The sequence below is a fragment of the Leptopilina heterotoma genome, unplaced genomic scaffold (genome assembly GCF_015476425.1).
Source record: "Leptopilina heterotoma isolate Lh14 unplaced genomic scaffold, ASM1547642v1 Lhet_313, whole genome shotgun sequence".
In the NCBI taxonomy this organism is placed as follows: domain Eukaryota; kingdom Metazoa; phylum Arthropoda; class Insecta; order Hymenoptera; family Figitidae; genus Leptopilina; species Leptopilina heterotoma.
The window spans coordinates 245,339-351,367 of record NW_025111014.1 but is presented as its reverse complement, the minus strand read 5'-3'; the positions used below and the strand labels follow the sequence as shown (position 1 = coordinate 351,367).

Here is a 106,029-nt window from a genome sequence, read left to right as displayed (position 1 = left end):
TTATTAGAATTTTTGAAAATAACTGAATTATTGTGAAGAACAATTTAATTATTTATAAAGATAATTAAAATTTTAAGGAGAATCTAATTATTTATAAAAATAATTGAAATTATGAAAATTTTAAAAAATTTTTAAATATAATTGAATTTCTGTGAAGAATTTTATTACTATTTGAAAATAATTGAATTGGTTTTTAGAATATTATGGAAATTTATGAAAATTATTGTATTCTTGTCAAGAATTTTTTTTAAAAAATAATATTCAAAAGAATGTAGTAAATCTGGAGAATTTTGCTATTTATGCAAATAATTGAATTCTTGAGAAGAATTTTTTTACAGTTTCTAGAAATAATTGAATTCTTTCGACGAATTTTAATAAAATTTCTAAGAATAATTGCATTTTTCGAGGAATTCGATTAAAATTGTATTCAAAATAATTGAAATTCTGCAATGAGTTTTACTATTTATGACAATAATTAAACAAATTCCGAAGAAATTTTTAAAAATAAAATTATAATTACAGTGACTAACTTCACTTGATTATATTAGAAAAATTTAAATAAAATTCTTTAAAAGAATTTAATTATTTTTAATATAGAATTTTCAAAAAAAACTTTGCGGTAATTGAATTTTATTAAAAAAAATTTAAGTGTGTATCTTTTTTAAATTAACTAATAAAAATTTTGATAATTAATCTTCGTACTAAGAAACATGAATACATTAGAATGTGACTCTTTATAAAATTAAATTATTTATCAATTATTAAATTTAAATACTTTGAAAATTTGATTTATTAAAAAGTTTTTAATGAAATTCTTTAACAAATTTAATTATTTTCAGTTGAATTTCACAAAATTTCTATTAATACGATAATTTTTTTTTAAATTTATTTACATATTATATTTGAAACAGTGACTGATTTTTTACTATCAATATAATTATTTTTAACTAATTCAAATATAGAGAACAGTATAAATAATTGAATTGTTGCGAATAAATTTATAAAAAATTTGTAAATAACTGAATTGCTGTGAAATTTTTATTATTTTATGGCAATAATTAAATGTTTGCGTAGAATTTAATTAAATTTTTTTTAAATAATTGAATTCTTTTGGAAAATTTTTTTAAAATAGTACCTAGATATTGAAAAAAACATTGAAAGGTAGAAAATAAGTGACAAATAGTGCTGATATTTATCTACGCCTCTCTTTTTTTTATATAATATCGAAAAAATGTATTATTTTGTTAGTATTGGTAATATTTTTTCATTTTTGCTGGAAAAATTCATTTTCTTTTGGCGCTTGATTGAATAAATTTGAATAGATAGAAAAAAATTGGCAATATTTTGAATATAAACGTTTGGTTGGTGTGAATAGGTTGGATTTTAATTGAACCGGTGCATACAAAGGCGGGCTTTAATTTACTGCAGCAGAATTTTTAAATGCGGTGACAAATTAATATAATTATCGAGTAATGGTATTTGGAAGTTGACCACTAAATTGAATTGTTACAAATTTTAATTAATAAACTAAGTAGGAAAAGATATACAAGTCAGACAGTGGGTTTTTACGTTTTTAGTGTTAAAATGTTGATATCAGTAGTAAAACACACATTTAGTCAGACAAGATATTTCTATATATTTTTTAAGGACATGTCATAGTCGTTGCAATTTTTCCATTAAAACTTTATATGAAAATCTGAGTAGTAAAGGATATACAAGTCAGACAATGAGTTTTAACTGTAAAAATGTTGATATCAGTAGTAAAATACCAATTTAGTCAGACAAGGTAATTTTATAACATTTAAGGGCATATAAGAGTCGTTACGATTTTTTTACTTAAACTCTACGAATAATTCTGAGTAGCAAAAAAATATACAAGTCAGACAATGGGTTTCAACTGTAAAAATTTTGGTATCAGTAGTAAAACACCGATTTAGTCAGACATGGTATTTTTAACTTTTAAGGGCATATGAATCAGTAGTATAAACAAATTTGTGTCAGACAAGAAGATCTTTACTTTAAAATTCATAAAATGTCAGACAAAAAGTGTTCTAATTAAATTTTTTCCCTATATCAGTAGTAAAAAATAGTTCCAGTCAGACTGAATTGATATTTTTGAAATTTTCCAAATCAGAAGTAAAAGTTATGTTGGATAAAGAACAGATAAAAAATATAGAATCAGTAGTACAAGCAACTTTAAATCAGACAAGAAGACTTCTACTTTAAAGTTCTTTGAGTCAGTAGAAGAAGACGTTTCCAGTCAGACTAAATTAATAGCATTTAATTTTAAAAACCAGTAGCAAAAGATACAATGGTATCTTAATAAATGAATTTTGAAAAAATTGTTATCAGTAGACAAGGAAAATTTATGCCAAACTTAAAATTTTCAAAAATATTATAGCAGTAGTACAAGAATATATTTGTCAGACAAATTTTATTTTAAAATGTCAAGTTTAGTATGTTACAGTACTTTTAATAGTCAAAAATTAATATAGTCAGCAAAGTTGTGTCATATATTTTAAAATTTCGTTATAAGTAGTAAAACCTCGTTCTAGTCAGACAAAATTACTTGAAAATATTGAAAACATTATATCAAACTTTAAATTATTGTATTTATTTTATTATTTAATAAAAAAAAAAAAAAAAAAACAAAATTTATGTCAGACAAAACACATTTATTTAGTCAGAACAATTTGTAACTGAAAACTGTTGTTGACAGCACTAAAAATCTATTGTAGTCAGGCAAGAAATTTTCAATTCTTGATAATTTGATATCAGTAGTAAAAGATAATTCTAGTCACTCAAGAAATTTCAATTCTTGATAATTTGGTGTCAGTAGTAAAAGAACCTTATAGTCAGACAAGAAATTTCCAATTCTTGGCATTTTTTGAATCAGTAGTAAAAGATCATTTTAGTCAGACAATTTTTTTTAATTATTTTGGTCAGAGCAATTTGTAACTAAAAATCTGTTTGTAAAAATATATTGTTAGTAGTAAAAATATAATGTTGTCAAACAAGAAATTTTTAATTCTTGATAATTTGATGTCAGTAGAAAAAGATAATTATAGTCAGACAAAAAACTTCCAATTCATCATAATTTAGTATCAGTAGTAAAATCACCCTTCAGTCAAACAAGAAATTTCTAATTCTTGACATTTTTTGTATTAGTAGTAAAAGATCGTTTTAGTGAGACAAAAGAAATTTTTAATCTTTTGATCATTTGGTGTCAGTAATAAAAAACCAGTTTAGTCATACAGAAATGTTTGAAATTCTAGCAAATTTCGTAAAACAGTATAAAGGCTTACTGAAAAAGCACAAAATATGCCTCTGGCTTTTTGTTTCCCTTTTAGATTCTGTTTGTCAAACATGGTATTATTTTCAAAAAATATATGAATTTATCCCTTTGTTACAATATACAATATTTTATCTTTTGTATTATTACTTCTCTTACACTGTTATTATGTTCATTTACAAAATCCTACTACTGCAAAAAAATTTTTTTCTTCCTCCATTCTCTAAATAAATTTTTCTCCAAATTTTTATTGACTAAAAAAGTCATTTCACGGTGTATACAAATTTTTTCCCTTTTTCATTTTGTGAAATTTAATAAAAAAGAAGTAAAACAATATTTTCCATTATATCCATTTGTGTTAAATTTTACTCGTTGCATTTCGTTGAAAGTAATATTAGTGAGAGAGAATGTTTTCAATTGAAACATGAAAATAATGAATGCACAGTCTCAAAAAAACTAAATTTTCTGTTTTATATAATAAAAAACAAAAAAAGGCAAAAAGAAATTCGTCATATAAAAGGAAAATTCTAAAATTATTTTCCAGTCACTTTATATATCATATATACTCCTTTTTGTCTCTGCTTTTAAATTTAATTACACTTTAGAGCAGATGTAGCCCCCGAGAAAATGAGCTTCTATCATTTCTATTCTTCTTATATAAGGATCCAGTTACAACTTTGTTGCAATGAAAATTTTATTACTTTTAATTTATTTAACGACGCTTGACATTTATGCGAAAAATGACAAAGCATTTTGACTTATTTCAGAAAAAAGAGAGAGAGAGAGAGAGGAAAAAAAACTTCACAAAAGAGTAGAAAATTATAAACTTGAATTATAATGTATTATAATACATTATGTATGTGCAGTATTAATATTTTTTGTATAAACATACTTTCAAATAATGTTCAATCTATATAAACTTATAAAATTGTTGTAATATTTTACCTCTCATAAGCTCTTTAAATTTAATGTACATATTTTAAAATTAAAAATATTTTTCTATATGAAACATATTTTCCTACATGAGAGATGAAATATTTGTTGGATCATATCAAACATATTTTAATAACCTAATTGAAAAATAACATAAAAAAAGAAGTAAAGTTTTTTTTTTATGAAATTAGAGTTCAATTTTAACTTTACAAATTTCATTTACCGAAATCTCGTAATTTTCCACTTCCGAAACATTAAATTAATTTCATTTTTTAAATTATATTTTAATTTCAATTTTCATAGCAGCAATAATTTTAATTTTCTTTGAGAAGTACTTTTTTACATTCGTGTAGAACCGGTTGCATCTCATAAGACCCCTTCGCAGTTGTTTTTTTCCAAAAGTTTTTCTTACGAGCAATTAACAATATTTCGCAATTATTAATTATTAACTTTTTAATAATTAATTATTATAAATTATTAATTATTATTAATTATTATTCATTATTATTCATTATTATTCATTATTATTTATTACTATTAATTATTATTAACTACTGTAAATTATTTTAACCATTAATTATAATAAATAACAATTAATAATACTAATTAATTTTTTTTAAATATTAACTATAGATATAATTTTTATCAAGTACCTAATAAATTCATATAAATATATTGGACCAATATTCATTAAAGATTCTAAAACAAAAAAATTTTTAAAATAGAATAAAATCTATTTTTATGAATAATACCTACTAATTGTTAGTAATTATTATTGATTGTTAGTATTTAGTATTTTACAATTTACAGTAATTATTTAAAATATATAATTAGAAACATTAATAATACTAAAAGAAATGAAAACTATTTCACTGATTGCGAGAGAGTTTTCATGCCATCTGGACGGGAATTCACCGAATTATAATGGCGCGAAATTCAAAATCAATAAAAAAAAAACAGAGCGAAAAATGTAAAAATATTTTTAAGACGTTTAAGCACTGAAATTGGAGCTTGACATTGATTTTTATATTCGCAGTCTTGGGCCAATATTGGCCAAGGTTATTCGGATACATTTTGGCCGAACTCCAAATTTACAATTTATGTCTTTAAATTTAAAAACTTCGGAAAATTTTTATCTTCTCTTTCAAAATTTATTATTTTGTTTTTATTTTCAAGCTGATAGATTAATAATTTTTTTGCAATTATTATTTCAAGCAAATATTAAATATTTGGAAAAAATTTTTTTTTTCTTTGCAATTATTACTGCAATTAAATATTAAATAATATTTGAAGAAAAAAAATTTTTTACGTTGCAATTATTATTGCAATCAAATATTGAATAATATTTGGCATATTATACTAGCAACGCAATTCGTGCGCTAAATCGCACGGCTAACTTTTAACTTCATTTCTTTAAATAAAATTAGCAATTTTAAAAAGAATAGAATTTAAAAATTTTTTAGTCAAATTGTTGTTGAAAACACTAAAAAAATTCAATTTTGGGAGAAATTACAAATAATTGCTGAAATTCAATTATTTTCAAAAGTAATCAAATTCTTTTCCAAAATTCAATTATTTTAAAAATTTTTAATACAATTTTTGACAAAATTTCAATTATTTTCAATAATAATAAAATTTTTTACAGGTATTGAATTCTTTTTATAAATAATAAAATTCTTTTTAGGAATTCAATTATTTTCATAAATAAAACTATCCATTGCAGAATATACAAATTTTAATACAATTTTAATCGAATTGCTCGAAAAATGTAATTGTTCTTAACAATTTTATTAAAAATCGTCAAAAAAAATCAATTATTTATAAATGTTTTGATAAAATTCTTTATGAGAATGCAATTTTAAGAAATATTTAATTATTCAATAAATGATTTATTTGTCCATTTAAATAATTGACTTCTCGTAGAATTTTCTAATAAAAATTGATTTAAAAATGGATTTCAGTTAAAATTATAGATTTTAATATTTATTATTCAAATTTTTCAAAAATTCAAATAATATTTTAATATTAAAAGCATTATAGCATGAATTACAAAAAAAAAAATTGAATTTTGAAAAAGTTTCAAATTAAATTCTTTGAAAATCTTAATTTTTCATACTTATAACCAACAATTGTGTAGAATTAATTATTTTGAAAAAGTTTAATTGAATTTTTTTCTTAAAATACTTAAAATTATTTTTTTTTACTTAAAACTTGTACTTTGTTTATGAATTGTAATTGAGAAGCAGAAAATGTGCAAAATATTTGCTACTTTCTAATTTTCCAACAATTTTCTAATTTTTTTTTTTAGAAAAAAGGAAAAGATAGCTGTATAATTTCGATTTGTCAAACAATGAAGTTTTTCATATTAAAAAAAAGCATAATATTTTGCAGGATTTACATTTGTTAATTACGTAAAACGTTTGTTACAAAATGCTAATATTTTTAGAAACAAAGAAGTAATGAATAATAACATTAATCATTTTTTTTAAGAATAATAAAAATATTTTTGTATATTATTTGACTGGACAGAATACGTCGATTATTATAGTTAATAATAATAATAATAATAAAAATTTGTAAAAAAAAAATTTTTTTTGCAATTATAATTGCAGTTAAAAATCATTGAACTATTAATTTTTTGTATAAAGAAATATAAAATTGTATAAATAATATTATTGTAATTAAATAGTTTTTGCAAGATATAAATTGATTTTGAATTTTTTTGCAATTTTGACATTTGAGGCAGTCCATAAATTACGTAAGACATTTAAGGGGAGGGGGAGGGGGGGGGGTCAGAAAATTTCTGCAAAAATGGTAAAAATAAAAGATTGCATTTTATGCAATCTATACAATTTTTACTGTAATTAAATATTAAAAATAAATATAAATTATTTGATATTTTTATATATTTATATATAGAAAAATATCAAATAATTCTGCAATGCGTGTGATTAAAAAAAGAATACCAAAGTACGATCGAAAACCGTTAGATATCGCCAGTAAACGTGTTTCCTTAATACTTTGACGCAGCTGAGAATTACAACGTCCTTTCTGCTTGAAATGTTGGCGCTATTCTTGCCCATACGTCACACACTTTTGTGTGACGTATTTCTCTCCCCATCTTGTTCTCCTTGTGTGTCTCTCTATAATTCTCCATCTCTCTCACTCGCATCACTTTTACATTCTCTCATTTCAAACTTTCTCTCTCATCGCTTTTTAATCCTCCCTCTCTCTTTCTGACCCCGACTCACTTATACTCTTGTCCTTGTTTATCAACTCTCCCACCGCTACTTCGACTAACGTATCGCTCAGTTTGGAGAGCTGAATTTACACCACTACACTTCATTTCTTCAGTGTTAAAGTGACTCTAAAGTGAGTTGGTTCAGCGTTTCATTTTTTTCAGGCAAGGTACGTGTTTTTAAGTACAAAATTCCCATTAAAAAACAAAAAAACATTTTTTCTAATCAACCTCGCGAGAAAATTATTTTTTTTAAAGAGAATTTAGAATTTTATTTTCTGTTCAGAATATTTCCATTCTCTTTCCTTTTTTTACTGAGAAGATTTTTATTCTTTTCGCTAGGAAATTAATTTTCAAGGTGAAAACATTTTGTGCACGTTTTAATATAAAAGGAGCGAGAAGATGAAATTTTTCTCTTTTGCCTGGGAATCTTTTTTTCTGAGTATTATTTAATTTTCGATTAAAATATATATATGGAGTGTAATTAATTTATAAGATAAATAAAACGACGTGTCCTATTTTCAAATGAAATCACACAGAGAGGATATTACTTGTTGCATCAGTGAAATAACATTCTCAGTTTGTGTCGACGATTGGCAATTTAATTTTTCAGAGTGTTTCTTTTAAATACTGTGTTGACTAAAGAGATTGTAATTTTGTGCGCGGAAAACACGTTTTGTTTGAGTTGACTGTTTTTTTCTTTTTTCAATACTGATTTCATCAATTTTAATTAAAGGTGTCATCAATTGAACACATAAACAGTTCTTTTAATAAAAATTATAAATTTTAAAGCAAATACAAAAATAATAAATTTTTAAATAAATTTAGTAATAAATATTACATGTAATAATAAAATAATAAATTTTAAAATAAACGAAGTAATGAGTTTTAAAAAAAAAATAAAAGAATAAAAGACAAATTTTAATATATTTTTTATATTTTTATGATTTTATGATATTTAATAAATTCAGTACTAAATAAATATTAAATTTTAAAATAAATTTAATAAATAATACATGTAATAATAAATTTAAAAATAAACGAAGGAATTAGCATAAAAGAATAAAAGATAATTTTGAAAACAAATTTAATAATAAATAATTCATGTAATAAAATAATAAATTTGAAAATAAACAAACAAATGAATTTTAAAAAAAGAAAAAAAGCCAAATAGTATATTTATTTTGGATTTTTTTTATTTTTAATATATTTAATAAATTCAGTACTAAATAAATATAACATTTTAAAATAAATGAAATAATGCACTGGAAAAAATGTTTATTTGATTCAAATAATCGATTGCTTCTCATTATGAAATAAATATTTTCTTGAATTATATAATTTTTATTTAAACCAATGAAATGGTATTTGCCCCAAATACTGAAATTATTGGTCAAAACAGAATTTTATTGGCTAAGGTATAAAAATTATTAGATTCAACTAAATAAATTCTCGTGTCTTTGAACTCGTGTAAGATTTAAATAAGTAAAAAATGTTAATAAAATAAACTAAAATTTAAAATTTTTTCTAATATAATTATTAATTATTGATACAGATTTATCCTCGGATTTATCATCATTAGGAAAATTATTATTATTTAATTAATTCCAGTATCCGGTTTGCAAAAGTATTCATATTTGAGATAATTTAGCTTCTAGCAAAGTTTCATTCAAGATTTCCAAAAGTTATTTCTCATTTCTGCATATATACACATATTTTCCTTTAATCTTCATAACTGTCTAAATTTTCAATTCATTGAAATGCATTAAAATAAATTAGAAAATTGAACTATATTCTACAATTGTTACGAAAGTGCAATTTAATTCAAAATAGAAAAAAAATGCGTTTAAATATAGTTTCAAATAAATTTTAACGAAAAACTTTGTGTTTTTCTAGTTCATTAAATTAAATGAATTTTTTCTTCATAAAAAATTCTTTAAATTAATATATTGGAAAAACCATTCATCTAATTAAAAAATATTTTTGTTGGTTTTGGAATAAAAATCCTAGTTTATTTCAAACACCTTTTGTTTAATTCTATATAAACATTTATAAAGCAGTTCTACTGAATTGAATTATTTTCAACTTTTGTTGTCTATTTCAAATTAAATCTAATTCAATGAATAATCCTTCCAAGAATAAATTTTTTAAGAAGTAAACAAATTTCAAAAACAAATTAAAAATAATAATTAAGATTTTAATAGAAAATAAAAAATATTTTACGTCTCAAAAATGTTTAAGTTTCAAATAAATATTTGTTTTCATTTTTAAATAATTTAATTATTTGAATTTCAAAAACTTTATTTCTCTAATAATCAAAATATTTTTTATTAAATTTTTACTAATTTATATCAATAAACAAAATTTTATTCAATATTCAGTTTTGTATTAAATTTTAATTATAATAAAACAATTTCATTTTTGAGACAAAAACAATTTAAAGTCCCTGAAGTTCCGAACGTTGAAATGAACGAAATTAATTCATTTTATTTTTGAATTCAAATTTTATTGCAAAAATAAGCCGAGTGTTAAAAAATAATTTATATAAAGTTTAAACATGTTTGATTTATTTTTTTTTTATTTTGAATTTGCTTCCAAAAAATAAATCAAACATTTTGAAACATTGTAAATTATTTTTTAACACGTGACTTATTTTTGCAACAAAATATTGCAAAAATATTTTTTTTTAAATTCAAATTTTATTGCAAAAATCAGTCGAGTATTAAGAAATAATTTATAAAGTTTCAAAATGTATAATTTATGTTTTAAATTTGTTAAAAAAAATAAATCAAACATTTTGAAACATAATCTTGAATTTTATTTTTTTTATTTTTTAATCATCTTTTATTTATATAATTTTATGGCTTTCAAAAATATTGAATAAATTTTTTATATTACAAAAAATAAATTTTGCCAGTTATTTAATCCAGCGAATTTTATTTTGTTACATCAACACCCGTTAATTATTGACAAGCATCGATGTGACGTGTATAAAACAACATTTTGATTGAAAAGAAAAAAAAAAGAATTTCACATCACTTGTAATTTATTTCTGACTCATAGTGCGTCTATTAATAGAAGATCAAGACCGCAAACAGAAAATTATGTTGTTTGGAAAAAATTCTATACATGCATTTTTTCATATTTTTTTGTTTTTTTTCTTGTTTCCTCTCTTTTTTTTGTTCTGAAAATGTATATATAAAAACTATAGGAAAGATATAGGTATGTGTTCTGTTAAAAAATGGAGTTTCGGTCGTATAACATGAGATCGTTTTGCTGACAATCTAGATGCATCCAGGGATCTCAGCGCGTTTTGATATTCGACGCATACGTGCTACGAATCTCATCTTTACAATAACTAGTCCGCTTTATTCGCTTCCCCTTTAAATCGCGATATTTAACATCTCGCAAATCGTAAAAAGAAGATTTATTGCTGTTATTGTTTAGAATATTTTTTTTATTTGAAAAAATTATTTATTTATTTAGTGTCAGATGGAAACATAATATTTATTATCGATTGAATTAAATGAAATTTTTATTAACGATTGTTATCGATTTAGTGTTGAATTTAACAAATTCGACAATAACTTATTTAGAGCTAATAAATTATTAAGTCAATTTACTTTGTTCGTTAATAGATTGTTACTAAAAATTATAAATTAATATTATTAGTTAGTTATAAACCTTTTATTTTCTATCTTAGTGAATATTTTTCGTTAATTTGTTCTCTTTCTTACTAATTAGTAACTAAAATCTAATACTTTTCGTTCATTTTTATCTTTCTCCTGCTGATAAATTACTAAAAATTAATAATGTCTGTTAATTAATATTTTCTCTACGACATATTTGTTAACAATTAATATTGTCTACTAATTTATATTTTTTTTACTGATTGGTTACAAAACTTAATATTGTTTCCTAATTTATACTTTTTTCAATTAATTAATTACTAAAAATCCCTAATTTATAATTTTTTTTCTACCAATTAGTTACTAAAAATTGATATTTTTTAATAATTTTTTTTCTAATTAGTTCCAAGAATTAATAATGTTTGTTAATTAATATTTTTTCTACAAAATAGTTGTTAACAATTAATATTGCAGAGAAAAAAAGGGTTGTCTGTTAATTTGTATTTTCTTTTAATAATTATAGTTACAAAACTTAAAATTCTTTGTTAATTTATACTTTTTTAAATTAATTAGTTACTAAAAATTTAAACTGTTCCTAACTTATATTTTTTTTCTACCAATTAGTTACTAATATTAATATTATTTGTTAGTTTTTACCTTTTTTATTAAATTAGTTCCTAAAATTTATTATTATTTGTTTATCTTTTTGTTTATCTTTTAAAAACTAGATAGTTACTAAAGTTTAAAAAGTTTTGTCAATTTTTATCTCTTTTTTAGTTATAAAATAAAATAAGAATAAAATAAAATTTAGTTATAAATAAAAGTAATTTTATTTGTTATCTTTTTACTAATTAATTGCTAAAAATAAATATTGTTCATCAATTTTATCTTCTTTTCACTAATTAATTACGAAACTTTAATCTTATTTACTAATTTTTTAAATCTTTTTCGTTCTATAATTAGTTACTAAGAATTAATATTATATTTGCTAATTTATATATTTTTTCTACAAATTAGTTACTAAAAATTAATCTCATTTGTTTAACTTTTTTTTTAATAATTATTTACTAAATATTAAAATTAATCAATATTTTTTCCACTAATTCGTTACTAAAAAGGAATATTGTTTTAGTTGCCTTTTTTTACTGATTAGTTTACTAAAATTAATAAATTAAATTACTAAAATTTAATCTTACTTGCTAATTTTTAACTCTTTCTTTCTAATTAGTAACTAAAAATTAATATTATTTGCTAATTTATTATTTTCTCCTGATTAGTAACTAAAAATTAATATTGTTTGTTAATTTATTATTTTCTACTGATTAGTAACTAAAAATTAACATTGTTCGATAATTTATATTTTTTCTACTAGTTATCTACTAAAAATACATTTTTTTTTATAAATTTCATCTCTTTTTTAATAATTATTTACCAAAAATTAATATCATTTACTAATTTTTATTTTATGACTAAAAATTAATATTCTTTGTAGGTTTTTTTATCGTTTCTTTTCAATAACTTATTAGATAGTAATTACTATACGAGAAGTGAACCTTATATATAAAAATGTTGACTCATTGGGCCATGTAAAAATAATGTGTAACATTTCCGGAAGAGAATATAGTTATAAGGTTAGGCTTTGGTAAAAAAAAAAAAAAAAAAAAATTGTTGAAGTGCGTGAAAAACATTAAGACACAAATTGGGTCACTGCTTCTATATCTATTTTTGTTAATTCGAAAAAATTAATAAAATAAATTGCACATATTGTATAAGTATTAAATATTATTGTCATACTTAATATAATTATTATCCTAATTATTAAAATAAAAAACGATATTATTATTAAACTTATTATTATAATTATAACCTAATTATATTGTTTTTATTATTCTTATTTTTTTTTATTATTATACCTATTAAATGCGTAATGCAATACAAATACAATAAACACTCTTGAATGACAATCATTTTAATTTCATACTGAAAAGTAATTCTTTAAATTACACCATCATTTTTAATTAACTACGTAATTTATTCACTACATGTAAAACAAACTGTCATTCTGGTTTCCTATCAAAATATTAACCTCACAAAAAATATAGGTAAATATAATCAAAAAAAATTTTTTTCCAATATCAAATAATTTTTTTCATTTAATTTTTTTTTATTGTTTCGTATTTCTTCTGCTATTGTTTTGAAAACTCGATTATAAAACAATTTGAAATTAAAATCCAAATTTTTTTTTGTTTAGTTTCACATTATAGAAAATTAGTTAAAATTCTCTCAAGGCAAAATTTATACACGATTTTTCCATTTTCAATATTGTTTTCTGAGTAATTTTTCTTTCAAAAGTTGTAATGAGATATGAAATTCACAGGAAATTATAATAATTTTTTTTTTTAAATTCCTAGGTAGTTACTACAATAAAATTTTTTTTCCATAATAAATTTTTTGAAATTCACAGATAATTATAATTATATTCACATTCACAATTAAAAGTCATATAACCTATTCTCGAGACTGATATGTAAAGTTTAAAATTTCTAGTTTCCTTTGAAGGAATAATAATTGTCCTCGTCTGATATTAAATATTCGAGAGGTCTATATATAGAAATTCTACTTTATATAAATAATTTTATGTCCAAAAAGAAATTTTTTTTAATCGAAAAATTAGTCTTTCTTAATTTAGATAAAACAATAAAATGCAAATATTGCAATGCAAAATGCAAATATTTTTATTTGCATTTTATTTATTTTCATATTTTTAATTTTGGAAAGAACGTTTTTTTTACCAATTTTAAAATATAAATGTGAAGGATTTTTTATTTATTAAATAAAAAAGATGACATTTATATCAAAACTCGTAAAAATAAGGCAACTTTTTGACATTTGTCCAGCTATTAAAATTCATGTGTCTCCCATTTGTCTTCATTCAATGAAAACGTGTTTACTCGATGTCCTTTTTTTCTAACTTTTGTCTGCCTTTTCTCCTTTTTCTCCTCTAATTTCTGTTTTTTTATTTTTAGTTTTTTTTTGAGACAGTTTTTGAACACATTAACCCTGATTTTTTTTTCTTTTTAAAGACTGACAAAAGTTTCTGTCTTTTTCTATGTGGCGTCACGCCTTCAACTATATACTTCCTCGAAATTATAATATAACATCGAGAGAATGAAGGTCAGCCACTATATAGTGGTAATTATCAATGACTTTTCAAGATCTTAATGACGAATCGTTATATTCTTATGATTACAGAAAATGCCTGCAACCATGAAAAATGTGATCGCTGTGGCGATTATCTTCTCGATTTCATTGGTTGAAGCTGTTCCATATTCGAGTAAGTTTTTTTTTATTTATTGTAAAATAATATTTTTATTTCCTATTAAAAAAAAAGAGCTCAGCAATAAATTAAGTATTAATGAATAAAAAAATTAAATTATTAATAAACTATTAAGAAATATTAAATTTTCTTAATATTATTTTTAAAAATAAAAATAAAGAAATAGAAAACTGTGAAATAACTTACTGATGATTGACAAGATTGGTTTGGCATAATTCCGGGAAAATTTTGAAATATTCAATATTGATTATTCTCTATTTCCTTTTCTTAGTAAAGGAATTTTTGTTTGAATTGAAATTAATTCAATTTTTATATTGAAAATTTTCTATAATGAAAATTTAATTAAATATTAAATTATGGATTATATTAATAATGAACACAATTTTTATAGAATATATAATAATTAAGTAATAATTAAATAATAATTAATATAATTAATATAATAAGACAGAAAATTTTAATATTCATATATTCTTGACTATAAACGATAATTGCCCATATTATATTAAAATTGAAAATTTAATTAAACTTTTATTATACTTCGAATATTGCAAATCTTATTGGAGATATAAAGAATTTGCAATTTTGTCGACTTTGAAATATTTTTAATTAACGTGTCTGCGCAAGAAGAATGACATTCACTTCCATACTTGCTAAGAGTTTTAAAAAAGTATAGTTAAAATTTATGAAAATTCCTACTCATTAATCTACGTGAAATATTGGTCCTTTATTATTATTATTTCTCTCGAACGAAGAATAAAAAATTGAATTTTTTTTACATGTAGATACAGATTGCAAAAAAAGCATTATTTTTTATTTTTTCCCCTCACAATTAAAGTCAATGGTATATTCGAAAACAATGCAAACTGAAATCAATACTAGTTAAAAGGTTTTATGACAAAAAAAATATTCTTTTTCAAAACATTGTTTATTGACAGTGGTACATAAAAACAATGGTAGTTGAAATGATAAAATATTTCGAAAAAAAAACAAAAAGAAACTGTAGTTATTAAAAATTAAAATAATAATAATACGATTTTGGAGTTAATTAAAAAATAATTACAAAAAGATTAAAATTAGAAAATTTGGTAATTGTCCCTTTTCATAATAATAACTATTTTTAATTGTTGGGTAAATTTAATTTAATCTAGTATTGGTACTTGAATATTTTAAGTCAAAAATTAAATTTATTTATTGTTTATATTATTTATTTCTATTTTTCTATTATTTATCTAAATTTATATTTTTTTTTTATTTAGTTAGATATAAAAATTATTTATTTACGTATTCATATAATTTATTTATTTTTACACTCACAGCTAAACAATCTCTAAAAATAATTTAAATAGCCATTTTTTAACCACATTATAAAAATATCTTATCATTATACAAACTTTATATAATATTTAATAATTACACAGAATCAAGTAGCGATATAATTGTTTATTAATTGAAACCTCGCAAATTCCGAAAGTACGCCTTGAATTATGACCTAATTATCAACTCATTTGTTGCCACACGTATAATTTCGTTCATTCAACAGTAAATACACGTTTTCTGTAAAATATGAAACATTTTTATTTCATTAAAAAAATAAAAGAAAAAATATTTCACACAGGAAGATATAGAATTTCTTTCATAAAAATACACATTTTAATTAGAGAAATTATAATTATCAATGGCAGAACAATGTATTTTTAAATTTATAACAAATAATTACTATTCAGGTCATTAAATTGTTAATTTGTTACACATTTTGTCAAATGAAAAAATTAAATTTTCTTTTTATTACATTATTGTGTAAATAGGTAATTATTATTATTTATAGAGAATATTGTAATTATTAATTTATGATTGTAGTGGATTGTTAATAAAATGGAATTTATTATAAATTTATCGCGTTATAATATATTAATATTATTAGTGAATAATTATTATTAGTTAATATTATTAATAATAAATTAATATCAACGGTGTTGATATTTAATTTATTGAAATTTATTAATTATTAAATTTAAATAATTTTCCATTTAACTAAATATTAATTTAATTTGATTTTTATCACTGTATTATATAATATAATATCACCAGCAACAATTCGCGCGCGGCTAATTAATTAATAAATAATAAAAATTTCTCAGGAATTCAATTATTTAAAAATTTTTTTACAAATTCCTTCGCAATAATTCAATTATTTTTATAAATAATAAAATTTTGTCAATTATTTTCATAAAAAATAATTAAAAATTGTAGAAAATAATAATAATTTTTTTACAAATTCCTTCGCAATAATTCAATTATTTTTATAAATAATAAAATTTTGTCAATTATTTTCATAAAAAATAATTAAAAATTGTAGAAAATAATAATTCATGTGAAATGTTGAAAATAATTTTGAAAAAGTTACTGTAATAAGATTCTTTTAATATAAAACAATGATTTTCGAATAATTTTACAAATAAAAAAATTCGTAAATAAATGTAACAGAACATTTTTTTCAGTAAAATATTTTCCTTTATTTTCTAAAAATTTAAAAAGTTTCAATTTCATTTTGAATTGAAATTTGTAATTGACAAATGGAATAGAATATGGAATGTTTCTTTTCCAAAAGAAAAGAATGAGTTTCTGAACAATATTGTTATTGAGAAATATAAATTATGCATAAAATGGGTATATTTCCTATTTCTTAATTATCATTTTTTAACAATTAACAATTTTCTCATATTTTTTATAAATAAAAAGGAGAAAAATTTGTATAATTTAGATCAGTCAAACGAAATTTGTTATAGAAAAAAGCGTATAATAAACAAAATTTATTTGTTAATCATAATTTTTTTTATATTTTCTAATTTCAAATATTGTTTTATTATAAATCATGAAAAAATACCTGCATTCTTTCGATCTGTCAAACAATATTTTTTAAAGAAAACAAAAAAACAAAAAAAAAACAAAAGCATACACAAAAACTAACTTCAAAGTGTGGACAGACAGAATGAAAGAATGAAATACGAAGATTATTATAGTTAATTATATTTAATTTATTAAAAATAATTTCAAATTTCAATTTAAATAAATATTAATTTACTTTACTTTATATTATTTTTTCGATTTTTATATTAAACAATTTAATTTTTACATGTTCTCTTAATATTTAATTCATTTTTTAATATTTTTTTAATATTAATATTAATATTAATATTAATTATATTTAATTTATTAAAAATAATTTCAAATTTCAATTTAAATAAATATTAATTTACTTTACATTATTTTTTCGATTTTTATATTAAACAATTTAATTTTTACATGTTCTCTTAATATTTAATTCATTTTTTAATATTAATATTAATATTAATATTAATATTAATATTAATATTAATATTAATATTAATATTAATATTAATATTAATATTAATATTAATTATATTTAATTTATTAAAAATAATTTCAAATTTCAATTTAAATAAATATTAATTTACTTTACTTTATATTATTTTTTCGATTTTTATATTAAACAATTTAATTTTTACATGTTCTTTTAATATTTAATTCATTTTTTAATATTTTTTTAATATTTATTAAATGTTATGTTATTTAATTAAAATAAAAAAGTAACTCGTTGGGTCAGTGATACTTATACCCCATCCAATTTTTCTCACTTGCGAGAGAGTTTTCATGCCCCCTAGGCGGCAATCAACAAAAATATATTGGCGCGAAATTCAATAAAACAAGAATTCGAATTAACTTAATTGTAATAAAACGATTTTTTGTTTATTACAGACGAAAAATTAGTGAATCAATAATTATTAACAAATTGCTTCTTCTTATTATTTTTACCTTCTATTTCACATTTTCGTTACAATTTTTTATCTCTAATTATGGAAAAATATTTTCCTCTGAGAACGATGGTGAAATTATTGTTTAGTAGAAAAGCAGTGTCTCTTTTATTATTAGTATAATGTGTAGGTATACAAGATGAGAAAAGTGTTGATTCAAAACTGAAATATGAGAAATAAAAAAAAATTCTGTATAACAAATATTGTATATATGACATATAGGAAAATGTCACAGGTTAAATAAATACACTCTCGACAAAGTTGTCCGTTTTTCCCAGATGCTTAAAGGGCATAAGAAAATAGCGTCATAACTGTATGAGAGAAAAAGAGAAAACAAGAGAAAGAGAGAGAGAGAAAGAAAGTTGGCTATTTCGGTTTTTCATCAATATATATAGAAGTTACTCTCGTCTCTATTAATGAAAGAGAAGCTGCGGAGGATAGAGTAAAAATATTACATCGATCGTTGTACCGGTAGTTATATTATGCATTTAGCTTGAACCTTGCATAACGTCATAACACGATATAACGCAACTAATCGTAATTCTATTTGAGCTTCTCCCGCAGTAACCCCATCGATTCTCAATTATCGACACCATCGCTGTCGTTACTGCAATGACCACATCTATTCCCCCCACCACACCCTCCCCTTCTCCTTCACTATCACCCAAGGGAACTTTTTTATTTTATATCCAACATCTTTCTGGACCAAGTCACGTTTTACTTTTTCGTTCTGTATAACCCATTCTCATTCCATTGGACATCATCCTTTTGGCGATAGTTTCCGGTTCACATTTACTTCTCTCTCAAAGATACCAATCTATAATACCTTCGAAAAAAAAACTTGAACCCAAAAGGGCTAAAGGGGATTTTTTTTTATTAGCCAAAGGCTATGGACATTAGGTGCGAAATTCCTTCTCATTGAATATTCACGCTTCGTATTTTCAAAAAGGGTGGAGCGCAGTCTTTGGAAAGGAATGAAAGGAATGGATAAATATTGTTAGGGCAATTGAATCATGTTTACTTGAGTAAGAGAAAATTGAGTAGAGAGAAATTTGCGAAACCAATTTGTTCATTTGGGGGAAAAAACAAAAAAAAAAAAATTGTCTGCTAATAATTAAGTCAGTTCGTTTTTTTGTTTTATTGAATTTGAATTTCGCGCCTTTTTGTTTATGTTGATTGCCGCCTAGAGGGCATGAAAACTCTCTCGCTAGTGAGAAACAGTGAACGGGATATAATTATCACTCACCTGTCGAGTTTCTGTCTCATTCAATTCTAAAAATTAATTAATTAAACATTAATTATTAATAAAATAAAACTAATAAAATAAATAATAATTGTATCAATCGAATTTTGTACATTTCCCAATAAAAAATAATTATTTTTCTATAATGTCCTCTAGGCTTTTGATCATAATAGATTAATATTTATTAATTAAGTAAATAAATACTAGTTATTAATTTATTTAATAAAAATAATAATTATATCCGATAGAAATAATTTTGCACTGTTATCAAAGAAAAATATTTTTGTGGAGATTTTTTATTTCATTTATTTTATAATTACTCGAGAGAAAAAATTATAAAAAAAATTTTTAATAATATCTTTTGATCTTTCAATTGTAATGAATAATAATTATAAATTATTAAATTGATGTTGTCTATTTAATTGATTAAATAAATGTTAAGTTAGTTTTGTTAATTGAATAATAATTATATCGGTCGAATTAATTTTGCACAGTTCGCGGTGAAAAATATTTTTCTACAATTATTCGAAATTAAAAATTATAACAAGAATGGTTTATAATATAATATCCTCTGACTCTTTTGATCATAATAAAATAAAATTATCAAATTAATATTAAATAAATTAGTAGGTATTCATTATTGTTCCAAAATAATGATTAAAATTGAAAAAAAAAATATTTTTAACGAAATAATTTTGCAATGTTTGAAAATATTTTTCTATACAATTGAGATAAAATATTATAACAAAATTGTGAATTAAAATTATAAAAAATATGAAAAATGTAAAAAAAATAATGTAAAAAATATAAAGAAAATTAAACAAAAAATATAAAAAATATAAAAAAAATTCACATATGAAATTTTTTGTCTATTTTCTATAAACGTCCTCTGACCTTTCGATCGTTTTTATAAAGTAATATATAGTTCACGATTTTTTTTTTTTGTTTCGTTAAGGTCAGGTCAAAGTCGTTGCAATTTTTCCATTAAACCAACGAGAGACGACTTTGACCTTCCCTTAATGTAAGTTTAAGAAAAGAATAAGAAAAATTTGGAGGAAAATTTATAAATAGAAAATAAAAGAACAAAAATTCAATATAATAAAAATTTGTTACGAGGGAATTATTTCTCATTTCATTTTTTCTGTTTTTTTTCTATTTTTTTTCTATTTTTTTTTTTTTTTAATTGTTCGGATTATCTTCATTTGTACGAGAGCATCATTCTGTGCGAAATTATATAAACGCAGTCGGAGCTTACAATCTCTTTTTTTTTCTCTGTCATTCTTTAACTCTTTTGCTCCTCATGGAATTTCCTTTCCAGTGGGTGATTTTCACATGATAATGCTGAAATGTTGATCTCCAGGGACTTTACGTGTTTGGGAGTACACGAAAGTTCTTTTTTTTCTCTCTCCTCTCAAATTTTGCGGCTATTATTTTTCATTTTTTCGAGTTACCAGACAAGTACAGCAGAAAAAAAGGGGAAATAGTTTTTTTTTTTTTTGAGGATTTTTTTTTCTTCGACTTTTTTCTTTTTCTTTTGTGTGCGGAATTCTAGAATTTTATTGAAACAGTCGAAAAAATTTTAAAAATATTTCCCAAAAAAATAATTTGCGAATTTTATTGAAAAAATTAAAAATTAAATTAAAAAGGGGAAAGAATTTTTTTGAAAGAGGCAGTTCGCATTTTTTGTGCGAAATTCTAGAATTTTATTGAAAAATTTAAAAAATATTATTAAAACAATAATTGAAGTGGGCAAAAATTTGAAATAATTTAAAGAAGACAAATTTAGTTACAAATTAAAAAAAGGAAAAAGAAGGATTAAAATAATAAAAATGTAAAAAAATAAAAAAAAATACAATTTTTAAAATTGTTTTCAACTGCAATTGAATTTAACACACGGATGTTAACTACAAGTATTGTTTTTGAACACAAGACCAATTTTTGCCAATTAGAATTGCTTTTCATTACAGAAACGTTTATGAAATTCCGCATTGTTTTTAATTACCAATAATTCCTGTTGGAAACGTATTTAAATTATTATTTCCAATTACCAGCTCCCATTGATTTTAACTACTATTATTTACTATTGTTTTCAATCAGTGTTGATATCAACTTCCCTTCTTTAAGTTCTGTTCCTATTAAAAACCAAATAACACTTTTTCATTTGCGAGAAAAAATTCTAAATAATTTTTACTATTTACAAAGTAAAATAATAAAAATTACTTTACATTTCAATTTCCATTGTTATATTGAAACTATTTTTTATTATTATTTTACTTTGTAAATAGTGAAAATTATTTTAAATTTTTTCTCGTGTGGTAATTAAAAAAGTGTTAATCATTAATTTTAATATAATAAATATTATTAATATTGTTTATCAATAAATAAAATTGATTTATAATTTATAAATAATATTAAAAATTTATAAGTAATAAAATTGATTTTTGATTTTATAAATAAAATACCATTTTAAATTAAATTTTTTTTCAACTTTTAACAAATTATTATTGTGCAAGAGTAGGTAATTGTATTTTGTGAAATATAGGGGAAAAAATTCTCAGAAAATATAAAAGAGAGAATATAAAATAATTCTAATTAGTTTGTAAAAACTAAAAAGGCAAAAAAATTGAGGAATAATTTTAAACGAACGTTTTTTTATCCTCTATTCTAGATTTTAAATTATTATTTCATTGTGTGATTTGCAGAATATGGAAGAACTTGTAATGATATTGGATGTCCCAGCAACGAAGTTTGTGTCATAAAGGAAGATCAATGTACATATTCAAACAGTCAATGTGGTCGTTATCCAACTTGCGAAAAAAGAAGCCATGGAGGTAAACACATTAAAGTTTCGAAATTATAGTATACACTCGAAAATTGCATCTTTAATTTATTTCCCTATAAATTACTATATTCATTTTTTTAATTAATATTAATTTTCGATTCACTGTATTTTTATTTATTTACTATTTATTCTTTTAATTAATATTAATTTTTTCCACTATATTTATTTCTTTATTTTTTTTATTTACCGTTTATTTTATTTATTATTTACTTATTTACTGTTTATTTTTTATTTACCTTTCATAACTGTTCTTTACTTTATCTCAAAAATAAAATAACTTTCCTTAAAATTTTGTTCTATTTTTCCCATTTCTCTAACATTTCGGTTTAATTGTTCTCGTTATTTACCTTTTTACTACGTAAAAATTTGTTTTTTTTTGATAAAAAAAAACAGTCAAAAATATATTTCAGGAAAAGTTAATTTAAAAATCAAATCTAATTTAGTAAATTATATTTTCAGAACCAACTTGCAGTACAATGAATTGTCCAACGGGTCAGAAATGTAAAATAGACAATGGAAGGCCAGTCTGTGTGAAATCTCAAGGTAAGGTCATAAAAAATTCATTTCCTTTTTATTCGTTTGGATTTAAACCAATTTTATTTTATTTTGGAAAAAGGTTTTCTTTTTTTTTATTTCCTTTTTCTGTGTAGAGACTGAAAACAAAATCAAATACAAATTTAGAGAATGGCGAGTTGTAGAAAACAAAACATTTGCATGAGGAAAAAATTTCTATTGATTGTTGTTTTCAATGTTCATTTATTTATTTATTTAAACTTTGAACACTTAATTGTTTCTAAATTCGAGTTATTTAAATTTCAGTTTTATTTCAAATTTGAAATCGTTATTTTATTTATTTTTATTTATTAAAATTACATTTATATTTTACAATCGCCTGTCAAATTGACAGTCGAATTATTTTCAAATTAAATAATATTTACAATATAAAAAAATTGTAAACAATCATTACTTGATAATTAATATTTCGGGTCCTTTGAAAAAAAATTTTTTCCTCTTAAAATATTCGATGAATAAAACCCTCGATATTTGAATTTTTTTTAATATCCCTTGAGATTCAATTTGTCGAGAGTCGACTGTATAATATAAATGTAAATTTTTTATATAAATAGAAATAAATATAAATATTTTAAATTTAAATAATAAATAGAATATGTAACAAAATAGAATAAAATAATAAAAACAATAAATTATAAAGTAGAAAATAATAAATAAGTAATAAATGAAAAATAAATAATAAATAAGAAAAGAGCAATTTTTTACGAAAGGGAAATTTTCCTTTCTCTTTAAGCTTATTTATATGTTAAAATAAATAAATAAATAAATAGTAAAAAAATGAATTTAAATAATAATAAATTATTATTATTAAAATTCGTACTATAAATTTCTGGACTTAGTTTTTAATTTAATTTCTAATTGTTGTAATTTGTAATACATAAATGTTTATAGACAAGTAGAAATGGTATTATTTTACACGTAATATTTAACCTGGGATTTGCTGTAAATTATCATGTATTTCATGTAAATAGAGAATATTTTAAATACGGGATGGATACAGAACGAAACGATTGTTTATGGCGATAAATTGTGAAAATTTTCACGAATTTTAATCCATTGAAATAGATACACGATGGATTTTTTAAATATCTCGCGTTACAATTATTTACGTATCGATCCTAAATATAAAATTTTTCGCTTTTGTAGAAAAATAATTCACAAACGAATTATTTTTGCAAACAATTTTTTTTTTCGTTCAAATTAATTAAAATTGAAAAGAAAATAATTTCTTTTCCAAATATAGTTCCCAATAGTTATAAATAATAATAATTAATTCATTTATCATAATTTCTACAAAAAGGAACGAAAAATGTTTGCATGCTCTTTTTGTGAATGTGTGTAAATAAATCTTCGCAAACGCTTGTATGAAAATTGTTAGAGAAAATAGACTGATGTGGAAAAAAAAAATTGTTTCTCCACTTATCTATATTTAAATAATTAAATTAATTAAACTAATTAAAAAATTAATTAAATAGAAATTGTAAGTTAAAATTTAAAATTTTAATTTTAATTTCGTTCTAAAAAGAATTTTAGACTCGTGCAAAAATATAATTTTATTTTTTACTCATATATTCTTTTTGATATTCTTTCAATTTATTATTTGTTTTATTATTTACTTGTTCACTTATTTAATCTATGGAAAGAAGTAAAAAATTTTTTAATTAAATTTACTTTTTCTTTTTTGTGAGAGAAGATCAAATACAGTTGCACAATTGTAATTGAATTTAAAAACAATAAGAAATGTAATAAAAATGAGATGAAATTCTTTCATTCAATTTCAATCTGATTACATAAAAATAATAAATCAGTTTTAATAATTGGTGAAAAATTATAGAATTCAATATTTAATTAAATTAGATATTTATTTATTAAAATAAGAATTATTAAATATTCTTTCAATTAAATTAGAATATTTCAAAGTCCTAATCAGTCTATTACAATTTTCCTTTATAGCTTCTATTTTCATATGGCACATTATAGACTACAATTTTATTTCTACCAATTTTTGTGGTTTGGTTTTTTTTTTTAAATTTTAATTCGCCAGTGTGACTATTAATATGGTGAAGGTAAACGCTTTTATTCCCCTTTTGAAAATTCTCTTAGCATTTAAAACACACGGCTTTCTGAAATTTTGATGAGTTTGCACTCGTATTATGGCGCACGCTTCCAAGCACCAAACACTCATTTTTCTCAAAGCTAGCACTTTTTTTCCCTAAGCGGTGATGGTGGTTTGTAATAAATTGACTTTAAATGAGGTCCTTCAATTATTCTTTTCTCTGTGATTTATTCAATTTCCCAAAAAAATTCCTTGTATATAGTTTTCTTTCTTTTTAAATCCAAATGGAGTCTATAATCAGAGAATTCTAAAATCAAAATTAAATTTCAATTGAATCATATTAAATTCATTTTTTTTTCTCCCAAAAAAAATTATTTACAATAAAAAAAATAATGAATAAAAATAATAATAAAAAAAAAATAATTTCTACATCATAAATATATTTAATATTTTAATCAATTAATTAAATATTTTAATCGTTTCACAAGATTTGACAAAATTATCCAAGTGAATGATGTTATTCAAATAGTTGTCTCTGTATTGCCATCGTTTTTTATTTTTCTTGTTGAAAAAAAAAATTTAATTGACGAGGGCAAAGAAAAACTAAACATTAAATAAAAAGATTGGAGAAAAATAATTTTTTGTCAAACCAATCAATTCGAACTAAGAGAAATTCCTATCGAGTTCCAAGCTGATTAGTTTTCCATGGAATTTCTCTTATCTCTAGTGAAACATATCATGAATCGAATGCCTCTCGATCCACTTTCGATTGAAAGCGAATTATTTTTAATTACTCGTCCTCCCTCCCTGCCTCCCTCTCTTTTCTACAGTAATTAAGTTACTCGAAAGACGAAAAAAATAAAAAATTTACTTTCAATTACTATTTTTCCAATTATATTTGCCGGATTATTCTTTCACGTTGAGAAAATAATAACCGCACAAGAAAATAATAACCAACAAGAAAATAACAAACCAAGTTATTAAATTTCAAACCAAAAAGAATAAAATAATAACTAAAATAAATAATTAAAAAATATAGAACAGAATAACTGAAAAAATAACAGGGTTGCCAAAAAAATTTCTGTTTGTTTTTCCCTGACTTTTTACTGATTTCTAGACGCAGAAAATAGAATTTTTCCCTAATTCATATAAAAAAATTCAAGGGAGAGTTCTATTATAAAAAACTAATAATTTTTAGAAGCAAAAATTTGATTTAAAATTTTAAGGGTGTCTATATAGTTTAGAAATAAAATTAATTACTGTCGGTAACTTCCCTCGCAATTATTTTCCAAAACTTTCAATAAAATTCATTTAAAAACTTAAATTATTTTTAATAGAATTTCATAAAATTTCAATTACATCAAATATTTTAAATAATTGTTTTAAAAAATTTTTATTTAGTTTTACTTTATTATTTTTTATCTATATATTTATTTAAACAATAGAATTGTAATACTTTAAAAAACTAGCTTTTCAGAATTATAAGTCAAATTTTTCGAAATTTCAATTTTTTTGAGTTTATATCTTTTTAAAATTAACTTATTAAAGTAAAATTTCATTGTAACTTTCTCGAAATTAAATTAATTTTGATGAAATTTAGAACCTTTAGTGTTGCTTTTTATATTAACAAAACAACGTTCGATTGTAACTATTTGTAAAATTTAATTATTTACATTGAAATTCCTTGCGAAAATCGATTCTGACTTAAATTTCTAATTGAATTTTTTAACTAGACTATTTATTTTTAATTCGATTTCAAAAAAATTCAATTAATTTTATAAGTCTTTAATAAAATATTCCTAAAAATATTTAAAAAAAAAAATTCCTAAAAATTAAAAAATTGAATTAAAATTTCTCAGAAACCGAATTTTTCAAAATTTTCAATACAATTATTTGAAATTTAAATATTATTTCACATAATTCCCATTTAACATAAAATTCACTTGACATAAATTTTTAATTGAAATAAAGATCATTTGACGCATAAAAATATAGGCGCAAATTTAAAAATTGTTCAATCACAATTTTTTTGATAGCATCTAATTGGTTTCTTCTAAAATTCGCGCCAATATTTTTATGTCAAATAAAATTTATATAAAATAATAGTCATATTATATAAATTTTGAATACGAATTTTTCTGTTAAATAAAATTTATGTCCATTAAATTTTTTGTCAAATTATTTTTATTTTTATTAATTTTTAAATCAATTTTTATTATAAAATTCTACAAGAATTTAATTATTTAACTGTAAAAATAAATAATTAATTATTTTTTCTAAAAATTTAATACTTTTAAAAAGAATTTTATCAAACATTTTGGAAATAATTGAATTCCTCTGTGAAGATTTTGTTATTTGTAAAAATAATTTAATTCTTGCGAAAGGATTTAATTAAAATTTTTGAAAATAATTGAATTTCTTTATAATCATTCTTTGAAAATTTGTAAGAATAATTAAATTATTTAGAAAAATTAAATTAAAATTGTATTAAAAATAATTGTATTCTTGCGATGAATTTTATTATTTATGAAAATAATTGAATTCCTCTGTGAAGATTTTATTATTTGTAAAAATAATTGAATTCTTGCGAATGAATTTATTGAAATTGTAGGAAATAATTGAATTTTTTTTTAATCATGTTATGAAAATTTAAAAGAATAATTCAATTATTTTAAATAATTTATTTAAAATTGTATTAAAAATTAAAAATAATTGAATTCTTGCAATGAATTTATTGAATTTTAAGAAATAATTGAATTTCTCTGTAAAAATTTTATTATTCGCAAAAACAATAATTGAATTCTTGCGAAGGATTTAATTAAAATTTTTGAAAATAATTAAATTTCTTTATAATCATTTTATGAAAATTTATAAGAATAATTAAATTATTTAGAGAAATTTAATTTAAATTGTATTAAAAATAATTGTATTCTTGCCATGAATTTTATTATTTATGAAGACAATTGAATTCTTATAAATAATTATTATCAAAAATTTCGAAAATAATTAATTTATTTCAAAGGTCTTTAATAAAATATTTTAACTTTAATTAAATGCTTTCGACAAATTTTCTTGAAAATTATTTTGTAGTCCAAATTTAAAAAAAGAAAAGAAAAAAGTAGCTTTTAGTATCACAAATTTAAAAATAGTATCCAATTAATTTTCAAAAGTTTATTTTTTTGAAAATATATTTTTGGGCACCAAAAGCAGAATTTTTGTTGTAATTTCAGAAGTTTGGTTGTTTTTACAGGTACTTTTAATAAAATTCCCTAACATTTCCCTGATTTCCTTGATCTATGGCAACCCTGAATAATTATCAGAAACAAAAAAAATAATAACTAAAAATATAATAAAAAAAATACAATTTTTCTTAGGATATTGAATTGAGACAAAAAACGGATGAAAATTATTGCATCGCAACAATTTTGATCCGTTTTTTGTCTCAATTTAACATCCTCAGAAAAATTCTCAAAAAAATAATAAACAAAAAGAAAAAAAGGCACAATTCTCTGATTATAACTCCACAACCACTTAGTTGCGAAAATTGATCACATAAGAGAAGTTTGCAAGCATTTAAAAAAAAATCTTCCAGACTATGATAGCAACACCTACAATCAAGGATCGCATAATTCGAATTCAAATCCTTACGAAAATGCGAATGCACCACCGCCTGACGACGTTTTTGGAACGCCAATGAAGCCATACGCAGGGAATACAAACACAAATTTAGGATATCCATCGTATCCAAATTCACCAAATTCACCACCATCATCGTCATCTGGCAATAATAATGGTTATCTACCGTATCCAACGAATCAACAACCACCGAGGAACGATGGATATCCACCATATCCGACAAATAATAATAGAATGCCATATCCGGGGCAATCGGGTTATCCACCCTATGGTGGACAGCCGAATTATCCTCAATCGAATCAATATCCACTTCATCCACCGCCTGGTTATCAGCAACCATCGAATGGTCAACGTTATCCAAATTCAAATTACTATCCACAATCGAATACGCGAAATTATAATCCCTATTATCGATCGAATTCGATGTCATCGATCGAATCATCAACAATGATGACGACAATGCTTACGATTTGTTTTGTGGTTCTCAATTTTTGTCGCAATTCATTTTTACTGTGAAATTGAAATTTTTTCCATTTAGTCTTCTCTCTAGATCTGAATCTGAATTATGATTTTTATTATTTTTTTATTATTTTATGTTTTAATTACTTTTTTCTATTATGAATCTGAATCTGAATTATGATTTTAACTCTTTTTTTATTACTTACTTCAATTTTGAAATACTTTTTTCCATTATGAATCTGAATTAAGATTTTGACTCTTTTTTCATTATTTTAATTTTTAATTACTTTTATCCATAATGAATCTAAATCTGAATTAAGATTTTGACTCCTTTTTCATTATTTTAATTTTTAATTACTTTTTTCCATAATGAATCTAAATCTGATTTATGATTTTGACTATTTTTTTATCATTTTAATTTTTTTAATTATTTTTTTTCCTTAAGAAAATAATATAGAACAAAATTTTTATTCCTTTTAATTTCCTTTAATATTATTTGAAAATTTTATTTTACTATTCTTTATTTATTTATTTATCTATTTAAATAATAGAATTGAAGTATTTAAAAAAACTAATTTTTCTAGAATTTTAAATAAATCTTTTCGAAACTTCAATTTAAAAAAAAAATCAGTCTAAATCTGTTAAAATTAATTAACAAATAAAACGTTTAATGGTAACTCTTTCGAAATAAAATTATATTTTTTAAAATAAATAATTAATTGTTATTAATTTCTTTCAAACAATTGAAAGTTTTAAAAATTAGTTTAAAACCTTCTTAAATTTAATTAATTCCCGAAATTGTAATACAGAATTGAAAAACAACATTTTTATTTCTTTTAATTGTCTAAAGGCAATTAAAAGGAATAAAAATTAGAAAGAGAAAAAATTAGAAAAATAGAAAGACAAAAATAAGCGAAAAGAATCCAAAAAATGTTTTCGCTTTTGAATTTATTTATTAAACTTTTTTAAGTCACTTTGAGTGGAGGAAAAAATTCTCTTTAAAAAAATAAAATAAGAATTAATTAAAGTTTTTTGCTTAATTCCTTTTAATTTTCTTTGAATGGAAGAAAAAATCATCAAAAAAATTAATTTAAAGTTTTTGGTTCAACTACTTTTAATTTCCTTTGAGTACAAAAATTTAATAAAAAGAGAATAAATTCATAGAATAAATTAGCAAAAAAAAAAAAAAAAAATGAATCCAAAGTTTTTGTTTCATTCCTTCTAATTTCCTTTTTGATTATTTAATTATTTTATTTTTATTATTTTTATTATTTTTATTATTTTTATTATTTTAAACTACTGTTTTATCAATTGTTTAAAACTTTTAATTTCTCACCATTCTGGAATCTCTTATAATATAATTCAGTATTTAGTTTCAAACATTTCCAGTGCTAATTCAGATTTAGAGAGTTTTATATAGTTTCTGAAAATCCTTTGAAACAAAATTATTGTCCCAATTCGGGTCAATATGTCTCAGTACCTGCGTTTGGTCATTATACGTTTATAGATTTAATAAATGTTAATTTTTATTCATATTGATTAATTGTACAAATTTGTTAATTTATACAATTAATTATACAAATTTTGTTAGGAGAGAAGTCATAGGTAAAATATCAATTCGTTAAAATTTATTTTATTTCAAAACGTATTTTGTATTTGAATATTTATATCTATAGAAATTAAATATTATTTATGAACAATTATTTAACTATTACTTATAAATTAACATTCAAATATTATTTATAAACAAATATTTAATTGTTTCGTGAATAATTCCGAGAAAATTCAAAAATATTTTAATGTTATTTATAAAAAAAGTATTTAAATATTAATTTTAATTAAATATTTAAATATTACTTAAAAATCCAATGTTTTTTTTCTTGCAATATTATATCAAACAAAAAAATTTTTAATTACGAATATAAAAAATGACGAGTAATTAAAAACCTTCTTATTCAATTAATTACAATTTATAATTTTTTTTTTCTATTTTTAACATTTAAAATTCTTTTTTTAAAAACTATTTTCAACAATACGCTGAACAATTTAAATTTATAATGATTGAAATTTTACCGCTAGCTCTTCTTAATTTAACATTTCATTATTATACTCATGTGGATAAATTTTGCATAATTTATTCAATAATCTATTTTCCCAAAATAAATTTAAATTTCTTTTGCAATTTTTTTTTTCAAGCAAAATGTAGGTATAATAATAAAGGAGTGAAAAAATAAATAAAAATAAATTATGCAAAATCACTCCACGTGCGTGATTTTTAACAAATGTATTTTGCAGAAATACACAATTTTTATCAAATATATAAAAAGTCATTAATTATAAATTAATTATAATTAATTATAAATTATAAAAACAAAAAATACTTGATGTATACAAATATTAGTCGCAAACAAACAAAATGGAATTGAAAATAGAAAACAAAGACGCTATACGTAAAGAAAATTAAACATCAACGACAATGAATGACTCAGGGACGGTCTTTTAATTATTTTATAAGAAAAACAATTTTAAAAAAATCGAGAAAATGTCAATTTTAAATTCTAATTTTGTACATTTTTCCAACGACATTAAAGTGTCATTAAATTAAATCGAATTAAATTTTCGATTAAAAATGAAGTAAAATTAAATTTTCTATTCAAAATTGAATCAAATACAATTTTCAATTAAAAATTAAATTGTCATTAATTTTTAATGATAAAAAGACGCAGAAGGGGGAAACTTGTACGAAATTAATGAAAAAAGAGTTTTTTCTCAAAAAGAATAGTATACATGTAATGTTGTGCCTTTCCCGAGTGAATTAAGGCTGCCCCTGAATCGATTGACAAATTGTCCGACACCTATTATTGTCATTTACAACAATTAAGCGATATTGTGAAGTTAGAAAAAAAAATTTCTCCCTTTTCGTATAAATATAAATATTTTAGAATAGCTGTTAAACAATAGTGTCGTGTGAGTTTTTTAAGGGAGCAATTGTGTATAAAAAAAAAAAATTTCCGATTATATATATTTAATATACGAAAAAAAAGAATAATCCTGATAAAGGATCAGGCATCGATTTTCTGTCTCCGTCCTTCATTTATATTATTATTGTATATTAGTTTTGTGTACATAAATCATTATATTTCTTCAAGATTCCTAGATACATGACTCGATGTTATTGATTATAGTTTAAGTACAATATTATTTTTATATCAGTGTTATATATCTCTTTGTCTCTGTCTGTCTCTCTCTTGTAAATTACAGTTTTCGTCACGCATTATTAAAAGATAAATAATAATTTTTCAACGCAACTGTTGTACAATTATAATGAATATTTAACGTTTACTATACGGTTTCATTTCTAGAAAAGTTAATTAATTTACATGCGAACAAAAAATTAAACTAGAAAATTGTAATTAAATTTTTGCTTCAGTTAATTTAATTAAAATCGTTTAATTTATTTTCTGGTTTAATTTTACCAATTGGTTTTATTTTTACAGACATTGAATAATTTATATCAATAAATAAATAATTTTTTATCAAATAATCTTTATCAAATTATTAATTTTTATCAAAATTCTTAATTTTTATCAAATTATTAATTTTTATAGAAATATTAATTTTTATCAAATACAGTTGAATCTATCAGAATGCAACTTTATTTAAAAATTCTTATTTGTATTAAAAAATGTCCAACAAGAATTATTTTCACTTTTGTTAGTTCCAGAATATTGTAAAAATATTACAAAATTAAATTATAAAACAATTTTCAAGGATTATTTACTGTAATAAAATTTTAAAAATCGAGTTGCACTCCGACAGGTTTCACTGTATTATTAATTTTTATCAAATTATTATGGAATTACTAATTTTTATGAAATTATTATTTTTTATCAAACTATTATTACTTTTCATAAAATTATTAACTTTTATCAAATAATTTATTTATTTTTTTCCATATATAATTTTTGGCTGAACGAAAATTGAAATTCATACGAAATTTTGTATTTACTCGACTGATTGAGAATGTCACATGTTACTATTTTTACGTTTCTTCGCAATAAAATTAATGAAAAAGCAATTTTAATTTCGATTAATTACATTTATAAAATGAAAAAGTAAAATGTTTCTGGAATCAGAAACACGAATACGTGGTGTGCAATATTGAAATGTTAAAAGGACGTTAATTTAACTAAGTGATGAGCATTGGAATTAATTCATTTCAATTTGTGACTCGCTCTCTATCTCTCTCTTTCTCGCTCTCCTTTTCTCTCTTTCTCTCTCTCTCTTCGAATTTTCTTGCGTATTTACAACCAAATGGAAATTCCATTTCAATTCTGGTATAAAAGGTCAGGGTCAATTAGTGATTAGTAATTAGTTGGCGGATGCTCCACTGGAACTGTGAAACTTTAAGACCACTAATTGATAACGAATAACATGAATTAATTAAACAGCTTGTTTCTAGATACAATGTGACAGCAGCGAACAATTAATTATTGTTGTTTTGAAATTTACTTACTTTTTAAAAACTGTTTATTTTTTAAACCAAAAAGGCATAAAAACGAAAAAAAAACTTATTTTAGGAAATTTTATTTGTTTTTATTTATTTATATTTATTTTTATTCAAAAATTGTTATTTAAATAATTTTTTTAAAAACGAAAATTAGTATTCAAAAAATTTTTAACAAACGAAAATTATTATTTATAACTTATTTTAATAGTAGACAAAAATTATGATTGAAAAATTATTTTCATGAACGAAAATTACAAAAAAATTATTTTTAAATCAATTCTTTTAAATAATTGAATAAAAGAGAATAAGAAAATAAAATTAATTAAAATGAATTATTTAGATAGATTTTAATAAAAGGATAATAATTATTTAAGAATAATTTTAATACTAGACAAAAATTATGATTGAAAAATTATTTCAATAAAACAATTGGAAAATTATTATTTAGAAATTATTTTGAGAATAATTTTTATAATAATGATTCGAAATTGAAAACTAAGAATATTATTTTCTCTGCTGAAAATACGAGTCGTTCTGTATTTACTCCCAAAAGTTGCGTCAATTTTCTTCTTGTGAAAACTCACGACCTTCTTTATTCGATATCAAATTGAACTTCAACCTATACAATATTTCACAATTATTCTGCGCACATTCCAAGTAAAGTTGGAACGTTTATTTTTCTAACAAGAAAGTGAGAAATTATTGGCGAATTATTATAATTTTTTTTTTTTTTTGATGAAAAAAGAATTTAAAAAAGAGAAAGAAATAATTGTCTTCAACCATTTTCCTTTGTTATAATTTATAATTCTTCTCCCGTGTTTCTTTAACTAATATTTCTCTATTATAATATTTCTTCTACTCCTTATTTTTCTTCGAAAAAAATTGTGCAATTTACAAAAGATTAATTTTCCAATAAACAAAATTTATTTATAGAAAAAAAATGAAAAAAGGAAATAATTTTCTTTGGTACAAATAATTATTATTTAATGTTTTTCAATTAATATTTCTACCAATTAATATTTCTCTTACTTCTTATTATTCTTTGACAAATTTATTTTGCAATTACAAAAAAAAATATTAACTATTTAACAAAACTTTTTCTATCAAAAAAGAATAAAAAGAAGAAATAATTTTTCCCAACAATTTTCCTTGAATACAATTCATTTTTCTCCCACTTTTTCTTTATTTTCAATAAATTTATTGAGAATTTATTTTTCATTTAGAAAAAATTTAATTTTCCTGTAATAAAATTTTTAACTTCAAAAAAAGAATAAAAGGAAGAAATAATTTTTTTTAATGTCTCCTACTTTCGTTTTCTTCTACTTTTTATTTTTCTTCAACAAATTTATTTCGCATTTACAAAAAAAATTAATTAATTAACAAAATTTTTTGTCGCAAAAAAAAAAATGAAGAAAAGAGAAAGAAATTATTTTCTTCGAAAAATTTTCTTTAATACCATTAAATTTTTTTCATATTTTCTTTAATTATTAATTATTAATTCCAATATTAATTAATATTAGTAACTAAAATTTAATTTGAAATAATTAATTAACAAATTAAATCTACTATTAATATTCTTAACATTAATATTTCTAATGTTAATATTTCTTCTACTTTTTATCTTGCTTTAAAAAATTCATTTTGCATTTACAAAAAAACAAACTTCCCATTAAACAAATAAATTAAATTTTCGTTTAAATTCAAGTTTCTTTCGGTTTTGATCAAAATTTCTACAACGAAATTAAATCAGTAAAGAAATAGGTTTCGTTCAATACGAAAAAATTTCATTAAATCAGAAAAAAACTTTGTTTTGTTCAATACAAAAAATTTGAATTTGGGAAAAATATTACGAAAAATTTGAGTTAGTTTGGGAAAAAAATATCGTTTTGTTTATTACAAAAAATTTTTTTTATAAAATCAAAATAAACATTGGTGTGTTTAATACGAAAAATTTAAATTAATTTATGGAAGAAAACATTGTTTTATATAATATGAAAAATTTGAATTAATTTCAAAAAACAATTTTCATTAATATTTTTTAAATATTTTTTTATTAATACGAAAAATTGAATATAAATCAGAAAAAAAAAATCTTTTTGTTTATTAAGAAAAATTGGAAATAAATTTAAAAAAAAACATTGTTTTGTTTAATACAAAGAATTTGAATTAATTTGATAAAAATATAATTTTCTTTAATACGGAAAATTTGAGTTAGTTTGGGAAAAAATATCGTTTTGTTTAATATACGAAAAATTGAAATGAAATCAGAGAAAGCATTGTTTATTTAATACGAAAACTTGTCAATTAGCTCCTCCACCACCAACACGGGGGCGACCGGATTACAACAGACCGGATTACAATTATAGACCAACTGGAGTTGTGATAAGACCAACTGTTCCCACACCTCCACCACGATCATCATCATGGTTCCCTCGATATCCCAGCAATTCCATTGGAAATGGCGGCAGTTGGTGGAGTCGTCACTTTGGTGGCGGTGGAGGTGCCACTACAAAAAGTCCCCAAATAATGCCAAAAGACAATAATTATTATTCCTCCGGCGGAAAGAATAATTACAACACTCACGTGTCAACCGATTCACGAGGCAACAAAACATGGAGATTTTCACGAAATCGTCGCAGTCTTGATCATCGTAAGAAGAACTGATTTTGTATGCGAAATGTTCTATTTTTTTATTTACTCGTTTTTCAAAATATCTGAGGGAAAACGTCTTTCAAAATATTCAGGGGAAAATATTGTATAATTAATTTGAGTAATTAATTAATTGTATGATTTTATTATATAGTACCTATATGATACTCATTATAACCCAGTGCCATTGTATATACGTGTAAGAAAAGTACTCAGTACTTAATTTTTTTTTATTTTTTAAAGGGAGGGGAATGGATAAATTGGTAGGGGTCATTTTTATAAACAGTTAATATACTGAAAACTGTGACAAAGAAATTTATACTTATTATACAAAATGCAAATTTTTTGTACATAATGACTTTTATACACAACACATTAAAAATTTTGTCGAAAAAATTTAAATATCCATATAATTAGTAGGTATAGAATTGCGAATTTTTTATAACAATGATTTATTGAAAATTGTGTCCTAAAAAAATGTATAATTAGCAGATTTGCAATTTTTTTGCAGAGATGATTTTTATACACGAATAATATTGAAAATTGTAACAAAAAAGAACGATTATTTAGCATAAAAAATATTTAGAACAAAAACAAATTATAATTTGCCAAAAATGATAATGATATTTAGAGCATAATAACAAATTTTTGCTAGTGATAGTTTTTATACACAAATAATATTGAAAATTGTGTCGAAAAATACATTATATTTAGTAAAATTGCAATTTTTTGTTGTATGAATTGAAAAAAATGTATGATAAATTTTAATATTGTGTAAATTGTCTAAATAAAAAGTTCATCTTGTAAATGAGAAATAATTTTCACTGAACATTAATAGGAAAAATTTGCATGTTAAAATTAAGAAAGGAATGCATGGAGCTTTAGTACACTAATACTGTTTAATATTCCCATTATTTAGAAGGTTTAAAATTTATTATTAAGAATTTATCAATTGTAATTACTCTCTAAATCTAAATTATGATATAAAGTCCTCCACTAATTGATATTAGTATAGTTTTTCACCAATTCTCAGTAAATTTTTACTATTTTTTCTATTTTTTTTAGAAAATAAATTTTTTTAATTAAAGTAGTAGTGAAAAATTACTAAAATTAGTAATAACTTTTACTAATTTAGATTGGTAGACAACTTTTCACTAATTTATATTTAGAGAGTATTTAAAATTATTTTCAGTACTTTAAAAACTAAAAAATGATTCTTCTGAAAGTAAATTGATTTTTCAATTTTTTAAGTTTTAATTTCCTTTTCACTAAAACTTTCGTGAAAAAAATAGAATTACCAAACAAAATATTAATATTTTACCAAACAAATAGTAAATATTCTTACTAATGTGAATTAGTAGCCCAATTTTTACTAATTCAGACTAACTCTAAAAATTAATTGTTGAAAATTGAGTCACTAATTTATAATAGTAAATTAGTTTCTTTTTCTAATTTTTAGTCATTTTTTACTAAAAATTAAGTAAAAAAATTACCATTTCTAAACAAAGTAGTAATAATATTTCGTTCTTTACTAAAAATAGTAGCTTACTAATATACTTAGTTCAGTACTATTATTATTAGTAGTGCAATGTTATTATTTTAATAATTTACTAAAAATTATGGTGAATATTTTTACTAATTTCAATTTGTAGCTCAATTCTCAATAATTAACAATGTAAATTTGCATTAATGAAAATTAATTAAGCTACTAATTAATTTTAGCAAGAATTTTTTTAGTCATTTTTAGTAATTTTTCAATAAAACTTTAGAAAAAAAATAACTATTAAAAAAGTACTAATAATATTTTGTAGCTTCGTACAAATAGTAGTTTATTCTCTAAATCTCAATTAGCTAAAAATTACTAAAATCTTGTTTGATTTTTTGCTTAGTAATTAGTAAAAAATAACTAATTATTCTCCCTAAATTTGAATTAGTAAAAATATTTACTTAATTAAATTAGTGACTGACTTTTTGCTTTTTAATTAGCAAAGTTTACTAATAAATTAGTAGAAATTACTATTTACTAGTAAAATTTACTAATTCAAAAGCAAAAAGTCAATCACTAATTCAAATTAGTAAACATTTTTACTAACTTAAATTTAGAGAGTTAGACGAAAATATTTAATTATTAAAAAGTAGTAGAATTTTACTGATTGAATTACTTACAAAAAATTTATCTTATTTTCACAATTTACTAAAAGTGAATTTAACTAATAATTAGTCATTATTTGCTATTTAAATTCTAAATATATTACAATTTGAACCAGTGACTGTTTTTTTACTTTTGAATTAATAATTTTTAATTAATTCACATTTAGATAGTACTAATATTATTTTTTATTACTATTAGTAGTTTACTAGCATAATAGTTTGTACAATTACTATTTTACTAATTTACTAAAAATTAGTGAATATTTTTACTCATATAAGTTAGTGACTTAATTTTTATTACTTCAGATTTAAAAAGCAGTTCTCTAAATTTGAATTAGTAAAAATGTTTACTAATTTTAATTAGTGATTGACTTTTGCTTTTTAATTAATAAAGTTTACTAATAAATTAGTAGAAATTACTATTTATTAGAAAATTTACTAATAAATTAATTGAAATTAATGTTTAGTACAAAAATATACTAATTAAAAATAAAAAAATCAGTCATTAATTTAAATTAGCAAACATTTGTACTATTAAAATCTACAGAGAGAGAGAATATATAAAAGTAATGCGTATTTTTAAAAAAGAAAAATTCAAAATGCTGCATTACAAAAAAATAAATTCCCAACTTTACAAAGCACCATGAGTAGATTTTATAAAATTAATCCCTCCATTAACCCAGCTAATTAAACGGATCACTTTCAGAAGAATCTGTTTTGCGATATCCAACACAATTTGATATTAAAAAAAAAATAAATAAAATAAAATACCAGCAAAATTTTACATTCACGACAGGTAAAAGTAATAAAAATTGTGTGAAAAACATATCCTCAAGGGCGATAAGAAAAAAATTAATCACATTTTCCTTCGGTTCAAAAAGAGGGCCATATAATAATAAATCAGTGAGGGCAAATCGTGCAAAAGAATCATCAATCATAAATTAAATTAACAAAAGCACAAAAACAGACACCTATACACATATTCACACATACACACAAAAAGGAAGTTGTCTTGCTTCATGGAATAACATCAATTCATCCTCGTTGGTGTCTCTTCTCGCCGCACACTCTATTATATGGACATCGTCACTTATTTCTTGAGCTTAAAAAACATACAGCATGATGGTTCGTAAAATGGGGTCTATATATATATATATAACATATGCGAATATATTTCAAAGACAAGTCGACGACAAATTTTTTTACAGAGAACAATTGGAACAATTCTGAGATGACATCATGGGAAGTTGACAACGATCTCGGCGTAGACATTCTCAAGGACAATACAATTGGTGAATATAACGATTTACGAAATGGCGGTTTCGCTGATTTTTACGGTCATTTCGTCAAAAAAAATTTACCAGAAGAGGAAACGAATTTCTTGTTCTCAACGAGAAGGAGACGTGATGTTGATGATTCCGCTAGACGACCATCTTCCGGTTATCCGGAAGAACCCAAAACGGGCTCTAGTTACCCATCCGAATATGGTTCTGCCAGCAAAGGTCTGGATTCCGGTTCCAGCAGAGCCAGTATGGGTTATCCATCGGGCGCTGGATACTCGAATCCAAATGCCGGCCAACGAACCTCAAGTTACCCTAGTTATCCCTCCTCCGGATATCTAGAAGAGACAATTAAAAAAACCGGAGCCAGTACTCTTAACGCCGGAAATCCGGATTCCGGTTCCAGCAGAGCCAGTATGGGTTATCCATCGGGCGCTGGATACTCGAATCCAAATGCCGGCCAACGAACCTCAAGTTACCCTAGTTATCCCTCCTCCGGACATCTTTCGGAAGAGACAATTAAAAAAACCGGAGCCAGTACTCTCAACGCCGGAAATCCGGATTCCGGTTCCAGCAGAGCCAGTATGGGTTATCCATCGGGCGCTGGATACTCGAATCCAAATGCCGGCCAACGAACCTCAAGTTACCCTGGTTATCCCTCCTCCGGATATCCTTCGGAAGAAACGGTGAGAAGAACCGGAGCAAGTACGGTAAACGCCGGTTATCCGGATTCTGGTCAAAGAAATCCGGGCTATCCCTCTTCTGGGAATACAAATCCCGGATATCCGAATTCGGGTAATCCTTATTCAGGTTATTCGAATAATCCAAACCAGGGTAGAAATCAATACCAAAATCCGTATTATAATCAGGGTCAGGGACAATATAATGGCCAACCGTATTCAAACAACTATCCTAATCAGTATCAAAATCCTAATCAGTACAACAATCCTAATCAGTATGGTAATCCGAATCAGGGTCGTTATCCTCAAAATTACCCATCACAGAGTTATCCGGGTAATGCTCCCGTCACTCCGAAGACCAGTATCGGCGACAGAATTCAAGAGTATGCGACAAATTTACTCAAGAAAGTTGTCATTCAAAAAGTTATAGACTCCGTTACGAAGAATAATAATTAGATATTTTTCGTTTAATTTTTATTTAAATTGTGTACTAACTGTAATCTATAAACATTCAGGGATTAGTTTTATTTCCCTTTTTAGTGCCTTTAAGTTATTTTATTTTTCAGGCCTCGGAATGACTTTCACAAACAAAAAAAATCGAATTAATCAAGTTAAAGTAGGAACAGAGTCTAAAATGGGAGATTATGCACCAAGTGCGAAAAGAAGACGTTTTCCGATGAGTTTGTAAGTGGCTGCTTGAGCGAAGCGAGAGCAGTAGCTTACAAACTCATCGGAAAACGTCTTCTTTTCGCACTTGGTACACATGATGCTTTTTGTAATACTTCTTTGAAAAAATAATTAATAAAAATAATTAATTAATTAATTAATTAATTACTAATGAGTAATAATAATTTTCTATATAGTATACAGGAAAGCAATAGAACTGTACAAAAAAGTACAGTTTTCTACACAGTATGCAGTAAAATAATTATAAAATTATTCGAAAAAATACATTTTGCAACACTAACCTGTAAAATTGAATTTTACATACAGAAAACTGTGTGTAAAGTAAGTGTGCAGAAAAGTATATTTTTTCACAGATTGCAGCAAAGTAATGAATAGAGTGAAAAAAAAATTGAAAAAATTACATTTCTAAAAAAATAATTGGGAAAAGTCTTACAAAACCGAGGCCTGCCTTTGCTTTCTAGAAAATTTTAATTTCTATTATAATAAAAATAGTTTCTATTATAAATTATAATAAAAATATTAATTTCAATTTGATAATGAAAATAATAATTCCTATTGCTGTAAAAATATTAATACTCAATTCAATAGGAGAAAAAAATCAAATACTTTATTATAGTGTCACAAAGAAAAAGATAAACAATTCCCACATTTGTTAAATAAAAATAATACTAATATTTAAATTTTCATATTTGTACTATTAGAATTTCTACATTATTTAAATGAAAATTAAAATGTAATATAGTTAAAATGAAATATTATCATAATTAAATTTAAATATTATACTTAAATTTAAATATTATTATATCGAAATTCAAATATTTTAATATTGAATATATCAAATTTAAATATAATTATATTTAAATTATCTTTAAATTTTCATATACAATTAACAGGTTAGTTAAATATTTCAGTACTAATATCGTCGAAAATGGAGTTTGCTCTATTTTACGGGTAAATAAAGCGATAAATTAAGTTTATATTCGCCAATAAAAAGCTTGCCCTTGTTAGTTGAGGGTAATATATACAAAATTATCACCACACCCTAGTGTTGAAAACTGTTGTATGCAATCAATAAAAAAAAAAATAATAATAATAATAATAATAATTTACTTTCATTAAAAAATTTTAATTTCAGTCCGATTAATGAATTTTAATTTTTAGGGTCCGGATGCAATAAGCAATTCCAAGTTGGAATACAGCGTTCATTTTACTGGTTCCTCTCTCTCTCTTTTTCTCTCTTTCATTTTCTCTCTCTCTTCAAGGTCACGAAATGGCACCCAATGAAAAAAGAGAGAAACCCATCTGGGACGTTCTCTACTCCAATAAAACCTCTCTCTCTCTCTCTCCTACTACTCTTTTCTCTACTCTCGTCTCTCCATTTCCATTTGACTTTCTTATTTAATTTCCTCAACCTTTTTGTAATTCAAATCCTATTCATGGTGTCTTTAATTAATCAATTCAAACATTTAGTTAATTAAATGTCTTTATTTGCGTATTATTATCGAAATAAAGGGAATTTGTTTATTTAAATATTTTAAAAAAGGAAGAAAATGAATATTTTCTTTGTCTCTCTTTTGGTAAATCTGAATTGAGTTAAAAATAACTAATTTTTAGTAAAATCGTGGCTGACTTTTTTCTTCGTCAATTCGTAAATTAGTAAAATAATTATAGTTACTCGAAGCACTTATCTGCCCTGGAAACAAATTTTTCGAAATAAATAAAAAAATCATTTTTAGTATGTAGAAAATAACTAATAAGTTGTAGAAAATAATTAATTATTAGTGGAAATTAATCAATAGTAGAAAATAATTAATTATTATCAGAAAGTAGTAAGTAAATTATTATTTAGAAAATAATTTATAATGAGTAGATATAATTAGTAATTAGTAGAAACAAACAAATTTTTATAATTAGAAAATAAGTAATAATTAGTAATAAGTAATAAGTAGAAAATAATAATTAGTACAAACTAACTAATTATTAGTCTCAAAATAACTAAGAAACTAGTCAAAAAAATTTTTTATACAGAATTAGTTATCACAAATTTTAGTTGTTTGTCATAAAATTTCAAAAATGTGAATTTAACTAATAATTAGTAATATTAACCTTATGAATAGTAGAAATATTAATATTTTAATTAGTTACTAATTTTTTATTGTCAATCAATTATTAAAATTAATATTTGAACCAGTTGCAAATTTTTTAATATCAATTAGTAATTCATTCAAATATTCATATTCCCACTAATCACATGGTTAATAGTAACTAATTATTAGTTAAATTCACATTTGTCGAATTTTATGACAAAAAATTAAAAGTTGCAATAACTAATTCTATATTAAAAGAAATTTTGACAAGTTTCTTAGTTATTTTCTGACTAATAATTAGTTAGTTTATACTAATTAGTTATTTACTACTAATAATTAGTTATTTACTACTAATAATTGGTTATTTTCTATCATAATTAGTTTTTTTTTTACTAATTATTAGTTATTTTCTACTCATAATTAGTTATTTTCGATAAATAAGTATTTATTTTTTAATAAATATTACTTATTTTCTAATTAAAAATTTGTTAGTTTCTACTAATTACGAGTTATTTTCTATTAGTTATTAATTATTTTCTAACTAATAGTTAGTTAATTTTTACTACTTATAATTTTCTGCTAATAATTAATTATTTTCTACCAATTATTTGTTATTTTCTTGTAAATTATTTTCTAGTGATAAATGTAAATTTCTATCAATAATGAGTGATTTTTTAAATTGTATCTCATTTAAATTTCGAGAGTTTAGTTGAATTAAATAAAAAATTAAAAGAATAACAAGAAAAGAAAAGAATAAAAAACAAAGGAATAGCAAAAAAGAATAGAAGAAAAAACAAAATAATAAGAAAAAAAGAAAATAATTAAAAGCAAATGAATAACAAAAAAGAAAAGAATAAAAAACAAAAGAATAAGAAAAAAAAGAATCAAAAACAAAAAAATAAGAAAAAAAGAGAACGTAAGGATCAAAAGAATGACATAAAAGAAGAAGCATATAAAAAATGGAATAAAATAAAAAAAGTACATTAAAATACTTTCCACCTTCTTTTCATTGGTGGAAAAAATATTTTCTTTGCACGAGTAAGGAAAATTTTTGAAATTAGCAGAGATTTTATAAAGGCGGATATCGAAACGTGAATGAATTCGATTGCTTGTTCGTGTCGTCTGAGCGGGAGAGAGAGAGAGAGAGAGAGAAATCCTGCCCGGATTTTACTGCCATCCTTATCCTTTTTTCTCTCTCTCATTCCATATAATCCATGGAAGTTCACTTCACTCTCCTTCTTTCCATCGACACTTCCTCTCTTTTACCTCGCGGTAGTTAGGAGTGCAATAAAGAAACGAACGGCGGGAGATTACTCGGCTATCGTCACTGACCATAAATTCAAACCTTCTATTTTCAGCTCTAGCCCATTCTGATCTTTAACAAAAGACCGATCGTAGAATGGAGACTAGCTTTTCGATTGGTTTCATCCACCAGGGCAGTAAAATTTAAATTTTTCCCTCACATTTTATTCACTCTACGTGTGTCTCTATATATGTATATTACTCTTGTTACGAAAAACAAGTGAAAGAATTATTTTTAACAAAAAAATTATATTTATTGTTCGGTATATTCTGCTCTTTGGAAATTTTAGCTTAAAATTTAATTTATTAACAGCTGAAGTGCAATTTTCAACCTTTTCAAACTCTACCTTTTTTAAAGAATTTTGTTTTTAGAATAAACGGAAAAATATGATTCAACTTATTTTCTTTTTTGGGGGCGAGAAAAATTTCGAATCTTGAAACTCAAGATAAATCAGAGAGTTTTCTAAGACAAAATGGGAAAAGTTTCCTTTTATGTTCTGGAAAGCAGATTTAACACAAGTAACCAACTGCTTCTAAAATCGTTTACTTCGGAGGTTGGCAATCTCATCTGGTGTCAACTAAATAGTTCGCACAACTGTAAAGGAACAAAAGGCGAAAAAACTATTCGAATTCTCGTCAATTTAAATAAATATTATTTAAATATTCACACAACTGTGCGAAGAAAAATTGAAATTTTCTGAAATTTAATAATACGTAAGTATAAAAAAAATAATATTTAAATTATTTAAAATTATTTAAAAAAAAAAGAAATTATTCTATCCTTTAGGATGTTGTTTAGCAACATCTCAGAAACAATTGATTTGATGAGTAGCTAATCACAATTATTGGAATTGGTAAAAAGTATGAAAAATTTAGATTATCAAAGATTTTAATTTGAAACCTTTACAAAATTCAATTATTTCTCAAAATTGCAATTATTAGTCACTTCTCTAAAATTCAACTATTAACTAAAACTTAAAGTAAAATTAATTTTTAAATCAATTTTTATTAGAAAATTCAATTATTTAAATCCAAACATAGATAATCTATTGAATAATTGAATGATTCTTAAAATTGAATTCTTATACATAATTTTATCAAACAAATTTTTAAATAATATTGAATTCTATTTGAAATATTTAAATAATTCCTGTGAAATTTTTATTTTCTTTGGAAAATAATTGAATGTAGAATATTATCAAAATTTTTGTTTAATAATTGAATTCTTTTGGGAAATTTTACTAAATTAGTAGAATATTGAAAATCATTGAGTTGAGAAAATTTTTTGAAAATAATTGAAATTTTACCATGAATTTTATTAAAATTTTTGAAAATAATTGAATTTTGCAATTGAAAAAATTGAGTTAAAATTGTTAAAAAAATACTTCATTAAATGATTTATAAGTAATAACTTTATGGCAGTTCTTCAATAGAATTAAGTTATTTAAAATAAATTATTGTCAGAAATAGAAAAAATTGATTTCTTTTTTTAGAATTCGTAATAATTTTTTAGTTTATGAGGCAAACAAAAAGACAAAAAAATTGAGAATTTCCTTATAAATTCTAAAAATTAAATGTTTTCCAGTACTTTTAATAAAAATCCCTAACTTTTCTCTGAATTCCCTTATTTCCCTGACCTGTGGCTACCCTGTAGATTATTAAAAAAATTTTGTTATAATTATAATTCCATAGATGAATTATAAAGAACAGTGCGAAGCAAAAAAAAAAAAAAAGGAATGAGAAAAAAACAACGCTTAAAAAAGATAAGTATAAAGTGGAAGATTTACTTTCTGTCCCTCATAAATTATAGGAATAGCCCAGGAAACCTTTTCCTATATCGAGTATTTTAGCGGTCAGTGAATTCAAGAGGCTCTTCTCGTTTCACTGCAGAATGGATTCTATACCGAACCATATATGCGGAAATCAAAATTTCTCCCAAGTAGTACATTCTGTCCAATTTCCACAATTTTCTTATTTTAGAGGCCAAAAAATAATTGGCCTACAATTCTCATTTTTGCAACCAATCAAAAAAAATTATAAATAAATAAATTTAAATAAATCCTCAATAATACAGTAAATTTAATTCAGTAAAAACTAAGTAAATAATAATTCAGTGAATTTAATTCTCAAAGTAAAAATGAAAGTGAAAGTGAAAATGAAAATGAAAATGATAAAAAAATGAAAATGAAAGTCGAAATGACATTACATAATAGTAGTATACAGTATAGATTTAATTAAGTAAATAAAAATCCAGTAAATTTATTAAACTTAATATAATAATTTATTTCGTAGAATCGAAAAAAATTTGATAAAAATTTTTCCAATAAAAAACTCAAGTACTTTTTCAACAAATTTTACAGCATATTTCAAAATTTTTTACACTCTCGTTTCTTTTTTACGATTTTTTTTAATGTTGTTGGGTATTTTTCAAGAGAAGTTCTAAAGTTATTTTTTTCCAAGCGAATATCATATAATTATGAGGAGGGTTAAAAAAAAGTTGTAGTTCAAAATATTCTCATTTCGCACCTTCTTACTGCTTTTAACACGTAATACTGGAAAAAGTCTGGGAAAAAATTCAAAGTCAACCCTTTAACCCCCCCCCCCTTCCTTTTAATGTGATTATAAGTTTCAAGCGAGTTTTCATCATCTCAGTTATAGTTTGGTAAAAGTTTTTTTTAAAGAGATTCTAAAAGCTTTAATAAAGATCTACTTTTCTGCTGATTAATTCTTGATATTGGATATATGTTATCGCAGAAAAGTAGTAATGTAATTTTTCCTCTAATGAAAAGAATTGAAAGCTCATGCTCAAGAAAGGTTATTAAAAAGTTTTTCTGTATAAAATTGAGTTTTTTTTTTTTTTTTTGAAATAGTATTCTTGTATCAAAAATGTACTTAAGAAATTGTTACAAATTTTCTTTTTCTTTCTTTTAAAGAAAAATAGTTTTTCTATAAGAAAAATTTTCCAATTTGAAGAAAAAGTAGAATGGAAATTTACTTTTTTAAATAATAATAATAATTGTGGAATAAATTTTCTTTCTTGAAAAGTAAAAAAAAATCGAAACGAGTTTAAAAAAAATTGTCAAGAATAACAGAAGAAAAATGACAAAACAAAAATTATTATTTACAATTATTTACATTCTATCTATTTTTTATATTTTCGGAAATAAATAAAAAATAAATTTATTTATTTAGATATTTAATAAAATTATTAATATTTATTGCTAAGTCAAAAAAAAAAAAATTAATATTATTTTTCGATATTTCTCGATTTTGAATATAAATTAATTTTTATAACACAAAAAATGAATATTACAAGTAAAAGTTAAAGATTATAGCAGGTATTTGTGTTTTCTTTCAGAAAAGAAAAAAAATATCAGAGGTTGAAGTTCCCTTTGGGAAAAGCCGATAACCCATAGACACATTTTGATAAGAAGCGTAAACGTTGAATAATTTACGTCGATTCATTTTTATTTTTCTCTAATTAAAATTTAACTTGTGAGCCAAATAAGAACAATTTTTTTTATAATCGCAAATTTCAGTTGCAAAAAAAATCTAAATAATTAAAAAAGTTGATAAGTAAAGAAATTTTTTATAAATATAAACTAAAATTATCCTTTTAATAAAAAAAGTATATAAAAACAATTTACTTTATTGATTTTCTTTCAACGAAATTAAGAAAATTTTTATTATAATTACAAATTTCAGTTTCGAAAAGAAAAAAATTCTAAGTAACTAAGAAAAGTAGATAAATGAACGAATTTTTAATAGCAAATAAACAATTTATTTTTTAATCTTTATAATGAAATTAGCAAAATTTTAATATAATTGCAAATTCCAGTTTTGAAAAGAAAAAAATTCGAAATAATTAAAAAAAAGTAGATAGGAAATTAAATAAATTTCAATAAATAAAAATAAATTTTTGAAAAAAAAAGTTTATAAATAATTTATTTTATTGATTTTTTATTAAAATTAGGACAATTTTATTAAAATTGTGAATTTCAGTTACGAAAAGAGAAAAAATTGTAAATAATTAAAATAAGTAGATAAATAAACGAATTTTAACAAACACAAATTAAAAATTATCCTCTATAAAAAAATGGCAAATAAACAATTTATTTTATTGATTTTTTACAACGAAGCCGATAAGCTAACTTTCTATCTTTTATTACCATGAAAAGATAATAGATAAATTTTACCATTTACCAACAGTGAACACAATTGGAAATTTGAATCAATGATAAATTATCATTTGAGAAACTTTATCATTAAATTCTCTTCACTGCATATTCGGTTGCCCTCTCTTAGGCGCTTAATTTAATAACAAGTTACAAAAAAATAATTTCTTCAAAAACATCTTTACATGTAAAATTAATTATTCTTACCCCCCAATTAATTTTCCAAAAAAAGCAAAAATAAAAATCGTAAAATTTATTCATAATTTTTTTCCCCTTTTAGAAAATTATATTTTTTCCACTTTTTTTCCGGAGAAAAAATTAATATTCTTATCTCAAGAAAAGAATATAAAAAAAATCTTTAAAAAATTTTTTTTTAACTGGAAAATTGAAAAAAGGTAAAATAATTTTAATAGAAGAAAAAAAATTAATAGTGAAACAAAAAATAAATGAAATAATAAGAAAAATGAAAAATTTGAAAAATCTAGTTCGGGAAAATGACATTAGGAACGCTGGGATCGAAAGAAAAGAGGAGCGAAATTTGATTTCATGGCACACGCAGCAGCTTTCACCAGCTTTAGTTAAGGTTCAGAAACGCGTAGTCGTTCCGCATCCGTCGTCGAAGGCGGATTCGACTCGTGTCCCTTAAAAAGAATACTTCCCCTCGAATAATTTTCGTCTCGTATCACCCGCTCGAAATAGACAAATTTTCTTTTCCCATCATTCATAAATAAATTTCCTCTTTAGAAAAAAAAATTTATTCATTTTTTCTCGAATTCACAAAAAAGGAATTAATAAAAAAAATCTCCCAATCTACTACATAAAAATAATATAATGAAAAATAGAATACAAATTTAAAAGGTGATAAAAAATCAAGTGAATTATTTTCTATAAAAAATTTTCTTCTTTTTCAAACAATCTATTTTTATTCGTTTTATTATTATTTTAGTTTTTTCTATTTATTATTTAATTTTTTCACGTTTTAAATTTTCGTATATTTTATTCTAAAATTATTTTTTAGTCTACTTATTATTTTTTTGTAACTAACTGTTTACTATATTTTACAACGTTTCTCGAAATGATTTATTTGTGCATGCTGTACAAAATTAAAAATGTGAAAAAAATTACCGCGAGTTAATAACAATTTCAGAAAAGTGTACTAAATGACTGAAATTATAGTTATTGACAATAAAATATTTTCGAAATTAATTTTTTATTGTAGTCAATTTTTATAAGTGTCATAGAAACTTTCGAAAGAATGATAAAAAAATGTATAAAAAGAATTAAAAAGAATTAAAATAAAAATTATTAAATCGAATTTGAGAAAATAAAAAATACATAAGGTAAAAAAATAAGGAAAAAAAAGAAAGAAGATTAAGAAAAAATAAATAACAACGATACAGTAAAAAAGATAAAAATCTATAAAGTGAAATATTAATTAACAGTAGTACATTTTTCGAAAATTAATTATAAATTTCAAATTGTTTATACGTTTCTCTATTTCGATTGTTATTTTATAGTTAGCACGTTATTTATTTAACACATAACAAGAATAATTCGTAAATTTTAATTTCCAAAAAAGACTTTGCCAAAATGTAAATTTCTCTCGTTCAGAATTTATATTACAAAACTGAATAGTGTAAGAACAATGAATGTCCATCAATGCTAATCAAGAAAGTCATTAACTCGAACTGAATATAATGAGGGGGGGTGAGAACATGGTAATTGAAAGCGATTATACATATGTATATTGTGAAGGGATGATACAGTAACATCAAGACAAATAATTAGCTGCTAAATTCAATAATGGTCTATAAATGAACAGCAAATCCCTTCAATTGTATTTTCCAATCACGATTTTTTGATTAAATAAATTTTTTTAAAATATTTTTTTTTCTAAATAACTTATTTATTTGTTTATTTACTTACATATACAAACATGTGATAAAATTTAGTTCATTTAATTTACTTTTAATTTACAAAAAAGGGCATTTTTAGGTCGTGTATACTATAAAAAAATTAATTTAATTTATTAAAAATATGTTTTTTTTCTTTGAAGAAAACTAATTTAGTTTTAATTTATTTCGAAGATTAATTAAAATTAATTTCATTTACTTTCAATTTACAGAAAATGAGAATTCTTAGTCAGTGTATTCTAAATAAATAAACGTAACAATGTAAATTTAATATTAAATATTTTTTCTTTGTAAAAAAACTAATTTAGTTAATTTATTTCAAAGTTTAATTTAAATTTAATTTGCTTTTAATTTACAAAAAAGATCATTCTCACAGAATAATTTTCTAAATTAAAAAACATTTTAGCGAAAAATTAAATAGAATTTAATAAAATTTCGTTTTCATTCAACTTTATGTATATAACAATCAAAAAATACTTTCTAAAGGCAGTAAAAATAATTTCCCCAAAAAAAATATGAATGTCATTTTATTTTTCAAGACACGGTCTTTTGGAAAGTTTTCAAGTGGAATTTAAAGGAACATAATTTTCTATCCAGTGACAAGGGCAAATTCTATGTAATGGAATATGGCTTTTGTAACAGATACTTAAAATCCTTTTATCTTGTTCAATTACCACTTTTTTAAAGTCTTAAAGACCTTTTTTTTGTAGGGAATAAAATTTTAACCTCCGCAATGTATTACAAAAATTTCTTTTCTAATTAATTACAATTCATTTTCTAAATAAGACGAGAATCACTTTATTTTCCGAAATTCAATCCTCCTGAAATTTGCTTTTAAATTTGATAACGTTGAAGCTTTAACAGGCTATAAATTTAACTTTTCAAAAAAAAAAAAAAATCCACTTTTCCATTGGCTTTAAAGAAAAATGTAACTTTCAATCAACACTCCGACTATTTTGTTACTATTTTCTTCTATACAAAGAAGCTTTTTTATTCCGCTTTTTTTAATTCGATTTTTTATTAATTGACTTTTTTAATTCCATTTTTTTCTATTTTATTAATTAAAATTTTTCATTCTTTTTAATTCAACTTTCTTAATTCACATTTTTTGTATTCATATTTACTACATTCACTTTTTTAATTTAATTTTTTAATTCGATTTTTATATTTCAATTTTATTAATTTAAATTTTTAACTTTTTTTTATTCATTTTTCATTAATTACATTTTTTTCATTTCAATTTTATTGATTAAATTTTTTTCAGTTTCCTTAAATTGAATTTTTTTAATTTTCATTTTTTAATTCACATTTTTTTACTTAATTTTTTTAATATTTTACTGTTTTAATTCAATTTTTTATTAATTCACATTTTTAATTCAAATTTTTCAATTTTTTATTCGATTTTTTTAATTCACTTTATTAGTATCATTTACTTTTTAACTCAATTTTTTCAATTTTCTTAATTCACATTTTTAATTCAATTTTTTTAGTCTTTTTAAATTCAATTTTCTTAATTCACATTTTCTTAATTAATTTCTTTATAATATTTCACTATTTTAATTCAATTTTTTTTTTAATTTTATTAACTCTATTTTTTCAATTTTTTCTAATTTTCTTAATTCACATTTTTTAAATTCATATTTTCTTAATTCACTTTTTTAATTCAATTTCATTAATTAACATTTTTTTAATTAAATCTTCCTAATTTACAATTTATTTAATTCGCATTTTTTTGAATTTACAGTTTATTTCATTCACTTTCTATAATTCAATTTTTTTAATTTAATTTTTTTGAATTTATTTCTTTTAATTCTCCGATTTTTGAATTTCTAATTTTTTATCTTCTTCTTGAATTTATAATTTTCCTGCAATTTATTTCTTTCAATAGATTTTTTTTAAAACCTGATAGGTATAAAATTTATATTCCACAAAAAAAGCATTTTTAAATCTTCTTTTCTCTAACATAAAAATTTAATTTCCAATCGAAAAAGAAAAAAGCAATAAGAACTTTTCTACGACAGTCTATCTTGAAAAATATGTTCTCATTAATTTCCCAACAAATTGTATTGCTTCATATTAAGGAAGAAAAAGACCGAGTCTCTCTCTAAGCCGGAAACACTGAAAGCGGATACAGTGTATATTATGTGACGAGAATTCATTACGATCCAGAAGAATCATAATCTGTAAGACGATGAAGAGTATCAAGAAGAAAAAAAAGTAAAGAACAATAGCACAATGTGATATCGAAAAATGACTTTTTCCCCCTTTTTTTAATGCAAAGTGTGTATATAATCGAGATTTTCCCAATAAGTCGCAATTATTAAAAAACCAAAGGCCTATTATAGAAAAATTTACAATATGCTCCCATTTTAAAAGTGAATTTCTCAACTCAATCTCTCTTTTTTTGTAAAAAAACATTTTACAAATATTATCCCCCAAGTAATGACGACAGTGCGAGACGATAATAACAACGACGACGACGATGATGATGCTCCAGAAAAAAAAGAATATACGTGCAATTTTACGCTCACAAATTTTTAAGTAAAAAATTTTTTTAAATCGTAAAATTAAAAGAAGAAAAAATCTTCTTTCACATCTAAAAGAGAAAGAGAGAAACGAAATTAAAATTAAGAAGATATTTAAAATTTATCGACTTGTTTTCCATTGCGTTTAAAATGGACGGCCTTTGGAATTCTTCGCATTCATCAAATACCGCGAATATCACGTCAGTCATTTGCAATTCAACAACCAATCGAGGGATCTGTGTTAAAGAAGAAGATTCGAGTTTCGATCGTGAATTGGTGGAGCAAATAGTCGCTATAGTGGTGCCCTTATTTTTTGGCCTAATTGGAGTATTGGGATTGGTGGGAAATTCATTGGTTGTACTTGTGGTTGCTGCCAATCCGGGAATGAGATCAACGACAAACATTTTAATAATCAATCTTGCAGTGGCCGATTTACTTTTTGTTTTATTTTGTGTACCATTCACGGCGACTGACTATGTTTTGCCATTTTGGCCATTTGGAAACATATGGTGTAAAGTGGTGCAATATCTAATTATCGTCACTGCCTGCGCCAGTGTCTACACTCTCGTTCTCATGAGTTTAGACAGGTGAGTTGTTTACTTTTTTTTTACTCTTTTCAATTATTTTCTTTCTTTTATTATACATACACCCAGAGAAAAATTTTATTTAAACATGTAAAGTTAATGTAATTAATTAATTAATTATTTAATTAATTATTCAATTATTTAATTAACTTAATTCATTTAAATATAATTTACATTATATTTTATTTATCTGTTGTTTTTAAAAATAAAAAAATCATTTTTTAAACATTTTGTTTTTATGAGTTCTGATGATCAGAATCAAGAGTTTCTAAAAATCCAATTCCTTGTTGTTCTCCTAATCTTTGCTGTAAATTCAAAAAAAAATTTCAACTAAATTGTTGGTCACAACAATAGCAAACTAAATCATTTGATTTACATGAGAACTCATAGAACTCTTAATTTTTAAAATTTTATTTCTTGCAATATTTAACGTAAGTAATTTTTTTAAATCTTGTGTTAAGAAAAAAATGTCATAATTATTTTTGGACTCTGCGTTAGAAATTTAAAAATTATTAACAGAACTCATAGTAATTCACCTAAAACTCATAGAACTGTTAATTTCGAAGTGATTCCTTTCCTTCTGATATTTAATTTAGAGAAAAGTATCATTAGAATTTTTCAAAGAACTTATTGTAATAAGATACGAAAACTTTTAATAGAACTTATAAAACTTTAATATGAACTCATGGAACTTTCATTACAACTCATAGATCTCTAAATTTATGAAAACTTAAAAACTCTTCTTTTTTCGCTTATTGAAATTATAACAATGTGACATTAGGATTATTTGAAGAACTCTTTGTACTAAAAAAGATACATCTCTTAAAGTACTTCATTTAATTATGAATAAAACTCATAGAAAAATGATAAATTTTCATTTTTACCATTTTTTAAGGATTTTCAATTTCTAGTAAATTATTTTTGGATTATTTAAAAATTCTTTGTAATAAGATGCAAAAACATTTATCTGGACTCATAGAACTTTAATGAGAACTCATGGAATTTGGAAAACTCAATGGAAAATGGAACTGTAAATTTTGAAAATTTCAAAGTGATGTCTCTTCTTCGGATAATTTTTAAATTTAGAGCAAAGTATCAGTTAAATTATTTTAAAAACTCTTTTTAATAAAATGCAAAAAAACTCTTATTGGAACTCATTCAATTATTAAGAAAACTCATAGAAACTTGAAAAAACTCACAGAATTTTAAGTAATAGATTTTATAAATTTGTTAATTTGAATATTCAGCATTTTTTTTTTTAATTTTAAGTAAATTATTTTTGGAATTTTACTTAAAACTCAAAGAACTCTAAATTTCGAAAATTTCTTAGAGCTGCATTTATTTCTAATATTTAATTATTTTTTTTTTTTATTTTTTTTTTTTTTTTTTAAAGTGTCAATAGAATTATTTCCAGAATTCTGTAATAAAATTTAAAAAAACTCTAATTGGAACTCATTGAATTATCAGAAAAACTCATAGAACCTTGATAGGAACTCATAGAATTTTAAGTGATAGAATTTTGAAGCCTCTAAATTTTAATGTGCAGCAGTTTTTTTTTATTTTTAATTGAAGCAAAACATTTTTTTGAAATATTTAAAAAATTCTTTGTAATAAAGACGCAAAAAACCTGTATTCGAACTCATAGAACTGTGATGGGAACTCCTGATAGTTTACTTTAAACTCATAGAACTCTAAATTTGAAAAATTTAAATGATCTTATTTTTCCGATATTTAATTTAGAACAAAGTATCATTAGAATTATTTAAAAAACTCTGAAAGAAAATGCAAAAAACTCATATTGGAACTCACTGAACAAAGAAAAAAACTCATAGAACCTTGATAAAAACTCATAGAATTTTGAATGCTGTAAATTTCAATGTGTAGCATTTTTCTTGAATGTTTAATTTAAGCAAAACATTTTTTTTATTATCTAAAAATATCTTTGCAATAAGACGAAAAAACCTTTGATAAACTTGACATAAATCTCATAGAACTAAATTTCAAACAATTTCCAAAATTTTCAATAGATCTCATAGAACTTAAATAAGAACTTATAGAATTTAAAATTTTTTTAAATTTCATAGAACAGCATTTCGGATTTTCAATTTAGTATAAATAAACTATCATTAGAATTATTTGAAGCACTTTTTCTAATTTGATGACTGAAATTTTTTTAATAGAATTTATAAAATTTTAATTAGAACGCAAAGAATTTGAATCAGAACTCATAGAATTTTAAATTCCGAAAATTTAAATTGCACAATCTTTCTGGGATTTTCTACTAAGAGCAAGTTTTTTTAAAGAAACAAAATTATATAATTATTTTGCAGAATTCTTTACAATAATGTCAGAACTCTTATCAAAACTCATAGAACTTAAAAAATTTTTTTTTTAATTTTGAAAAATTCCAAACCGCATTAATAAATCATATTCAAGCACTGCTTTTAAATTGAGAAGCAATAATTATAAAAAATTACAAATAATATATAATAAATTATAAATAGTATAATTAATTATAAATATTATAATAAATTATAAATATTATAAATAATTATAAAAAATCGAATATTTAAAAATTAAATACAAAAGCAAAGATAAATTAGAGAAGAATGTTTGTTTTTTGAAATTTTTTTTCCAAAATGATTAATACAGAAACATATGGTACATTTTTGTAATTATTTAATATGTGTTAAGAATTGCAGGAAAACGAATTCAACAGTGTTAAATAGTTCTTATGAATGCCATAAACTTTGTGATTTATTGCGTAGTAAATTCCGCTTCCATGCTTCTAAAGGAAGTATTTCATGCGCTCATCTGCTCGCCGAAAATGAATCATTTCATTTTTATTTTTATAGTTTAGTGGTCAAATACTTTGAAAACTAAGTTTTCTCAATTTAATCAAACTTTCAATAATTTCCAATACTTGCTCTCTGAACAACCTATATCAAATAATTAATAATATATATTCCTCTCAATTTCTTGCAATTTATAGCAATTAAGAAAGTTGCACGAAGAATTTAATAAAAAAATATTATAAATTAATAAATAAAAAAAGAACAAAATAATCAAAAATAAACAAACAAAAAATATAAAATAATAAATAAATAAAAAAGTAGACAAAATAAATAAAAAAGTAAATAAAAAAAATTAAAGAATAAAGAGAATAAATTAAAAAAGAAACAAAAGAAAACAAAAAAATAAATAAAAAAACTACTTTTTTGTTTTTCTCAACTGCTTCTACTTTTTTTCTTGAGTTTAATCAAGATAATGAAAGGTAAAGATAAATTATTTAACTCCTTCATTCGCAAAAATTTTTCCTTCGTGGCTTTTGAACCTTTTTTCATTAACTTCCATACTCGTTGAGAAAAGAGTGTATATAGTCAGTAATTTATAAGAATCCTTCTCTCACTAAGAAAAATTGATCAAATATCTTTCACAAAAATCATCTTACTATCATCCAAGTAAATGCGGGGAAAATATATGATTCTTTTTCACTTCTTTTGTATGGGACACGTTTTTTCTTGATTGCTTACAAAATAGGAAAAAGTGATGAAAAAGTTTTTCAAATGCCGACCACTCAGAATTCACCAAAAAAAAAAAAAAAAAACGAAAAAAAAAATTCTTTTCCCCCTTTTGAAGGATATATATTGACGTCTTTTGTTCACGTCAAAACTTTCATTCTGAATATACTCGACAGTCATTTTTTTCCCTCTATATAAAAAAGGCATAAAATTTATATTATAAAATAATAAAATAATAATTTCAATATCTACATTTTTATTGTATTTGACTTTTATGTTATTGGCACACAAAAAAAAAAATGATTTAGTCCATAAAGCAATTTTAGATCGAAATTTTATTTTTTCCTTCTCTCCCATTTGTGAAGGTAAATTTTTGATTTCCGGAATATACACCCAGAGAAAATAATTATATTTAAACCAAATATATTTGATTTAAGTTAAATAAACGTATATTTATCTCAGAACCAACTAGACTTTTTATTTCTTTTAAATAAAAATTTTATTCGACATAAATAAAACATATATTTCAATCAAATAAAATTTTATTTAAACTAAATAAAATTTATTTGAAACAAATAAAAAGTCTAGTTGGTTCTGACTGAGTCAAATGTACCTTTTCCCTGGGTGTATGTATATACCCGTAAAAACCACAAAGAACTCATTTTGTTATTTTTTTTTCTCCCCGACAATTTCAGCGAAAAAAAAACCATTGGTTTCGAATACAGAAAAAAACTGCTTTTCAAATTTTTCCTCTCATTCTTTTTCTAAAAATAGAAAAATTAAAGAAATATTTCTTTCGATAATTTGTTCCTGCGATTAAAAATCGTATTTATTTAATGCTAAGACAATATTTCCCTATTGGAAATTCAATCAGGAAAATTGAAATAAAATCCTAACCAATTTTCATGAAAAATGTTGGACAATTTTTTAAAAATGAGAGAAAAAGAAATTTCCGCAATTTTTACCTTATCGTGAGACGTTTTAGAACGAAAGTCATTAATATTCGTTGGGAGAGAAGAAATCTGGTCATTTAATTTTAGTTTCTTTGCGGAAAAAAAATGAAAATACAGATATTTTCCTTTACTTGATAAATATCAAATTCGATGTAAACTCCGAAAGAATTCAGTAATAATTTATTTTAAGGAATACCAAAGAAAAGAATATTTTATATAATTTAAACTCAAAAAACGAAGAAAAAGAGCAAATATTACCTGAAGAAATATTTTTGAACTAAATATAATTTATTTCAGTTGAGCATCAAAGGATGTAACTCTCGAAGTCTTTTAAGTTATTTATTCGAATCAAATGAAATTCATTTGAAATAAATAAATAAATAAAAATAAAAAAAATTTCGTTTAAATTTAATACAAATTTAAAACGACAAAAATAAAATTTTTCTAAAAATCAATTATATTTTATTTGAAAGAAATAAGTTAAATAAGTTAAAAAAATATATCACAAATAAATAACAATAAAATTCGTTTGTTTTAATATAAAAATTTTAATCGACACAAAAAAATTTATTTTTATCAAAAAAAAAAAATTATTTTAAGGGCATTTGAACCATGATGACGTCACAGCCTTAGAACACATGCTTTGCAGAACCTATGACGTCATAATGGTTCAAATGCCCTTAAACCAAAAAAAAAAAATTATTTTAACCAAAGAAAATTTATTTGAATCAAATAAAATACATTTAAAGCAAATAATATTTATTTGAATCAAATAAAATATATTTAAACCAAATAAAATGTATTTGAATCAAATGACACTTTACTTCGATCAAGTAAAATAAATTTCGAGCAAAAATAAAATTTATTTAAATTAAATAAAATACATTTGAACCAACTAAATTTTATTTTAAAGAAATAAGATAAAAAAATAAACCAGAAGTAAATAATAATAAATTTTGTTTGTTTTAAATAAAAATTTATATTCGACACAAACAAAATTTATATTTGAACCGAATAAAATTTATTTTGAATCAAGTAAAATATAATTGAACCAAATAAAATTTACTTGAATCAAATGCAATATATTTGAGCCAAATAAATTTTATTTAAATCAAATAAAATACAATTGAACCAAATAAAATATATTTGTATCAAATAAAATGTATTTGAATTAAATAATAGTTTTTTTTAATCAAATAAAATACATTTTTGTCAAAAAAAAATATATTTGAACCAAAGAAAATTTATTTAAATCAAATAAAAAATATTTATTTTTATTAAGTAAAGTACATTTGATTCAAATAAAATACATTTGAATCAAAGAAAACTTATTTGGAAAGAATAAAATATTTATTTGTCGAACCAGAGAAAATTTATTTGAAACGAATAAAAATTTCAGTAGGCTCTAAATCAAATATTTATCTTTTTCCTGATTTGTAATAAAAACAGCAAAAAAATAGAGAAAAAAGGTGAAAAAAATTATATTATTCACTGAATGAAAAATTTACGAAATTGAAAGAAAATGTTTGAAATAAATTCCAAATAGAAAATCGCAATAGAAATTTCATAATCTTTTATATTGCAAGTGATTTATTTTAGCCGAAGGAAAAGTTAAAAATCGAATTTTCGAAAGGAGTTGGAGAAATATTTGTCTAGTTTACCAAGAACATATATTAGACTTCTGTCCAGTTGAGATCACAGCAATGTCCATGTAGGATAGGCAATGCCATATCTTTTTTTTCTCTCTCTCTTTTTTTCTATTTTCTCATTTTTCTCCTAACAGAATTGAGGAAAGGAAAAATTACATGATGGATGAAAGCTTGGAAACCTACCTCCCCAGACAAATATATACCTTCAACTTTACTTGAAACATTACACGTTAAAAATATATAAAATCCAGATCCACAACATTTCTCTACAAAACTGTCAAACTACTATAATTGTCTTATCAATCAAGTTTTGGAAGAATTTTTTTTTCAAAAATCTATTTTCTTTGAGAGAAAAATACCACAAGTGGAGTTGACAAAAAAAGTTTGTATTTTTTCTTGTCTTGTCACAATTTTTTCGAGTCACAATTTTGACTTTTTTCCCTTTTTTTTAAAATGAAAAAACCAAAATATGTTTGATTCAAATAAATAGTTTTCTCAACGTAATTAATTCGAAAAAAATTACCAAATTTTTAATTGATAGCTCAATCAATTAAAAGAAAAATTACCCTAAAGAAGAAAAAGAATACCTTTTTTTTTAAATCAATAGCCATAATTTTTTAACAGTTTAAAATTTTGCAAACTATTTCGATAAAAATTCGCCATGAAAGTTAAAATCGAAAAAAGAAGAGTAGAAAGTTCATTAAAAGTTTGAAACTACAAAAAGTCCTCATCCTTACATTTATATATAAAAGCTCCTATAAAAGGAAGTTATTAACTTTTTTGATAAAGTTTGATACTAGTTTTTATGTGTGCAGGTATTTGGCGGTGGTGCATCCCATAGCTTCCATGTCTGTAAGGACCGAGACACACGCATTCATTGCAATTTGTATCCTGTGGGCTGTGATTCTTACAGTCTCTATTCCAGCACTTATCATTCATGGCGAGGTGAGTCACATCGCAACTTTGTATATAAATACGATTCCAACAAACATTTTTCTCTATGACTTGAATATATTTAAATATAAGCACACCAGCAAGAATTTTTAGAAAAATTTCATCTCAATTTTAAATCGCATTTTGAAATAATTAATTATTTTATCATTAATTTTTGTATTTAAATAATTTAATTCTTATTGTATTTTTTTATAAGAATTGATTTGAAAAAGAATTTCAGTTAAAATTCTAGAAAATATTTCAAGAATTGGAGGAATTGCAGTTCTAATTTTTATAGAAATAAGTAAATTTCAAAATGTTAAAAGTATTTAAAAATTCTAAATCCTGATGGACAAATAAATAACAATAGGTATACAAATATTTATGAAACAAAAATTAACGAAATTTGAAAAATTTTATTTAGAAATTCTGAAAAATGAGGTATTTAAAAAATGGTTTAATTAAAATTTTTTAAAAATATAGTTAAATTTAGGAAAATAATTTAAAAAAATTTTAAAAAGTCGGAAATTTTCGCAAATTTCATTAAAATAAATATAATATTCCAAAGAATTTTACTTTCTCACTTTAAAAAATCATTTTTAAATATTATTGAATTTTTTCAACAATTGAAACTAAAAATATGGAAAATAATTAAATTTTAAAGAGATTTTTGTATTTAAATAATTCAATTATCGTTGAATTCTAATAAGAATTGATCTTAAAAATAATTTCAGTTAAAATTTAGAAAAATAATTGAATATTAGAAGCGTATAACAAAAAATTTAAAAAATAATTAAATTTTAGAAGATTTTTAAATTAAAATCTTTTTAACATTTTCATTGCGTAATAGTATAAGTATATTTTTATGTTTATTTAAAAAAATTATTATAACACATTTTTTTCCTTTAAAGGTTCTTAAAGTTTTGAATAATTTTATTCCAAAATTCTAAAAAAATAATTGACTTTTGGAAACATTGCAGTTGTAATATTTAGAAATAATTAAATTTCAAAAGGTTTTACATTAAAATTATTTGAAATTTCAATGAAAATAAATAACAATAAGTCTTTAATAATATTTATTGAACAAAAATTATTGAAGTTTTGAATAATTTAATTTTCTAAAACAAAATAAATAAAAATAAAAGTAAAGAATATCATATTCACAAAAAAAGAAAAGAAAATCAAATTTTTTCCTCTGAATCATGATAGTATAATTTTGAAAGTGATAAAAATAATTTTTTGTCGTTCATGATTAACACTTATCAAAGTTAATTTTTCTTCGAAATTGATATTAATCGTCAAGTAAGTGGGTTAAAATGAATAAGTACTCTAGTCAAGTCGTGTTAAAAATTGCCATGTAATTTAAAGACTCGCAATATCTTTAGGTAAAAATCATGAAATTCGCAAATTATTTTTAGTGGTTTTGAATTTATGCCCTTATTCGCGAAATAACCTAAAAGTTTTATTATACTATTTTTAAGTATTTAGAGAATTATTAAATGCAATAAAAGTATTTCATCATTGATTTCTTCAAAAATTGGAATTCAATTGTTTCTTAAAGAATAAATGAATGAAAAAATATGTCTCGAGAAGCAATTTATTATTCCGTTTATCGATTATGCCCCATTGTAGAACAAAAGGAAAATGAATTATAGATATATACTATATTGAAAGTTGAATTTTATGAGAGAAAAAAGAATTATTCTCTTATTCCCGAATTGGAAAAATTTGCTTATGATTAAATAATAAGAGACAAGTTGGTCACTTGGAAAGAAAAAGATCTTTAATATCTTTGGATGGAAATTTTATTCACTGACTATTTTTGAACCGATAAACGAATAAATAGTAACTAATAAAAAACTTAATTATTATAATAATAAAGAAATTAATTAATCAATATTTTATAATAACTTAATTAATTAATTTTAATTATTTATTTATTGACATATTAATGAAAAAGGTTAAATATCGTTTTCTTTTTTTTTTCTAAATAAATATCTTAATTAGTATTTAAAGGTATATGTGCTAAAGGGAAGAATTTAGATAAATTGATAGAAATTATAGAAAAAATACAAAACCTTTGAGATTTGTAATTCGTAATTAGACTAATTGGTAATCAGGGATTTGATTAATTAAGATTGATTAATTATTAAGGGCTGATTTTACCAATCCTAATTAAAGTGAAATCGCAACTGTTAAATCCTTAACTGGCCAATTCAATCGTGAGCGGTTAAAGTGACCTTAATTACTAATTAACTTTTAATTGGAATTGGTGAAACTGATCCTAAATCAACTACTTAATTATGATTAATTATTTCTTTCAATTAATTAAACGAAACTAAAAAGAGAAAAATAATTTTTTCTTATTTTATAATTGATAGTTTTTATTATAAATATTTATCAATTATTTCATTAATTATTAATTTAGTGATATAATTAATTAAACGTAATTGACGTCGAATAAATTAAAAAAGGTACTTCATAGTTGATATATATTTATAAATTTTTGTATATTAATTTTTTTTTGTAAAAAAATAAATCTACTGTATTAATTAGTTATTAAATTAATCAAAACTGCAATGGAATGTATTTTTTAAATATTTTATGTATAAATAAATTCAGTGCACTGAAAAAAAATTTATTTAATTCTAACTAAACGATTACTTGTTTATTATCAAATAAATATTTAGGTAGATATTGAATCGAATAATTGTTATTTAAGTCAATTAAATTGAACTAATAATCGATTATTTGAATCAAATAAATTTTTTTCAATGTGAATAGTAGTCCATTAAAATAAAAACTTATTTATTTTTTTTTTGGTCAGAAAGATTTTTTTTTTTTTTTGATTCGGTAAGAAAGGTCATGTGTTGATAGATAATGCAAATTGATTATAATTTCCGTAAGAAACGAGAGACAGTTGAACAATGAAAGGAGGTTACGAAAAGACGTCTAAGCCAACATGAACTTGGCAGGCGCACGAAATATTGTATTACATACATAGTGAATATTCTATTCAGGTGTAAATGAATCTTTTTGCTCCATTGTACATTTCCATGTGTCAGTTACAGAAAGGACAGAAACTATAAGTCCCGTTTAATTTAATTTTCCATCTGAATCGCTATACCAAAGGTCGTACCGAAAAAAAATATATTCTTCTAAAATCTTCTGCAATTTTATGACTAAAATAACTTCATCTCTTACAATGAAAAGAAAAATTTATTTGATTCGCTTTAATAAAATAATTTTTTAAAGTGAGAAAATAAAATCCTTCAAATCAAAAAATTTATTTTAATGAAATTGGAGAAAATTTTTCAAAAATTCATTAATTTTTGTTTAATAAATATTTTAATACCTACTTATTGTTAATTATTTGTCCATCTGGAATTAAAATTTCAAAATATTTTTTTTATAATATAAACAGGGTTGCCACAAAAATATAATTTTGTTTTTCCCTGACTTTTCCCTGATTTCCAGACAAAATTTTGACATTTTCTCTGACCCTGAAGAATATTCAAACCTTCTGTAATTCAATAACGTTTTAAAAATTCACGCTATAATGCTTTTAATATTCAATTATAATTTTAAATTTTAAGTGAAATTCATTTCTTAATAAATTTTTTTTAGAAAATTTTTCGAGAATTCAATTATTTAAATAGAAAGCTAAATACTTTGTTAAATAATTGAATATTTCTTAAAATTGAATTTTTATGAAGAATTTTATCAAAATTTTTAAAAATAATTGAATTCTGGGATAAGTTTTGTTATTTATGAAAATAACTGAATTCTTGCAACGAATTTTATTAAAATTTTATTTAAAGAATTAAATTCTGGAGAAAAATAATATTTATGAAAATAAGTATAATTTCTTGTGAAGAATTTTATTCAAATTTTTGTAAATAATTGAACTTCTCAGAATTTTTCAAAACTTTTTGAAAATAATTAAATTTTATCGAGAAATTTCATTAAAAACTTAAAAATAATTGATATCTAACGAAGAATTTTATTAAATTTTTTTTAAATAATTGAATTTCTGTGAAAAATTTTATTTTTGAAAAGAATTGAATTCTTGGGAAGAAATTTATTAAAATTTCTTAAATAATTGAATTGCTTCGAAGAATTTTATTTTTTACAAAAATAATTGAATTGTTTCAAAGATTTTTACAAACATTTTTTACAATAATTGTACTCCTAGTTAGAGTGTTATATATTTGACGAAAATAATTGAAGTGGTGCGAAGAAATTTATAAAAAATTGGAAAGTAATTGATAAAACTTTTTTAAATTCAATTATTTCTTAAAATTTTAACTGCAATTCTTCCAATTCTTGAAATATTTTCTAAAATTCTAACTGAAATTCAATTTCAAATCAATTCTTATCAAACAGTTGTTCAAGAATTCAATTACTTAAATAATTCGATAAAATAATTGATTATTTCTAAACATTGCAACTGTGACTTATGGATTTTTTTTTAATTTGTAAAATGAGCATTCTTAATAGAAAAAAAATGTTTCAATCAAATTAATCTGACATAATAATAAAAAATGTTAATGAAAATAAAAAAAAATGATTTAATTACAAAATAAAATGTACAAAAATTTCAGTGTTGTGACGACATCCCCCCTTATGTATGCAGATCCATTTTATTTTACAGGAAATGGACATCTCGTCGTCGGAAAATCTGACGGCGTGTCGAATACTACCCCAATTTAACTGGCCATTATTCCAGGTGTCATTTTTCTTATCGAGCTACGTTGTGCCTCTAACCCTTATAATCGGTCTCTACATCTGTATGCTGTTGAGATTATGGCGAGGATCTCGAATCAGTGCAGAAAGTCGTCGGGGGAGAAAAAGAGTGACGAGACTGGTCGTCGTTGTTGTTGGAGTTTTCGCATTTTGCTGGCTTCCAATTCAGGTATAAAAATATAATATTAGAAAAAGAAAAAGTGAAAAACGAACTGAATAAATATTTTTTTATGTCGACCGGTTATAAAACGATGAATAAAAGACAAGAATGTATTAGAGAAAACCAGAAATATATTTTTAAAAAAAGGAAAAATAGAAAATATTTTTAAAATTAATATTTATATACACTGTAAAAAAAGGGAGTTAAATTTTAACTCCCCCGGGGGGTCTATAAAAGTCGCACCCATTGGGGAGTTAATGCCAGGGGAGTTAAATAAAGAGAGTTAAAATTTCACACCCAAATGCTAACTCCCCAAGGAAAAAATAACTCGCGCGGGTGTTGAATGAAGGGAGTTAGAAATTAACTCTCTTTTGGAATTGATTTTTAACTCGAAAAATTTCACTCCCAACTCCCGAGTCCGTTAACTCCCTAAATTTTTTACAGTGTATATCTTAATTTCGTCTCACTAAACTGACTTCTACTACTGATACTGATACAAAAATGCTATTTGTAGAATTATTTAAATTCTTGTTCCATATTCTAATTATACTTGTTTTTCTTCGCCATTTTGTTTTCTTTTTTGTTCGCTATTTTGTTTTTGTTATTTATTTTGTTTTTGTTCGCAAGTAATACAAAAACATCTCTCCGTCTGAGTTGAAATTCCTTTTACTACTCACACCATCAAACGCGGATTGTTTTGTCTAACTAAAAATGTCCATTACAATTTGAAATCCATCTGTTTGAGTAATAAAACTGACTCGTACTGCTGTTGCACAATTTCCGGAAATACCCACCAACTATATACAGAGAGAGAGCTGACTTTTATCACTAAAAAAAAATTCAAAACAATTTAAAAGTTTCTCTATTTTAAGAATTTTTCATCCGATACTCAATTAAAGTTTTGTTAAAAATTGTAAAGTCTGACACTCAATATACTTGTACTACTGAAAAAATATAAAAGCATTTTCTCTATACAAAACTTAATAATATGTTGACTGACTTAAACAGTCTTTTACTACTTGAAGTATGAAGAAAAAGTTTTTTCAGGACTAAAACGATTCTAAATGACTGATTACAATTATGCAATTGCTTACAAATGGTTTGTCTGATCAAAAACGAGTTTTACTACTTCTACAATATTAGGGAACAGGTGGTCTGACTAAAAACGTCTGGTACTACTCATAAAAGTTTAAAGTCTGTCCTTTACTAATTTTTATGCTTCGTTGACAAAATTACCAGAATTGATTCTACTGTCTGACTAAAGTTGACTCTTACTACTGATAACTAAAACACGCAGTCTTGGCTGACTAAAACTATTTTGTACCACTGATTACAATTAGGTAGGTAATTACAAATGCCTTGCTTAACTAAAAACAAGTTTTACTTCTTCTGGAATATTACAAAATAATTCGTCTGACTAAAATTGACTTTTACTACTGAGAACTGAAAAACACAGTTTTAAGTTAAAACTGTGTAAAAAAAAAAAAAAAACTTAAAACTTTTAACTAATTAAAACAATTGTACACCATTTTCAAGTAATTACAAATGTCTTGTCTGACTAAAAACGAGATTTACTACTTCTACAATATTAATAAACATATGGTCTGACTAAAACTGTCTATTACTACTTACAAGAGTGTAAAGTCTATCCTTTACTATCTTTTAATGTCTGTTTTACAAAATTACAGGAATTACTTCTCTACTGTCTGACTAAAGCTGACTTTTACTACTGATTACTAAAACACGAAGTTTTGTCTGACAAAAAATATTTTGTATCACTGATTACAATTGGGCAAATAATTGCATATGGCTTGTCTGATCAAAAACAAGTTCTACTACTTATTTAATATTAGGAAACGCTTAGTCTGACTAAAACTGGCTACTACTACTACTTACAACAGTGTTAAATCTGTTTTTTACTAGTTTATTCTGCCTATTTGACAAAATTACACGAATTAATTCTACTGTCTGACAAAAATTGACTTTTACTACTGATAACTAAAATACAAAGTGTTATTTTAACACTGAATTTGGTGTTATACGCAACAAAAATTAACCCAAGCTTCTTCTGTCGCATATAAAATAATTTTTAAAATTCTTTATATTTCTATTAATTATAATTATATAATTATTATAACTTTCTAAATTAGTCGTGCACTATAACAAATTAATAAAAATTTACACTAATTTTAATTAACTTCTTACTATTCTATTTAGTAGTTTTAAAATTTTTTACTTCAGTTTTAGTAGAAACATACTAAAAAATAGTAGAAATTATAACTTTTTTAAATTGGTGAACGACTTTTTTCTAATTCAGATTTAGAGATTATTATTATTATTATTATTATTATTATTTTTTCATTTTTCATAAGTAAAAATTAAAAAATTGCGCATTCTTTTTAATTATCAACACCGAAGAAAAAATATACTTGTTTTAAAAGGATTCAACAAGAATATTCTTTTTTCGGTGAATGAAACCGAAAAAATTGGCAATTTTCTGCCAATTAAAATAGAATTTTATAAAAATATATTAATAGCCTATATGGCTGACCAAACTAACTCTTACTACTGCAATATTCACAACACAAATTACAGAAAACCATTCGAATGCATGCCCATAATTAATTTTAATTACTATAATATTAATTTCACAAGAATTCTGACGCAGATTTGCCTTTTATTTAAGACTGACTGCTACTAAAATTTACCGCTGACATTAAAATTATGTTCTGTCTGACTTAAATTGACTTTTACTACTGCCATAAAATTCCCAGGCATTTGTTCTGACTAAAACTTTCAGTCACTACTGGAAAAGTTTGTTATAACTGACACTAGTTTTCCCTTTTGTTTAATAAATCCGCACACGAATTAACCCTACTGTCTGACTAAAATTGATTTTTACTACTTATAGATCGAGTTTTGAAATGTTTATTCAAAAAGTTTTGAAATTTTGACTTGATCCTTTTTTTTAATTTCTATAATTAAATTTCTGCGAAGAATGTTATTATTTTTTAATAAATTGAATTTTTGCAATAATTTGTAACTATTCAAAAATTCAAAAGAATTTGAATTATTCAAAAATCTAAGTTCTTTAAAATTTCTAATGAAATTACCTTTGATATTTTAAAACTAATGAGTAAGAAAAAATGAACCTCAATAAATATTAATAATAATAATTAATTAAATGAAACAAATTAATAAAAAAAAATTACATAATTAATAAAAATACTAACAATCAATTTATTTAAATTGACCTTTACTACTTAGATCGAGTTTTGAAATGTTTATTCAAAAAGTTTTTAGCTATCATTTTTCTTATTTCTACGTTTTTTCTAACTTTTGTTGGAGGCGTTGACAGACCACCTTACCTCGACTAATTAAGGTAGTCGACTTAACTAGGGGGAGGGAAGAGAGTAGAGATCAAGCGTAGAAAAAAATTTGTTTTGTGAGTAAAAAATATGATAAAAGGGGAGAAGGGTACAAAATAGCGTGACGTAGTTTTTGAATAATCCCTTTTTACCTTCTTTTCTATTTTTTTAGTCATTTGATGGTAAAAAACTTTTAACTCTTTTATATCGTATTCTAAAATATTTCACGCAAATTAAAAAATTTTTTTTTTACAACTATAAATAGAATACCTACACCTAACCACTATTATTATTATTATTGTGATAAATTATCACATGCACAAGTTTTCCTAATGTGTATAGTATATAGTTTGACAGAGGGTGAAAGTTAAGTGTTGGCTACAAATTAAACATCACGACGCGACGTAAATTAATGAAGCATTGACAAAGGGTTGGAACATTAAGGGACCAGAAAGTGCGAGGAGGAGAGAGTTTGACTTTTTTCAAGGGTTGGGTAATTTGTTTTAATATAACTGATAACATACCTTATTTGTTTAATACACGGTTAATATGTTCTCATAAAAAGAAAACGAGACTTTTATAATAACACTCTACATAAAATAAATATATATGTAGAAAAAATGAAGGATAAAAAATAAAAGGAGTAAATCACCTTTAAAAAGTTTACTTCATTTTCAAAAGAGACTTTTATTCCCTTATTCTTTTTATTTTATTTTTGTTCGTTAGTTTCCCTCTTCATACATTTTTTGTACGTCTATTTTTAATAGTATTATACTCTCAAGTGTCATCATTTTAATAAAATACATTCAATTTTTAATGAGTTGGAAAATTTTCATCTTTTGATAAAAATAGTGTTTTGCACATAATGTTTGTATAAAGAAACTTTTTAATTTATTTTTTTATCTTTTCATATTTTCTTCTTAAGAAGTTTACAAGTTAAATTCACTTTACATATTCTTTATTACAAAATTAATTTTTTTTTTAGTTAAACAAAATTCAATATTTTATTTAAACTTTAAACAATAATTTACTTTATTTCTAAATTAAATTATTTATTTAAATATGTGAGCGAGCTTACAAAAATGAAAATAAATTTATTATTTATAATAATAAAAAATTTATTTATAAACTTATTTATAAACTTTTTTTATTAATAATAATAAATTTATTTTTTAATATAATTAGTTTCTTTAAAATCTATTCTTTTACTTTTTGCACTAAATTTATATCTTCCTTTCTTATAAAACAGTAAATTATTCGTTAAAATCAAATAATAACAACAAAATTATTTAAAAAATTTTTTTTAAATGTACGAGAATTGAACAATCGAGAATCTCAGCTGTTTCGAAAAACTCATTTTATGTATTATACATATAACTCACACGAAGGATTTATTTTGGCTGTAAATTATTCAGCGTGTCGCATATATAGCTGCACTGAAAAATTCAACGCAATAGCACATCTGTTTTTCTTTTTTGTTTCTCGTTTTCAAGTGTAAAAACATTTATTTGTTAAAATATTCACTTAAAATTGACAACATTCTCTTTTTTCTTTAAAGTTTTTCACATAAATTAATATAAACAATAATGAAAATAGGCAAAGAATTTAATTTTCAACATTTAAAAAAAATCAAACTTACACTTCAATAAAAGTTACATTTTTTCATCAATAAAAAATTTCTGACTGAAAATTGTAATTTTTATTCAAAGAAGTAGATTGTTTAAAATGTTGAAAATTAAATTCCACTAAAACAAATTTAAAATCATAATTTGTCTCGCAGAATTTAAATTAAACTTAAAAATAACTAATGTTTAGTAAAATTTTGACTATTTTACCTACACATTAGTTATTTTTAAACTAATTCAAATTTTTGAAAGAAAAAATTCCAAGTGATTAATTTAATAAATTAAAAAGAATTTAATAAACACATGATTGTAAAATCAATAATCAATAATTGATAAAATCGGCTAATAATTACTTGTGGATATCTTTGAGCCATCAATAATGGTATATTGAATCAAGTTTGGGTTTTGGAAAGTTTCGATGGAAATCCTTGGGGGAGTTTATCGCAACATGACATGAATCTCGAACGTGGGATTTCACTATTTCTCGATTAGTAACATAGCATATTTGAACCATAGAGAGATGGGATTAGCATTGAAGCATAGTTTGCAAGTTGTAAACGTACTTCACTTAACTACATGGCAATAATGAACATATAAGCACGTTTCATATCTTCCAGTTTATGCTTACACAACAGCAAAATCAAATGCTCTAAACTCCATTTGCATATAAGACAAATTACACCTGCCAGTGAAGCATTCAACATCTATCAAAACATCCCTATTGCAACGGACATTTCTGACACATTGTCTGACAAGAATAAATTCAAGCGTAACCAACAATGCAAACAGGCAAATAATTAATTTCGATATTTGCCGTTATAAACTCAAATTATTTGCACGTGCGTTTTCGATAATATTTTTTTAATTCAAGTATTATTTTTCTCGCTTAAAAAATTGGATGTGGAAAATTTCTATTTCTACAAAACAGGGTTGTCACATAAATTTTAATTTGTTTTTCCCTATGACTTTTCCCTGATTTCGAGACAAAATTTTCACTTTTCCCTGACTGTAAAGAATATTCTGATTCACTCTAAAAATTATTAGATACTCAAAAAAAATGTTCTATTACATTTTTTACAAATTTCTTCAATTGTAAAATTATTCGAAAAATTAAAATTACTTCATTTTTAAATAAATATTTCATTATTATTTTTCCGTAGGAATTAAAATTTTTGAAAGCATTAAAATTCAAACCTTTTTGAAATTCAACATCTTATAATAATTAAAGATGACCGAGTGATAAAATCATTATTTTATTTTATAACAATATTGTTACTGTACCTTCTTCAAAATTATTTTTATCATTTAAATTCAATTATAATTTTCTATAATTTGTAACTGAAATTTTTTATTAAATCAATTATTTTAAACAATTTTTGAAAAAGTTCTTTGAGAATTTTCAAATACATTTCTTTACAATTCAATTTTACGTGAAATTTTGATTATTCGGAAATTCTTCAATTACATATTATATTAGAAAAAAAACTTCAAATAATTTTTTTAAAACATTCAATTAAACAAATTTTTCAAAAAAAATTAATTCTACAGAATTATTAGTTAAAAGTATGAAAAATTCAAATTTTCAAAGATTTTAATTTGAAACCATTGAATAATTGAATTCTTTCAAGGCATTTCAATAAAATTTTTAAGGAAAATTACATTTTTGGAGGAATTTGATTAAAACTGTATAAAAAATAATTGAAAATCTGCGATGAGTCTCATTATTTAATAATTGAATTCATAAAAAAAGATTTTATTATTTATGAAAATAATTAAATCCCTGTAAACAAATTTTATTATTTATGAAAATAATTGAATTATTGCAAAGAAATTTATAAAAAAAAATTGTAAATAATTGAATTCCTATGAAATTTTTATTATTTATGGAAATAAATAAATGGTTGTGTATAATTTTATTAAAATTTTTTTTCAACAATTGAATTCTTTTGGAAAACTTTATTAAAATAGTAGACACTAAAAATCATAGAACTGAGGGAAATTTTTGAAAATATATTAAAATAATAATTGAAAATAATTGAATTTCTGAGAAGAATTTTATTATTTTTAAAAATAATTGAATTTCTGTAATAATTTGTAACTTTTCCAAAGTTCAAAAGAATTTTAATTATTAAAATTTTTCAAAAATCTAAGTTCTAAAATTTCTAATGAAATTACCTTTGATAATAATAATTAAAGGATATACTTTAAAAGACTTTCCTTTTATAATAAAAGGAAATCCTCTTAAATATAATTATATTAAAAGGAACATCCGCTAACGATAAAAGGATTCCTTTTAACTTTAATAATCTGTTTTTTGAGTGAATAATTAATTTCTCTCTTTTCCTCTTTTCCCTGATTTTAAAAGAAAAAATTTTGACTTTTTTCATAATCAAAAGGGAAAAAACTGTATTAAAAAGAATTTTTTATTTATCAAGATTTTCAAAGTAGAAAAATAAGTTTTTAAACTTTTACTGTAAACCTTACCTCCTAATGTTTTTGAACCAAAATTTTTCTGATATAAAAGAACTGTGATTTTTTTTATTATTTATGCAAATATAAATAATTGTTACCGTTTAATACTATTATTATTTTTCATTAAATTATTAAATATTAAATTTCATGTAAAAAACTTCGAAATTTAAATTACTTTGGAAACCTATAGTAATTTTGTTTTTTTGTAATTTGTTTTTTAAACTAAAAATATATTTAAATACATGCAACTGTGTCTGCGCTCGTAAATTTTAGAAATTTTTAATAAATTAATAATTAATTCTTAATTAAATTATTTTAATTTAAAATTTAATTAATTTTTATTCAAAAATAGTATATTCTTCTATTTTTTATTGAATTTGCTACTGATGTTAATTTAAAAATGAAGTAAAATTTAAATTTTACTTAAAGTAATTGTAGTTACTTAAATTATTTACTTAAAGTTTTCTTTAAATAAAAATTAAGTAGTTTAAGTTAATTAGGAAAAAAATTAGCTCCAGTAACAAATTTAAAATCAACAGAAAACAAATTCAATTAAAAATGCTAGATTCTACATTTTTTTCTTGAATTTATGATTAACTAATTTTGTAAAATTACTGAAGAAAATTTCCCTGCGCGTACACTTTGCATTTGGTAAACATTTTAAAACCTTTGATTGCACTGAAAATTTTAATTTCAATTTTCTTTCAATTTCCTCTAGAGAATATATTCAAAAAATCATTTCTTTTACATATACAAACAGTAGCGAAATTTTTCCCTTTTTGAAATTTAAAACTTAAAAACTCTATTTTCAGTCTTTTGCGAAATAATTCTGAAATTTAATGAACCATAAGTTTTTGAAGCTTCAAGTGAAGGAGAATTTTTGCCAAAATGAATATTTAAAAAAAATTTCCAACTCTAAAAAAAAGTAAAAACAAAATTATATAATTGGAAATCATATAATATTGTATTATTGTAAAAATATTGTAAAAATGGAAACTAAAGAGAAAATAAGTAAATTTCATTCCTTTCAAAGTTCGGAACTTTAGGAACAAGAAATTTTAAAACCAGGAAAAATTACATTGACGTAAATGTAACTGAATGAAGAAAAAAATTAAAGAAAAAATTAATTTACCTTTTTTTATTAATTTTCTAATTTTTTTTTTACTTGTTTTTTAAATTATTTTCTTAATTAAAAATTCTAACTTCATGAAATTTTGTTCTAATTTCAGTTGATTCTGGTGATCAAGTCAGTTGACAAATATCCTTTGACAACGCCAACGATCATGCTGCAAATAGCAAGTCACGTACTCGCCTATACCAACAGCTGTGTCAATCCATTTCTGTATGCGTTTCTTAGTGAAAATTTTCGCAAGGCCTTCAGAAAAATCATCTACTGCAAATCACGACTGGATCCACATCATCGACTAGGACCACCAACAAGAACAACAAGGGCCGCTAGTACAGGTGACATTTTATAGGGTGAGTCTTTACAGCTTCCGGGATCCGACTCGTGAAAATTCATTTCGAAAAAAATTTCTCCCAACAAGAATATTAATTAATAATTAATTAATTCAATCAATCATTACTTGCTGCATTAATAATTCATGTAATTACTAATCAATGTTATTAGTATTCAAGGTAATTACTAATCAAAGTCATTAGTATTCAAGATAATTACTAATCAACATAATTAGTAATTAAGCTAATTAACTAATTAATATAATTAGTACTTAGAGTAATTACTAATAAATATAATTAGTACTAACCTGATAGAATTTTTAATCAATAAAATTAGTATTTATTGTAATTACGAATAAAGATAATGAGTACTCGACGCGATTACTAATCAATACTAATTAATACTTGAAGTAATTACTAATCGATAAAATTAGTACTTGAAGTAATTACTAATCTATATAATTAGTAGTTAATGTAATTATTATTCAGAATAAGTAATAATTAATGTAATTAATAATTAATTAATAATTCTTCCAAATAGATGAGAATTTAGAGACTTAAAATTCGTTTATTCTTTGAAAGAAAAAATATTTTTCAGTATCTTTGCTCCGAGAGACAAAAGAAAAATTACTAATCGTAATGTCGTACGAAATATTTAGCGCAAGAAGCTCAACAAGAATTTACACTATAATTCCGCTAATATTTCATTACGATAGATATTAAAATTGAAATTTTTCTTTTCCATCCACAGTAATATACTGAAAATTCGACAAAATCGGTAATGCCCGGAAGCCAAAGATGATAAAAATTGTTGAAACAAAAACTTTATTTTATATACTATTTTAAAATTCCTATTTTTATATTTACATATTATTCTTCTGTCTTCTTCTTCTTTTTTTTTTTTTGCAGAAAAGATAAATTTTTTGCAATTTATTTAACTATAATTTGCATTTATATATGTTGGAAAGAAGATATTTTTTTGGGAAATAAAAGAGAGAATCATTTCTTATCTTACGAAAATGTTATTATATAAATAAGAAACTATTATCATGGAAATGTGCTATATGTTGGAGAAAGTAAAACAACAGCAAATCAATTTTACATATCTAATCGACCTAAAGTCCTGGGTGCGTTTTATCTTTGTCCCTCATTTTCTTTGTCTCCCACACATATACACACAAGAAAAAAAAGAAATTTTTTTTTTTAAATTTCTCAGAAAGAAAATAGTATTTTTCTCATCTCAGATTTCTGATCAGTTGTTTTTGAATACATTGGAAAATATTTGAAGAGAACTTTCTCTGTATTTATCAATTTCAACAGAAGAATATGATTTTACTTTATTTCTTACAATTTCGCAGAAAATATCAATATTTTTCTATAGATATAGATTCAGTTTTAGATTAACATAATATTGTATTCCTTCTCTGAAATTACATCTTAAACCCTTACATTTATTTCCCTGTCTGAAATTTCTGATTTGCAATATAAATTTACCTCTATTTTTTTGTCTTTTAATCAATTTAAATGTAAATTTTAGTAAATATAAATTTTTCCTCCAATTATAATTTTTTAACATCAAGAAAATATTCTAATTTAACAAAAAGTAATTTACCCTCTTTTTTAACGGTTCAGAAAATTCAATCAAGAAAAAAAAGGGAAAAGTTAATAAAAGAGTAATATACTGAAAAAAAATATTATTATATTTATATAGGTTTATGCGATAGCGTGATTAAAGTGAAATCAGATGTTTGGTGTGAGTTGAGCATACTGGAAATATTTCAATGTTTTTAAATCACAACATCATGAATATTTATATTTAAACACCCAACAATAATGTTGCACGTGAAACGTAAATTTCCTGCCCCTTAACGATAATCCACTGTCTAAGTAAATATTGCTTGAACGTTATATTTTCCCCTCCAAAGAAAATAAAATAAAAACACCTTTTTTGTTGATACAAAAATGAAAGAAAAATAATTATTATTCAAATTATTTAAATAAAAAAAATAATTAATAAATTTAAATACATATTTCAAAAAAATAAATTTTGTTTATTTTTTTTAATTTAAATATTTTAGTAAAATAAATTTTATTTATTTTTAAAAATTTTAATATTTAACAAATTTGCTGAGCCAAATAAATTTTTTCTCTCTGTTTGTAGTTAATATTAACTAATTTTACTTCCTATGATTTTTATTTATTATGAATGGATTTTTTTAGTGTATAATTAATAGGTATAACAATGTATTTATTATTATTATTATTTATCATTTACTTATTATTTATTTTACTATTATTTATTATTTATTTTTTATTTTTCAATGATTTTAATTTGAATCCTTTTGAAAATTCGATTATTTCTAAAAATTCAAGCTATAATGCTTTTAATATTCAATTACAATTTAAAATTTTAAGTAAAATTCATTTTTTAATCAATTTTTATTGGAAAAATGTTCGAGAATTCAATTGTTTAGATACAAAAATAAATAATTGATTAAATAATTAAATATTTCTTAAAATTAAATTTTTATGAAGAATTTTATCAAAATTTTTAAAATAATTGGATTCTCATAAAAAAATGTATTATTTGTAAAAATAATTGAACTCTTAAGAAGAATTGTATTAAAAAAAATTGAATTCTTTCGGAAAATTTTATTAAAATAGTAGATATTAAAAATAATTGAAATGAGGAAAATTTTTGAAAATAAATGAAATTTTGACAAGAATTTTATTAAATTTTTTGAAAATAATTGAATTTTAGATAAGAATTTTATTATTTATAAAAATAATTAAAATTTTGGAGAAGAAGTTTATTATTTATAAAAATAATTGAATTTCGGAGCAGAATTGAAAAAAAAAATTTTTGTTATTTTGCCAAGAATTTTATTAAAATTCTTGAAAACAATTGACTTTCGGAGGCGAATTTTATTATTTATAAAAATAATTAATATTAACAAATTTTTATTAATATTAACAAATTGTTACTAAAATTAATATTTTATTCAACTAAAAAATTTTGATGATACAATAAGAAAATAAAAATTGTCCCCTAATTTTAAAAATTATAAAATTAAAGTTTTATCACGAAGACTTCTTTAACTATACTGGGACATTAAAACAGAATAAATAAAAGTATTTAGAGACGATACATTTATGTTGGCTTTAGGTGCAATTTATCAAGCACAAGTAACTTATAAGCAATTAAAATTATCCCGTTTTCGTGTCTTGTACTCTTGGTCGTTTGAAATCCACTTTCTCGACTGAACGTCTTTAGAAAGTCCTTCATGATCTTAATTAGAAATAGTGCGGAGTTTGAGTCGAGAAAATCGTTGCAACTTTGTGTTTAATGGGAAATAAATTCCCCAGAAACCATCGTTTCTAATCTTAAAAAGTGTGCTTTAAAAAAGAAAAAAAAATTTCTCCAATAAAACTCAGCAATTTTTCCGCTCACAAAATATTTGTACCAAAATATTTGTATCAAAATATTTGTATCAAAATATTTGTACCAAAATATTTGAAAGAAAATATTTAATTTGCTGCAAAAAAAAATTAGAAATTTACTACCTAATTTCTAATTTTTTTGACACAAGATAAAAAAGAATAAAAAAATATTTTTCTTGTAGCAAAAAAAAAAAATAAATTTACTACTAATTAAAAATTTTTTTTTTTTGCCGCAAGATAAAAAAGAATAAAAATATATTTTTCTTGTGGCAAAAAAATTAGAAATTTACTTACTAATTTCTAATTTTTTGCCGCGCAAGATAAAAAATTGGTAAAAGTTAAATTTTTTTGCAATTTTCACGGATAAATTTTAAAATACAATTGGAGTTTTTTACAATGACATTTGTGTACAAAGATGACAGGAAACTCCTAAATTGCCCGAAGGACAGAAAATGAAATTCCACTTCCAGATGACCCTTCCAGTAATTTTTTACTGACATATCCCCTCAATAAAAAAAATACGCGAATCACTATTTAAAGGAATCTATTTTTGCGAAGAAATAAGAGGGAAAGAAAAAAGGTAGGAGAAGAAAAAGAAAAATGCTATTTGTGTCGCAAAAGAAAATTAGCTTCCATACATAAAGGTCAATTTATCTTTTCTTCTTCACTTCCGCTGATTTCTATCCTTCAATTTATATATCTATTTTCTCCTATTCGGTTTTTTTATTACGACTTCCTTATTCCGCTATGAAAAAAAAAATATTGCTTATGACACACTTTTTACCCCATATATATTCTGTATCTATAAACTTTTTAATATACAATATAGAAAACGAAACGAAATAAACAATAGAAAAAAGCTTCGAATGGACTGTTTATCAAGTTATAATTTTCCTGTTAAAAAATTTACAAATTTGTCAATTTTATAAATATATATATATCAAATCAATTCTACTGCCACGTTTCCTGTTTCCTGGTTGATTTATTTTCGCCTTTTCCAAACGTGCCTAACATAACAAACACGAAATATTATTTTCCAACTCCATATTTTTATCAAAAAAAGAAAAAAACAAGAAACTTTTTTCATAATGCATAGTATGGCATGACATTTTTTTTCTAAAAAATTTTTAAAAACCTTTTATTAAAATTCCTGAAAGAGTATTTCTACTCTAACGTACAGGGATTATTTTCATAAAGAGAAAATTAATTTTTAGTTGACGTGAAATAATAACTTTGTCGTCTCATAATTTTCTTTTTTTAAATTACAAGAATATTACAACGAATAAAAAACAAACAATTTTTTTTAATCTGATATTCTCTCCCATCAAGAGTATTATATTCGAAAAAAATAACTAAACAATCCCAATTATTCGACATGTATGTATAGACTTTAATAAAAAGTTCTTAAAACTCTTTAATAAAAAATTTAAAAAAAAATAAAAAAACACAATATTCCTAAATTATCAGAAAGCAATATTGACGAACATTATCAAAGGACGTGATGTGACTTGACGATGAGAGGAGGAGAGAGCTTTTACAGAAAAAAAAGAAGAAATGCCTCAAAGTACACCATATGTGGGATATAAGGTTTTCTAGTTTATGATGTAAATATTATTTTGCGGCTCTTAAGAAAAATATACATGCCTCAGAGGAAGGGGAAAAGCTTTTTAACCCGCAAAATTTTTCTTCCCTTCTTTTTACCTTCCAATATTTCTCAATAATTTTCCCCTCTTAAAACTTTTTTTTCATTTCACATTTGTTTTCTTCAAACTCACATTCATTTATATATATTATTAAAGGATTAAAGCATTTCTTAATTCTATAAACGTGAAACTTGAGTATAATTCATGAATGAAGGTCGAACACACTTTTTTTCCCTCCTTTCAAAAAAGAAGAAAATAAAAAGGTATTCAAGAAAAGAAAAAAAAGAAAGCGAGGGAAAATAAAGCTAAACCGCAAAACCCACATTGGGTGGATTGCAAAAAGGGAAAATAAGAAATTTCTTTACAGAAGCCCGAGAATAATAATTAATCTGTCGAACTTTTTTTTGTGGAAAAAGAATAAATAGAAGTAGAGCGTTAAATGATAAACTAAAAATATTGAAGTAGAGTCAACTTTAGTAAATTTAAGTATTGTTTATTAATTATTAATTAATTAACTAAATTAGAGTCAATTTTAGTAAGTTTAATTTAAATTAATTATTAATTAATTGAACTAGAGTCAATTATCGTAAGTTTAATTAAAATTGATTTGAAATAAATATATTTAATAAATTTAAGTTAAATAAATCGATTTTTATTGAATTAACAAATATTAATAAATTTTATTATAATGGAGACAATAGATAATTATTTGAAATTTGATATTTTTTGCCTCATTTTTATCCTCATTCTCTTTTACGTCTTCTCAGAGCTCATTTTAGTTGAAAATTTTTTTTAAATACCCGTCACTCAACCTTGAGATGTCTGTTTTACGTCAATTTTGTGTATACCCTTTTTAGACTCTTTTGCCATATTGCGACCTCATTTTATTATTACTTTCGACGAATTACGTGAAATTTATTTCCTCCCCATTCACGAAATATTTAAAATTTAATAAAAAAAATTGTCAATAAACATAAAATTATTAATTTATTTATAAATTTTACATAAATTCATAAATTTTTGGTGGAGAATTCATAAAATATTAGTCAAATTTAAATAAATAAATAACAGAAAATTCATTGTTTTGGTAAAAATATTTAACAACTGGCAACGCCCAATTGTAAATTATTTATAAAAAACTTTTTTCATTCCTGTTTAAATCAACATTTTTTTAAATTATATTCACAAAGAAAGGAATTACCCTAATTTTTTAAGAAACAATATTTTTTCTGTGGAAAATAAACCCTCTTTTTCTTTACTTTCTTTTAGGGTGCGGATCTAACAATGTGACGGTTTTTTTATTGTAATGAGAAATTCAAGAGATCTTCTTCCTTTCAATTAGGGTTGGAGAACAAAAAAAAAGAACCGCACACGTAACAAAAGAAACACTAAAAAATTCAAGAACAACTTAGAAAATACTTTTTGAAATATAAAAAATTTAGTTAGCAAAAACTCGACCGAAAAAGTGTCAACAACTTTTTATTTTACCACAATTCGGAAAAAAAAATTTCAAACAAAATCCAATTTCAAATAAATTTTGTTTGGTTTAAATAAAATTTTAATTATGTAATTCAAAAAAAATTTTAATTTTTCTCTAATAAAATTTTTACTTAAAACAAATAAATAATCTGGTTGGTTTTGAGAGAAATACATTTTATTTATTTAAACTCGTTTTAAACCCAAAGGTTTGAGAGAAATATACTTTTATTTAATATTTTTTTCTAAGAGTTTATTTTTATGAGAAATAATAAGTAAATTTAACATTTATTAAATAAATAATTTCTTAATGCGAAAAGTAACATTTTTTACCGAATTTCAAACTTTAAAAAGGTAACAAACAAATGCGATTAAATGTTAAAAACTTTAGGGATTTATAATAAAATATTTAGAGCAATTTTACTTAAAAGTATTAAGTGAAGCAAGGTAAGAAGAAAAATACGTGTTTGCCTGTCTGACAGAAATCAGTTTATACTACTTAAAACTTAAAGATAAGAAAAGTATGAAAAGCAATTTTTAATTTTTGTTTTAACTTAAACATTAAATATAAAGCATCAACGTAAAATTAAAAGAAAAACAAGTAATTGCCTATCTGCCAGAAATCAGTTAATGCTACTTAAAAACTTAAAATATGAAAAGTACGAAAAACAATAATGGAATTTACAACTAAATTCAGAGAGTATATTTTCCATGTAAACTCAAAATAAGTGATAAAAAATTTTATATAACGATTTTCATAAAAAAAGTAATCAATTTTAATGTTAGCATTATATTACAAATATAATACAATACATAATGAAAATATAATAAAATTTAAATTAAAAAGATATAAAAATTATAATAATATTTTTATTGAGCTTTAGCATATCTACTCTCTAAATTTGAATTAGTAAATTTTATTAATTAGTAAACAATTTTGTAATTACTCTTTAAATTTGAATTAGTAAAAATATTTACTAATATTTGAATTAGTGACTAACTTTTTGCTTTTGAATTTGTAAATTTTACTAATTTGTTACTAAAATTTACTAGTTTAAAAGCAAAAAACCAGTTACTAATTCAAATTATCAAACATTTTTACTAATTCAAATTTAGAGAGTAATATCTAACATTAAAAATTAGAAAAATTTCTTACTTTTTTTTAATCAAAATTTAAAATTATTTGCCAATTTTTCCATTTGACAAACAATTCTACAGCAATAAACAAATAAATCAAAAAAAAAAATTCAAAGATAACACACCAATAACTCAATCAAACCGACAAAATAAACTAAGGAAGTAGAGTTTATCGCTTGTCTGACAAAAGTCAGTTTGTACTACTTGGAAACCTTATTTCAAACTTCGTTGCCTATATACATGAAACCAATAAAATTGTTTTAGTAATTGAATCTAGAAAACAAATTTATCGAATCTAATGAATTATTGATTATTTTTTTACAAGAAATTTTCAATTAATAGAAACCATAAGATTTCCAACTGAAAGTTTCTTAACATAATAATTTTAGCGAACGATTAAAAATAGTGTAGTTAAAAATAACTTTTTTTATCATAAAAAAAGAAACAATTTGCAAAGAAATTGAGAACATAGAAAATTAAGACTTATTTTTGTATGTGAAAGAAAGTTTGATAGGTCACAGAACACATTATATATCTCTGAATGCGAGTGCTCTATTTAGGATCATCTAATTTATGCAGCTTACACACTCCGTCAACATATCGAGTCACGCTTCGCTGGCACATAAAGCCCTTATTGGATTTTAAGCTTCCGTATGCGCTCCTCACTATAAAGAAACTCCATTTAAACCACATTTTTCCAAAATGCATTATAAATCTTCACTTAATTCTGCACAGTCACCATTTCAGCTTAAAATTCACGATATATATTTTGTATTCGTTTTAAATTTATGTCTTTACTATAGAAATCTATATACCTATATATATTTTTTCCATCAGGTATTTTTTCATCAATTTTTCTTTAGAACTTGAATAATAGTATATTTATAATAATAATAACAATAAATAATATAATAAAATAATAATACATTATTATTATATTTCTTTACAATAATTTTTTATTTACGGTTCAAATACAAAAATTATATCCATTCAAAAGAAATTCATTTGTGCTTCTAAATAAAATTTTTATTTGGAACGACTGAAAAGACTGAATTGGATTATTTTCAAAAGTTTTAATAAAAATTCAATTATTTTCAACAATTTTGATGAAATTCTTTTAAAAAAAATCATTCTTTTCAAAAATTCAGAATAAAATTCTTCTAAACAATTCAATTACTCTAATGAATTGTAAAATCATCCGCAAGAATTCAATTATTTTCATAAATGAGAAAATTCTTGGCAAGAATTAAAATATTTTCATAAATAATAAAATTCTTCAAAGGACTTCAATTATTTTTTTATAAATAATAGAATGTTTCGGAGAAATTCAATTATTTTTTTATAAATAATAAAATGTTTTGGAGGAATTCAATTATTTTTAATACAATTTTAATAAAATTTCTCGAAAGAATACAATTATTTTTAAAAATATTAATTAAATTCAATTATTTTTAACAATTTTGATAAAATTCTTTTAAAAAAATCATTATTTTTAAAATTTGTAAATAAAATTCCTTCAAAAAATTCAGATAAAATTCTTCGAAACAATTCAATTATTTTTATGAATTCTAAAATCCACCGCAAGAATTCAATTATTTTCATAAATAATAAAATTCTTCGAAAATGTTTCGGAGGAATTCAATTATTTTCAATACAATTTTAATAAAATTTCTTGAAAGAATACAATTATTTTTAAAAATATTATTCAATTATTTTCAAGAGTTTTAATAAAAATTCAATTATTTTCAAAAATTCTTAACAAAATTCCTCTATAAATTTCAATTATTTTCAATACGATTTTAATAAAATTTCTCTAACAAGTTCAATTATTTTTAAAAATTGTAAAAAAATTTTCTAAGCAATTCAATTGTTCTCAAAAGTTTTCAATAAAATTCTTTGTAAATTTCAATTATTTTTAAAATTGTCAATTATAATTATATTCAAAAATTTCATTATTTTTACGAAATTTAATGAAATTCCTCAAAAAAAATGTAATTATTTACAAAAACTCTAATAAAATTATTTAAAAGAATTCAATTTTCTCTGAATAATTTTAATATAATTTAATAGGAAAATTATTAATTACAATTAATAATAAGCACGATTATTTTAAAAACTTAAAAGAAAATCTTCATTAAATTGAATATTACTTTCAACATTTTCAGTGAAAATTATTTTGAAAAATTCCATTATTTTCAGTAAAAATTATTTTCAAAAACTTCATTATTTTCAAGAAAATTAAAATAAATTCTTCAAAACAATTCCATTATTTTAAAGAATTTTCATAAAAATCTTGCCAAGAATTAAATTATTTTCAATACAATTTTAATTACATTTTCTTGAAAGAATTCAAATACTGAAAAAAATTGTGATAAAATTCTTGAAATGAATTCAATTATTTTCAAATCTTTTCATAAATACTTTGCAAAAATTCAATGATTTTCAGTACATAAAATCAAACTGCAACTAACTAATGATTCTCATAATCAGTCTCATAAGCTGAAATGAACTTTTTTATTTGATTCAAAAATTTTTGAATAAAATAAATATATGAAATATGATTCGAAAATTTGATATTCAATATTCCACTAATAAATTTCTTTTCGCGGAATAAGAACTTTTTATTTGAAACAAATAAAATTTGATTTAAACCAAATAGACATTGTTTGAACCAAATAAAATTTATATATAAACAAACTAGACTTTATTTGAGCCAAATAAAAATTTGCTTGTAACAATTAAAATTTTACTTATAACAAATAAAATTGTAGGGGAACATAGTCTAGGTCGGCCACCTTTTTGACTTTTGTTTATAACTTTTTTTTAAAAATGAATTTGGACAATTGAAGTGTATGGTTGGAAAGTCCTGTTTAATAGGAACATTTTTTCTGTACAAAGTAAATTGACAGGTTTAAAAATGAAAAAGTTATAAAGATTTAAAAAAAAAAAAATTTGTAGTCCAGGTTGGCCATTACAGTCAAGGTCGGCCACTTTTAAAATTCAAAGGGCATTAATCGTTAAAAAATAAAATAACATGTTTGGAGTTACGGAAAATTGATTCTTTATTGTTTACAGTTTGTAACTTAATGAAATAACAAAATAATAACAATAAACAATATAAAAAAATAAATATAAATAAAAAAAAGTTTTGCACTAAAATATTAATAAAATTAAATAAAAATATTAATAAGATGATCAATTATATTATGAGTTATACAGAATTGCAGTTTTTGCAAATGAAGTAGCTCGTCCTCAACTTTGCGCATTTTAAACACATAGTGGCCGACCTTGACAGTAAGTAACATTACCGAATTGTTGTAACCATAAAGAAATACGTTTCGGGATTCGATTTTTTACTTTGTTTTCCTTTCAACCATGAGTCCCACAAATTTTCTGCATACTTGCCTTGACGATTCAATTTGTTTTTTATCTTTTATTCATGGTTTTTCACATTATGCACAAAACTTTTTTTGAGCTTTTTTTGTACCGACGTCACAGAAAACACAATTTTCGATTTTCCGAAAATGTAATTGAACAAAAAGTTAGGTTTCACTAAGACAAGCTTCGACAAAAATGCGCGTAGGTGGCGCTAGTGAACTTGACAAAAAAACGCGAGTGGCCTACCTAGACAGTAGGCCAACCTTGACTACATTCCCCTACTTATAACAAATAAAATTTTACTTATACAACAAATAATAATTTACTCACATTTTTTCTAATGATATCAAATTGAGACAAAAAACGAATCAAAAGTGTTGCGAAGCAACATTTTTGATTCGTTTTTTGTCTCAATTTGCTATCCTTAGAAAAACTGTGAGCTTGTAAGAAATTCTACATGTAAAAAATATTTTTAAAAAATTTTTTGTACACTTAAAAAAACTGTAAGCTTGTAAGAAATTCTACATGTAAAAAATATTGTTAAAAAATTAAAATCGACGCTAATTTTACAAATCCAAAATATCGAGTTTCAATATACTGTGTGATATATATCATCATACTGCAAGGACTTTTTATTCGAATAACTGGTTCACATAGATTCTCGAGTTTGTTTCACGGCTGTCGTCGCAGGAACAGTGAGACTGACACAAGTTTCTGTCCCAAAGGGTCGTTAACGTAGCTTGACAATTAAACTGATATGACCAATACGACAAGAACAGTGTCATTCCAAGTTTAGTTTCAACTGTTTTGCTGAGTTCTCCAATTCAAAGACATTACGTAATCAAGACTAATTAGTAAACCAGGCAACTTCTTGTGGCCGTCACCTTAAAGCCCAGTTAGTTATTCTATTGCAAAGGCGATTCAAGTCATTTTAACATTTAAAACAATTTCTACAAATTATTCAATTTTCAAATTTAATTAAAACAAATTTTTTAATTTAATTTTAATACAAATTTAAATTTTTCAAGTTTTTTTTTCACTTTTTAATTATACTTTAATTCTTAATAATGTAATTTTTTGCCTGGTTTACTAATTAATAATTTTTAATTCAACAAATTAATTAATTTTTAATTTTTCTTTAATTCCGACTTTTGCGATACTACATTATTATTTAATTAATAATTATTATCAATATTATTATTGCTTTCTCATATAGAAAAAGTATTAAAATTAATTAATAATTATTATTGTTATTATTACTATTAATATTATTTAGTAATTAATTACTATAAATATTATAATTATTCATATAGATATCGAAAAAGTTTTCATAAACTCCAGGCAAAAAATTGCGATTCACTCTGTTAGTATTAGTAAATTAAAAAAATATAAATTCACCTCGACATTTCTTTAAAATATTAAGAATACCCTTTTCAATATTAAAAAATACGTAATTTATTTTATTCACAACATAAAAAGCATGAAACATGAAAGATAACACAAATGTCAACATACTACTTATCTGCAATGAAAGCGGAAACCTAAGCTGAGTGAGTGATATTCCATCGGCTTACACATACATACATACAAAATCGACGAAAACAAAAAAGGGATTTAAAAAAAAAGTCTGCAAAAAGCGGAAAATTAAAAGTACGCCCATAAAATGGATGAATTCAACTTTTTGCTTATCCCCTATTTTTTCTCTTCTTATTTTCGTTTTCCTCTTGAAGCTAAAAGCTTGAAAAAAACAAAAAGAACAAAAAAAAAAAAAAAGAAAAAAAATTGTGCACTAAAACTCGGACTCGACTTTCCGCGGTTTTGCAAAGAGTTATGAAAACTACTCTATAAATACGATGTAGAAAATCGTCAGAAAAAAGTTGGATTGAAAAGAAAAATAAATTTCGATAACTTAAAATTCTTGCGATGAATTTTGGGTCAAAAGTGTCACGTCATTCTTTTTTTTTCTCTCTCTATATCCATTTATTTTTATTTGAACAAGAAATTTTCGGATCTAACAATTTGGTACACGGGGAGACGGTAAGAAGAAAAAAAAAGACAATAAAGATAGGGCGACTGTAACTTTAGGAGATATTCTTGAGAAATTGGGATGTCAAATCAAACATTTACTTGATAAGAGTCGACGCCCTACGAATTCGTTTTCGATTATTCGCTTCCATTCATGTGCCACTTAAGTTCATCTTCATTGTTCGCATTTCTTTTTTTTCCTTCTCCTTTATTTCTTTTCTATTTTTTTTCTTCGCGAAATACATCCAGAGTTTCGACGATGAGAAAAAAACTTTCTAATAATAGTTGGGAAATTTTATATTAATTTTGTTTTTTTAATATTTTTGTTTTCTAATATTCATTTCTTTTTGTCTTCTTCATTTCCTTTTGAGGCTTCTGATTATTTTACTCGTCAAATTATTTTTCAAGCAATGTAAAAAAAATACTATTTATTTACATTGAATGAAGAAATGAAAATTTAATTTTCCACCAAAAAAAAAGGATGGAAAAAATTTAAATTTTCCATATATGAAAATGGTAAATAAATAAAAAAGATAATATTAAAAAGAATTTTATGTAACTTTGAAAGAAGAGTGAAAATTACAGTTTCGAGGTCAAAGTCATTTTTCTCCCGGATCCTCCTTACTCTTCAAAAAAAGAAGAAAAAAAGAAAAAAGAACGAAGGTGCTACGTCGTAAAAATTTCTTTTTTCACGAAACATGGCTATACCTTAACGACTCTTTTGCACTCCAGAGGAAAAAACTTCTCGATAGGTGTGAGGCAATTTAAAAATGTTCCCAAATCTTTGGGGGATAATATGTCAAAACTAGAAAAAATTGCCTGACACTAATTTAATTTCAACTGTTTTTAAATTTATTTTTTAATTTAAAATCTTTTTTTTAATTCCAAACACTGGTCTCAAAAAAAACTGTTACAAAAATTTTGAAACTATAAACATGTTCCAGAGTATAATTAGAAAAAATAATTAAACTTCATTCTACAAAATTTAAAAACAAAAACTTAAAACTTAAAATTAAAACTAAGAAAATTTTTTTTTTAAATAAATTTTATTTGAATCAATAATCTTAGTATTTAAAGCAATTTATTTTCTTTTTTATTCAATTTATTTTTATTCGCTTCAAATACCGAAATTATTGGTTCAATTAAAATTTATTTGATTGAAATAAAAATTATTTGATTCAAGTGAAATATTTACTTGACAATTTAATAGACTCAAAAATTATTATTAAAAAAAATAACAAAATTATTATTCGTCATCAGTATTTAAAAAAAAAATTTAGAACCTTGAAAAAAATCGAAGAAAAAATAATTAATTTAAAAAACTAATAAACCCTTTTTCTCAAATTTTCAGATGCTGGATTGCAAATCACCATTTCGACAACGGTAGGAAACATTAAGGACTCACATATTTTATAAAAAAAATATAATGACATTAAATAAAATAATATCAAGAAAAAAAAGTAATTTGATAATATAGTCGGAAAAGAACACGTGAGTCACTGAAATGGAGAAAAATCACTGCAATTCGAGCAAAAACAAGAAATTTCAATTATCGAATTAAACAAAAAAAAAAAAAAAACTATGTAAAATATATAATGTGATATCGTAAACAATAAGTGATAAAAAAAGTCCCTTTGAGTGAGACTCATTAAAAATTCATTTAATTTCTTTTTCAACAAATTTGCATGAAACTCCAATTAAAATCGTTCGATAACATTTTATCCAAGTGAACAAAATTCAAAATATTAATTAATATTTAAATATTTTTAATTAATATTTGCATATTATTAATTAATATTTCAATATTATTTATTAATATTTTAATATTACTTATTAATATTTCAATATTATTAATTAATATTTCAATATTATTTATTAATATTTCAATATTATTTATAAATATTTTAATATCATTAATTAATATTTTCTTATAATTAATTTAAATAATGAATTAATTTAATTAAATTAATCACGAAACAATATGAAAGAAAATTATTAATCAGAAGACATTTTTTTCGAGTCATTTCTCTCAAGAAAAAATAATAGTCTTCGACGTAAAATCGATAGGCAAAAATAGAAACAAATTTCTCTGCCACATTATATATAAAAAAAAGTGTTCACAAAAAGAAAGTGCAGAAAGTAAAGAATTTTTTTATTTAATACTCTTCGTGTATTAACTTTATTTTGACGAAGATGATCACTTCTCCTCCTGACAAAAGTGTAACAACTTTAAAAAACAAATGCAAAAGGACAAAAAAAACTGTATATACCGCATAAGTTTCCATTTCCGTCACTCTCGACGACGAACATAAAGAATGAAAATCTGTTATCTAAGAGAAAAGTTTTTTAATTTGTCAGAGAAAATAAAATTGACCGCCATTAATCAAAGAATAAACAAGGATGACAACTATTTTCGCTATGTGTGTATTGGAATGAAATTTATTATCCCACACAATAAGAATTGGAACTCAAATTTGGGATCGAATTGGGAATGTCACATAGGTATATGTGTTATATAGAAAAAAAAAATTTCGAAAAACCGATTATATTGTTTCACTTGGTAATAAATTTATTTGCGGCTGACATATCACATAATTGTACCGCGCATACACAATCATCCTACCAACAAATTATTCTCATAGTTTGCAAACGCAAGCTGATAATTGTGCGACTCCCCATTAAATTGGATTTATATCCATTTCTCTCTATTCACCGCCACATTTCTCTCGTTACCCATCATTTTTAAATTGTCGCTTCTCAAGTTCAGTTCAGTCATTATTCATTTATTTTTTCAAGGATCAACATTTTAATTGAAAATCAAAAAACGCAATCTCTTAATTTCAATTCTCAACAATATTTCACAAATATTAATTTTCAACAATTTTTACATTCTCATCATTTTTAAATTAAATGAAACAATTTTTTCCGAATTAAAAATATTGAAATTACATTATTTTGATTCTTAATCAAAATAAGTTGAAATTTTTATTTTTTTATTTTTCAAGAATAAACATTTTAAAAAGCTAAAAATAATTTTTCTTATTTTTGAGAATTGAATTAATTAATGTTTTGAATTAATTAAATCAATTAATAATAAATAATAAAAATAACAAATATTATTTTTTAAACAATTTTTTTCATAAAATCTCAAAAATATGAATCAAGTTTTCTGAATTAAAATTATTGAAATTACATTATTTTGATTTTTATTATTTTTCTAACATAGTTTTTCAAAGGATATCAAAATTGAGACAAAAAACGAAAAAAAATTTACATTTTCATTTTAATGAAAAATATACATATTTTTAATGACGAAAATTTAAATTACATTTATTCAAAATAAGGTCAAATTTTTATATATTTATTTTTCAAGAATAAACATTTTAAAAAGCTAAAAATAAATTTTCTTATTTTTGAGAACTCAAAATCAATTAATAACAATAACAAAATTATTTTTTAAACAATTTTTTTTATAAAATCTCAAAAATATGAATCAAGTTTTCTGAATTGAAATTATTGAAATTATTGAATTTATGTTTACATTTACATTTTCTTTTACATTTGCATTTTAATATTGAATGCAGAATTTATATTTTTCAAAAAAAGAAATTGCATATCGATTTTTTTTTATTTTTTTGGCATTTATATGTTCAGACAAATAAGGAAATGAAAAAGAAAATTGTCGGTGAATATACACTTTGAGTCAATATTTACCGCTTCATTTCAACCGCAAAGATCTTCTTTTGCACTTTCTTATTCGCTTTGGAAATTTTGTTTGCTCAGTTGAAAGACAAATTTAATTGAACTTTCAACAAGATCGTTTTTTTTCTTTTCTTTTTTCCCTCCATAACCTCCTGCTCCTCCTCAGCCAAAGACATTTTACAGAGTGTCAAAGTTTACGAATGTTATTATTGAAAATGATGAAAAGCAGAACTAAGACAAACTGAATTTAATCCTGTTAGGAGAAATGTCTCGCAGAACAAAGATCAATTAACCTTTAAGCGAACGATTTGTTGTACAAAAAAAAATGAAGAGATCGAAAATTGAAATTGAAAAGCGGAGATACAAACACTCCTAGATGACATTTAGATCTCTCTATTCTCACCACGAATTATTCGTCTAAAAGCTTTTGAATTTAATTACAAGGGCACGATAAAAAGAATATTACAAAGAATCACTATTTATACAGTAATGACTTTTTAAGTAATTACTCTCAAGTATAACGATTCGATTTAAAACACTTCTTTATCTTCTCATTCCCTTTCCCATTATCTTCTTTTTTATTCCCTCTAAATAATACATTGGAAATTAAATCAACTCCCTGAATAGTCTTAATTTAAATTAAATACCTATCTTCCAAAGCAATTTTTCCTCTTTTTCTCGCTAATTTTTTTTAATAATCATCAAACATTCCACACACAATAGGAAAAGAAGAATAGCAATCAATTTAAATCCGTCCAGTTACGTTAGAGAAAAAATTTCTCGCGAATGTTTTTAAATTAAAATAATAATGCGAACGTACGCTTTATATAGGTACGAAAATCCTCATCTCATTTAAACACAGATTAGGGAATTTCTACTCACTAGAAGTCTAATTATATTTTTCCATATGTGCTTAAAATGAATTTGAAATTTTCACTCCTACAAAAAGAAAAAAAATTCGTTTCAGAATAAAAAGTATTCTCTGCAATGAATATTTTTCACTGTTTTTTCAATATTCTTTTAAATTTTATAAATAAAAAAAAGGAATAAAATCCATGCGTAGAAAGCTTGGGGATTTAATTTAAAAATGTGTGTGAAACAATAATTACTATACTGAAATAAAGTCGAGAGTTTATATTTTGAAAACTATATTTTCCGAACAAAATTTGTTTTATTAAAACTTCTTTTAATTGCAAAAGAAGAAAAAAAGACAGATTTCATCTATCAAACTTCAATCGAAAATTTCTTTTTGAAGTAAAACATACCTAAATTGCTTTTTTTCAATGTTGAAATATAACTGTTTCTTAAAAGAGAAAAATACACCTTTTAATTTAGTTTCAATTGCAGAAAAATGTGTGCGAAGCCCTTAAAGTTCATCAGTTAAAAGCAGTTAAAAAAACAGTTAAAATCAAATGAAAACTAAAATCAAGTAACATATTTCTTTCATAAAGATTTGTATTTGAAAATTTATTATTCAAAAAATATTCAATTTAAAAAATTGTGAACATTTTTACGATTTGTATTTTTTAAGTTAATACTAAATAAACTTTTTCAGTTCAATGAATTAACAATACAACCAAGAAAATTCACCAAAATACATCAAATCGAAAAAGTAATAATAGACAGACTAATAGAAAGAACTAAATAACAGATTTAAAAATAACTATTAGACTATAAAAAATATTGCAGAATAAATATATAATATATAAATTATAAATAATAGAATGTTGCTCTAATTTCAAATTTTTTTAAAAATAATACTTTCAAGAATAATATTTTAATTCCATTATTAGAGAGAATTCATAAATGAATAATGAAGTTGTAACAAAACGGATTATAAAATATTATGAAGTAAATAAGAATAAAAACCTTTAGCGAAATAAATAATAAAAAAATTAATAATTAAAAGTAAATAATAAAACAACCCGCGCATTATTCTTGAATTGAATTAAAATAAATAATGAAAATAATAATGAAATAAATAATAAAAATTATAATGAAATAAATGATAAAAATAATAATGAAATAAATAATAAAAATAATAATAAAATAACTGATAAAAATAATAAAGTAAGCAATAAAAATAATAATAAAGTAAAGAAATAAAAACAATAGAAAAGTAGCAAATATGAAGATATAATCAGATGTAATGAAACAACTAATTAAAATAGCAAGGAAACGAATAATAAAAATAATCATTAAAAAAACTATAATTAAATCAATAATGAGATATATAATAACAAAAATAATATAAGAAAATAAATAATAGAAAAAATTATTATAAATAATAGCAAAATAAATAATGAAATAAATAATAATAAAATGAATAACAGTAAGAAATAAAAGTGCGATAAATTTTTAGGCACTTATCGGGATTTAAATCAAGTTGGGCAAAAAATATAAATTCTATTTATATTATTATTTATTATTAATTATTAATAATTAAGAGTACACTGAAAAAAAATTTATTTGATTCAATAAAATTACTAATGTAATTATTAAAAAAATATTTACTTGAATCAAACAATTTTTATTTAAATCAATTAAATGGTATTTACTTTAAATGCTGAATTTGTTTTCTCTAAATTTCAATCAGTTGAAAATCAGAGACTGAATTTTTGTTTCTGCAATCAGTTAAAAATAACTGATTGACAGTGAAAGAATGACTGATTTTCAGTAAAAAAAAAAAAATACTCTCTAAATCTAAATCAGTGAAATTTATTTAAAAATAACTGATTTTCGGTCAAAACTATTCTCTAAATCTAAATCAGTGAAATTTAACTGAAAATCAGTTAAAAATTATTGAAATATTAGTCATTTTTCACTGATTATCCAATTAAAAAATTACTGGAAACTTCTGTCTTGCATATTGAACATTTCAGTTATATTTTTAATTGTCCAATCAGTGAAAAATGACTGATATTTCAATAATTTTTAACTGATTAAAATCATGAGAAGAGAGGTTCGGAAAATCAGTCAAATTTCATTGATTTCGTTTTTTGAGAGTGAATAAAAAATTATTTAACTTAACTAACTGAATTAGTTAACAAAAATCGAATACAATATCAGTTATTTTTAACTGACAATTAGATACGCTTTACTGACGATCAGTTCTTTAAATTTAGAGAGTTGATTCAAATATAATTTCATTGACTAAAATAAAAATTACTTGCTTCAAGTAAATATTTATTTGATAATAGACAAGTAATCGATTATTTAAATCAAATAATTTTTTTTTTTTCAGCGCAAAAATACTGATATTAATTTCTTATTAATATTATTTTATTAATATAATAAACAAATCTCTAAATATGAATTTGTGAAATGAAAACTGAAAAGTCGTCCACTAATTTAAATTAGTAATAATTTGTAGTATTTTTACTAATTGTTAGTAATTTTCCACTACAAATTCAGTACAAAATTTAAATCTACTAAGTAAAATAGTAAATAAATCACATTCTTGCCATTAGAAAAAATTATTTTAAAAAAATATCGTTACTTAATTCCGTTTAATTTGGAATTTAGACGAATTATAAGATTTCAAGTGGATCAGCTGTTTTATTTGTCCGCCGCCATTTTGTTTCTCGTATTTCTTAGAAGTGACGGAATACAGCACGAAAAAATTTCTAAATTTTAATTAGTGGTTCTACTAATTCAAAATTAGAGAGAATATTAATATTATTAATATTTTATATTAATAATAACTAATAATATATGAAGTTTAGTAATTAGTAATTAGTTCGTTACTGATTAGTAATTAGTCGTTGCTAATTAGTAATTAGTCCCCTTACTAATTTACCAGCTTGTGATTCTAATTTACTAGCTACATTTAGATACTAATTAGTAATTACTCATCACTAATTTACCAACGCGTGACGACGATTAAAAAAAAGTAAAAATAATTCCCGCAACAATTTCACATATCAGATATTGTGTTCCGCCGACAAGAAATTGCAATTCGCAATATACCCGTAGAAAATATAAAAATGAAACCATCTGGAATTGCCGTGTGTAACCGAGATGTTTCCGGATATCCGCTGTATTCAGCCTTGCTAACCAAAGGCTGATGTTACCAGAAGGACCAAAACGAGCACGTTCGCGGTTTATTGCCCGTACCATACGGTTTGCAATAAATGTTTCATGTGACAACCTCGCAAGTTTCCTATATTCGCGTCACATTTATGTACACCCCTCTCTCTCTCTCTCTCTCTCTCTCTCTCCTTTTCTCTCTATGAACACAGTTTTCGACATTTGAAAACTTAAATCGACATATAATACTCATTGAATGAATTGGTTCCTCTTTAATGTAGAGAGAGATTCACATTATTATGGAACACAATTCAAAATAATAAATTCCTTCAATTAGCCCAACGATTGACAAATTGCACTAGTTTCAGCATGAAATATGCGCCTTGCTTCTTGTAATCGTACAAAGCAAATTTCTCTGATTCCATAAGCAGACAAATTTATTAACAAATCTCGAATTCCTAATTTCTCATTAACCATTGACACACGATAATATCATTTGTCAATTCTGAATAATTTTCCAGCTCAATTAAATTCTGTCAATCGTTTAATTTAATAGTCTAATCTCTTATGCACTCCGACATTTAATTTATGTATACCTTGTTCTAGAGAATTTCAAATATAATTACTTTTTTTTAATTATAAAAAAATAATTACACTAAAAAAAATTAATACAATAATAAATCGAATGATTGCGATTACTTGTCTATCATTAAACAAATATTTAATTAAGTCAAATAAATTTTACCTAAATCAATTTTTATTTGCTTCAAATACTAAAATTATTATTGATTCAAATAGGTACAATTTATTGGATTTAAATAAAAATTATTTGATTCAAGTAAATATTTAATTATATCTTTTAGTGATTTTTCATTAGTTATTTTTTATTAATTAAAGTGTCAAATTAATATTCACAATTTCGAAAAAACCAAGTCTCTCTTTCTCTCTAAACTTTATCCATTCATGCGGCCCTAAAAATTTCAAAGCTTTCCGATCGGTCGATAAGGCAAAAACTTCTACAGCAAATATTTTTTATCTGACATGTAAATATTTGTTGAACACTGACTTTTTTTTCAAAGACACGGAAACTAAAAAAAAATCTGTCACTGAAGTGAAATACTGAGATTTCTAAAAAAAAATATTGTATCCTTTTTAAAAAAAACATATATCACACAAAATACATGTTCCAAGAATAATAAATGTAAAAAGAAGACAAATTGAGTTGTCAATAGTTTCTATTTTTATTTTTTGCAACAAAAAATACGAATTTTGATTATAAATGAAAAAAAAGAACAAAAAAGACAAATGAAAAGTCACTCCTTTTTTGTATTAAAAAAAAAAAAAAAAAAAAAAAAAAAAAAAAAAAAAAAAAATCGTGATCCTGAATAATTTGACTTTTGCTAAATCATTCCGCCCTCGGAGAAAATAATTGAATCAAGCTTAATTTATTCTCGCTGGAAATGATGGGAAACCAAATGGACCATTTTTCTGTCTTTTTTTATTTCTCCTATAAAAATACACCTCAAAAAAAATTATTTAATTAAAATATTCATTAATCAAATAAATGTTCATTTAAAAAAAAATTTTTAACAATACAGAAATTTTCTGTTTGGAATAAATTCAATAATAAATAAATAATAAATTGAATTCGATTAATTATTCGAAAGAAATCGAAAGAAATTCAAATTTCATCAACAGATCGATTATTTGAATTAAAAAAAGAAATTTTTCCCTCCTTCTGCGTTCAATAAGGAGAATTTTTATTTACTCCACACAGTGCTAGAGTAAAAAAATTCTAAATGCAAATTCCTAAAACTGAACTAAAAGCCAAAAGAGGGTGAAAAAATGAAATAGTATTTACTCTTTGAAACGAAAGTGTAAAAATTTTTCTTCCAATTAAAAACATAGTTTTCCCCTTAGAATATTTTTCAACTAAAAATCTTGTTACGCTGAAGATACCAGATTTAATTTCACTCCAGAGAGATTATGAAACTGAGTAATAAAAATTAAATGAACCTCTTTATATTCTTATTATTATTTTTCGCCTTTCTCGAATTCACATTCAAGCTAATAATAATTCATCTCCAAAATGTTAATTTGCCCTGTCGGCTGTAATTACAATTAGAGACCTTATTAATTTTCATAAATAATAACTAAAAAATAATAAATTAATAATAATTAACAAACAAAAATAAATAGTACTAATAAATTAATAATAATAAATAAACAAAAACAAATAATAATGAACAATAAATGAAAAAAAATTATTAAATAAAATTGACTATTAAAAAGTTACCAAATAAATGAACGTCTATACTTTTTGAAAATTAAATTTTTTTATTTGTAGAAATTGAAGAAAATTTTGACAGTGAATTTCTTTATATATGCTTAGAAAGGTTTTTCCACTTTTTTTTTGTTTTGATAGAAAATTTTATTTAGAAAAATGTAATTTAAAGAAAATAATTTAGATAAATGATAAATAATAATTTAGTAAGTTTCTTTCTATACGCTTAAAAAGCTTTTACACTTTGGAAATTTTTTTTAATAGAACATTTTCCAGTTTATTTTGAAAAAAATGGAATTTTAAGAAAAATATTTTTGATAAATAAATAATAATATATTAAAATTTTTTTGGCGCTTAGAAAGCTTTTTCCACTTTCGTAATTTTTTTAAAAATAATTTCCCAGTTTCATAAAAAAATAGGGTATTTTAAAAAAATACCTAATTTAAATAAACAATAAATAATAATTTAGTAAATTTATTTTTATACGCTTAGAAAGCTTTTACATTTTGGTAACTTTTTTTAGAAAATTTTCCATAGTTTATTTTAAAAAATGGAATTAAAAAAATAATTTTAATTAAAAAAAAAAATATTTTATGCGCTTAGAAAGCTTCTTCCACTTTGGTATTATTCTTCATTTTTTTTATAGAAAATTTTCCAGTTTATTTCGAAAAAAATGAAAGTTTGAAAAAAATAATTTATAAAAAGAAATCTACATTTTTCAAGGAGGAAATTTTTTTTCTCCAAGTGGGTACTTTAGCGAAGAAGAATTTTAAGTTATCTACTTTACAAAAGAAACTATTCTTAGCCTTTTGATTTACACAAATGATGTTCTTACATTTCTTACTGAAGTTCTCCTCTTTTTCTCTACACTATAAAGTAGTATATCTCAAGATGTGGTCATACATTTGTTAACCCTCGTTTCTTTTTAAGTGTATATAGACGAGAATTATGGTGGAAGCTAACATATATCTATACACATTCTAGAAATAAAAACAGGTGGTCAGAAAAGAAATGTGAGATGAGGGAATAAAATGAGGGTCTACAAATGAGAGAGCTGCTCCCTTGTCATCGATCTAACTTATACTTTCGTTTCTACCTGAAAAGAAACTTAAAACTTGAAAGTACATATTACTTCCGGACCGTGCAATATCGTTAAAATTCAACTTTACAAAAAAAAAAGAAAAAAAAAAAGAAAACGAGAACATTTTCTTTAAAAAGAATGAGAGAAGGAGAAAAATCTAAAATCAGATTAATATACCAAAGGAAGCATCGTTAACGGATTTAAAAGTTCTCATGGGGGGATTTATAACTTTTTTTCTCAATATCTTCTTTCAAGGGTATTTGAAAATCGCACGGAAAAATGTTTATCTAACTCGAAAACTTTTTTTCCAAGATTTCATAAAATTTACAAGTTCATCTTTAATTTTAATATTTTAAATATTTACAATATAATCAAGTTTTCTGTTTTCAATGTTTAACGATTAAAGTTCTTCTGTTTACAGTTTTTCAAATTATTAAAATTCCTCTCTTTACAATTTTTCAAATTATTAAAATTTTTCCCTTTAAAATTTTGTAAATGAATAAGATTCTTCGCTAAATAAAATTTTTATAATTGATAAGCATTTTTCTACGCTTATTAGGATATTTTATTAATTAAAATATTTCTATGATTAAAATTTTTTCAGACAATTTAATAAACAATAAAAAATGATAATTGCATTATTTACACATTATAGAAAAAATGCATTGCTTATTATTTATTACATACAGGGAGGATGATAAATTCCACGAAATTTTGCTCTCAACAGTATAAGAGATTTACATAAATTTCACATAATTCTAATGTCATATATGATACTCGAGAATTCGAAATATAAAATTATTCCTTCCTGTTGGTACATATATCATTCACATATTTATCAGTAAAAAAAAATTCCAATTTACGAATTTTAAATTGAGTGAATTTCTTCTTATTAATAAAAAAAGGATCCGAACTGTTTTCTAAAAATATAAACTCCACTTAATAAACTTTTCGAAAATTCTCTCATTCCTCAATTTTGTAATTAAATTCCTCAACAATTTTGTTAAAATACTTTACATTATAGAATTTTATTCACATTTTTCTCTTCTACCCAATGGGAAATGCCAGTGTAGTGCCGATGTTCACCACTGGCTTAGTACTCAGACGATTGTTCGGCGTAGTCTAGCCGAGCTTCGACAATTAGTGCTGGCGCAGTACAGAATTTTTGTTTCGCCAAAGCTTGGACAAGCCACGGCGGCAAGTGCTGGCTGAGTATAGAAAAATTGTTCACGACGCTCTTTGCCAACATTGCTTTTTTGACATAAACTTGAAAAAAATTATAAAAAAAAGTTTATGAATGTTTATAAATATAAATTTATTGAAAAAAATTAATATTTTACTTTTCAGTTGTTCATTTTTTATTTTTATTAAATTTAATAATAATAATAATTTAACATAATTGTCTAATTTTGAAAATAATAAATTATTTAAACAAATTAAAATTATAAACAAAATTTAAACTTTAATCTCAATAATAATTTGGTTCCTATTAAAATACAATTATACTTCTTACTATGAATAAAAAATTATTAAAAAATTACCACGTAATTTAAGAATTACGTAAAATGTTAAATGCAATAAGTAAAGTAATTTAATTTAATTATTAAAAATTTAGTTTAATTTATTTTATTTAAATTTATTATGAAATATTTTATGAATAATAACTACTTATTAATATTATTTACCATTTTGTTGTTAAATTATTTATAATTATTAATTTACGACTAATTAATAACAATATGGCATTTATTGCGGCAATATTCTCAGCCAGCACTGGTCCAGTGCTGCGCCAGCGCTGTCTGGCAGCACTGGCAGGCAGTACTTCGCCAGCGTTAGACAGCGTTATCATCCCAGAGTTATGCCAGTGCTGTCTGTCAGCGTAGCTGCCAGTACTGCCAGTGCTGGCGCAGTACTCCGCCAGTTGTAAATTTCCCATTGGGTACTTCTACTAAACTTTTTCAATCAGTTTTAATTTAATTAATTTTATAAAAAAAAAATCAAAATAAAAAAAAATGGTTTTCACAAAAAGCAAATAACAATGTTAATTAAAATTCAACTAAACGAGTATAAAATTAACAACTTTACATACATTATTTTTAATTTAAAATAAAAAGTGAAAAATGAGTGAAAAATTAATTACAATACTCAACTCCTGATTATAAAGTTAAAGAATATTTTATTATTATTTTTAATATTAAATAATATAAATATTATTTGATTATTTGTAACAAAAGTTTATTATTTTGTGTCTCTAATTACAATTAGTACAACAAAGTTTATTAAAAATTACCTAATATTTATTTTAAATAAATATTGTAAATAAAAAATTATTACGTAACGTTAAGTACAATAAAAATAATAAATATTGAAACTAAGTATAAATACCTATACGAAAAATTATGCAATATCGTTAAACATAGAAAATTTAACAATAAAAATTTTATTTACTCTCATCGTGTAAATAAAATTAGAAAAAAGAAAACTCATATTAAAGGTATTTTACCTCCCTTTTTGAAGAGAAAGAAAAAAAAATAATCGCTAAAACGCACAATTTTTCTTTTTTAATTCTTTTGAAAAGAAAATCAAGATAATAATAATAATAATAATCTTGATGTAATGAGTACTTAGGTGTCACACAATTGTAATCGGGCGCCACACGAATTGATCCGACATTGCAAGGCCTTGTCAAATAATAATTTTAATAAACCGTTGTCACGCAACTTGCACTCTTGAGCGTGGAAAATATTGAGCAAGGCTTTCAACGATTTTCCTATGAGATTATACCACTTATATACCTGTCATGCAAAACCTACTCATTTTATGTTTTTAAATTAAGAATCAACTCTCGGGTCACTTTTAAATAAAAATATTTTCATTTTCATTTTATAATTTAATACAATAAATATCTTACAATTTAATTTTCAATATAAATCAATATATAAATAAAAATTTTAATTTCTGTACTAATTAAAAGAAAAATTTGAAAATAGATTTATTTTTAACACCCAATTTTATAGCAAAAGCTTAGAAAAAATTTATCTATGTATTTTTTTTTGTTTTTCCCTCTGAGTTTTTTTCTTTTTCTTCAATAAAAATTTCACATTTTTCCACAATTAGAAATTTTCGATTCATATTTCTCAAATTTCCAATTAAGTAAAAATTTCAAATTCATTTATCTCGATTCGATCCAATTTTCTATATTAAAAAGAAAAGAAAAAGAAAAGAAAAAATAGCAGATTTTCATTCACAAGTTCAGCGTAAAACGAATGTTATAGACTCGCTTCTCTTGAAAAATGCTCTTTCGATGTAATTGTACATACTATAAAATAATTAAAAACTTACGAATAATAGAGAACAAAAAAAAAGTTAAATGGTTGTATATTGTCTAAAGAATTATATCGAATGAAATCGAAATGTCTCGATTTTTAATGCGAAACTGTGTGAATAATTTTTTTGCTCTAGTTTTTTTTTAAAAAAAAGAAAAGAAAAATATCTATGTGAGAAAGAACCAAAACTCCATTAAACGACTTGTAACCTGCAGATGAATGACAAATATTGAGCCCCCAGTCTCTTCTGCAAGAAACAAAGATTCGTTTACGAGAAAAAAAATATATGAATTATACAGATATTTAAAAATAAGTTTTCGATTCTCCTGTGGAGATATCCTATTGAAATACTAATGAATTTTCTGAAAAGAATATATTACATGTTCCAAATAAAGGCGTTACTACGTAAAAACAAAAAATCTATTTTTCTCTTCTACTCCTATTTCACCATTTTTTTTTAAATCCAAAAATCCAATTCTATAAATAAACATTTTTTTTTAGTAAAAAGAAATAAAAACTAACTTCAATTCTAGCAAAAAAAAAATGTTATGAAAAACATTAAAGCTCGAAATTTATTACCCGGTTTATTTTTTCAACGTTTTCCAAATGAAAATTGCAATCTCGATAAAATGTCAAGTGTAAAGGAAGACTGTAAAGAAGTATGTTTTACTTTGATTAAAAATCACTATAGTAAGCCTTTGAAGTTCTTTGACTTTGATCAATAATAAGTAATAGTGAGTGCTCTTCTAGCAATTCTCATTTTAATGATATGTCCTTTTTTCCCCTCCTTCTCCTTATTCTTGAAAAGTTGTGTCCAGGGAAATCTTTCCTACAAACTATTCTTTATGTATTTTTTCAAGGAACTTTTAATTAAATGTCTTATCACATTCTTTTATTAATTATTGCAAGTATAATTAGGAGGACTTTTTTCATATCCAAATTTATTCCAATATTATACTCAACATTAGGTAATTTTAGAAAGATCTCTCTTCTAATTTCGGTATTTAGGAAGTCCATTTTGCTTTTTTGTAACTTTTAATTAAATTTTATTCGTCCTCTAAACTGAATACCTAATAAGGTACAATAGTCTCATTACAATGAAATGAGTGCAGAATAAAATTTTTTCGCCAAACAGTTGTTTCAAAACTTTCTAAACATTTCAGGGTTGACACAAAAAATTTAATTTTCTTTAATTATAAAATTATTCGAAAAATTAAAAAGAAATTTCATTTTTAAATAAATAATTATTATTCTTCCGTAGGAATTACAATTTTTCAAAACATTCAAATTCAAACAATTTGAAATTCAACAAACTTATAAGAATATTATTATAAAACATACAAAAACCGATCACTTCGAGTCTTCGACTCGGAGTAATCGATTTCTTTATGTTTTATAATAATTAATTAGAGATGATCAAGTGATAAAATCATTATTTTATATTATTAGAATATTGTACTTCTTCAAAATCATTTTCATAATTTCAATTCAATTATTATTTTCTAGAATTTTTAACTAAAATTTTTCTTTAAATCAATTATTTTTAATAAATTTTTGAAAAAGTTTTTTAAGAATATTCAAATCCACTTGTTTACAGTTTAATTTTACAAAATTTTTTATTAGAAAATTCCACGAGAATTCAATTATTTAGATAAATACAAAAATAAATAATTTATTAAATAATTGAATGCTTGAAAATTAAAAAAAAATAAAAAATTAAAATTGAATTTTTATAAAGAATTTTATAAACAAATTTTTAAATAATTGGATTCCTTCGACGAATTTTAATATAATTTTTAATAATAATCACATTTTTCAAGGAATTCTTAACAAAATTTCAATTATTTTCTAAAATTTTCCTCAATTCAATAATTTTTAATACCTACCCGAGTCGAAATTTAAGCCCTACTTTCACCCTGAATTTTCAGGGTCTATTGAGTGTTAGGAGTAGTAAAGTAGGGTCTAATTCTAATACGATTAGACCCTACTTTGACTCCCAAAATAGGCGGAAATTTGCCAATCTTCCATTTGGAGAAGCAAAGGAGGGTCTACTTCTAAGAAACCTATACCGTACTTTTAAACCTCGTAGACCCTACTTTCATACTCCTAGACCCTACATTCTAAAAGAAAATTTAGAATTATTTTTTAATGCATTACTTGAAACACTGCAAATGCAAAAAGTACTCCAAATTCATAAATACTGATGTATTTTATAGCGTCTATATACACTTCGTGTATATAGACGCTATAAAACACATAAAATTCCACTTTTACTCATCCCTAGTGCTTCAATTGAATCTGAGCAAATCTTCAAATTTTTCTTTTTCTAATTGTAGGGTCTAGGAGTATGAAAGTAGGGTCTACGAGGTTTTAAAGTACGGTATAGGTTTCTTAGAAGTAGACCCTCCTTTGCTTCTCCAAATGGAAGATTGGCAAATTTCAGCCTATTTTGGGAGTCAAAGGAGGGTCTAGTTTTTAAAAATTGTATTGAAATCAGACCCTACTTTACGACTGCTAAACCTGAATAAGCCCTACATTTTCAGAGGCTAAGTAGGGTCTAAATTTCGACTCGGGTACTATTTTAATAAAATTTTCCAAAAGAATTCAATAAATTATTTTAAAAAATTTTGATTCAATTTTAAGCAAACATTTAATTATTTACATAAGTAATAAAATTTACACAGGAATTCAATTATTTACAAATTTTTTATATAAATTACTGCGCAATAATTGAATTATTTTTATAAATAATACAATTTTTTACAGGGATTCAATTATTTTCAAAAGTAATAAAATTCTGTTTAAGAATTTAATTATTTTCTTAAATAATAAAACTCATCGCAAAATTTTTAATTTTAATTGAATTCCTTGAACAATGAAATTATTCCTAAAATTCTTGGAAAAATTTCATTGAGTTTTAAAAATTTTGACAGTAATTTTATTAACATTTTTAAAAATAATTGAATTTTGAAGAAAAGACTTTTATTACTTATATAAAGGTAATTTTAATTTTGAGAAGAATTTTTAAAAATTGCTGAACATAATTGAATTTCTGCAATCATTTGTAACTTCTCCAAAATTAAATTTTTTTTTTAGTGTTTTCAACTAAAATTCTTCTATAAATCCATCATTTTTAATAATTAATTAAATATATATTAAAAAATTTAACTACCTAATTTCAGAAGAATTTGTATTATTAAAATTTTTGAAAAGTCTAAGTTCTTTAAAATTTCTATTTAAATTCATTCAAAGTTCAAATTTTCTAATTGTAAAAATAATAAAAATTCTACAAAGAAATTTATAAACATTTTAAAGAATAATTGAATTTACATATTTTATTAAAATTGTATTAAAAATAATTGAATTCTTGCAATAAATTTTAAAATAATTGAAATGACAAGAAATTTGTAATAAAAAGTTTTTAGAATAATTGAATTTTTTCGTGAAATTTTATCGAAAAAATTTGTAATTATTGCAAAAAATTCGAAATAATTGAAATTCTGCAGATATGTATCAATATTTTTAAGAATAATTGAATTTCCATAGGTTATTAAAATTGCATTGAAAATAATTGAATTCTTTCAATAAATTTCAAAACATTTGAAATGACAAGAAATTTGTAAAAAAAAAAAAAATTTTAGAATAATTGAATTTTTTCGTGAAATTTTATCGAAAATAATTGAAATTGTTGCAAAAAATTCTAAATAATTAAAATTCTGCATATATATGTATCAACATTTTTAAGAATAATTGAATTTACATACATTGTATTAAAATTGTATGGAAAATAATTGAATTCTTGGAATGAATTTAAAAATAATTGAAATGACAAGAAATTTATAAAATAATTTTTAAAATAATTGAATTGTTTCGAGAAATTTTATTGAAAACAATTAAATTTCTAATTAAATTCATTGACAATTGAAATTTTCTAAATTTTCAAAAAACCCTTTTGAAGTTGATCTTTATACGAAAATTGTGAACACAACTCTTTTAAAATTGAAT

At 22.7% G+C, this 106,029-nt stretch overlaps 2 protein-coding genes across 8 annotated transcripts; both read left to right on the top strand.

The window, feature by feature from the left end:
* Positions 1-7,476: 7,476 nt before the first annotated feature.
* On the top strand, positions 7,477-42,118 carry LOC122504749 (probable serine/threonine-protein kinase clkA). 2 transcript variants are annotated; one of them, XM_043615974.1, is made up of 6 exons: positions 7,477-7,633; positions 14,345-14,426; positions 22,211-22,339; positions 22,810-22,893; positions 39,593-39,919; positions 40,085-42,118. In XM_043615974.1, the coding sequence occupies exons 2-6, from the start codon at positions 14,348-14,350 to the stop codon at positions 40,798-40,800; spliced, it is 1,335 nt and encodes a 444-aa protein (XP_043471909.1). In that variant the 5' UTR covers positions 7,477-7,633; positions 14,345-14,347; the 3' UTR covers positions 40,801-42,118. The 2 variants fall into 2 exon arrangements, with proteins under 2 accessions (XP_043471909.1, XP_043471908.1); XM_043615973.1 differs by having other exon boundaries at positions 39,593-42,118.
* A 6,978-nt stretch (positions 42,119-49,096) lies between these two features.
* Positions 49,097-89,328, top strand: LOC122504750 (allatostatin-A receptor-like). 6 transcript variants are annotated; one of them, XM_043615979.1, is made up of 6 exons: positions 49,097-49,453; positions 52,590-53,620; positions 60,556-60,685; positions 65,328-65,588; positions 74,274-74,508; positions 88,954-89,328. In XM_043615979.1, the coding sequence occupies exons 2-6, from the start codon at positions 53,184-53,186 to the stop codon at positions 89,016-89,018; spliced, it is 1,128 nt and encodes a 375-aa protein (XP_043471914.1). In that variant the 5' UTR covers positions 49,097-49,453; positions 52,590-53,183; the 3' UTR covers positions 89,019-89,328. The 6 variants fall into 6 exon arrangements, with proteins under 6 accessions (XP_043471914.1, XP_043471916.1, XP_043471911.1 ...); XM_043615981.1 differs by having other exon boundaries at positions 74,274-74,523; XM_043615976.1 differs by having other exon boundaries at positions 65,310-65,588.
* The last annotated feature ends 16,701 nt before the right edge of the window (positions 89,329-106,029 follow it).

Excerpts from the sequence above, each read along its gene's own strand:
- LOC122504749 (XM_043615973.1), top strand. The coding sequence starts at position 14,348 with ATGCCTGCAACCATGAAAAATGTGATCGCTGTGGCGATTATCTTCTCG. Across the intron at positions 14,427-22,210 it reads TGAAGCTGTTCCATATTCGA|AATATGGAAGAACTTGTAAT; the intron begins GTAAGTTTTTTT and ends TGTGATTTGCAG. Across the intron at positions 22,894-39,592 it reads AGTCTGTGTGAAATCTCAAG|AGAACAATTGGAACAATTCT; the intron begins GTAAGGTCATAA and ends ATTTTTTTACAG.
- LOC122504750 (XM_043615976.1), top strand. The coding sequence starts at position 53,184 with ATGGACGGCCTTTGGAATTCTTCGCATTCATCAAATACCGCGAATATC. Across the intron at positions 60,686-65,309 it reads CACTTATCATTCATGGCGAG|ATCCATTTTATTTTACAGGA; the intron begins GTGAGTCACATC and ends TTATGTATGCAG. Across the intron at positions 74,509-88,953 it reads AACAAGGGCCGCTAGTACAG|ATGCTGGATTGCAAATCACC; the intron begins GTGACATTTTAT and ends TCAAATTTTCAG.